The sequence below is a fragment of the Megalobrama amblycephala genome, linkage group LG13, assembly GCF_018812025.1.
Source record: "Megalobrama amblycephala isolate DHTTF-2021 linkage group LG13, ASM1881202v1, whole genome shotgun sequence".
Taxonomy (NCBI): domain Eukaryota; kingdom Metazoa; phylum Chordata; class Actinopteri; order Cypriniformes; family Xenocyprididae; genus Megalobrama; species Megalobrama amblycephala.
In genome coordinates this window covers 38144274-38288452 of record NC_063056.1, presented here as the reverse complement: position 1 = coordinate 38288452, position 144179 = coordinate 38144274, and the positions used below count along the sequence as shown (strand labels likewise).

The window sequence follows — 144179 nt, the reverse complement described above, 5'->3', positions numbered from 1 at the left end:
CTGTGCGGATGTGCATAAAGTATTTTTGTATCCGACTGAGAATTTGAGCATTTGCATGCTTGTTTTTGTATTTTTTGCTGTCGATCAGATTATTTCAGGTCTACACCACCCAATCTGATGGAAATTTCATTCGGATTGTGCTTAGTCGAATCGATTGAGGTGTTTACACAAAGACCTTTTAGTCCGATTGATCCATTTTTTGTGTAGTTTAAAAGTTTGAGCTGTTCGAAAACTGTGAGAACTGCCTCATATTCCTGTGACATAAGAAAAGCTGAGTGGAAGCACATTTTTCTCTTGTTCCGAAAACCATTGAGGCTCCCCGTTCTGGACCTCTAGCTTGCACATGTGTAGGTATCGCTATTATTCAAGCCATAAAACTACATGGCCACATCTGAAAGTGGTTAGCTGTCGAAACACACTGGCAGCTTCAAAGCGGGCTGCAGTCGGAGCGGGACTGAGTTCCTCTCAGATTGGGAATAGCTGCAAATGGGCCTTTGTTACTTGGACGCGCTCTCTCCATCAAAAGCCACTTCCAGATGTGGCTCCACCACAAGAATCAAATGTTTAAATCATTATCTTTCATGAGGCATATTGGGGTTGATGCAGCAGTCCCATGTTTGAAGCGAAGCGCTCAGGTTGGTCTTTGAAATTTAGGCACCAAAGAAATTTGATGCGACTGTTTATGAAGCCCCGACACCCTAAATAAAACATTACTATCAGTGTTAGGGAGTAGCTAACTAATATGGTAAACAGTGACACTACTAACTTGCAAGATGGATCATTGGGAAATGTGATTAATTTCACTGAATCGGTTAATTTACTCATTTGGCTTAATTCAAATAAAACAAATTCAAAATATGATTCACTGATTCCTTTGGATCACCGCACAGATGTCTGTGCTGTATTGTGTGTATATGTAATATACAAACCCGATTCCAAAAAGTTGGGACACTGTACAAATTGTGAATAAAAAAGGAGTGCAATAATTTACAAATCTCATAAACTTACATTTTATTCACAATCAAATGTTGAAAGTGAGACATTTTGAAATGTCATGCCAAATATTGGCTCATTTTGGATTTCATGAGAGCTACACATTCCAAAAAAGTTGGGACAGGTAGCAAAAAGAGGCCTTCAAGGTCTTCCCTGAAAGAGACGACATCTGGATGGGAGCATATGTTGTTCTAGAACTTGGATATACCTTTCAGCATTGATGGTGCCTTTCCAGATGTGTAAGCTGCCCATGCCACACGCACTCATGCAACCCCATACCATCAGAGATGCAGGCTTCTGAACCGAGCGCTGATAACAACTTGGGTTGTCCTTGTCCTCTTTAGTCCGGATGACATGACGTTCCAGTTTTCCAAAAAGAACTTTTACCACAGAACAGTTTTCCACTTTGCCACAGTCCATTTTAAATGAGCCTTGGCCCAGAGAAAACGCCTGCGCTTCTGGATCATGTTTAGATATGGCTTCTTTTTTGACCTATAGAGTTTTAGCCGGCAACGGCGAATGGCACGGTGGATTGTGTTCACTGACAATGTTTTCTGGAAGTATTCCTGAGCCCATGTTGTGATTTCCATTACAGTAGCATTCCTGTATGTGATGCAGTGCCGTCTAAGGGCCCGAAGATCACGGGCATCCAGTATGGTTTTCCGGCCTTGACCCTTACGCACAGAGATTTTTCCAGATTCTCTGAATCTTTGGATGATATTATGCACTGTAGATGATGATAACAATTTTTCTCTGAGAAACTCCTTTCTGATATTGCTCCACTATTTTTCACCGCAGCATTGGGGGAATTGGTGATCCTCTACCCATCTTGACTTCTGAGAGACACTGCCACTCTGATTGGCTCTTTTTATACCCAATCATGTTGCCAATTGACCTAATAAGTTGCAAATTGGTCCGACAGCTGTTCCTTATATGTACATTTAACTTTTCCGGCCTCTTATTGCTACCTGTCCCAACTTTTTTAGAATGTGTAGCTCTCATGAAATCCAAAATGAGCCAATATTTGGCATGACATTTCAAAATGTCTCACTTTCAACATTTGATATGTTATCTATATTCTATTGTGAATAAAATATAAGTTTATGAGATTTGTAAATTATTGCATTCCTTTTTTATTCACAATTTGTACAGTGTCCCAACTTTTTTGGAATCGGGTTTGTATATAATTAAATATATGTAAATATATAAATAATCATAATATTTATATGTAATGTATGAATAAATCATATATATTTACATTATTTTTATATAATGATATTTATATAATATATTTAAATAAATATGTAAAATTATATTTACTGGTATAAATGTAATATATATATATATATATATATAATATATGTGTGTGTGTGTGTGTGTGTGTGTATATATATATATATATATATATATATATATATATATATATATATATATATATATATATATATATATATATATATATATATATATATATATATATATATATATATATACACACGCACACACACACAAATCTTATTTATTTAATTACTTATTTACATATACTGTCTGTATATTAGTAGCTTGCAGTATAGTAGACTACTTTCTTAAATGAGTATTCTGACTGTAGTTGAATTAGAGACTAGAGTTTCTTTCCCGACACTGTAGGTTATTTAGTTGATTACCGTCTGTTGCGGTTCTCAGAACAGCCACAGGGCTCTTTTCTAAGGAACGCTGGGATCTCATCATGAGATGAGGACTGCATGAGGGTTTGAAAGGCCTGAAAGACGCCACTGTTACGTTTTCTTCCTGAAAGAAAACTCTTTTCTCTCACCCACTTCCTCCAAAGGCAGCGTGACTTCAAACGGTCTGAAGTCTGTCCGCTGTTTAATGCTCTGTTGACCTGCAGATTCCTCTTAAATAAACAGGCGGTCTTGTGAAACTCGCCCTCGATTAGTGATTTAGACTGATATTCAATACTCACCCCGGTCCGAAGGCGTCAGATGGATTGAACGTGTCTTTTGAGCACCGAGCATTTTGTTCACTGTACACTTGCTCTTTGATGTTTGGGTGGTTTTTAGGCATTAGAGGAAAATGGGCATTTTTATTTCAGAGGTGCTTGAAAACTCAAGATGCAATAAACCTAAACTTTTACAATTTACATTGACATGTAAGAGGGTTTTTTTTAGGATTCATTTCTATGGTTTCTCCTCCTCCAGGACTTTTCTAGTACGCCACCTCTCCTGTATGTTGATATGGGTTTGGCTGATCATATCTGCCCCAAAAACATCACTGTATCACTACATCTGAACTTTTCACCCCATTCTCATTCCACCGTTTTGCATGGCTGGGAAGTGCTCAGTTTTCCTGTTTCTTGTCAAACATCACTTCATATCATTGGAGCTCATTGTTTTTGTGCCAACTTTACCCATTGGTTTCTTATAATGTCTGTCTGCCTGTTGCAGCTATTGATGTTTTAAAGTAGAAGTGTGTAGTTTTATGTAGTTTGTGCATTTTATTTTTTAATTTTATTTTCAGAATTTCAATCTATGACGAGCTCAGTGAGACAAATCACCCAAGATGAAGAATGTATATAATGTAATAGCAGTATTATTAGTAGTAAATACATATTTACATTATATATATATAATATCGGGACATTTTTTAAATTTGAATAAAATGAAAACTGAAAGACTTTCAAATCACATGAGCCAATATTTTATTCACAATAGAACATAGATAACATAAATGTTTAAACAGAGAAATGTTACAATTTTATGCACAAAATGAGCTCATTTCAAATTTGATGCATGCTGCAGGTCTCAAAAAAGTTGGGATGGGGGCATGTTTACCATGGTGTAGCATCTCCTCTTCTTTTCAAAACAGTGTGAAGGCGTCTGGGCATCAAGGTTATACGTTTCTAGAGTTTTAGTGTTGGAATTTGGTCCCATTCTTGCCTGATATAGGAAGAGTTCGTGGTCGTCTTTGACGTATTTTTGTGAAAAATCTGGACTGCAGGCAGGCCAATTCAGCACCCGGACTCTTCTACGATGAAGCCATGCTGTTGTAATAGCTGCACTATGTGGTTTTGGATTGTCCTGCTGAAATACACAAGGCCTTCCCTGAAATACATGTCGTCTGGAAGGCAGCATTTGTTGCTCTATAACCTTTATATACCTTTCAGCATTCATAGTGCCTTCCAAAACATGCAAGCTGCCCATACCGTATGCACTTATGCACCCCCATACCATCAGAGATGCTGGCTTTTGAACTGAACGCTGATAACACGCTGGAAGGTCTCCCTCCTCTTTAGCCCAGAGGACACAGTGTCCGTGATTTCCAACGAGAGTGTAAAATTTGGAGTCGTCTGACTATAGAACACTTTTCCACTTTGAAACAGTCCATTTTAAATGAGTCTTGGCCCACAGGACACGACGGAGCTTCTGGACCATGTTCACATATGGCCTCCTTTTTGCATGATAGAGCTTTAGTTGGCATCTGCAGATGGCACGGCGGATTGTGTTTACTGACTGTGGTTTCTGGAAGTATTCCTGGGCCCATTTAGTAATGTCATTGACACACTCATGCCGATGAGTGATGCAGTGTCATCTGAGGGCCTGAAGACCACGGGCATCCAATAAAGGTCTTCAGCTTTGTCCCTTATGCACAGAGATTTCTTCAGTTTCTCTGAATCGTTTGATGATGTTATGCACTGTAGATGATGAGATTTGTGAAGCCTTTGCAATTTGACGTTGAGGAACATTGTTTAAAGTATTCCACAATCTTTTTACGCACTCTTTCACAGATTGGAGAGCCTCTGCCCATCTTTACTTCTGAGAGACTCTGCCTCTCTAAGACGTCCTTTTATAGCTAATCATGTTACAGACCTGATATCAATTAACTTAATTAGTTGCTAGATGCTCTCCCAGCTGAATCTTTTCAAAATTTCTTGCTTTTTCAGCCATTTGTTGCACCTGTGCCAATTATTTTGAGACCTATAGCAGGCATCAAATATGTATAATAGTGTGTGTGTGTGTATATGTATGTATATGTGTGTTTATATATATGTATACATAACATTTATTTATTGATATAAATATAAATCATTCAATTGTTAATATGTATGGATAAAAAGTTAAATGTAAAGTATTTTTGTGTGTATTGTGATTTCATTACTTATTGAAGTGTCACGCCGTTAGCTTAGCAGCGTTCTGATGTCAAATTCTTTTGAAATTGGTAGTCGACTTTCTCCCACACAAAGTTGACTGTTCCAGTTTAGTCAGTTATGACATAATTATCTGCATTTGAGTGTTGTATAAGTGGGCTGTAGTCAGAAAGTCAGCTCAGCTAGGTTTAGTCTCAATCTTGACACGGTCTTGTGTTTTATAGTAAATACCTCTTGAAAAGTGTTGCAAATACGGGCAGTAGGAGAACAGGAAAGGAGGAGACCTTTGATCTTTGTTTTTTCTTTTGCCATGGATGAAAAGCACTGCAGAATTTCACACAGGAGAGTCCTGGTGGAGACGCCCACAGCTGGGCTCCTCAGGGTCACCAAAGTGCAGGCCAGGATGTTTGTGGGTTGAAATGCTCTGGCACGAAACCTTCACTGTAGACAAGCACAAATGGTCGTCTGTGGAATCTTAATCCAAATTTTTGTCTTATGTCCAGTAAAAATATCTAATATTCTTCCAGACATTTACCTGACACGCAGATTTACGTAAGATAAGAATTGTTTTCAGAGTATATATTTGAATTATACTTAATTTAATTATATATTTTACCACTATAGGTTTTGAGGGGGACAAGTCCCCCCCCAATAATTGGTAGTAGCCAAATATTTGATATTTCTTAATGCTGCTCTCCATTACGCACCTCTCTGTTTGTTGTTAGGATGATAGACAGTTTAAAAAGTTACATTTTTAGGCTGGTCCTAACAGCGCTCGTCAATGTCAATATGACGGCCAATCAGATCAAAGAAGGCGGGGCTTACTGTTAACTGAAAATGAGTGTGAATTCCAACGCAACGCATTTAGTTTTTTTCAGTGAAAGTGTATGTGCGTGTTAAGATATAAGTAGCTAAACATTTAATATTTGACAGCTGTTTTATGATGGATGTTTAACGACCCACAGTAACATACAGTGATGCAAACTACTCAAATTTTCATGTAATTTCTCCATTTTGAATTGAAAATATGCTATCATTTAGGCTAAATTATGCATTCATAACTGAATGTGACTTTTTTTTTTACATTTTTGACATATAAACGAGTGAATGTGTGCATATTTTTAAATAAAATATTATTTGCAAAGATTTTAAATGGACTACTTCACAACTATAATTAGACATAGAACTTATTTTACCGTTCTTATATATATATATATATATATATATATATATATATATATATATATATATATATATATATATATATATATATATATATATTTTTTTTTTTATATATATACACATATATATTATATACAGTATGTGAATTAGTCTACGTGAGTGGTTCATTTCAATAAACTGGGTTAAAACAGTTCACTGATTCATTTGAATATCCATGAGGCATTCATTTTTTGTAAATTATTATATAAAGTATATATTTTTTGTAAATATGTAAATTGTAAATTGACGTAAGTCAAATATGAGATAAAAGGTCATAAATATGACAAAAAATGTCAAAATTATGATATAAAAAGTCAAAATTATGACAATATGACATGATTTTTTATGTCATAATATACTGATTTATGTCATAAATTCAAATGAATCAGTGAATCTGAACCAGTTTAAAAAAGATTCACCAATTCATTTGAATCTCTGTAAGCCATTCAGTTTTGTATTGAAATGTTTTGGCTGCGTCCGAAAACTTGGCAGGCAGCGTTTGTGCATGAAGGTATCTCACGAAACTGATTTCGGACAGACTTCTGAAGCAGCGAAACAGTTTAATGATCTACAACAAAACAGAGCAAGCTTGGGTGAAAACTAAGCATATATTTAAGTAATACAATAGTAATTACAAACTAGAAATGTCATCAGAAGTGGAAAACGTTGGTCAAAAATGTACATTTACACACAAACTGACCACCAACTGCAACTTTCAGATGCCATCTTTATTTTTTAGCTCAACTGTCACAGAATGGAAAGCACAGGATTGTGGGATATCAAAGGCAGCGAAGGATACATCTATGCTGCTTTCAAAAATCAATCAGCTGAAGGTATCTCAGGAGACAGGAAGTGATGCTAACATTGTATTCGGACATGGCTTGATGCCTTTCTTCCCTGGAATACGTCCTCCGAAGGCAGCATTTTTAAGTTTCCAGATGCATCCTATGATTTAGGCTGACATAAATTATGGCGTGTAATGTCATCACATGCATTGTTTCTGTGCCAGTTAAACAAAAGAAATTACATTTTGCTTGCAAAAAGAAATTACGTTGCATTATTTGATGGTTATATATGTAAAATAAACTGCAGTTTAACTAAACTAGAGTTTAAGAGTATCTTCCAGCTACTGATCTGCATGAAGAGGTGATGGACAAGATCCTTCACCTTTAGCGTATCAGGAAGCCACCGCAACAATGAGGCGTATATACATTCATATACAGTCCCTTCCTCGTTGTCGCTGTTTATATTCCTGAGATGCATTTCATTGTGTCGATCCTGTCCGTCCGTTTGCCGTTAACACCAGTGGTCTGTTGGCTCCGGACCATTTGATCTACGTCCTCCAGACGCCTCCACTTCCCGTGATGGAGCAGGGGGGTATTTTTAGGTTGAACAAGGAGACCGGTTGCAGTTGACCTGCCGGTGACCCCTGGCTGATGTCATGGCTGTGAGGAACTTCACATCTTGGATTTAAGCCTGTTCCTGCACGAGCGTCAAGAATGTCTGTGGCCTCGGTGGGTCTGCCAGCTGCACCGCTCATGGGTGGGAGAAGCGTGCGCAGCGTGTACTAAAGAAACCGGTCTGGTGAGGTGGCGACAGAGAGATAACACTCGTATGTCAGACACTATCCGGAGTGGATACGGGTCAAGCTCTTAAAGGGCTTTTAATCTGCGGGTGGAATCAGACGCCATGCGGTTGGATTTCATGATTAATGTAGGGCCGTAACCACCATAGACATTGAGAAATATAGACATTAGAAATGGCCAAATTATTGCTGCTGCTTTGACGTACTCCATTATGCAGCGCTCTGTTTATTGTTAGGATGACAAAAAAAGTTTTAAAAGTTAGATTTTTAGGATGGTCTCCCTCAACAGTTTAACAGCACTCATCACTGTCAGAATGAGTGAGCTGGCCAATCAAATCAAAGAAGGCGGGGCTTACTGTTCACAGAAAACGAATGCGAATTCCAATGCGACGCTTTTGTTTTAACAGTATGTGGCGAGTAATTAGCTAAACATTTAATATTTGATGACTGTTTTATGATTGATATATTAAGTGAATGACAGTAATATCCACACTGTAAAAAAATATTTTCATGATTTATCACATTTTTTCTTTTGTCAAATCAACTTCAATAATTAATTTTGTTCAGATAACATAATATTTTAAATTTCTGTTGATTAAACCAATCGCCTTCATTGTATTAACCCAAATTTTTTATTTCAGTGAACTCAAAATTTTAAGGCAACCAGGTAACTTACTTTTTTAAGTTAAACCAACTACGGAAGAGGATTAGGGCCAAGCAATAATAAAAAATAAAACCATCTCGAGATTAAAATTGTTAAATTTCGAGAAAAAAGTCGAAATAAAATGTTGAGAATAAACTCATTAAATTACGAGAAAAAACTCGTTAAATTTCAAGAAAAAAGTCGAGATAAAATGTTGAGAATAAACTCGTTAAATTATGAGAAAAAAAGTCGTTAAATTTCGAGAAAAAAATTCGAGATAAAATGTTGAGAATAAAGTCATTAAATTACGAGAAAAAAGTCGTTAAATTATGAGAACAAATTCGTAATTTAACAAATTTGTTCTCGTAATTTAACGACTTTTTTCTCATAATTTAATGACTTTATTCTCAACATTTTATCTCAACTTTTTTCTCGAAATTTAACAAGTTTTTTCTTGAAATTTAACAACTTTAATCTCGAGATGATTTTATTTTTTTATTATTGCTTGGCCCTAATCCTCTTGATGAACTACTCAACATTTTTATGAAATTTCACCGTTTTGAATTGAAAATGCTATTATTTGATTAATATGATATGATTAATGGAATTCATGACTAAATAATTGAAAAAAAAAGTCATATTTATGACTTTTTGTCATATTTATGACATTTTATGTCATAATTATGACTTTATCTCATAATGAATATATCATAAAAATGTAATTTTTTCATAATTTTGGCTTTTATATCTCAATATTATGACTATATCATCATTTTGACTTTTTATTTCATAACTTCAACACACTATCTCATGACTTGTATCTCATCATTTCATTCATTATAATTATGATTTACCAAAGCACAATTTTTATTTTCTTAAGGCGAGACACCCAGGTGAATAGGGTAAAAAAATTAACTTATAGATATCACCATACTACCCCAGGTGATTGATTACTTTAAAAATTGTAAACATTTTTTGTATTACAAGTTTTCTAAAATGTAATGCTTAAATATGCAAATGAGGCATTATCTAATTAAATATGCGCTAATTTGCATACATTTCTTGAACAAAAATCTGAATATTGGATGACATCAGGTTCACAGTTCTCGTTTAATTTTTTGGACATATTAAATTCAAAGGTTTTTACAGAGGGAATTTTGGATATCTCTTTTTATCACTACATACATCAGAAAATACTATCAACAGCCAGAAAAAAAATGTCACCATTTTTTTTTAGGAATAAAATGTTGTATAAAATCAGGCAAATTATATATCAACAAATCCCTCTGTAAAAACCTTCAGAATATAGATAGGAATAAAACTGTAATGTTTGGTGTATATAAGTTCTGCTGAAGTGGAGATTTCTGACTCAGAGCAGAAGAAAAAAATCATTTTGAGAAAACTGCCTTTAAAGATATTTACTGTAATTGAAATCTATAGATGCAAATAGATAAAGTGCTATAAAATATACACTTAAAAGTGTATTTTGGATGTTTTCTTTCCACCAGTCTGAAAAAAAAAAACTTTATGAAAAGCTAAAAAAATTCAAAATCTCAAAATTGACAGGTGCCTGAAAAAACAGTGTTTTTGCCTGTAGTGTCTCCCCTTAAGTGGCGAAAATGGCTTCCCATACATAGAGAATAAGCCATTGAGACGTTTGACATTTACTCCCAGTAGCAGGTTTCTTTTGGTCAAACTTGCTTTAATACACACCTCTTCATGTCTGCAAATATCCACCATCAGGCTCAGAAAAAGCTTGGAAGAACTAGACCAGTGTAGTTTGACGTTCTAGAATAACTAAGCTGGATTTACTACATTTTAACCACACCGTCTCACTGAACTCTGTGTCTTGTGTTCATACTAACCTTTAAATATTATACACAAACCACACTGAAGGTCTGAGAAAGTGTTCTGCAGCTCCCTTTTAAGAGTGGCCTGTAAAAGCTGTTTGAAAGGTGCTGCTGAGGTTCAAGTGTGCGGCACATTTGTGCTCCCAGTATGAGAGGAGGGGCTCATAAAGACGCCCAGACATCTGGTACAGGTTTCAGAGAGGTTCTCTTGATGTTTCAGATTTTAGAGGCCTTGTACAGTACAACTTGAAGTTGGTTAGTTGTAGCTGTATGTAAATTTCAAATGTATTTATACAGTTATGTGAAAATGAAAATCAAGTTTTCTAATTTTCATTTTCATATACTTTCGAAGCACACTGAAACTGAATTAGGCATGTGACAGTATCAAACTTTCATCAAGCTTTCATCAAGGTATATGGTTTTATGACTTGCTTCAGTCCTCTATGATTTCATATGAGAACCTTTGACCTCATATGAGGTCCTCCTAACTAAACTTCTTTCCACAAATTGATTATAGAAATAAAAACAGTATAAATAAAAATTAATAACAGTTTTCTCTTTGTCTTAAAGGTGCCCTAGATTCAAAAATTGAATGTATCTTGGCATAGTTGAATAACAAGAGTTCAGTACATGGAAATGACATACAGTGAGACTCAAACTCCATTGTTTCCTCCTTCTTAAATAAATCTCATTTGTTTAAACGAACTCCGAAGAACAGGTGAATCTCAACATAACACCGACTGTTACGTAACAGTCGGGATCATTAATATGTACGCCCCCAATATTTGCATATGCCAGCTCATGTTCAAGGCATTACACAAGGGCAGCCAGTATTAACGTCTGAATCTGTGCACAGCTGAATCATCAGACTAGGTAAGCAAGCAAGAACAATAGCGAAAAATGGCAGATGGAGCAATAATAACTGACATGATCCATGATATCATGATATTTTTAGTGATATTTGTAAATTGTCTTTCTAAATGTTTCGTTAGCATGTTGCTAATGTACTGTTAAATGTGGTTAAATTTACCATTGTTCATTACTGTATTCACAGAGACAAGACTGTCGTTATTTTCATTATTAAACACTTGCAGTCTGTATAATTCATAAACACAACTTCATTCTTTATAAATCTCTCCAACAGTGTGTAATGTTAGCTTTAGCCACGGAGCACTATCAAACTCATTCAGAATCAAATGTAAACATCCAAATAAATACTATACTTACGCGTACCCTGAATCTGCACATTTATAATGATAGGCAGTTAAAAAAATTAATAAAAACAGACACAGACACATTCAGGGGACACTTAAGACTTATATTACATCTTTTGAAAACATGTTCTTTGGCACCTTTAAGTGCAAACAGTAAGTACAATCATAATCAAAGCACTCTCTCAATATTCAAAGTGCAAATAGAGACCAAATTGTTCTTCAAGTATGATACAGAGCTGAGAGATGATTACAACTACACAGCCCAGCCCAAGATAGCTTTCATAATGAGAGATATGTGCATCCATCAGGGATCCGCTTTCAAAATGCGGGGTATTGAAATCGTGTTTGAATTCGCACTCGCGTTTTACTTTCGCTTTCACAATCTCGTGTACTCTGAGCATGCATACTAAAAGATTAGACATTTATCAGACCCTTAGGCTCTGTTGTGCAACGAATCCTCCGCCATGGTCTTGTCAGTCATCTCATCACATGATCAGTGGACTCCGATTCCTGCTGCACTGTATGACTCTGCAGCTAGTGTTGGATGAGCTGGATGGGATTGAAGTGACCATTATTCAACTGAATTAAATGGTTTTATTTCTATAAAAAGCCAAAGGACAGTGGAGGCCTAATGTAAATGTAGCGGTGGCATATTCGATCCTAATTTCACCCTTACACTCTTTCATGGCAGTTTCGCAAGACAGCTTTTCTCTGATCTCGTGGCACAAGATCTCGTCACACCCCTAGACATAGCTGTCCACCAATGATGAAGTAGTGTGTCCAAAGCTTGCCTACTTTTCTGCTACACACTCAAAAGTATATACTTTATCTTCACACTTTTAGGGCATAGTATAAATAGGCGAACTGGGATGCAGCCATATTCTTAGTGAATCTAAACTCTAGAAGCATTTGGCCTGTAGCTCATTCTGCGATGGGTTTGATGAAACGAGTCTAATTTTCTCCAGCAGCAGATGCTTATCAGTGTGTTACATTTACAGAGGAAGCCGATAAGAGCGGTAATGAACGAGCTGAAATAGTCGATCAGGACGCCGGTGTTCCAGCAGGCTGAGATGTTCTGTGATTTACAGGCCTGGGGAACTTCAAATGTCTGGCTTGGCCTCTGACGCAGATGAGCGAACAGACTCGCTCCACAGCTGTTGTTTCTGAAGTCTCTGAAGCGCTTCATGTCCTGCCAAGAAAACACTGTGCCTCACATCTGACCTTGGGGTGAAAAGTCTCTCTGCACTGGGGTGGAAACCCTTCGGCCATCTGTGGCCCGCTGGTACCGTGTTGTTCATCAGCACATGCCCCGAAGCAAAACTTATCAATGAAACCTTGTCAGCTCACTTTTGAATATAGTCTTTTATTGTCCGTTCCATGATTATGTCAAAAAGTTATGCATTGTTATGCATGCTTAAATGCTATAAATGAGCGATTTGCAACACAGTTTTCAGTGTTAAATCGTTTGAGCAAACTTGATCTAGAAGTGAGAGTCTCCTGTGTATTTTTCGTAGCTAGAAGCCAAGACCAAAGCAGAGATTACAACATTAGTGAGATGCTGTGGCACAGATTTGACCACTGGATCTGAGCGTGTTAATAAATCTGGTCTGGACGTGAACGGCATCAGGGACGTTACGGACCAGCTCTCACTACACAGCCAGATGTACGTCAGCTACTGTCTGTCAAAAACTGGCAACATGTACAGTTGAGCATGAAAGTTTACATACCCCTTGCAGAATCTGCAAAAATGTTAATCGTTTTAACAAAATAAGAAGGATCATAAAAATTGCATGTTATTTTTTATTTAGTACTGTCCTGAATAAGCTATTTCACATATGTTTACATATATTCCACAAGACAAAAAATAGCTGAATTTATTAAAATGACCCTTGGTTCTTAATACTGTGTGTGGTTACCTGATGATCCACAACTGTTTGTTTGTTTTGTGATGGTTGTTCATGAGTCTCTTGTTTGTCCTGAGCAGTTAAACTGAGCTCTGTTCTTCAGAAAAATCCTCAAGGTCCTGCAGATTCATTGATTTTCCAGCATCTTCTGCATATTTGAACCCTTTTCAGCAGATGTGTGATTTTGAGATCCGTCATTTCACACTGAGAACAACTGAGGGACTCAAACACAACTATTAAAAAAGCTGGAAACATTAATTGATGCTCCAGAAGGAAACACGATGCATTAAGAGTCACCTCATTTCCCAGAATGCATGTGTTTTTCTGAATTGTAATTGTAAATTCCTTTTCCTGCCATTCCAATTCAACTTCCTTCCAATTCGGGTTAAGCGCAACAAACGTTGCGTCGCTTCCGGTTCAGATCTTTTGAATGTGCTTCCTTAAATATTGAGCTGTTTTGCTCAAGATGCCTTAAAGGTGCCCTAGAATCAAAAATTGAATTTACTTTGGCATAGTTAAATAACAAGAGTTCAGTACATGGAAATGACATACAGTGAGTCTCAAACTCCATTGTTTCCTCCTTCTTATATAAATCTCATTTGTTTAAAAGACCTCTGAAGAACAGGCGAATCTCAACATAACACAGACTGTTACGTAACAGTCGGGATCATTAATATGTACGCCCCCAATATTTGCATATGCCAGCCCATATTCAAGGCATTACACAAGGGCAGCCAGTATTAACGTCTGGATCTGTGCACAGCTGAATCATCAGACTAGGTAAGCAAGCAAGGACAATAGCGAAAAATGGCAGATGGAGCAATAATAACTGACATGATCCATGATATCATGATATTTTTAGTGATATTTGTAAACTGTCTTTCTAAATGTTTTGTTAGCATGTTGCTAATGTACTGTTAAATGTGGTTAAAGTTACCATCGTTTCTTACTGTATTCATGGAGACAAGAGCCGTCCTTATTTTCATTATTAAACACTTGCAGTCTGTATAATTCATGAACACAACTTCATTCTTTATAAATCTCTCCAACAGTGTGTAATGTTAGCTTTAGCCACGGAGCACAGCCTCAAACTCATTCAGAATCAAATGTAAACATCCAAATAAATACAATACTCACGTAATCCGACGCATGCATGCAGTATGCATGACGAACACTTTGTAAAGATCCATTTTGAGGGTTATATTAGCAGTGTAAACTTTGTTTATGCTGTTTAAGGCAAGCGCGAGCTCCGTGGGCGGAGAGCGTGAGCATTTAAAGGGGCCGCAACCTGAATCGGCGCATTTCTAATGATGCCCCAAAATAGGCAGTTAAAAAAATGAATTAAAAAAATCTATGGGGTATTTTGAGCTGAAACTTCACAGACACATTCAGGGGACACCTTAGACTTATATTACATCTTGTAAAAAAACATTTGATGGCACCTTTAAAATAACTGATGTCTATCGCATATGCAGATTGATATCTAAAAGTTTTTTTATTTTTATTCTTCTTCTCACTATTATTCAGATATTACTAAAATGGCAACAGTAAAAATAACTAGCTAGGTTAGCTGATTATCTTAAAAGTCCACTTTCTCCAACAAGCGGATGCAATGAGACCTTTTTTCCTGTTTGTTCAGCATAAAGCCTATTCAGTTCAAATTGATTTGAGTCGAAATGAGCCAATTTTTCAATTCTGGTTTTTGCAGAACTCTGGTTTACACGCATCCATCATGCTCAAGGTCTGTTAAAAGAAAACCAGAATTGCTTGAAGATGTAAATATGTGTGTTTTTTCTTTCCTCACCGCTGCTTCCTCTCTGTCGTCTGGAGCGTGTTAAGGACACATCTGTTTTTGAGTCCAGACTGAGAATCTTCTGGAATTAAGAGCTTTTGTTTCTTCATAGATCCACTAAGTTACACACAATAATTCATATTTTAATAAAGAATTGTGCAGTTTTCATCTCTTTGAGAGAAGCCGGGCGTCACGCAGAGGGATCAGGCTTTCATTTGTTTTTAATGTCAGAGTTTCATGAGTTCACGTGTGAAAAATCAGATGCTTTAATTGTTTCTTTACACTTACTAGCCTGAAGAATAGGTGTTAAGTTGCTATTGCACATACTTGATTTGATTTGAACACCTCTAACATGATGAAGCAGTATTTATGCTCCAAATGTGAATGATTCCTCAAATCAGAGATTCCAGCATTGTGTCCCTGAGTTTTTGCTCTGAAAAATATGTAAATATATGTGATATTGTGCAAGTTATTGACTATTGACATTGTTACTGGATGTTGGCCATGTTCATGTACTTATTATTTAAAAAAAGTATTAGAATATGTGTGTGGATATTGGGTAGTTGTTATAGTTTAGCATTTTTTAAACTTGCTTTTATTGTAAAACAGTTTAGTTTTAGTCTTCTTTCAGAAGGCCATGGCAAAAGTTGGAGCAAAGCATGCTAACACTTCTGCCGTTGGCTGCACAGACGAGCACTGAACACTATTTAGAGTCTCGTTGGCTTGGATAGCCTGCAAAGTTGACCCTGGCAAACTTGATTGCTAAAAAAGGAGCGTTTCTGTCCGAGCGATATTTAGGAAAAAATATTACACCATTCACAGCATTTGATAGCAATCATAAACGTTAGCCTGGTGTGTATGGCTCTGTTTGGGAAACAGGTACGCTATGTATAGTGGCCGTCCATACGGGTTTTGAACAAAAGATTAACATGACGGCACATGCAAGTCAATAAGTTGAATCAACTCCACAGCAACTACATAAATGTATCCACTAACCATTCAGAAACGTCCAGTTTCATTCTAAAAGTTGTAACTTCTTCCTAAATCTCTCCATCTGAACACCGTTACTGACAATCCTCATTTTGGCTGCGTGAGATTCTCCAGCTTTGTTGTTGTTGAGCAACCGAAACGTGAGTTGTTAAAGCTCCGCCTTCTTCTGGAAAGGGGGCGGGAGCAGCAGCTCATTTGCATTTAAAGGGACACACACAAAAACTGTGTGTTTTTGCTCACACCCAAACAGGGGCAAATTTGACAAGCTATAATAAATGATCTGTGGGGTATTTTGAGCTGAAACTTCACAGACACATTCTGGGGAAACCAGAGACTTATATTACATCTTGTGAAAAGGGGCATTATAGGTCCCTTTTAAACTAAAAAATAAGACAGTATACTTCCAGTCTACTTTCTATGTACTTCTTAGAATATACTCAAAATTAAGTATACTTGACTTATACTGACAGAAAAGTCTATGTATATTTGGCCTATACTTGTAACTCAATCTTTTGATCGAGATGTACTTAAAAGTATAATTAAGTATTTTGTAGTTGTGTACTCTTTTGATTGAGTAGCCTATTAAATACTTTGTTTTCCACTTAGTTTTACATACAAGTGCAAAAATAATATATAAATAGTAAAATATAAGTGTTAATTTCACTTAAAGAACTTATAAGAATAATTGCAGTCTAAAACTACTAAACTAGTAGTTTACCGAGAGTATACTTCAAAGTGTACTTTCAACTAAAAAATGTGCTGCAAGTATTTAACTAGTAAACTCTCAGTATACATATAAGTTCACTTGTAGTATAGTTGCAGTACAAAAAAAAACGTAGTTGTAAACTAGTTTACTACTGTTACACTAAAATTACACTTAATAGTATATTTTTTTATACACTAAAAAATGGGCCAATTTAGTCCAAAGTAGTATTGAAATAGTATATTTACAAGTATACTTACTACTAGTACGTTGATATTAGTATACTTACTACATAAAGTATACTTAAAAATAGTTTACTTAGGTATACTTAACAAAATGAACTTGAAGTATACTTATTTTTTGTAAGGGTAGTAGTGAGGCTGACAGGTGAATTTGGCCTCTTGCATTTACAGTATCACATGAAACTTCTCTGCATGAAGCAGGAATAAACATCAACAAATGCTCCGCTCTCAAGAGTCGTGATACTGAGATCTGATACGCCACAGACACATTTTAGAGTTGTCACACGCTTATTCCACAAATATAGGCTGTCTGAACAAATGAATTTGCCTCCAGATGCCCTTTCAACACACAGTCTTTGTTGTGATTTAACTGGGGAGTTTGAGCTCAAAGCGTCAGAGATGGAAAGCAGCGCAAGACGATAAAGAAACAAGGGCCTGTTTTTTCTTCAGCTGTAGATTGGAACCAGCTCTCTCTTAATTAACCATATGGCCCACACATTGCTGCTTAAAAAGGGCCTCAGTGGGTGATGGCATTATGGGTAAAATACCATGTGTTAGCCTTTAAAATGCAGAGGGCGGTCAGATCCTGCATGCGGCTCTGGGATGCATCTGTTGCTCTGGGTGGTAATGAGTTCACTGGGCTTTCATGCCTCTTAGACACATGACTTTAAAGAAAACATGGCCGTCCTGCGGCTGGAAATAATCTCAGCATTGCGTTCTGTGTTTAAACTGGGAGGCGGATCCGTTTTAAATCAATACAGCTAATTGGATTCCTGAAAACTCTTTTGGACCCGCCTCATGGAGGCTCTCATTGGTCGATGGAATACTTAAAAAAATCAGTTTTCACAAAAATATGAAGCAGCAGAAACTGTTTTCAACATTAATAATAAGAAATGTTTCTTTAGCTGCAAATCAGCATGTTAGAATGATTTCTGAAGGATCATGTGACACTGAAGACTGGAGTAATGATGCTGAGAATTCAGCTTTGATCACAGGAATAAATTACATTATATAATATATTCAGATAAAAAAACTGTTCTTTTAAATTGTAATAATATTTCACAATATTAGCATTAGAGACTTCATGAACATGGTTGTAGTTGAGGTAGTTGCCTGCTTACTTTACATGTGTAATAGTGAGCAGGTTGGGATTTGTACACCATGTACCGTGGTGCATTTTTGTGGTTCAGACGTCGGTGGTAGCAGATGATTTAGTCTGTTTCTGATGGTGTTTAATCTCCTGTCTCAGTGTGTTATATTCCTGGATTTAACTAGTTCCATGTGATACTTTAGCAACAAAACCCCCAAATGTTTCTGTTAATGATAGTGTCTCAAATCATCAAAGGAATTTCATCATATTCATCCTCCTCAAGGAAACGTGGTAGATCAGAGATACTTGGGCAAATATGCAAGTATTTCTGTTGCTTGAATAGTAAAGTATGGACATTTTTTTTATATATCTCACAATTCTAACTTTTTTCTCAGAATTGCAATATATAAACTCACAATTGCGAGTTATAAAAGTCAGAATTGTGTGAAATAAAGTCAGAATTGTGAGTTATAAAGTCAGAATTCGTTGATATAAAGTCAGGATTGTGAGTTATAAAGTCAGAATTGGTTGATATAAAGTCAGAATTGCGAGTTATAAAGTCGGAATTGGTTGATATAAAGTCAGAATTGCGAGTTATAAAGTCGGAATTGGTTGATATAAAGTCAGAATTGCGAGTTATAAAGTCGGAACTGGTTGATATAAAGTCAGAATTGCGAGTTATAAAGTCGGAACTGGTTGATATAAAGTCGGAATTGGTTGATATAAAGTCAGAATTGGTTGATATAAAGTCAGAATTGCGAGTTATAAAGTCAGAATTGGTTGATATAAAGTCAGAATTGCGAGTTATAAAGTCGGAACTGGTTGATATAAAGTCAGAATTGGTTGATATAAAGTCAGAATTGCGAGTTATAAAGTCGGAACTGGTTGATATAAAGTCAGAATTGGTTGATATAAAGTCAGAATTGCAAGTTATAAAGTCGGAATTGGTTGATATAAAGTCAGAATTGCGAGTTATAAAGTCGGAACTGGTTGATATAAAGTCAGAATTGGTTGATATAAAGTCAGAATTGCGAGTTATAAAGTCGGAACTGGTTGATATAAAGTCAGAATTGGTTGATATAAAGTCAGAATTGCGAGTTATAAAGTCGGAACTGGTTGATATAAAGTCAGAATTGGTTGATATAAAGTCAGAATTGCGAGTTATAAAGTCGGAATTGGTTGATATAAAGTCAGAATTGGTTGATATAAAGTCAGAATTGCGAGTTATAAAGTCGGAACTGGTTGATATAAAGTCAGAATTGGTTGATATAAAGTCAGAATTGCGAGTTATAAAGTCGGAATTGGTTGATATAAAGTCAGAATTGGTTGATATAAAGTCAGAATTGCGAGTTATAAAGTCAGAATTGGTTGATATAAAGTCAGAATTGCGAGTTATAAAGTCGGAACTGGTTGATATAAAGTCAGAATTGGTTGATATAAAGTCAGAATTGCGAGTTATAAAGTCGGAACTGGTTGATATGAAGTCAGAATTGGTTGATATAAAGTCAGAATTGCGAGTTATAAAGTCGGAATTGGTTGATATAAAGTCAGAATTGCGAGTTATAAAGTCGGAATTGGTTGATATAAAGTCAGAATTGGTTGATATAAAGTCAGAATTGCGAGTTATAAAGTCAGAATTGGTTGATATAAAGTCAGAATTGCGAGTTATAAAGTCGGAATTGGTTGATATAAAGTCAGAATTGGTTGATATAAAGTCAGAATTGCGAGTTATAAAGTCAGAATTGGTTGATATAAAGTCAGAATTGCGAGTTATAAAGTCGGAATTGGTTGATGTAAAGTCAGAATTGCGAGTTATAAAGTCAGAATTGGTTGATATAAAGTCAGAATTGCGAGTTATAAAGTCGGAACTGGTTGATATAAAGTCAGAATTCGTTGATATAAAGTCAGAATTGCGAGTTATAAAGTCGGAACTGGTTGATATAAAGTCAGAATTGGTTGATATAAAGTCAGAATTGCGAGTTATAAAGTCGGAACTGGTTGATATAAAGTCAGAATTGGTTGATATAAAGTCAGAATTGCGAGTTATAAAGTCAGAATTGGTTGATATAAAGTCAGAATTGCGAGTTATAAAGTCAGAATTGGTTGATATAAAGTCAGAATTGCGAGTTATAAAGTCGGAATTGGTTGATATAAAGTCAGAATTGCGAGTTATAAAGTCGGAACTGGTTGATATAAAGTCAGAATTGGTTGATATAAAGTCAGAATTGCGAGTTATAAAGTCGGAACTGGTTGATATAAAGTCAGAATTGGTTGATATAAAGTCAGAATTGCGAGTTATAAAGTCGGAACTGGTTGATATAAAGTCAGAATTGGTTGATATAAAGTCAGAATTGCGAGTTATAAAGTCGGAATTGGTTGATATAAAGTCAGAATTGGTTGATATAAAGTCAGAATTGCGAGTTATAAAGTCAGAATTGGTTGATATAAAGTCAGAATTGCGAGTTATAAAGTCGGAACTGGTTGATATAAAGTCAGAATTGGTTGATATAAAGTCAGAATTGCAAGTTATAAAGTCGGAACTGGTTGATATGAAGTCAGAATTGGTTGATATAAAGTCAGAATTGCGAGTTATAAAGTCGGAATTGGTTGATATAAAGTCAGAATTGCGAGTTATAAAGTCGGAATTGGTTGATATAAAGTCAGAATTGGTTGATATAAAGTCAGAATTGCGAGTTATAAAGTCAGAATTGGTTGATATAAAGTCGGAACTGGTTGATATAAAGTCAGAATTGGTTGATATAAAGTCAGAATTGCGAGTTATAAAGTCGGAACTGGTTGATATAAAGTCAGAATTGGTTGATATAAAGTCAGAATTGCGAGTTATAAAGTCGGAACTGGTTGATATAAAGTCAGAATTGGTTGATATAAAGTCAGAATTGCGAGTTATAAAGTCAGAATTGGTTGATATAAAGTCAGAATTGCGAGTTATAAAGTCGGAATTGGTTGATATAAAGTCAGAATTGCGAGTTATAAAGTCGGAACTGGTTGATATAAAGTCAGAATTGGTTGATATAAAGTCAGAATTGCGAGTTATAAAGTCAGAATTGGTTGATATAAAGTCAGAATTGCAAGTTATAAAGTCAGAATTGGTTGATATAAAGTCAGAATTATGTGATATATAGTCAGAATTATGTGATATAAAGTCAGAATTGGTTGATATAAAGTCAGAATTGGTTGGTATAAAGTCAGAATTACATGATATAAAGTGAGAATTGGTTGATATAAAGTCAGAATTATGTGATATATAGTCAGAATTATGTGATATAAAGTCAGAATTGGTTGGTATAAAGTCAGAATTACATGATATAAAGTGAGAATTGGTTGATATAAAGTCAGAATTGTGAGTTATAAAGTCAGAATTGGTTGATATAAAGTCAGAATTATGTGATATAAAGTCAGAATTATGTGATATATAGTCAGAATTATGTGATATAAAGTCAGAATTGATTGATATAAAGTCAGAATTGGTTGGTATAAAGTCAGAATTACATGATATAAAGTCAGAATTGGTTGATATAAAGTCAGAATTACGTGATGATAACTTGCAACTGTGAGAAAAAATAGTTAGAATTGCAACTTTATATCACACATTTCTGACTTTATTATTCGCAATTGAGAGTTAAACTCTCGCAATTCAGAGAAAAAAAGTCTGAATTCTGAGATAAAAAGTTGCAACCACTTTTATTTTTTTATTTAGTGGTGGAAACAAGCTTCCATATTAAAGCATGGTGTTAGAAATACCAAGGTCATACGTTTGCATCAAATGTGTACCTTGAATGAAATTCTCATGGAGAATCTCAATAGTTGGAGAAAATTAATAGTTTTTTTTTTTTACTTCAGGAACTCAACTGTTTCTCTCTGTTACTTTTTGGTCCAAGATATTAGGTATTTTGTAGTGAGATTTAATCTAATTTGACACTCTATCATCACTTTTCCGTCCCTGAGGAGGAAATGCTTGAGATGGAGGCATTTATTTTTTCTGTGGTTTCTGGGCTGGATATTAAACTAACACCTCTCTTGATCTCCTCTTGTGTTTTTTTTCCATGTTTCTCCTCCAGGAGCTACAGAACGGTGAGCTGAAGGATGGACACTCGACGGTCCACCGCTGCCCTCTAGAGGGTGTGTATTCATATTCACTAATCACACATCAGACACTGCAAAATGTCCAGTATTTGAATATTTGTCTTCTTTTCCAGTACAAATATCTAAACATTCTTATATTGAGACTGGAGATATTAAATGACAAGATAAGGTGTCTTGTTTTCTGAAAGATTTATCAAAATGAAGTGAGTTTATGCTTAAAGTCGGCATGAAACAGAAGTTAGGATCATCTTTTCTTCCCTATTGTGATGTATATCTGAGTGAAACTGCTAGAAAAACTGTAGGGTGGGAATTGATTTTGTCCATGGGGAATTGATTGGATGGTTGTGGTTTGCTATTGGTCAATAGTAATATGTTAAGTCATTTTGCTTCTTAAGTAATTGTGTCTTGATATAAGAATGTTTAGATATTTGTACTGAAAAACAAGACAGAAATACTGAGTAAAAATCTGCAGTGTCTCACATACTTATGGACCCTACTGTATGTAAAGTGTGCTCTCTGTGCACTCAGTGTAGTGTACTCACTGTATTTGTGTGTGTGTTTAGTGGTTTTGCCTCCAGAAAAGGCTGAAGGATGTGAGAGTTTTCTTCAGTATCTGCCGTCTGAGGATGGAGAGAGAGACCTGAAGGAAACCTGCAAAGGAAAGAAGCGCATCAGTCTAGATGTAAGTTCACACACCAAGCAACAAACAATAGCTAAATACAAGGACATCATTTATGGAGGGCACCTTTGTAATTATAGAAGTTTTATAATTGATATAATTGGAACACACAAATATGCACAAAATACATTAATAATCATAAAAAGAGTGATAATAAGCTACATATTTTCAGTTATCATTAATATCTAAAGATTTATTTCTCTACAAAATGACATACACATGACATGTGTGAGATGTGTGATTTTTTTTTTTTTTTTAACTGATTCATTATCCGAATAAACCTAATCATTAAACTTTAAGCTTTATTTTAGATTAGATTTTAGCTTTTTTTTTTAGAAGTCGTTTACTTCCCAGTCAAAATATCTCTAAAATATACTATTTTTTAATAGCTGTTCTAAATTTACTTTTTACCTTTATGCATTTAGCAGATGCTTACGGAAGAGGATTAGGGCCAAGCAATAATAAAAAAATTAAATCATCTCGAGATTAAAGTTGTTAAATTTCGAGAAAAAACTTGTTAAATTTCGAGAAAAAAGTCGAGATAAAATGTTGAGAATAAACTTGTTAAATTAACGAATTTATTCTCGTAATTTAACGAATTTGTTCTCGTAATTTAACAACTTTTTTCTCATAATTTAATGACTTTATTCTCAACATTTTTATCTCGACTTTTTTCTTGAAATTTAACTACTTTTTTCTCAAAATTTAACGAGTTTATTCTCGTAATTTAACGAACTTTTTCTCATAATTTAATGACTTTATTCTCAACATTTTATCTCGACTTTTTTCTTGAAATTTAACGAGTTTTTTCTCGTAATTTAATGAGTTTATTCTCAACATTTTTATCTCGACTTTTTTCTCAAAATGTAACGAGTTTTTTCTCGTAATTTAATGAGTTTATTCTCAACATTTTATCTCGACTTTTTTCTTGAAATTTAACGACTTTTTCTCGAAATTTAATGAGTTTGTTCTCGTAATTTAACAACTTTTTTCTCGTAATTTAATGACTTTATTCTCAACATTTTTATCTCAACTTTTTTCTTTAAATTTACCGTCATTTTTCTCATAATTTAACGACTTTTTTCTCGTAATTTAATGACTTTATTCTCAACATTTTATTTCGACTTTTTTCTCGAAATTTAACGAGTTTTTTCTCGAAATTTAACAACTTTAATCTCGAGATGGTTTTATTTTTTTATTATTGCTTGGCCCTAATCCTCTTCTGTAGATGCTTTTATCCAAAACAACTTAATATAAAGATAACTAATATAACTAATACAAGATAACTTGTTTCCTGAGAAAATGATCAAAATTAAGTTTATGCTTAAAACAAAAACAAATATCTGCCAATGTGGTTATAAAAGTCAACTTGTTTTTCTTTTCTGACCACATTGGCTGATATCCGTCGTTTGTTGTTGTTTTAACCAAATTTTAACCATTTTGACAATTTTCTCTTATGTATCTTGATTTTAGTCCCTAAACTAACTCAAACAGGCCCCGCCTCTTTATTTTGCATATGTCTTGGGCAGAAATTATTTAAATTAGGAATATTGTGAGGTGTTCGTGTACAATGGAGGTGTTTCAGAGAGTTCAGAAACTGTGACACTGATATAGAGAATAACTCCTGCTGGAGGGACTTTGTGCTTTGTAACTTTGCAGAGCTTTTTCAAGCTCAAACAGCAACATTACACACTAAAAAAAGCTGAAAATATCTAAAACCATTTAAATGACAATAACACAGAACTGTATATCTGTGTTCACTGTAAAAACTCTGCTCTGATAGTGCAGTAAGAACAAATGAGACACATCGGTGATATCCGAGTGCATTGCCAAAGGCCTGAAATCATGGCATATACCGGAAAGTCTTCTTGCTTTACTTCACCATCCATTCTGATGTCGTAAGATTTCACCCGCTCGGCATCCCCACCTACAGATGCCCGCAGCATCTCCAGACGTGTGCTCATCCAATTATCATCTTGTTACCAGATACCCATGAATCACTGCTGCTGCCAAAAGCTGTAACTGAGAATCGGTTACTGTAACTGATAAACCCTTACACATCCTCTCTGAACAGCTTGAATGGCATTTTAAGAGTTAACCTGAAACATAATACCTGTAGATTACACTTTTTCTTCATCAAAAGAATAATATAACCATAAATAAACATTCTGTCATAATTTACTCCCCCTCATGTTTTTCCATATCTTTGTTTATTCTGTGCAAAAAGAAATGAAGCTTCTGTTTTACATACAGTAAAATGAAAGTGGATGCTGCTGCCTAACGTCTGTATTTATTTATTTATATTGTATTACTGTGTTTTAATTTTTAGATTGTTTGATGGTTGCAGAGTTATTTTAGTATTATTTATATACTATTATAGTTTTTATTAATATTTAGAATTAGCTTTCATTTTAATTTTTTCAGTTTTATTTTTAATTTTAGTTCAATTATTAGTAATTTTATGTGGTTTTGCCATTTTTGTTCTTTTTTTAAATATTACTATTTAGGTTTAATTTTTCATTTCAGTTTCAGTTTTAGTTTTTCTTTTTATTTCCTGCTGCTACTAATTTTAGTGCTTCAACTGCAAAGGCAACATTTCTAATTTTCATGTAGTTTCTATTTTAACCTATTGTAATCTTATATTTGTTTTATTTATATTTATTAGGTTCATAGTAAAAGCCAAACCAGGGACAAGAGCTGCCAACCCTGTGCAGTCAAATTAAATAAATTAATAAAATGACACGCAATGATGAGTTTTCATTTTTGAGTGAATGATTTCTTTCCTAATAGGCAGTGACAGTCATTGACAGCCTCCTGCTGGTCACGAGTGTAACTGCATGTTTGCGTGTTCTGATCCCTCAGGATCTGGAGTGTAACGTGTCGCTGGTTGATGACAACAGGCAGGAGTGGGTCTTTACCCTCTACGATTTTGACAACAGCGGAAAAGTCACAAAGGAGGTAAAACAAAATTGCTAATTTTTTCAGTTTAAATTTCAGTTTAGCAGTCCTGCAGGGATGATGTGTCTGTACCTTTAAGTGAAGCAGCAGTGTTTCATGCACAAGTGTGCTGCATGCTTGTTCATGCAGTATGAATGATGTAACCTGTTATTGCAATTATGCAAATGATTGCATATACTGTATGCAAATGATTACATGCTGCAGATGTGTGAAACAGGCCTGCCGTAAACAAACATGCTATGCAACTGACATTCATTCCCTTCATTAAAATGCATGAGAATGTTTGAATGATGTCGGTGTGTGTTGTGCGTTAGGACATGTCCAGTTTGATGCACACTATCTATGACGTGGTGGATGCCTCTGTCAATCACTCGTGTAACAGCAAACAAAAGACCCTCCGAGTCAAGCTGACGGTCACTCCAGAACCTGGAGCTCGCAGGAGGGACGGGACACACGCCGGGACCGGTGAGACTCTGCAAAACACACATACAAATACAACCACAGTGGGGGGTGTGATCAAAATATTATTTTTGAGATTAACAGTATATAGATCATGATATAGTATTCCTGTTGCTCAAACAGTAGATCAGGGCACTTTCAACGCCAAAATGTGTGTTCGATTCCCTAGGAATGCATAAACTGATCAAATGCAATTTAAGTCGCTTTGGATAAAAGCATCTGCCAAATACATAAATGTAAATATAGTTATTTCATCTGGAAATACAACAAAAATAGTTCAAATTAGCACACTGTAATTTATGGGTGCACATAAATTGGTTTGTTTCTAGATGGACTCAAAGTAAAAGATCAGATGATTCATAAACAAATGAATCAGTGCAAAAAAAGCTTCACATAATGAAACGCTAAAAGTTAAAAAGATTCAAAACAGTCAAAAACAATAAGTGCAGGCTATAATTTGTGGGTGTACACATAAATAAATTTGGTTTCTGTCTATATGGATGGACACAAACCAAAAGATCAGATGATTCATAGCAACTGAATCAATCAATCAACATTTGAGTGAAAAAGACAGTTAAAGTGTTATATAACAAGATAGTTCATGCTGTAATTTCTGATTGAATAAGACACATTCAAAGCAACCATAATCAACTTAACTTCACTTTGTTTGTGCCTTACTTTCTTTGCTCCCTCTTCAGAGAGAGATGCTAGTCGTTTGAGTCGCATCGAGTCGACTCACACGGAGGAGAGCCGCGGTGGCGACAGACGGCAGCCCACACACGTCAGGTGAGCAGCTAATGTTCATGTGTCTATGTGTCTAATGCACAGCTTAAAGAGTCGTGTGTGTGGCTTTGTTGTGTTTTCTTTGGGATCCATTGTTGATTATAATGTGAGAGGTCTAGTTTTGTGTTGCATCAAATGTAGCGTATGAACCAATTTCAAAAAGTAATCATGTTATCTAACATGCATGATTTGACTATGCCTAAACTTCACTGTATTTGTTATGCCATATATGTCTGCATGTGCTGTATTAAAGCATGATGGATGTTTTTTCCGGTGATGTGACAGAGGTCAGCCTGCTGAAGCTCACGAGGGGAATCACTACTGCGTGGATGAGAACACAGAAAGACGAAATCATTACCTGGATCTGGCTGGAATAGAGAACTATACCTCCCGATTTGAAAGTAAGATTTTTGTGAATGTGCATGATAGCACTAAAAAACTATCATTAAAGGGTTAGTTCACCAAAAATGAAAATTCTGTCATTAATTACTCAACCTCATGTCATTCCACACCCATAAGACCTTTGTTCATCTTAGGAACACAAATTAAGATATTTTTAATAAAATCCGATGGCTCAGTGAGGCCTGCATTGACAGCAAGATAATTAACATTTTCAGATGCCCAGAAATGCTCAGCTTCGAAACTTTACGAATCTTTTGTTTTGAATCAGTGGTTCGGAGCATGTATCAAACTGCCAATGTCACATGATTTCAGTAAACGAGGCTTCGTTACATCATAAGTGTTTTGAAACGTTTCGAAATTTCAATGGTTCACGTGACTTTGGCAGTTTGATACACGCTCCGAACCACTGATTCAAAACAAAAGATTCGTAAAGTTTCGAAGCTGAGCATTTCTGGGCATCTGAAAATGTTAATTATCTTGCTGTCAATGCAGGCCTCACTGAGCCATCGGATTTTATTAAATTAATATTAATCTTAATTTGTGTTCTGAAGATGAACGAAGGTCTTATGGGTGTGGAACGACATGAGGGTGAGTAATAAATGACAGAATTTTCATTTTTGGGTGAACTAACCCTTTAACACAGACACGAGTGAGTTGTGCATTTCCGGTTTAGATGGCAAACACTGTTCACAGAAAAACATGAGCTGTTTGAAATGATTAGAGATTGAAGGGAGAATCTCATAGCCACATTTCACTTCAAAATCCCCTCAAAAAATACTTTTTTTACAAACACTGAAGGGTGAGTCTCAAAAAACCCATCAGGAATAGTCATATTTCACCACAAAATTAAAGAAATTTCCATTTTAGGACCTTAAAACATTAACATTTATTATGGGCCAAGCACCGAAGGTTGTATCGAGCGGATTGTATCCGTTGGCGTTTTTTTTCTTCTTCTTCTTCTTCTTCTTCTTCCGCTCTTGAAGTCTATGGCAGCCCATATAACCGCTTGCGGGAAAGTGTGAAATTTGGCACACAGTTAAAAGATAGTCTGAACTGTGTCCATACCAAATTTGGAGTCTCTAACTTAATCCCTCTAGCGCCACCAGCTGTCCAAAGTTGCACTTATGTTTATGTTAATAACTTCTGAACCATAAGGGCTAGAAACAAAATTCAAGACGAATCGATTGGCCGTTACTCCGATTTTCATGAAAATTGAACCAGATCATCTTCAGACAATGTCGACAAAAAGTTATGGAATTCAAGTTGATTCCTTAAACAGTGTTCGAAAAACACATGAATGAATTGTACATAGTGCTTGCGAAAATAGAAGTAAGGCTGTATCTCGGCAACGCTTTATTGTATTCAGACCAAACTTAGTACGTGTCATCACAAGCTTGACCTGTGGCATCATGCAGTGTTTCGGCGCAGCGCTACCTACTGGTGCGGAGATATGAAAAATGGCTATTTTTGCTTATAACTTCTGATGGGTTTGTCCAAAAATCAGTCTCGTTGGATTCGGGGAATCATCCCGAGTCGAATGATATCCAACTTTCCCATATCAGCTGTTTTGGCCGTCGGCCATTTTGAATTTTGTGCTAAAATGCTGTATTTTACAAATGCATTAGTGTATTGTTACGAAACTCAGTATGGGTCTTTGGCACCATACCCTGACAGTACACAAAAAGATTAGGCGCAGCGCCACCTTGTGGTCAAAAAACAAAATTTACAAAAATTAATAACTTTTGACTATATTAACTGATTGTAATGATACCAGTCTCAGTAGATTCCTTGGGTCATGCTGAGAACATAGATATCAAATTTGTTATAGTCGGCTGAACTTCCTGTCCGCCATATTGTTTTTCTTTAAAAACCTACTTTTTCGAACTCTTCCTAGACCGTTGCTCTGATTTTCACCAAAATCGAACCGTATCATCTTCAGACCATGCCAACAAAAAGTTATGGATTTCAAGTCGATACGTCAAACCATTTTCGTATACCGGAGCAACGAATTTGAGGCATGATGCAAAACCCACTCTTGAAGCTGTATCTCTTCAATGCGTTGACATATTGACACCAAACTTTGCAAGTGTCATTTTCACCTCACTCTGACCATACCACAACAATTTGGACACAGCGCCACCTATTGGTAGAAAGTGATGAACCAGTAAATCCTCATTTCTGGTCATTTTTCAGCTCTTTTACCTAAAATGATATTAATAGGTCTTTAATTGCTCACTGTTGCAGTTAGTCTGATGCTCCCAGTCGTGTTGGCTTGCTTCTTGTGCCGTTTTTGTGCTTGGCCCCGTAATTGCTGCTTGCAGCTATATTTTATTTTTTATTTGACATTATTTTCATACTTTAAGCTCAGCCCCTCGTTTCTCATAAAAATCTCATGACTGCAATGCAAAAGAAAAAATAAGATATTATTTTAATTGTAAAGTCTTCATCATGGTAGTATTTGTTGTGCTGCGTTTAATTTATGCAGATTTTTTTTTTTTTTTTAATTGCATTTCATTAATTTTCCTAAAAACAGACTTAATTTTCTTTATCCATTATATTATTCCTTAATTATGTTCATTGTGCTGACAATTTATAAAATATAAATATCTTAAATTTGTTCTGATCCTTTATTAAATATTATTCCTTAATTATGTTAATTATGCTGAAACTTTAAAAATATATAAATATCTATATATCTAAATATAAAATATAATTAAATAAAAATATAAATATTTCTCAATTTTGTTCTGATTCTTTATAAAATATTATTCCTTAATTATGTTCATTGTGCTGATGCTTTATAAAATATAAATATCTTAAATTTATTCTGATCCTTTATAAAATATTATTCCTTAATTATGTTTATTGTGCTGATGCTTTATAAAATATTATTTTATATATTATTAAATTTCTCTGTTTCTGCAAGATTCCTCTCCTCCTGCCGCCCAACAAGAGCCGCCCTCACGGCCCTCACACAACCAGAGTCGTTCCCGGTCCCATGAGCCCGAGACACACGCCCATCAGCGGCGGTCACAGGTCATCGCCGACCACTGTGTGGCCCTGGATCCCCGCGTGCGCAGCGCCCCCCAGTTCATCAGATCGCCCAAGGGAACGTCAAAAGGAGCAGGTGGCGGCCAGTCTGCAGCCAAAATCAGCAAATGCCACGGCTACTATCCCTCCATGCAGGGCATGCATGGCACAGGGGGTCAGGATGTGTACCATCTACCCCAGCAGAACCAGCCGCAAGCCCCGTCGGGTCACCAACACCCTCTCCAGCACAGTCACAGCAAGAGGGTGAGAGCCAAAGCCAGAGAACAGGCCCTGTCGCCTTCAAAACAACCTTCGCCAGCGCCGGACCGTGAGCAGACCGCTGGCTTTGTGCTTCCTGTGGTTCAGCGACATGAACACCATCATCATCACGAACATCATCATCATCACCACTACCACCACTACCATCAGACATGAGTTCGCCCTGCGACGCCCCGGACGATTCTTAAGTCATTTTATGGAGCGGAAACTCTGCTTTCATAAAGCTGTGGATTTTAGTTGATCGTGTAATAGAGCTTTCAGGTAAACAATGCAGAAGACCGTGCCTGTCAGGTTTGTACGGGTCATTCCTGTTCTGCAGTACGGATGTTCAGAAAGTATTTTTATATAAAAGCATATATCCAGTGTTGGGGAAAGTTACTTTTAAAAGTAATGCATTACAATATTGCGTTACTCCCTAAAAAATCTAATTGGGTTAGTTTTTATGGAAAGTAATGTGTTATGTTACTTTTGGATTACTTTTTCTCTCCTAGGCTGGTCTTGCTTGTACGGAAGAGGATTAGGGCCAAGCAATAACAAAAAAATAAAACCATCTCAAGATTAAAGGTGCTAAAGAGGATCTTTTCGTCGACTGAGAAACCAAAGACTGTTACTGAGTTTTTGAAATGAGCGCATGCGTAAGAACAGCCCCCCTCCTTCACAGCTCATTTCGAGGGAACGCCTCCCAAAACTCGTGCACGAGTATTGGAACACGAGTTTTTACCACCGGCATTCGCTGTGTCGTGTTAGTGGATTCATTATGTCGGACTCACCGCAGGTAACTCATAATCTGCAGTTGTTACTCCTGTCTCCTGACAAAAACATTGCATGCGGCGCCTGTGGAGTGTGGAAAGTTACTGGAGCGCGCAGCCGCACACGTCTCTCACAAGGAACGTCATGGCAGTGATTGACAAGCCAGAGGGCCAATCGTTTACGCGATGATTGTGTAAACGATTGGCTGATGTTTTTAAGGCCCTACCTCGTGCACAGATGATGTATATTAATATTATTCCTTTCAGTGCACCTAATAAATAGTCTTTTATCATTAAGTAAAGACAGTTTCAAGTAATATTGCAAAAATGTATAAAACAAAACATCCTCTTTAGCACCTTTAAAGTCATTATAATGTGAGATTAAACTCGTTACATTTCGAGAAATAATATGAAATACAATGTTGAGAATAAAATAATTAAATTTCAAGAATAAAGTCGTGTTTCAAAAAACACGAGAAATTTCGAGAAAATTTCTTAAATAAAATGTTAAGAATAAACTTTGTGAATAAATTTTGAGATTAAAGTCATTGTTTAAAGAAAAAACTCCTAAAGTTTCGAGAAAAAAGTCAAAATACAATGTTGAGAATAAAATAATTAAATTTCGAGAAAGTCGTTGTTTCGAGAAAAAACTCATTAAAGTTTGAGAATAAAAATTAAAATTTAGAGTTTATTCTTGACATTTTATTTCAACTTTATTCTCGAAATGTAATGATTTTATTCCCCACATTGTATTTTGACTTTTTTTTTTTTCTAGAAAATTACAGAGTTTAATCTCGCATTATAATGATTTTAATCTCGAGATGGTTTTATTTTTATATTATTACTTGGCCCTAATTCTCTTTCATATGCTTGTTTGATTTTTAATTACAAAAAAAAAAAATCATCAGTTTTTAGCAAATGTAAAGGCCCTTTCACACTAAAAGTGAAATGAATAAGCCTCAGGCTGAAGGAAATGCAAATTCACTCCTGTACAGTAGAGGGCGCAACAAACAAACAATTTGCAGAAGAACAGGAACTTGTAATTCTTCATTGAAAAAGTAACTCAGATATTTTGTTGTAAATTTAAAAGTGATGCATTAATTTACTAGTTACTTGAAAAAAGTAATCTGATTACGTAACTTAACGCAAGTTGTAATGCGTTACCCCCAACACTGCATATATAAAATATTCAGAAATCTGCTCTGGTCAAACTCAGGCACTTATTAAGTTTATTAACTACAATGTGATCATTTACACATTAGAAAGAACATGGAAATAGAGCTTAAGTTAGTCATTGCTGAATGTTTACATGAGGATGTCAACTTAATTTTTCTTCATGTTTTGATTGTTTGTTTTTACAGGATTTTTTTTTTTTTTTTTTTTACAAAAGCCTAACAGGATGCAAAATAATATTGAAGACATATAAATCTATTATCAGTATAAAAATATCTATTTTCCCCATATATAATATATACCCAATAAAACATGTTTTATTTTCACATTTTAATTAGAGACCCAAGGAGAATGAATATTCATTTTCATTTTGTCTCTAAATATTCACCCCTATGTTCACTTAAAAGAAACTCATATGATTTCCATATTTAAAATTTTATACTGTATATTATTAAGACATATAATGAAATGTACTGCATAGAAGGAATGACCCCATATATTTAAAATGATCATACAACTTAGCCATGATGCTCTGCTTGGTCCCTCAGATGTGGTTTTGTGTGTCTCTTCAAGTATTTTCTCCTAAACATGGATCTCAGGTGAATGGTGCTGCTCTGTAGCTTTTCAGAAAAAGAAAAAGAAAAAAGAAAAAGGCTATTTCTCCTTTGGGAGACCTGCCATGGACTGAACGTCTCCCTCTTACCAGAGGAAATATCACCACTGCCAGTTTGAATGCTAAAATATCCTTTATGTTTTAAAATAAAAACTATATGAATATAAACATTTTACTGTATGATTATACTGCATATGCATATTTATCATGGTTTATACATATGCATTTGTTTTTTAAAAAATATTTTAATAAAATACATCTACTGCATTTGACATCTGCCTCTTATTTGTTAATTAAACTGATTAAAGGTGCAATATGTAACATTTTTTGTCCACTAGAGGCCTATTCACAACAAAGGCAGAGCTTTATGACGCCAAGTTTGAGCGTGGAATCTTGGGACATGTGGTCTTCACCTCACAGCCGGTGGAAAAGAATAGGGATAGGACTTGGACAGAAATCATGTTCATGGATGTGATTATTAACGGTACTGTAGTGTGAAGCAGAGCAGGAGCGAGTGTTGTGGGAGCTGAACGAGGAGCTGGAGCGATTGCGCAACACATGCCTCACGAGCAGCGGGACTTTTATTATGACACAGTCGCCGGCGCCGCTTCCGCTTTTCCGGTCATGAGTATGAGGTAACACAGCTCTGTTTATCATATTAGATACATTTGAGTGTGTTGAAAATGATGTAATAACGTTACTCTGTGTGTTCGCTCGGCGGCTGCTGTGAGACACTGTTACACACTGCAGTAAGATAGATCGATTTTACAATATCATATTAAATGCTGGATGGCTTGTGTTGATAAATGGCATGAAATTAATTTTTTAAAAAGGTATTGTTTGATGGAGAAAATGCTGTATTACTGTTACTAAAAATAAAGCTGCATCTGATTATGCTATGTTAGCTACTTGACAAAATAGTGTTTTTCTCTGAGGCATGGTAAAGCATGGTACTCGCAAAAAATCAAGAAAATTAGATTTAAACAATAAGACTAAACGTGTTGAGCTAATATAAAAACAATTAGTTTTCTGTCTATAAATGTAACCAAACAGTTGTTCCCTTGTCTATTAAAACGTGTAATATATTAAAGCGTCTTTGGTGTTTCCATGGTTTCTACAAAATAAACCGGAAACCGAGGGTAACGCGGGTATGACGTAGGGCTGGACGATATGGCCAAAATTTATATCACGATATAATTCTTAATTTCGGTCGATACGATATAATTCCGATATCGATATGAACTATATAATAGCCTCAGAAAAACTGCCAAGAACGGCCACAACGGATGTCTGTACCTACAAACGTCTGAAAAATGAATTTGCCAAATCTATGAAATCTCTTCCTATAAAACTATATAATATTTTAGAAATAAAAACAGTACAAATAAATTTATGTTCAGCTTTTATTTGTATTTAGCCTTCATACAAACATAAAAAATAAACATAAGACTCACTCACTTTAGTAATATTAATATCTTTAACATTAAACTATAATGTAGGCTGATTTTATTATCCTTAATATAGATTAAAACAAAAGTGTTTCAGCCAAGATAAAGATTGTGAACTGTAAAAACAGAAAAAAACAGTGAGAAACAACAAAAACACATTGCTGGGGCAGGGAAGTTGTTGAGTTTTGATGACACTAGGGGTGCAACGGTTCAAATTGCTCACGGTTCGGTTCGTATCACGGTTTTAGGGTCACGGTTTCGGTACGGTTCCGAACCGTACCGAAACCATGACCCTAAAAATAGGACTACTGTCAAATAAAAATAAAGAAAATAAGAACAAACAATCAAACTACAAGCAACATCACAAATAAGTACAATAAAGCAAATATTCAAATTAAATAAACAGTGCTTTTCAGGTTTTTCAGGTATCTAACAGTAGTTTTCAGGTACAGAAAATGGATAAAGTAATCAAATATAAAATAACACTGCATATTATCTTTACTGTATAAAATAAATAAAGATTAATCCTTATTGAAGTTACAAAAACTATTCAGTCAAGAGCAGTGAGTGATTTCTTTGTTATTTGTTGTTTGATTTAACATTAAAAACAGGCAGCAGGAATAGTTTTTTTCCCTTTAAGACATGCACGATCCAGTACATATACTGTTCCACATGCGATGTCTTTCTCGACTAATATACGTTCACTTAAGACATAACCGACTATGTTTGCTAGGATATTCGCTAAGACGGGCATGTTGACATAATTTTTGTATGAATTTGTCCGCTGAAGCGCAAGACTTGAAAGAGAACTCAGTATTTGCGCGCTGACTGAAATAAGCGTGTGCGCGCTTCGGATGAGCGCACACAAATCTTCTCACAGCGCGTGCGAGTTCTCTTTCGCGCCTTGTTCTTGAAGGTTTAAATCAGCAAGGCTTAAATGATTTTAGTTTAAACAGATAGCATCGTGTGCTGTTCAGGTCTCACCTGCGCTTGCGCGCTATCAACACCCGGGTGATGACGGCGTAAATGACTGGACATTAGAACATACGGCACTAGCTGTTAACAGTTTACAAAGAGTGACTGTTTTGTCCACGCTTTTTGATTATCGTTGTTGTAACGTTTTGCGCATCCATCGACTGAAACATACATTATCTGAACACTGTCTGTCTGTTTTCCACGTTGCTATTTTAAACAAACCATATTAACCAATAGATACGCTGAGCACTGGCTGATGGCTGCGTGTCTCTGTGGTGTACGTCATCACGCAAATAGCCAATCACGTTCTGCTCTTTCTAACGGCTGCGCCTCAAGTCAGTTGTAATGTATATATCGAAATACCGGAAATGTGTTTAAAAATCATATCACCGTTATCGAAAAAAATTATATCGCGATATATATTGATATTGAATTATTGTCCAGCCCTAGTATGACGCCATTAACAGGCGACTCCTCACACGTCCCGGAGCCTTGGATAAAATTGCAATTTTCTCACGATTTACAAATAGTTGCAAACATTTGGGATATTGTAAGTACTCAAGTGAACAAAATATATAACACTGGCCTAGTAGTTTTTGGATATTTTACTGCAAAATTCTTACATATTGGACCTTTAAATGGAGCTTTTCGAAACGGTTATTACATAAGAAAGCCTCGTTTACTGAAATCACGTGACTTTATGATTCGCAAAGGTTTTTAGGGATGTCTTTCAGATGATATTTATTTTATAAAGAAAATACACGTAGTTAATGAGTTAACGACTAACATGAAGTTAAGGGTGGTTTCGACGATGCTAAAATCAAAGTCCATCACTATATGATTTTTTGGTCTCAAGACATGCATCGAGTAGGCTATCTCCTTCAATGTAAGTCTGTGGGTTTTTACTTCACCACTAGTTGAAAATAGTTCGTCTGATCACTCTGTAAAGTAATAGCACACCTCTCATCAATAATTTGGTCATTCATTCTGTGGGAATCAAACGGAATGTTGAAACCGTTTTTTCCTATTATTAACCCTGACATTTTGGAGGCTTATTAATTCCTCGTGAGGTGTATAATACTGTAATTCCTTTCATACTTTGCAATCTAACGGTTACTTTTCTTAAATGAGACCGCCTCCATGACGTATATAGCCATGCGACCTTCGGAGGACGCAGCCTTCGAAATGAGACACGGCTAATGAATAACAGTAAACACTACTAATAATCGTGTACAGTACCTTGCTGTGCATTCTGCGAACTCCAGCGCCACCCTGCGGCAAGATCGCCAAAGTATAGCTCCATATTATTATTTTATTTTTATAATATTATATATTATATTGTATTACATTTGTAAGATGATATTTTTATAATTTATTTAGTTCATTTTTATATTATATTATTATCATTTTATATTTATATTATTATTACATTTTTAAGCAAAGACATGTCAAGTGTTGTCCTGCAAACACAACATACACATCTATTTTATCTAAAACTATTTAAAAGAACATTTTGCTTTTTCTTCTATTTATTATGCATGCAATTTAATGACATCGTCATAAAAATATTGTACTTGGGACACAAACAAAAAAACCTATGGTGACATTTAACTGTGTTCTTATGATTAATAAGGACTGTTTTTAATATGTTTGTGTTGAATTGATGCATAGAATTGATGTAATAAAATATAATTGTTCAGGCTCTACAGGTTTTGAAACATTAGGTGTCCCACATTTTTTGAGATGAGCAGTGTTCAGGTAAAATGGGCCGGCTGATCAGCAAAAATGGGCCATTCAAACCGCAAAGTGAAACAGAGACATTTCTGATAAAAACACATTTAATTATTTTAAATTTTATAATGTAACAGTGTAACATTGCATTTAAATTACATTAAAACATCAATTTAAATTACATTAAAACATTAATTTCAATCAATGTCATCAATAAAACAAATTTCATGAAAAATGAACCTGAAAATAATAATAATAATAATAATAATAATAAAATAATGTCCGTATTTGTATTAACATGTGAGGATGTCGACTTCATTTGGATATTTTTTTAACTATCTTTTGATTATTTTTGTTAGAGATTTGTGTAATTTTTTATCAAATGGGATGGAATGATTTATAGAGAGACAAACCAACTAGGCCTATAGCACAAAACATGATTAAACTGACTTGTTGACATGCTATTCTTCTATTTCAGCCTATATAAAACTACATTTTGCTAATTCTTCTAAAGGCTATTTATTATTCATGCAGTTTAATGACCTCTTCATAAAAACATTGTCCTTTAAGAAATTCATCTGTCACACCCCTAAGAAGGCTTAACTGCAAAAAGTGTATATTTTTCTCTGTAAACTTCTCTTAAAGGTGCAATGTGTAAACTTTAGGAGGATCTATTGACAGAAATGCAATATAATATACATAACTATGTTTTCAGTGAGACCTTACATAATTAACCATTATGTTTTATTACCTTAGAATGAGGCATTTCTATCTCATACACCGCGGGTCCCCCCTCCATGTCAAGTCGCCATTATGCACCATTATGCATGTTTCTACAGCAGCCCTAAATGGACAAACTGCTCTACAGAGCGCGTTTCGTCACTATGTTATTGTTCTTCTAAATCGTTCCTGTTTTTACAGGCAGCTTTCATCATCTCTACGTTTAATACGCACTGTCGTCTGGTTTATTAGACCATTCTGTGTTAGAAATAATAAGAAACCTCTTTGCTTCACACAGGCTACTCTGCTATCTCAGACGACGACATCTTTGCGTTGTGTCAGCCAAACGGCCACCGTATCTTCTCCAAAAGGGAGGAGTGCGAGGGGTGTACGCGTTAGTTGCAGTTCACAACCTCACCACCAGATGCCGCTAAAATGTACACATTGCACCTTTAAGAACCCTTAAGATTCTTCAAGAACTTTAAAGCCATCAATAACCGCATCATAAAGGAAAGATTTGAGATGTATAATCAAGTTATGTAAGTATACACAACAAGATATCTGAGAAGGACATGTTAGGCTATCCAGAGGGTTCTGTCAGTCTGAGGAATCTCAAAATGGGGCGTCTTGTGTCTTTTTCTTTTTACTATGACACTTGTTGCGCCAAAACCTTTTTTGTAACAACATCTAAAGCTTTTTGTAAACTCGTGTAGGTGCATTCAGCACATTTCAGAAGAGCATATAGGCCTATAATACAAGGTCTTAACGCGATGTGTCAGACTATAACTGGTTATAAGTCGTTTTTCAACGCAGGCCAGTGAGGATTTAATCGGGGGCCAAATAAGGACCCCAACCGCGCCACACAATGCCATCCGTGAAAAGCGAGGGGAGGGTCGGAGAAATGCTAATGTACCTACTTTGTGCTGCGCGAGAGAACCTCCTCTGCCATTGACAACTGGCTGTTTCCATTCGGAGTGGGTGGAAGTTAGAAAATAATGCCAGTTAAGCGTTGTCACTTTCACACGGTCACCCACATTCCTTCATCTGCGCTCAAACGCGCAGCGCGACGGAGACGCGCGGAACTGACGCGACGCATCGCTGCTCTGCACTTGCACCTCACATAGAGAAGGTAAGAGAGCTCTTACTACATTCTGACTCTGGATGATCTCTAACTCAACATGCAGAGTGGGCAACAAGGGCCTAAGATGACAAAAAAGAGCACGGGCACATTTTTGTCTCAAATACCATGTTTACTATAAAGTAACAATTATTTTATGATCCTTAGGGGAAACCATGTTAAAAACACATATCATCTTATGCTGTTTTAAAGTATTATTTTAGCAGGGAAACTTTCTTTGTGGTTGCATTACATGCACATGCATGTTGGGAAGAAGCTTGGTTCAGGCTGATTAATCTGATGCCTGATGTCAGTCTCTAAAAATCTACCTTGCTTCACAGTGCACATTTACTGTTTTCAAATGTTATTTTGTGAATATTGTGTGAAATAATGTTCATTTCAGTGTGTGCACCTCTTATGCTAATATATATATATATATATACTGTATATGTAAATATAAATATAAATGTGCCGTTCTACAGAATTGGTGCAAACTGCTGTTCCACAACCAAAAAACACATTTAAAAAGCATTAATGTATTCAAATTTTAGATGTTTACTAAGATCCTTCTGTTATCTGTTGAATCCCACAATAATATTTAAAATATCAGTTAGCTTAATATATAAAATCATAATTTATTGGGTACTTTAAATTGGGAGGTGGCTGTCCTAAACCCTAAATTTCAACTTGTAAAATAAAATGGTATTGAAATAATTTTTGCAATTTTTTCCATTGTTGTTTTTAAAAATATATTTTTGATTTTTTAAAAGTAAGAAAAAAAAAAAAATGTATATTTTATTTTAAAATCATGAAACTTTAAGTAAAAAAATGTGTCATTTTCATGTCACTACCGAAACAGTATATGTTTCAGTCCATTGGCTGAGACTGATTTTAACCACACCCCCATATTTTTGATCAGGAAATATTCTCTTTCATAGTAGATAGGTCCATCATTTTGAGTTAGATGTGTTCAAAAGTGTGAAAAATCTGTGCGTAACTTTAAGGAATGTCACTTCCGAACACCTTTTTTTCTGCAATTAAGCAAACTTTTTTGGGTGTTATTCCATAAAATTTATTTTTCATGTGTGTACAACTGTTCAGAACTGTGCTAGATAACCATGTGCTGATTAGCATCTTTAAGCTAGACCCAAATGTATCTAAAATTGTCACTACCGAAACAATAACGTGAAGTTTCAGTTGTGACATCATTGTTTTTTGAGTGTTATTTCAATGCAATTCATGATTCAATACAATCATGATTAGCATCTTTGAACTAGACTCAAATGTATCTAAAATTGTCACTACCGAAACAATAACATGTGGTGAAGTTTCGGTTGTGACATCATTGTTTTTTGAGTGTTATTCAATAAAATGTAGTTTTTTTCTGTGTACAACTGTTCAGAACTGTGCTAGCTAATCATGTGCTGATTAGCATCTTTGAGCTAGACTCAAAAGTATCTAAAATCGTCACTACCGAAACATGTCATCATTGTTTTGGTAGTGACAAAAGGGAACACAATTATTTATTTGGGGGAAATAAACAAAATTTTAGTACAGTTATGCAAATCATTAGTATTTTAATATGTTTTAGTATGTGAGTTAAAATTCTGTTATGTCATGTGTTCACTACCAACACATTACTGTCACTACCGAAAATGTGCAGTCATGACCGAAACATGGGATGTTTTGTCAAAAATAAAGTATACTGAATGATCAACTAAGATGTTATTATAGTGTTTGGTTCAGTGTATATTCAAACTAATAAATCCTTAACTTTGAAATCATTATGATGATACTTTACGTCTTTCACAAAGAACGATTGTATTCAAAATACAACAAATCTCATATATTACACTTGCAGTTGTAATTGTTATGGATTTACCTGTGAAAACTTATACTTAAAAGGTAGGTGTAAACAAAATCTTAATAGGTCAATGTAGCCCTTCTTATTAAATTATTTTTTATTGTGTTTCGGTAGTGACAAATATGGGGAGAGGATAAATATTACAAAACTTTCTGAAAATACCTTGGATATTATACAGTTTGCATGCATAGAAAATTTGTTGAAAAATACACATTTGTTTCAAGACGTTTCCAACTCGGACTTTGCACCAATTCTGTAGACTGGCCCATATATATCTCAGCATTACATCGGCCACCTGCTCACATCCGCATCAGCATTATCGACTACACTTGTTCCCAGAGCACTTTTGCTGAAGATGTTACGCTGCAGGTCCTGTTAATGCATCCCTTTACTCTTATAGAGACACTTGCGCTGCTTTGCACGACTAAGCCTTTCTTAGGAAAATGTGATTATCTGCAGCTCTGACTCTCATTCAGACACACGCATGAGAAAAGCTCTGCAACACAATAGAGGCGCTGGGAGTTTGTCTGCGTGCTTTCTGAGATGCTGAAGGGAGAATTACGTAGAAAAAGGACAGATTAGATATAACAATACATACATCTGCCTCATAATGGCCTGTCTGAAGAGAAGAGAATTCATTTACAGTGCCGATGCACTGCTGGACGGCGACCGAGGCGTGATATTTTGGATTTGTTTGTACATATAGCCCGTATTATCCTTTTAATCACACAGGCAATCATGCACGTGATTCGTTTCTGTTGAATTTTTCCAAACTTGCGAGCAACAGCTTGGTTGCGCCTGTATATTTTTGTTGGGGCTCATTGCATTGACATCAAAGAGTGATTTGAACAATTGCCTCATTCTGCCCTTCTACCCCCACTGTCTATCCCCAATTTCCACTTGATTAAGCTCCAAGCCTCTTGAGTTGAATCCACAGGGAAAATGGTTCACTAATTTTGGAACGGGACTTCCAAACAAAACAGGGCAACCTTTTCTTTCCACACTAATTTGAGTCTAATTGAATCAGGTATTTTCCCTCGCTCTGAATCTTGACTGGCATATTTGAGGAGCGTCAGGAGTGTGTAAGATTAATAAAACCACAGAAGAGAGACAAAAGAAAGGATATTTTGTGCATAAAAGTGGCATTTGTCCCTGTTTGCTCATGCTTGGCCTGATAGGTTCTACTTCTTGTCGTGTGACCAGTTTGCATCTAGACTAGTTTCATTTTTGACACAATTATCAATCATTATTCAATTCATATTTGTAGACCAGGACGCCATATGCACTTGCAGTCAAACCAAAAATTATTCAGACACTTTGACCTGACCATGTTTTGCTTAAGTATTATCTGACATAATTAAGATGATTTTTTTCTGACACAGTTTAACTCTGAGATCTTGCCATATTTTATTACCATTTTTTTAAACTATAGTGAATAAACTGAATGAATGAATGAATGAATGAAATGTTCAAGGTGTCTGAATAAATTTTGGTTTGACTGTATTTTACATTAATTATTACTAAATTATTTACTCATTTTTGAAAACAGAAAAATGTGTATCATGGTAGAAGTTGATACTGATTGATTTTGGTAAAAAAATGCTGGGTTAAATACAAACCAAGTTGGGTTGAAAATGGACAAACTCAGCGATTGGGTTGTTTTAACCCATCTTTTGGGTTAAATATTTGCCCAACATGCTGGGCAGTTTTATTTAACTCACTGTTGTTTAAAAAATACTATATGGCTGGCTTAAAATGAACACAAAATAGGTTGGAAATCAAAAATCATGTTATTATTTAATTATTATTAATGAAACATATTAATAAATGTTAATTTCCAGCATATTTTGGGTTCATTTTAAGCAAGCAATACAGTCATTTTTAAACAATAGTTGAGTTAAATAAAACTACCCAGCAGGTTGGGCAAACATTTAACCCAACAGCTGGGTTAAAACAACCCAGTCGCTGAGTTTGTCCATTTTCAACCCAACTTGGGTTATTTTTAACCCAGAATTTTTTAGAGTGTGCTATAGATGTTTGCTAACCAGCCAAGGGTGTGGGTTATCATGACAAAGCTATTTAAATAAGAGCAAATATTGTCAGATTAATCAATATATTTGGTTCATTACTGTTTTTTCTCTCTTAAAGTATACCAAGACGCTGTAATGCAAGTTATGGTAGTTATTATTTCTGTTCAGTTCCTCGGGTGTTGTTCAGCGAGAGGTAATTGCTGCCACGTGTAATGAGTGCTTGTTAAGTGGATGATTGATGGCTGCAAATCTCACGGCGCATTAAATGCAGATGTTGTAAATGTGCTTTTCATGTTGCATTTCACATCATTCAGAGCTTCTTAAATGCTGTTTTAAACCCTTTCAGTGATCATTGATGTGGGGAAATTTTATTGCTGTGTTAATGCAATTACATCTTGTGTGATCTTAGTTACACCCTTCATTTGCAGTATCTGCTGTGAACATTACAGACAATTTCTGCATTTGATAGCTGCTGTGCAGTTACTCAGAGAAACGCAGTTCATTTCTCTTATTGTGTTCTGCATGTATTTCATAAAATCAGTAAGAAACTTTGCTGAGTGAAAATTTTGACATGCAGAAGATGATAAAAAGAAATGCATGAAATAAGATTTCAAGAGTTTCAAGAACCATTTTGCTACTTTTTCACCAAACACTGTACAAATTCTCTGTTTCTTCAAGCAGTTGCTTAGCAATGTGCAGTTAGAAGTGGACGGGCGTCCCATGCAGCCAGTGACACGATGGGCTGCTTCTCTCCACCCGCCTCCTCTTGCTCTTCTTCTGGCCAGTGCAACTAGAATACTAATGCACTACATAATGAGAATGGAGGAAAATGCTTGTAAACATCAAACTAGCCCTCTCCGCAAATGTTAGTGTGCAGTTTGGAGTAGAATTTTCCACTTGAGTGTTAGTTTTTGGTGGCAGTGTATTTGCATCTCCCTCAGATTTGGCTTTTTTTTAGTGTGAAAAATCGTAGAAAACTTTGCATAGCCATTAGATGATATCTAATGCCCCTGATGAACTTTTATATTTTTCTGTAATATTCTTGCCCACCACTAGAGGTATTCATAGTCTTGAAACTGCTTTGCCTTCTGTGAATTCACAGGCATGTGTTTGAAACCAGTTTCCAAAACTGATATTTAGAGCTGAGCAAATGTTTTATGACTACTTATAGCTCATATTTTCTAAAGACTGAATCCACCGGAAGATTGTATACAATGTTTTTCAGGTTTTGGACAGAGCCAAGGATTTGTGCCTCAGTTTAGTTAAAGGTGAAGTGTGTGATTTCTTTGCAAAAATAGTGACTGTCTTCAGACAGTCCTGTCCCAAAGTCAGTGTTAGCGCCTCGCACCACTCAAACAAACAGATCAATGTTTTGAAACCGATAAAGAGTCACAATGTTAAACATTTTGCAGTCTCAACCAACAAATAATATACTTATAGCCTCTGCTTATAAAACATGAAAAAGAAATGACACAATTCACCTTTAAAGGGGATCTATTGTGCCCCTTTTACAAGATGTAATATAAGTCTCTGGTGTCCTCAGAATGTGTCTGTGAAGTTTCAGCTCAAAATACCCCACTGATCATTTATTATAGCTTGTCAAATTTGCCCCTATTTGGGTGTGAGCAAAAACATGCCATTTTTGTGTGTGTCCCTTTAAATGCAAATGAGCTGCCCGCTTTCCAGAAGAAGGTGGAGCTTTAACAGCTCACGCTTCGGTTGCTCAACAAAAACAAAGCTGGAGAATCTCACGCAGCCAAAATGAGGATTGTCAGTAACGGTGTTCAGCCTTACATTGTTCAAACCGGAGTCGACACTGATGGAGAGACTCAGGAAGAAGTTACAACTTTTAGAATGAAACTGAACATTTCTGAATGGTTAGTGGATAAATTTATGTAGTTGCTGTGGAGTTGATTCAACTCATCCACTAGCATGTGCCGTCATGTTCATCTTTTGTGCAAATCCAGTGTTGAATTGATCCTCGTTTGTGAAGCAGTTCGGCGTAAAATGACGGCATGACAACAACACTCTACTACAACAACTCTTCCTCTTCTCTAAAGCAGCCCAACATGGCCTCACCCCCTTTGTTGTGTGTTCTCGGGGACGGGGTTTATGTAAATTTTAGGGTTTGTGATGTCACAAACCTGGGAAGAAGCTTGTTGTAGTCCTTAAAAAGTAATTTCTGTAAAATAAAATATCTCCCTTTGCATTGAACTTTGAGCGTTGTAACTTTGCAGATGTTGTTTATGCTCAAACAGCAACATTACACACTAACTAAAGTTAAAAAAGTGAAATCATGGTCAAGGACCCCTTTAAGTCTGTTAAAACTGACTCTCTCTCTAAATCGTAAATCCTCAGAGGTGGTTGTAGTATTCAAATATACGTCATCAAGGGTATTTTTGGAATCTACCACAAAAAGAGCAAACTCTACAGCTTAGGGATCCATCTTAGACAAACTCTTTACCAAACAGGAAAGAGCCATTACAGAGATAACTGCGCAAATGATCTAGTTTACATAAGAACAGCCATTATGTGACATTGTGCTCCTAATTTTTGATTATAAAGTTTGTAAAGTTTTGTTTGGTTGCAGCAAATCAACATATTTGAATGACTTTGTGTGGCACTAAAGACTGGAGTAATGATCCTGAAAATTCAGCTTTGATCACAGGAATAAATTACTTTTTAAAATATATTCACATGGAAAACAGTTATTTTAAATTGTAATAATATTTCAAAAACTATAAAAAATCATAATGATTCCAAACTTTATAGCTTATAACTCTAACTCTAACTGAAACCATGCAGTTACCTCCTAAAGACAATTTACGCTACATGCAATCAGCAGAGTCCATTTTGTAAAGCCATTTAAACCTAATTGGCAGTTGTCTGTTTGACGTCACTGTTATTTACACTACAATCACCTTTTTTTTTTTTTTTTTTTACATTTATGCATTTGGCAGATGTTTTTTTCCTTAACAACTTGCATTGCATTCAAGTTATACATTCCATCAGTTCAAAAGCATGTGAATTATTATTTATAAGCGGGAGGTTCGTCTCTGATTATTTTGTTTGCATTAGCAGTGCTGCTTATGCCACAGTCTTGAAGAACTTCTCTTTAGATATGATCCATCCTCTGGAGAGAAGTATAATTAACCCAAATGAAAACAGGAAGCACCTCGCCCACGTGCTCAATCTTCCCTCTCCATCCCTCCCTATGGGTGTCCGTTTACTCCTCTTGCCTTTATGTTGCGATACAGGATGAACTCAAGGGAGCGTGTCGTGTCTCATGCCTCTTGCTCATTTCTGAGGCTTTACTGGAAACAACAAGGGGCTGGTTTCCTGAAAAACTCTTCAATTATCTCCCAACTTTCACAAGTGGAAATGTACATGATCCTATCATGCTTTTAAATATTTCAGTATAAAACAAATTCAGGTAACAGTCTCAGGGGCTATGCTTAAATATCAGGAAAAATATTGGTAAAACCGATTATTGGTTGATCTCTAAAAGAGATGCGTTTTTCTAAAAGTTGAAGCTATTTTAACTTTTAGTATGACGTCATGCACAAAACATGCAAGGTGCGAGCGCAATGGTCAAACAAGTCCGTCTAGAACATTTATACAAGAAAATGAATGGAAATGTAGTGCAGAGGAATGCAGAAACTGCCCCTCAAGTTAGTGATATCACTAGTAACAATAACATTTTGTAAAGTATCTAAAATATCCCTGAGTTTGTTAATGTTTTTGATTATTTTTAAGCATAATTTGTACTAGTGTGCAGATTGATTTGAATAAACACTGCACTCTTACTTCAAAGTTTGCATCAGAAAATGTCGAAATGTATTTTTTTTTTGTCCTTTATCAGAAATATTTGAGAAAGGTGATGGTTCAGCTTTTTTTTTTTTTACATTCCCACAATTTTGTTAATGTTTTTGATCATTTTTGAAGCACAACTCTTACTAGTGCTTATAATGATTTGAGCAAATATCACTCTATTAGTTTTGCATTGGAAAATGTCTAATGTAGCTTCTTTTTTATTTGTCCTTTATCAGAAATATATGAGAGAAAGACGATACCTAAGCTTTTTTTTTTTTTTTTTTAAATATCCCCAAGTTTTGATTATTTTTGAAGAGCGACTGTCACTATCTAACAAGTCACCCTAGTATTGGTTTTGCATTAGAAAATGTCAAATTTAGTTAATTTTTTTATTTGTCCTTTATTAGAAATATCTGAGAGAAAGTTGATGCTTCAGCTTTTTTTAAATATCCCCATGCCTTGTTAATGTTGTTTTTTGATAATTTTTTAAACTTAATTTTTACTAGTGCTCACAGTGATTTGAACAAACAGCACTTTAGTATTAGAAAATGTTAAATTGTATTTTTTTTATTTTTTTTATTTGTCCTTTATAAGAGTGAAAGGTGACATTTGAGCTTTGGTAAAATGCAGTGTTGTACTTTTGCTTGAACTTTGCATATAGGTCAACAGATAAGTCACGTCCACAGCTTCTCTAAACTACTCCAAACCACACTGACATTTTCTTTGACCTGAAGAAAACGCCCATCTGAGATATTTACAGTCTTTCTCATATGAACGTGGAACTGAAGCTCTACTGTCTAAAAATCTACCTGTTCATTCATCCATCGCTGACTCACTAGCTGTGAATGTTCAAAGCCTTTAGCAAGTTTGTCCTGCATAAATTCTTCTTGCATTGGCCTGTAATTTTTGTCCTTTCCTCAGTAAATGAAAGACTCAACTAACCCTAAGCCTAACAATCCAGGTGTTAGCCTCTTCCTTCTCACCCTAATCGCAGCCTTTGAAAATCATATACCTGAACTTAACGCTGTATTTCACCCCTGTTCATTAAAGGGTTAGTTCACCCATAAATGAAAATTCTGCCATTAATTACTCACCCTCATGTCGTTCCAAACCCGTAAGACTTTCGTTCATCTTCGGAACAAAAATGAAGATATTTTTAAAGGTGCCCTGGAATCAAAAATTTAATTTACCTCGGCATAGTTGAATAACAAGAGTTCAGTACATGGAAATGACATACAGTGAGTCTCAAACACCATTGTTTCCTCCTTCTTGTGTAAATCTCATTTGTTTAAAAGACCTCCGAAGAACAGGCGAATCTCAACATAACACCGACTGTTAGGGAGCGCGAGATTTAAAGGGGCCGCAGCCTGAATCGGTGCATAGTTAATGATGCCCCAAAATAGGCAGTTAAAAAATGAATTTAAAAGAAACTATGGGGTTTTTGAGCTGAAACTTCATAGACACATTCAGTGGACACCTTAGACTTATATTACATCTTGTAAAAACTGGTTCTATGGCACCTTTAATGAAATCTGAGCGATTTCTGTCCTTCCATTGACAGTCTATGCAACTGACACTTTAAAGCTTCAAAAAGTTCATAAAGAGATCATAAAAACTAATCCATATGAACATCACTTTATATAATGAACAGATTGAATTTAGGCTTTTTTCACATAGAGGCTGTTTACTCAACACTGTTTGTTTGAATGATTTGTGAGCTGCAACAGAGGGGAAGATTTTGAGTGAATAACAAATATTAACAAGCATTTTGTCTCACAGACCTGAAATATACAGTGCACGGGTCGTAATACGAGGTGCTATTGCCCTTTTTGTTTCTGGACTGATGTGGTGGTTACTATGAAATGAAGATTCATGAATGTGTTCCACAGGTTTGAAATGACATGAGGGTGAGTAAATAATGACACAGTTTTCAGTTTTAGAGTGAATTAGTCCATTACGCTACTGACTGGTGGTCTCTGATCTCTGAAGCTCAGACAGGATTTTATTGATATGAAGGAGGAGTTTTGTCTAGTTTTGCCCTTGTGTGAAATGCACACCTGCAGGTGTTTGCTGAGTGTTTCCTGTAATCCATTTGACAATACAGCCTGACATCTGGTCTCATCTGGGCTCAGCGAGGGCGAGCTGCTATGTGTGTGTTCCACTGTTCATACTACTGTTCAAAAGCTTGGGGTTGGTACTATTTTTTTTTATGTTTTTGAAAGAAGTCTCTTCTGCTCGCCAGTCAATGTTGAAAACTGTTGTGCTGCTTAATACTATTGTGATGCATTTTGTTTCAGGATTCTTTGATGAATATAACATTCAAAAGATAAGCATTTATTTGAAATATAATTTTTTTGTAACATTATAAATGTCTTTACTGTCACTTTTGAACAATTTAATGCATCCTTGCTGAATAAAAGTATTCATTTTTTAAAAACAAAATCTTAATGACCTCAACATACAGAGGCTCCAAATGTTTTATTTGGACACATAAGTCACATTACATACAAAATATCAAACCAAGTGGCATCTGCAAACACTTGATGCTAGAGGTTTTCTCAGAACTAGCTTTACTTTTCTGAGCCACTTTTTAAAATCTTTTTTTAATCAACTGGTCTCAGGGTCATTTTTCTTGGTTGTCTGAAGTAAGTTCACACAAGTGATCCATTTAGCAGACTATCAAATTATTAACTATCAAATTAACTATTAACATAATCCAAAAAGACATTTGGTGCATCCTGAGTCACATACCGTCTTAAGTAGTAGAGCTGAACAATTAATCGTGAAAGGATTGCAATCTTGATTCAATTTAGTAATGAAACAAGTGAAGTATTTATGAGTGAGTCATTGAATCATTCATTTTATCAGATTCATTCAAAAATGCTGATTCATCCAGTAATTAAACAATTGAAGTCTTTTTGAGTGAGTCATTGAATCATTCATTCAACAGATTCGTTCAAAAACGCTGATTCAAACTGTAATGAAACAAGTGAAGTCTTTATGAGAGAGTCATTGAATCATTCATTCACCAGATTCGTTCAAAAACGCTGATTCAAACTGTAATGAAACAAGTGAAGTCTTTATGAGTGAGTCATTGAATCATTCATTCAGCAGATTTGTTCAAAAACGCTGATTCATCCAGTAATGAAACAAGTGAAGTCTTTACGAGTGAGTCATTGAATCATTCATTCAACAGATTCGTTCAAAAATGCTGATTCATCTAGTAATGAAATAAGTGACATATTTATGAGTGAGTCATTGAATCCTTCATTCAACTGAATTGTTCAAAATGCTGATTCATCCAGTAATGAAACAAGAGCAGTCTTTATGAGGGAGTTATTGAATCATTCATTCAACAGATTCACTCAAAAACGTTGATTCCTCCAGTAATGAAACAATTGAAATCCTTATGTGTGAGTCATTGAATCATTCATTCAACAAATTCATAAAAAAATGGTAATTCATCCAGTAATGAAACAAGTAAAGTCTTTATAAGTGAGTCATTGAATCAGTCATTCAACAGATTAATTTAAAAACACAGATTCATCTAATAATGAAACAAGTGACGTCTTATTAGTGAGTCATTGAATCATTCATTCAAAAGATTTGTTCAAAAATGCTGATTCATCCAGTAATGATACAAGTGAAGTCTTTGTGAGTGAGTCATTGAATCATTCATTCAGCAGATTCGTTCAAAAACACTGATTCATCCAGTAATGAAACAAGTGAAGTCTTTACGAGTGAGTCATTGAATCATTCATTCAACAGATTCGTTCAAAAATGCTGAGTCATCTAGTAATGAAACAAGTGAAGTATTTATGAGTGAGTCATTGAATCCTTCATTCAACTGAATTGTTCAAAATGCTGATTCATCCAGTAATGAAACAAGAGCAGTCTTTATGAGGGAGTCACTGAATCATTCATTCAACAGATTCGCTCAAAAACGTTGATTCCTCCAGTAATGAAAAAATTGAAATCCTTATGTGTGAGTCATTGAATCATTCATTCAACAGATTCATTAAAAAATGGTAATTCATCCAGTAATGAAACAAGTAAAGTCTTTATAAGTGAGTCATTGAATCAGTCATTCAACAGATTAATTTAAAAACACTGATTCATCTAATAATGAAACAAGTGAAGTCTTATTAGTGAGTCATTGAATCATTAATTCAAAAGATTTGTTCAAAAACGCTGATTCATCCAGTAATGATACAAGTGAAGTCTTTGTGAGTGAGTCATTGAATCATTCATTCAGCAGATTCATTCAAAAACACGGATTCATCCAGTAATGAAACAAGTGTAGTCTTTATGAGTGAGTCATTGAATCATTCATTCAACAGATTCGTTCAAAAATGCTGATTCATCAAGTAATGAAACAAGTGAAGTATTTATGAGTGAGTCATTGAATCCTTCATTCAACTGAATTGTTCAAAATGCTGATTCATCCAGTAATGAAACAATTGAAATCCTTATGTGTGAGTCATTGAATCATTCATTCAACAGATTCATTAAAAATGGTAATTCATCCAGTAATGAAACAAGTAAAGTCTTTATAAGTGAATCATTGAATCAGTCATTCAACAGATTCATTTAAAAAAACACTGATTCATCTAATAATGAAACAAGTGACGTCTTATTAGTGAGTCATTGAATCATTCATTCAAAAGATTTGTTCAAAAATGCTGATTCATCCAGTAATGATACAAGTGAAGTCTTTGTGAGTGAGTCATTGAATCATTCATTCAACAGATTCATTCAAAAATGTTGATTCATCCAGTAATGAAATAAGTGGAGTCTTATTAGTGAGTCATTGAATCGTTCATTCAAAAGATTTGTTCAAAAACGCTGATTCATCCAGTAATGAAACAAGTGAAGTCTTTATAAGTGAGTCATTAAAGATTTTAAATAGACTGCATCAGTTAATATTTTGTCAGAACCTCTAGAAATGTACATGTTATTTTATTCAGTTGTCTGTTCAGAATCGTGGGAGAATCGTGATCTCTATTTAAAAACAAAAAAATTGTGATTCTCAATTTATCTAGATTCATGCAGTTATATTAAGTAGGTTGAATTTGAACTTAGTTTGTGACCGTTAAAAAAGTATGTTCTATATAGTATGAATATGGGTAGTATGAGTGAAATTTGGATGTACTACATAGGCCATGTTGTTACTGTCATATGACCTACCAGTGTCAGTTGCGCCACTTTACCTCCATTCATAACTCCTCTCCCGTGGCCTCATGGGATAGTTAAGTGTCCATTGAGTGCGTACTTCAGAATCTCGCCGGAAGTAGTAGGTCATGTGGCTACTTTTCCCATACTGTTTTCGAATATTATAAATTCGGACATACTACTCCGTTGGCGTACTGTTCACATACTATATAGTGAAGTATTCTATTTCAGATGCAGCAATTGTCTTTTTTTTTAACAATATATCTATTGCTTCATATTTTAAAACCTAAAAAACATAGTCCATCCCGCTGTACTTGCTTTACCACAATGATGACCTTATCGTTTTTCTCAAGATAATCTTCTATAGTAAGTGTGCTCACTTTAAGGCTTTGGTAAAATCCCTGCATACTGCGTGATAACATGCTGCAGCTTCCGGACAGTATGGAAGAAAGATGGAATAAACAGATTAGACGAGAGTGTCACGCCCCACTGAAGACTTATTTGAGGTTTCATGTTCTCCTCAGGCCAAGCAGAGTGACTGATGAAACATGTGGCGTCTGTGTTCTGGTTAGACAGCTGTCGGCACAGTCCAGCGCTCCGGATCAGCCGTCTGTGGAGTCAAAGGACAGCGACAGAAGAAGGTGAGCGCTGGCATTCTGTGCTATTTTATAATCCTTGACATACTATTATAGTTTTCATTAGTATTTTGAATGAGTTTTTATCTTTGTATTTTCATTTTAGCAATTTTGGTGTGTTTTTGTCATTTTTATTAGTTTTTTAATGTCTATATAGTTTTTATTAATTTTTATTTTAGTTATTTTGGTACATCAAGTTAAACTAAAATGAGAAGTGTGGCTTTGTCTTTTTACTTGCCTTTAGGTTTGCAGATAATTTAAGTATCTTTAAAACATTTTTATTGTATCTGCAAAGGGGAAATTGCTCTAAAGATTCTAATGTAGAAGATCCAAATTCCGATAACACTTTCCAATAAGGTTCCCATTAGTTAACATTAGCTAATGCATTAATTGACTTGGCATGGGTTTCTGAAACTGAGGCTTCTCCAAACTTTATGGGCAAGATTAAAGTTGCACTCTTCATAGATGTTCATTTTGGCACTGTTATTTTGTGACCGCAGGCTGTGTTTACTGACCTTTAACCTCAAGTCTGAACTCTGTGTTTGGGTCAAGGTAGTTTTCCTTCTCCATTTGGCCTGTGTGTTGGATCACATTCCCAGAGTCAAACCTCAGCTGATATCACAAGTGTGTGTGTGTGTGTTTGAGTAACGTGAAGCCTCGGTTCTCCAGCCACCTGTGCTTACGCTATAGAGAAGACAGTGGCCTTTGTGTTCCCAGGTCTGTATGTCTGAACACACGCTCGGCAGGGGGCGGATGGATGACAGGTGCGAATGATCCCTGGAGTTCCTCTGCGATAAAATACTGTGTGCGGTGACAACTGAGCGCAACCGTGTACACTACTGGTTTTTGAAAGAAGTCTCTTCTGCTCATCAAGACTGCATTTTTTTGATCAAAAGTACAGTAAAAATTGTGAAATATTATTACAATTTAAAAGAATTGTTTTCTGAGTGAATATATTGTAAACTATAATTTATTCCTGTGATCAAAGCTGAATTTTCAGCAGTCTTCAGTGTCACATGATCCTTCAGAAATCATTCTAATATGCTGATTTGCTGCTCAAAAAACATTTATGATTATTATCAATGTTGAAAACAGTTGTGCTGCTTCAGATTTTAATGGAAACCGCAATACACTACCGAGTAAGATTTAAAATAAAATTAAGAAATGCAAAAGTGACAGTAAATACTTTTATAATGTTAGAAAATATTTTTTTTTCTGTTATTTCTGTTGTCTGTTCTTCAAAGATTTCTAAAAACAAAATCTATAAAAAACATGAAGCAGCACAACTGCTTTGTGATCATGTGACATTAGCTATGTTTCCATCCAAAGTTGTGAATTTAACTTATGCTCAGAATTGGAATATCATTTGCATATAAAGCATCATTTTCATCCCATGTGTTCAAGAGAACAAAATCGTCACTTCCTGGGAAATTTACGCAAATTATCCTTAATAAAAATGGAAGCTGCTGCAATCAGGGAAGCCACTGTGGCTCTTTTTCCTACATCATAAATGTCAAAGCGCGCAGACGAAACACAAACTCAGTCATGTTATCTGGCAATCAGATAACTGGTGTTTGGAAACGCAATGTGAAACACTTCTCGAGGGGAATTAAACCAAATAATTTTGATGATAGACTTTGGCTCAGGCATTTCAGAATAACTAAACCAACATTTGAGATGCTATGCAATGAAACTGATCCGCTGGTCAGTCCAGTCATCCAGTCACAGCCTCTGTTGAGGTACGTGCACATTTAGGGATTTATGCGGCTAATGTGTTTGCATCATAGTTTATGCACATGTCGTCTTATCGGATAAAACAATTATCTATACACTAAAAAATGCTGGGTTAAAAACAACTCAAGTTGGGTTAAAAATGGGCAAACCCAGCGGTTGGGTTAAATGTTTGCCCAACATGCTGGGTAGTTTCATTTAACCCAACTATTGATTAAAAATGACTATATGACTAGCTAAAAATGAACCCAAAATTAAAAATCAGACACATTATTATAGAGGCAGCAATAATAATCAAATGAACATTTATTAATAAGCAATTTAATAGATGTTTATTGTTTAATTATTATTCAGTAAACTTATTAATGTTTCATTTATTTAACATATTTATAAATGTTAATTTCCAACATACTTTGGGTTCATTTTAAGCAAGCAATACAGTCATTTTTAAACAATAGTTGAGTTAAATAAAACTACCCAGCAGGTTGTGAAAACAATTTCAACTCAACTTGGGTTGTTTTTAACCCAGCCTTTTTTTGAGTGTAGCATTTTTTTATGTGATATCCCAAAATTAGCATATAAATACGTGAATGGAAACATGGCTATTGAAGACTGGAGTAATGATGCTGAAAATTCAGCTTTGCATTAAAAGAATAAATTACATTTTAAAATATATTAAAATAGAAAACACTTCTTTTAAATTTCAAGAATATTTCATAATATTACTGTTTTTACTGTATTCATGATCAAATAACTGCTGCCTTGGTAAGTATAAGAGATGTCATGAACATGGTTGTAGTTGAGCTACAGTACAGTCCAAAAGTTTGGAACCACTAAGATTTTTAATGTTTTTAAAAGAAGTTTCGTCTGCTCACCAAGGCTACATTTATTTAATTAAAAATACAGTAAAAAAACAGTAATATTGTGAAATATTATTACAATTTAAAATAACTGTGTGCTATTTAAATATATTTGACAAAGTAATTTATTCCTGTGATGCAAAGCTGAATTTTCAGCATCGTTACTCCAGTCTTCAGTGTCACATGATCCTTCAGAAATCATTCTAATATGCTGATTTGCTGCTCAATAAACATTTATGATTATTTTCAATGTTGAAAACAGTTGTGTACTTTTTTTTCAGGATTCCTTGATGAATAGAAAGTTCAAAAGAACAGCATTTATCTGAAATACAAAGCTTCTGTAGCATTATACACTACCGTTCAAAAGTTTGGGGTCAGTAAGAATTTTTGTTTTTATTTTTTTGAAAAGAAATTAAAGAAATGAATACTTTTATTCAGCAAGGATGCATTAAATCAATCAAAAGTGGCAGTAAAGACATTTATAATGTTACAAAAGATTAGATTTCAGATAAACACTGTTCTTTTGAACTTTCTATTCATCAAATAATCCTGAAAAAAAAATACTGTACACAAATATTTTGTACAATTGTACAGATTAAATGTTTCTTGAGCAGCAGATCAGCATATTAGAATGATTTCTGAAGGATCATGTGACACTGAAGACTGGAGTAATGATGCTGAAAATTCAGCTTTGCCATCACAGGAATAAATTACTTTGTGAAATATATTCAAATAGATAACAGTTATTTTAAATTGTAATAATATTTCACAATATTACTGTTTTTACTGTATTTTTAATTAAATAAATGTAGCCTTGGTGAGCAGACGAAACTTCTTTTAAAAACATTAAAAATCTTAGTGGTTCCAAACTTTTGGACTGTACTGTAGTTGTTGACTACATTACATGTGTAATAGTGAGCAGGTTGGGATTTGTAAACATTTGTCAGTCTGGTCTGTTCCCCTGTTGGTTAATACTGTAACCACACCATTCTGGAACTATTTTTTACTACATTTAAATGGCCATCAATAGAAATTAATTAAAATTTAAAAAGCATCTGATCATAGTTTGTTTTGTTTTTGCATGTGGTTTAGGGGTGAGTTTATATGAAATAGTTGGTATCATAATAATAGACTGGCTTAAAAAAACAAACAAAGCAATAAACAGAATATAGAAATCTGCAGCTGGTTGCAACAAACCACTAAAGTGAAGAAACCCTTTAGTCATAATACCATACAATTATATCTAAAGTCTTTCTGAACTTAAGAGGTTTGTTGCCATTTACTTGCAAACAAGAACCTCAAACATTAAGTAATATTGTGATGCATTTTAACTAGAAAATGCGTTTTTTTTCCCCCTTTAATTTTAATTTAGCAACAATGACTGTTTAAAATGACTTCTTTGTTTGAACAAAATTAAGGCATTTCAGAACAAATATTTAAATGTCCAGATCTTGTATACATGGAATACTGTAAAAATATCCCAATAAGATGTTTTCAGCCGTGTGGTCGGGTCCAGCTGTGGGACAGGGTGTCTGTTTTTAATGACCATCTATTAGCTGCATTGTTGAGACTGATTGTTTGCGACTGAGATTGATGAATGTTTGAGTCTGTCCTCACCAAACACTGAAAGTGTGGTTAAATATAAACCCTTGAGCCTCTCCCATTATCTCCATGTGGTCTAAACACCGTTTGACTGAGAGGTCAAGTAGTTCCCATAGAAGGACATGATGCGGGTCGGTGTGTGTTTTCTGAATGTACATTTATCCTTGACATTCTGATTCCCAAAACACACAATACACACTCGGATCGGACCTGGCTTGGAAGAAAAAAAAATCTCCAATGCAATCTCTTTATTATCTCAATTGTAGATATAAATGTGATTAAATACAACAAATTGATATTTGTGCCTCTCAAATGTTTCTACAGATTCAGAAAATATCTTAAAATATCTTAAAATTGTCATGCAGTTTACTCCATTTGTTTTTGTTTTTATTTCTCTTAAAGATTTGTAGGAGAAAAACATTAACTCAGTTAAGTCTCTTGAGCTAAGAAAAAGAGCAACCTTTCTGTTTCCCAAAATACACAACACTTTTTCTTTCTTTTGGTGTTTGGTTCATATTAACAGCATATACAGCTGCTGCTGTCACTTTAATACACAGACCTAATTTACACATGCATTTTTTTTTCCCTATTGTTAATGTTCACAGACATAACTGCCTGTTTGTGAACTTTGTGTGTATTTGACATAAACTTGTGAGTATTTGACAGTTTAAGTGCAATAAGACGTGAAAGAGAGCTTAGTTTAATACTCGCAGGATCCACCGTCTGACAGCCAGCTTTCTGTGCGTGTGCTTTGGATGTGTGCGCTCACAAAACCATATCACAAAAAAGCTGTTGATGATGAAGAACTGCAATGTCACAAGTTGTACAGGCTCCGCCCTCTTCTGGAAGGTGGGGTGGGGAGCAGCAGCTCATTTGCATTTAAAGAGACATGCACAAAAACAGCATGTTTTTCCTTCCACTCAAAAATGGGCATTTGCAACATGGTATAATAAATGATCTGTGGGGTATTTTCAGCTGAAACTTCACAGACACATTCTGGGGACACCAGAGATTTATTTTACATCTTGTAAAAAAGGACAAGGTATTGCTTAAAGGTCCCCTTTAAGCAATATTGATTTTTTTGTGGAGTCTGTTTCCCACAATACACATTCAAATTGGCTCTGGCTTGGAAGGAAAAATCGCCAATGCAATCTCTTCAATATCTCATTTGTTTCATAGAAATGTTATTAGATACAGCAAATTGAGTCTTTTCTTAGATTTCCCTCCTAAAAAGCTCCAGTAATCTAAAGCCCCTATTTGGGTGTGAGCAAAAACATGCCATTTTAATGTGTGTCCCTTTAAATGCAAATGAGCTGCTGCTCCCCGCCCCCTTTCCAGAAGAGGGTGGAGCTTTAACAGCTCAACAACAACAAAGCTGGAGAATCTCACGCAGCCAAAATGAGGATTGTCAGTAACGGTGTTCAGCCTTACATTGTTCAAACCGGAGTCGACACTGATGGAGAGACTCAGGAAGAAGTTACAACTTTTAAAATGAAACTGGACGTTTCTGAATGGTTAGTGGATAAATTTATGTAGTTGCTGTGGAGTTGATTCAACTCATCCACTAGCATGTGCCGTCATGTTCATCTTTTGTGCAAATCCAGTGTTGAATTGACCCTCGTTTGTGAAGCAGTCTGGCGTAAAACAACAACTCTTCCTCTTCTCTAAAGCAGCCCAACATGGCCTCACCCCCTTTTTTGTGTGTTCTCAGGGGCGGGGTTTATGTAAATTTTAGGGTTTGTGACATCACCAACCCGGGAAGAAGCTCGTTGAAGTCCCTACCAGCCGTTTGTTGTAGTCCTTAAAAAGCGATTTCTGTAAAAGAAAAAATCTCTCTTTGCATTGAACTTTGAGCATTGTAACTTTGCAGATCTTGTTTATGCTCAAACAGCAACATTACACACTAACAAAAGTTAAAAAAGTGAAATCATAATCAATCACCCCTTTAAAAAAATATCTCAAAATTGTCTTGCAACTGACTCCATTTGTTTCTGTTTTCTTGAGGAATTGTTGGAGAAACATCTGACACATTTAAATTAAACTGAACTCCATTAGCTACAGAAGAGCAGCTTCTTAGCAGTAATGTTTCCCAAAATACACAATACACACTTGGATCAGTGTCCTTGCTGGAGTTGTGTCCGTCTGATATCAGGCTTCTGTCTGTGCCGTTCACTCCCACAGCAGGGAAAACTTGATTCCCAGACCGGCTGTGTGTGTGTGTGTGTGTTTGGGAGTGTGTGTTTTTCTCAAGGCCATGTGAGGTGGTCAGAGCACTAATGTGTCTTTCTCTGCATGACGTCTACAGACTCACATCTACAGGATCTAGAGAGGATACACACACTGACTGCTGGATATAGAGATTCACCTTTGTGAGTAAATTATGCTTGATATTTTCGATTAATAGCATGGAATCAAATCTGTCTCATTTGATTAGTTTGATCGGATGAGTCCTGTTCAGAGATGTTGTGAAATGCTCCTTTGACAATCTATAGAAATGCACTGCATTGCACCAGTTACTTGGCTTATGAATTGTGTATTCAGTTTATTAATAGTAATACATTTAATGATTTCTTGAACATTGGTGTCTTATTACTGTTGCCATTATTTTATGAAAACAAAGCTGTACAATTCAGCTCTTGTCTTATACTTTAGAAAGGATTGTTCATTGCCCGCTACTCCCTGGGAAACATAAAAAACCTTTTTAATTGCAGTGTGTGTGTATGTTTCTGTATGCACACACACTGCAATTCAAAATTTTGGTGTCAGTAAGATTTTAATTTAATGTTTTAATGTATTTTATGCTCACCTGTGAATTTTCAGGATCATAACTTCAGTCTTCAGTGTCACATGATCCTTCAGAAATCATTCTAATATGCTGATTTGCTGCTCAAGAAACATTTATGATTATCATCAATGTTGAAATCATTTCTTTCTTTGATGAAAAGAAAGTCCAAAAGACAACATTTATTTAAATACAAATCTTTTGTAACATTATAAATGTCTTTACTGTCACTTTCGATCAATTTAATGCATCCTTGCGGAATAAAAGTGTTCAATTCTTTAATAAAATGATCTTACTGACCCTTTAAACTTCATAATGACCAATGCTGATAACCTGAAATTGACCAGTATATGAGTGCAATTCTTATTAAGTTCTCCTTTGAAACTCTAGAGAAATAATCAGTCTTAAAGAGATCTTGTGTGTGATGTTTCTTTCTTATGGCCTGTGTTGCATTTAGACGTATAACTTTTGGCAGCAGATGATTGACACCAGCAGTGAAGAGAGCTTTTAGTGAATTTGCCATCAGGATCAGTCGAGGTCGTGCAGGAAGTGTTGCAGTAAAGCACGGGTGGCCTGCAGTGAGATCAGGGTGTCAAATTCCACAGCAGGGTGAGCGTGTGTGCAGGACAGACCCTGCCGGGTGTCCCCTCCTCAGCAAACACTGATGTCAAACTGACCCGCATCAGGCTTACGAACCGTACGTCAGCACACTCCACATCTGTCAATCACAGAGACGCTCATACCATCTCAAAATATGCGAAAAACAGGCGATAGCTTTGTTTATTCTATGCATTTAAAGACAGATGGATTCTGATTGGCTGTCAACATTTTTAGCGTTCATCAGATGAAAAAAAAAATTGCTCAAGGTAATTCCAGTGATATTGTTACTCTGTGTCGTTGTGTGGATAGTTGTGGTGTGGACTTAAATATTCTGTTAGGTTTAGAGTGATTTATGCATTTAGCAGATGGTTGTATTTAAAAGAGGAGCAAAAGCAATTCGTCAAAGAGCCAGCTATATTCCTAATATAATACATTCAATACAAAGGGAGATATTTTCTTTTACAGAAATCGCTTTTTAAGGACTACAACAAGCTTCTTCCCAGGTTGGTGACATCATAAACCCCGCCCTTGAGAACACACAACAAAGGGGGTGAGGCCATGTTGGGCTGCTTTAGAGAAGAGGAAGAGTTGTTGTAGTAGAGTGTTGTTGACATGCCGTCATTTTGTGCCGGACTGATTCACAAACGAGGGTCAATTCAACACTGAATTTGCACAAAAGATTAACATGACGGCACATGCTAGTGGATGAGTTGAATCAACTCCACAGCAACTACATAAATTTATCCACTAACCATTCAGAAACGTCCAGTTTCATTCTAAAAGTTGTAACTTCTTCCTGAGTCTCTCCATCAGTGTCGACCCCGGTTTGAACAATGTAAGGCTGAACACCGTTACTGACAATCCTCATTTTGGCTGCTTGAGATTCTCCAGCTTTGTTGTTGTTGAGCTGTTAAAGCTCCACCCTCTTCTGGAAAGGGGGCCGGGAGCAGCAGCTCATTTGCATTTAAAGGGACACACACAAAAACTATGTGTTAAATGTGATATCTGGCCTTGAGAAAATTTGTTTCAATGTGATATAAGCAGCACAAAGTTATTATTGTTAAAAAAAAAAAACTAAAACTGTTAAAAACATGTTTATTGAAATAAAGCTGAAATAAAATAAAATATAAATATTAGATGAAAAACGTGAAAAATGGAAATTGCCAACTAACTGAAATAAGTTTAAGTTGAAGAACTAAAATTACTAACTGGAAATATATAAAAAAAAAATCTAACTAAAACTAAAATCTAACTAAAATAAAATCAATTAAACCTAAATATTAATGTTAAAAAATGCTAAAAAAAAAAAATACTTAAACTGAAGGAAAAACAAAAAAGCTTATTCAAAATATTAATAAAAACTACATTAGTATATACACTACCATTCAAAAGTTTGGCATCTGTAAGATTTTCTCTCTCCCTTTTTTTTTTTTTCAAACAAACCTTTAATTAAGGAAGGACGCATTAAACTGATCAAAAGTAAAAGTTGTAATGTAACAAAAGATTTCTATTTCAAATAAATGCTGTTATTTTGAAGTTTCTATTCATCAAAGAATCCTGAAAAAAAAAATGAAGCAGCACAACTGTTTTCAAAATAATCAGAAATGTTTCTTGAGCAGCAAATCATCATATTAGAATGATTTCTGAAGGATCATGTGACTGAAGACTGGAGCAATGATGCTGAAAAAGCAGCAACCTTAATTTTCTTACTTTCACAATCTCATTGATTCCTCCTTGGTTGTATTAGAGACAACGTCAGATTTACAAAGTATTGGGACAGATGTTTGGCTCGAGAGTTGTTTTGCGTTCTGCTCCTGTATAGGTCGCAGTGGACATGGGTTATCTGTCGCACACTTGAGTTACGATTATGGGAAAGCGAGCAGGGCTGCTGTGCCCGTCATTGGACTAATTTGTGTTGGTGGTGTTATCAGATGGCCGCTGTCACCGGGGAGGGTCTTATCTGTTTTGTAGCATCTCACAAAATGGGGTTTCTAAGTCTGAAGAGCATATTTTGAGATATTTTCAGCAGCCGCTTTTGAAAAACAGGAAACAACTTGTCTGATGTTGATGGCAGATGCTTCTCCTCCTGCTGCTTTGTGTTGTTATTCCTCATACCGTACCTGTCTGCATGGACAAATGTTCGTTATGCTGCTGTGAGCGTCTGTTAATGAGCGAGAACATAACACATACTGAATTAGCAGGACTTTAACTTCAGCTAAGTCATCCGAGAGTCACAGAGAAAAACATCTGAGCTGATTGTACACAGCCTTGAATTGAATAGCTTGATGTACCAAAGCAGTGATTATAGATTAGACCGCTACTGTTTAGAGATACTTTAGTGCTACTTTACCTCTTAACCCAAGATAAGTTGTGCACTGCATGTTGGTCTGTAGTACATGTTTGAAAACCTGGAATTAAACTGAGATGGTCTGAGAATAATCAAGACAGGGTCATGGGCGGGAGCGAAGGCTGGCCCGTGTGGTCCGATCCAACAGACGAGCTACTGTAGCTCAAACTGCCACAGAAAGGTGTCAGAATACACAGTGCATCACAGTTTGTTGCGTATGGAGCTGCATATCCGCAGACCAGTCAGGGTGCCCATGCTGACCCCTGTCCACCGCCGAAAGAGCCAACAGTGGACACGTGAGCATCAGAACTGGACCACGGAGCAATGGAAGAAGGTGGCCTGGTCTGATGAATCGCGTTTTCTTTTACATCACGTGGATGGCCGGGTGCGTGTGCGTAGCTTACCTGGGGAACACATGGCACCAGGATCCACTATGGGAAGAAGGCAAGCCGGCGGAGGCAGTGTGATGCTTTGGGCAATGTTCTGCTGGGAAACACTGGGTCCTGCCATCCATGTGGATGTTACTTTGACACGTACCACCTACCTTAGCATTGTTGCAGACCATGTACACCCTTTCATGGAAACAGTATCCCCTGGTGGCTGTGGCCTCTTTCAGCAGGATAATGCTCCTGCCACAAAGCAAAAATGGTTCAGGAATGGTTTGAGGAGCACAACAATGAGTTTGAGGTGTTGACTTGGCGTCCAAATTCCCCAGATCTCAATCCAATCGAGCATCTGTGGGATGTGCTGAACAAACAAGTCTGATCCATGGAGGCTCCACCTCGCAACTTACAGGATTTAAAGGATCTGCTGCTAATATCTTGGTGCAGATACCACAGCACACCTTCAGGGGTCTAGAGGAGTCCATGCCTCGACGGGTCAGGGGGACCAACTCAATATTAAGAAGGTGGTCATAATGTTATGCCTGATTAGTGTATACACACTGTATATACACATACACACACACACACACACACATATGTATACATATATTAATGTATGTGTTTGTGTGTAAATATATGTGTATGTATTGTATTTTAGCAAAATATTTATAAATGTTCAGTGCTAAGCTATTTGTTCAGTTGGATCTTCAGGATTATATGTACTATATTTACTGCAGTTCTTTAGCAGGAGTTGGGTGATTAAAACTTGTTGAAATCACACTGTGCTACTGTATATCAGGCTAAACAAGTTCAGTCTTGACCTGCAGTGTGAAGAACAGCCCCCTAGTGGAGAATAGGAGGAATTATCATTAGACTGGATGCCAGAAGAGATACAGGCTCAGTGTTTATTAGAACCCTTAAATACCTCAATCAGATACCAGAGGCATTTCCTGTTGTTGTTGTTGTTGTTGTTGTTGTTGTTGTTTTTTGTTTTGTTTTTTTGTGCAAAAATTAATGTAGTGCAATTTTAATATGCTGAAACATGGTGCTTTTCTTATTACATTTCTTTTATGCATTTGGCAGACACTTTTTTTTCAAAGCGATTTACATTGCATTCTGAATCTACGTTTGATCAGTTTGTGCATTCCCTGGGAATCAAACCATTGCTAGTGCCATGTTTTTTTGTAATCATTCTTATGGTGTTTCAAACCTTTATGCTTTTTTTAAGCGGAGCACAAAGGAGATTTAATGCGCTCCTTTAGCTCAAACACTAGAGAAAGGTCATGGGTTTGATTCCCAGGAAATGCATGAACTGATCAAATGTAGACTTTAAGGCCCTGTTTCCACCTGGTATTAAGATGCGTTTTGATCGATCGGATCATAATTGGATGTGGATGACGCTAAATACAGGTGTAAATGGGGTCTAAAACGTTTTGAGCTTGTTTACTTTCAACCACTTCCAGAGGTAGTTGGAAACGCATTAGACCGGATTGATTTCGTAGTGGAAACGCTCATGTGTGTTCGAACAGCCATTAAAGACACCTATACTCGCCTATCCTCCTACTGACTTAGGAGGCTTAACATTATGGGAAGTGCGTTAGCCAGACGGATTTTAAATTTTGTTTGGTTTGAAGAGGAAAAACATACCAAGCACAATGTTCTTCACCATTCCTGATTTCTAACTTGCACTCACCGCATTTAGCCGGTCTTGCGGTTGTCAGATGCATGTTTTCTCTCCATATGTTTTTCCGTCTTCTCCAGGCATGTTCATATGTAAATTGCGCAAGCTTATTTCATCCATTAGATTGAAAGATCTGAAAATCCCATACATTTACCCACCCATAGACCCTCCCCTCAAAGAAATCAGGACAGAAGTGGTTGAAAGTGGACAAAAGAGACGGATTAAAATACCAGGTGTAAACGGGTATGTCTCCCTCGTCTACTTGTGATCTGATCGTCCAAAACGCATCTTAATACCTTGTGGAAACAGGGCCTAAATGCAATGCAAGTCGATAAAAGCATCTGCCAAATGCATACATATATGTGTCTTTTTCATATAACAGAAGTTTGTAGTGACCATGAATGTGAAAATCTCCAAAAAACACCATAAGTACATCATAACAGTTGACTTCTGAAGACATATGACAGGTCAAATTTGGACTTTTATGGTGATTTTTGTTTTTCAGACGTGGTCACTGCAAACTGTTGTTGGCTGGAAAAGAGCTGCATGAAGATTGCGGGTGACCTATTGCTTAAATTGGCCATTTCGATTCAGATGACATGATAATGATGAACTGTGCAAATATTTGCACAACATATTGTGAGATCAGCTAAACCTGGACTTAAATCCTTGCAAATCTCTGAGATGTGTCACTGTGACTAGTGCTGTGTGTAAGGAATTCAGCTCTTCTAAATATATCCTAACATGATTACCCATACTACACTCGCTCCTCTGTGCACCTAGAGTCATTTCATGTGATTCTCATGGGTTAACATGATCTCTCTCCTCAGTGTGTGGTTCAGGTCTGGCAGATGTTTAGGGTGGTAATGGATGACTCTGACATGTTTGGAGTTACGCATTCCATCGCAGTGTACAGACATGTTCATGCTTTCCACACGCTCGGCTCAGGTGTGGCACACGCAGCAAAACGTGCAAATATTCACGATTTACTTTTTCATTCACTTTTTTAGTCTGCTTTCCAATCAGATTGTGACTTAACTTACTCAGTATTTAAATTTAAGTGCAGTTAACATGCTTGTGTACAAGAAAACCAAAATCCAAAGTTCCACTGACTTAATTGCTAACAATTTACTTAACTGCCTTGACTTCATTCTTTAAAATGTTTCGGCTCTAGATTTAGATAACCTACATATGATTTTGTGTCAACTCTGGTTTAGGGATTTAGATATTTTGAAGACACTTTACAGGTCTTATTTGTTAACGCATTAGCTGACATAAACTAACAATGACAGCTTTTATTAACCTTTGTTAAAGTTAGTTAAAAAAAAATGTTCACGTTCATAGTGCATTAATGCCAACAGACAACTTTTGATCTTAAAAATGTATCGGTAAAAGCTGAGATTAAAGGTGCTACAGAGGATGTTTTGTTTTATACATTTTTGCAATATTACTTGAAACTGTCTTCACTAACTGATAAAAGACCATTTATTAGGTGCACTGAAAGGAATAATATTAATATACATCATCTGTGCACGAGGTAGGGCCTTAAAAACATCAGCCAATCGTTTAGGCGATCATCGCGTAAACGATTGGCCCTCTGGCTTGTCAGTCACTGCCATGACGTTCATTGTGAGAGACGTGCGCGGCTGCGCGCTCCAGTAACTTTCCACACTCTACAGGCGCCGCATGCAATGTTTTTGTCAGGAGACAGGAGTAACAACTGCAGATTATGAGTTACCTGCGGTGAGTCCGACATAATGAATCCACTAACACGACACAGCGAATGCCGGTGGTAAACACTCGTGTTCCAATACTCGTGCACGAGTTTTGGGAGGCGTTCCCTCGAAATGAGCTGTGAAGGAGGGGGGCTGTTCTTACGCATGTGCTCATTTCAAAAACTCAGTAACAGTCTTTGGTTTCTCAGTCGACGAAAAGATCCTCTTTAGCACCTTTAACATTGACTAAGATTAATAAATGCTTCAGACATATTTTTTTTTTATTTTATAGCTCAGGAGATTTAATGGAGCTCTCACTTATGACCAACTTTGTCGGATTTTTAGAATCCATACACTGTAAAAAAGAATTGTTGGTTTAACTTAAAGTTACCTGGTTGCCTTAAAATTTTAAGTTCATTGAAATTAAAAATTCGAGTTAATACAATGAAGGTGATTAGTTTAATCAACAGAAACTTAAAAAATTATGTTATCTGAACCACTTTAAAGCATTAGTTCAATTCAGAATTCAAATTTCCTGATAATTTACTCACCCCCATCATGTCATCCAAGATGTTCATGTCTTTCTTTCTTCAGTCGAAAAGAAATGAAGGTTTTTGAGAAAAACATTCCAGGATTTTTCTCCGTATAGTGGATTCAACAGTTACGAAACGAATTTAAACGTCACGCGTGACCTTTCCAACGTGATTACATAATGCGTGGCTCATCGCAGAGCAGTGCAAGACGAGCATTTGTGGTTAAAAAGAATATAATTTTTACTTTATTTTTAGAAAATCACAGATTGTTTCACTAGATAAGACCCTTATTCCTCATCTGGGATCATGTAGAGCTCTTTGAAGCTGCACTGAAACTGACATTTGGACCTTCAACCCACTGAAGTCCACTATATGGAGAAAAATCCTGGAATGTTTTCCATAAAAAACGTAATTTCTTGTTTTTATATATAATTGTAATGCATTGTATCTTTTAATAATTAATTGTGCAGATTACTTCTGAAATTGGTTGCTTGTCATGTGTTTTAACGCATTATACTTTTTAAAGGTGTAACATTGAATAGATATAAGTATTATAACTTAGTTATCCATGAAGGCATAATTAATGCATTAAACCTGCTTTTAAAATGCATTATATACAAAGGCTCCAAGTGAAGTGTTACATGAAATCCAAAGCAGTTTTGTTTGTTTGTTTTGAACCGTTCTAGTTTGTGTCAGCTTTAGTTTTTGGATTAGACTTTCCCTGACAAGATTTAGAGCAGCACTATTGTAGTTGAGTGACCTGAGCCACCAATGGCATGCTGATGTCTTCTTTTTTCTTTTTTCCCCTCCTTCTTTTACAAAAGCGACAGCATAAGCTGAAACCCTAGTCCATTTGTTTTGTCAGGACAAAGAGCCAGGAGAGGGGGAGGCTTTGGCCACTCTAAAGTAGGGGGTAGTAAAGGTTTGTTCCCCTGCAGGGCAGTTGTGGACGGGGGTGTTGTTGTGGTTTGTGTGCAGCTCAGATCGTGTGTTTTCTCAGTGCTAAAGGAAATTGCATCAGTATGCATTATCCAGCTGGGAGGAGGGCCGAAGCCGAGCTCGCTGTCTGTCTCTCTCTCTCTCTCTCTCAAACTTCCCATTAGAGCGGAGAGACACCGGCAGACGTAGTCATGGGTGCAGCGGACCTGACGCGCTCCCTGTCGCTCAGTGCATGGACTTACACTGGATTAATGAACTAAATCTATTTATTTATTTTCCATATTTATGTTTTTCTTCTATCTTGAGTGTGGACACTGAGCACTATGCACTCCAGAGTGAAATCGCGGAGCTGTGATAATTACCTGAGTATAAAGGTAAGCGCTGCACTGGTGCATGTTACATCTGACACCCTCCCTCCAAATCACAGGTATCATTGTTATGCTTTGAAGAAGATGATTTCTTGTTATTAAACTTCAAATTAAGAAAGCATTCATCACTTTTCAATTGGGATCGTGATGGTCCTATCAAAGAGGAAAACTGTTGGTGTTGAATGGAAAGTATTTTCTAGCATTTAGTTTCCTTACAAAAAGTTAAGTCACCTTTATTTCTATTGCGCTTTACAGTAATAAACAGGAAAATAATGATGCAAACTTCATCAAATATGAGTCAAATTCTGCTAATATTGTCGTTATTCAGCTCAGATCAGAAAGCATTGACTGTATCATGGTACATTTATATTCACCATTATTCATTTAGTAGATGCTTTTATTGAAAGTGACATACAAACGAGGAAATGTCATGGTGATTTATTGATATATACCATTACCATTATTACTTTTTGGTTGTTTTTCACTTAATTCAGTTCTAATTTTAAGGCCTTTTAGGGATATAAAGATCCATGTTTTATGGAAGAACTTATATGGAACTAGTTTAACAGCGCAGTTTTAACATAATTTGACTCAGCCTGCCTGGAAATAAGTGGCATTAGGACTAGGCTTGGGCTTTTGTGCAGTAATCCAGACATCATGGGAGCGGCGTCTTGAATTGATCCCTCAATTAGAGCACTTTTAACTCCTCTCATAATTACTTCTGAAACGATAATTTGCCATGTCACAGCAGGTTCATGGTGTGTGTGAGCTCTGATGCTGGGTTTGTTGTGTGTGTTTGTGTTGTCATGCTGTAATCGCTCATATATTCGCTATAGAACCTGTTTTAGAGCGGCTGCGTGTTGCTTTTGTCCTCCCATGAGTCAATGCACATTCCATCTGTAGACGTCAACCTGTTCGACAGCTGCCACTCACATCAGGTGCGGTGTTTACAGAACTTGTCTTCTTTCAAACTGATGGATTTAGCGAGGGAGTTCACGATTATGGCATTCCGGCTGATGACTTTTAAATAATTGCAATTGATAGTTGTAAGCTTAACACACATACACCTTGGAATGGATTCACATCAATCTTGGAAACAATGATATATGATTTCTATAAGAATAGTATTAGTAAACACACATTGCATGGGATATAAAGATGTGAATAGAAATATTTCAAATAATTCTTTTAAATAATAAAAAATCATATATAAAATATCATACAGCGCATGTACATATATATACAAAAGTTTGGAAACATTAAGTTTTTTAAATGTTTTTAAAAAAAATAGTCTCTCCATCTTACCAAGGCTGCATTTATTTGATCAAAAATGCAGTGAAAACAGTAATATTGTGAAATATGTTTACATTTTAAAATAATGGTTTTCTATGTGAATATATTTTAAAATGTAATTTATTCCTGTGATCAAAGCTGAATTTTCAGCATCGTTACTCCAGTCTTCAGTGTCACATGATCCTTCAGAAATCATTCTAATATGATGATTTGCTGCTCAAGAAACATTTATTATTATTATTGATGTTAAACACAGTTGTGCTGCTTCATATTTTAATGGAAACTGTGATTTTTTTTTTTCCAGGATTCTTTGATGAATAGAAAGTTTAAAATAACAGCATTTGTTTTAAATAGAATTTTTTTTGTAATATTTATTAATTTCATAAATGTCTTTACTGCCAAGTAAAGAAGCATTTGCAAAAAAAGCATATTTCTTTCTTTCTTTCTTTTTATTTTATTTTTTAAATCTTGAATGGCAGTGTATCATGATTTCCAAAAAAAAAAAAAAAAGAAAAGAAGAAGGCATCTAAAACTGTTTTAAACATTGATAATAACACGAAATGATCTTTGAATGATTTCTGAAGGATCATGTGACACTGAAGACTGGAGCACTGATGCATAAATTTCAGGAGTAAATTACATTTTACAATATATATAGAAATCAGTTAAGTTAAATTGTAATAATATTTTTGTTTACTTTACTTACTGTATTTTTGATCAAATAAATGCAGTCTTGCTGAGCAGAAGAGACTACTTTCAAAAATTATGTAATAATAGATGTTTTTATCCTAATAATTTTTTTGAATATTACACAGAAAGACTGTATATATATATGTATAGATGTATGTATGTATTTCACACTTGAAATAGTTAATCCTGGGTTATCTTGCTTCACTTTTCACATTGATCACAATTTACCCAGGGTTAACAATGAATCCTGGGTATTCATAAGCTGTACATTCCTAAACCCTGGGTTAACATCCTTATTTGCATATTTTCTCTGTCATTGTCATTGTTTGGACGATCACAGCACACAACCTGTTTACATAAAGGCTCTAGAATTGTGCATCCTTATATTATATATTGCCAATTGTACTATCAAGTTTATACTGAATGGACTGTACGGACTATAAAGGTAAGAGTGAAACGTTGTATTCACTAGAAATGTTTTCTCTCACCTTTTGACATTTTCCCCTCAAACGCTTAAACTACTGTTACAGCACGCAGTGTTTCCATGACTGTTTCCAAATATGAGGTTTGTGATTGGTTGTCGGTTGCTAAGCATCCACTTGTAACATTATAACACTGCATCGTTTCACACTGTACACGTTTGTCACCGCAATGCAGGGTTAACAGAGCACATGCTGCTGAATTACAAGTCTGAAACCAAAAGCATGGTTTAGAACGTCGATAACCCAGGGTTAAGTGCAGCATTAAAAGCCCTAATATGTGTTGTTAGCACCACCTGAACGTTTTGTATGAATTCCAGGTTTAATTGTAAGAATTATAAAGAAACACAAAGAGTTCCGGACGCTGTCTGATGATCTACATTGGTTTTCCTAATAGCCAGTTCAGCATCACGTATCTCAGTCGTCAAATCCCTACTGTTGACCCATTGTATTTTTCCTCCTCCATTATCATGCATTTGTCACCAGACAGCTCTATAGATGCTGCATTGACACCTGCATATAGGAGGTGTGTGGCCGCGCTCCCAGTGGCCGCTGCTCCTCTCCTGTTTCACTCCCGCGGTGGCTTCATGCTCCACTGGAGAGCTGGTGCGCGAGGCCTTTGTCTTCCTGACCCACTAAACGCGCCCGCTGCCCTTCCCGTCAGACTGTCAGGAGTTCACACATGGTTTGTTTAGCGCTCTCTTCGAAGGCTGTCGTTTAGAGCTGCTTCGTTTGGCAAATCACAGCTCCTGCTTAGTTACTGTATGTTTGCATTGCAGTAAAAGGTGGTTAAGTGGACCTCGAGTCTATTAGAGCATTAGTGGCACCAGTGATGTCAATCATTTGTAAAAACAACATCTTTTGTGGTCTGTTCAGGTTCCCACGGTCTTGGGAAAACCTTCAAATTGTGGTTTCCAGGCCTGTAAAAGTTATAGAAATCAATGAAATCTTAAAGTCATGGTTATTTCTGTAGTGAATATCAGTTTTATATTTAATCGTTAATCATAAATGTGTGTATCTATTATGTATTATTTAAAAAAAAATAAAAAAATAAAAATAAATAAATATATATATATATATATATATATATATATATATATATATATATATATATAGTTTTATATTTAATCAATAATCATGAATGTGTATATATTATGTATTATAAATAATGAAATAATATAGAATTTTATTATTGCCGTTTATTATTTATTATATATATTTTTTTATATATTTTAAATATTAAAATGTGTACATGTCCTTATATATATAATACAATAATATTAAATAAAAATGATAAACAAATATTATTATTATTATTGCTGTATTTTTTTTATTAATTATATTTTATAATGTTAAGAAATTAATAAAGATATTTACACATCACGCCATATATAGAAAAATGATAAAACAAATAAATGGAAATTCATCAAAAGTTGTGGGAACCCTGTTGAATAGTAAATTCTTGTAATTTCATTCAATTAGCATACAATGAAATTGCACGGGAACTTGATATATTTCCATTTTACAAAGAAAATGTGAATGGTTGTTATCTTCTAGATGGTTGCTATGGTGTTCTGGATGGTTGCTAGGGAGTTTCTAGGTGGTTGCTATGGTGTTTTCATTTTGGATGGTTGCTTGTTAATTTCTTATTGTCTCAAGGGGATTCTCTTCTCTTTTTTTCTTTGATCACTTCAAAAAAAAAAAAAGTAAACAAAATGCTGCATGATTCTTAGATGTTCACGGTGCAAATGATGTGTTGCAGTTTAAATCCCTAAATCTGCTGTAATGGAGATGTTTGACTAAACAAAAACAAAATGTGGCTGTACCTTCTGTAGCAGATGTCAGTCTGTTTTAATAGAGAACAGAGACACCTGGAATCCATGTCGTTTGGTCGCTGATATAATTACGGGTCCAGTTCTCATCCAGCACCTCCACCGTCTACCATAAACACCATCAAAGAGGGCGGATTCCTCAGCGTCCCGCTCCTGCTCCAGATACCACACACATCTACGCTTCCTCCAAGCCCACACTTGTGCTTTGGCTGCTATTAAAAGCTCTTTTACTGGCTTCAGCCAGGTGAAATAACTTTTTCAAGGTTATGGAAATGCGTCAGAAGCTCTCCTTCTGCCCAGTCTTATTTATCTTTCATCTTCAAAGCCTCACTTATCTCCACCTCTCTTGAAGTCCTCCGTCCAGTGCTGTGCTCTTGCCATATGTTTAGTCTTCTCAGACTTTAAAAGTGGTGTTTTGGGTGGGGGCGCACTGATACTGATATGCAGGGCATCCTGAATACAGTTTGCGGGTTCAAACATCTTGTTCAAAAGATCTTCAAACCAAAGCCAGGCTTCAGACTCCACTAGTGACTCTTTGAGGGGGTTTGAACCCCATTTATTCATTTTTGAATGCCCCACAGGAAGTTAAAATAAACAAAAAAGTTAGTCTGTGATATTTTTCAATTGATGCGTGAACAAAACTTTATTTGTTGCACGCCTGTCATCCAGTAATCGCAATCATTTGTGCTTTGTTACTTTTGACATGAAACAAAGTTTTAGAGTGTGTTCACACTTGTAGTTTGGTTCGTTTGGTCCGAACTAGGGCTGCCCTCGACTAAAGAATTTTTTAGTCAACTAATAGTACATTTAAGCGATTAGTTGACTAATCGATTAAATTAGTCGACTAATCACATTGTATTAATAAAGCTTATAAATCATAATAATGAGCCTTTAATCGTCTATACATTGCCTAATCAGAGTTCAAGCGCACACATAAAGCCTGCCACAACACACCGGCAAAAGTAATGATTATGAATGTGGCATGAAAAAAAAACAGAAGGAGACGATCTGAATATTTTTATAATTTGTTGATAAACCAGTGTTTTGTGTGTTTTCGGCTGCAGAGATGAAGTCGACGATGCTGACTCATCATCTCCGCAGTAGTGGACACGCGCATATGCACGTTTCATAACATAATCTTAGAAATATTTGTTTTATATTTGAATTGTTTCATTTAAAAGACATTTCAAGCTTTACATAGATGTATTTCTCATGTCTGTAAGTATATGCTGAGTTTCGGTTCATTTTTGTGACGTGCTCAAGTTCACTTGAGACCGAGACGGCAGAAAGCGCATCCTCTTTGTTTTCATTATTTTACAAAAGCACAACGTTTTGGTGTTGTTGTGAGTTTACAGAAATAAAAGCAAACCATTTACAGTTTCGAATTTCTGATTATTTGTATCTGTATGACCAAAAATTATGCAATATTTTAAGTTAAATGCAAGTGATCGCACTGGCGCCTCCGTGTCACACAGTAAGCCACTCTCCACACAAACACTTATTTGGATATGCTCCAAATAATAGTGCATGTTTATCTAGGTTAACGTTAGCGTGAGCGAACTTGTAAAGTTGCTACTACTTACAATGATGAATGATAGGCGAATGTTTGGATTTCCTGCCGTTAACGATCTGTCCGTCACAGACTGCGTGACTTCGCCACTTCCTGTGAAGTTTTTTTTTTTTTTCTGCGACTAACTGACTAATACCAATTTCGGTTGACTTAGCCTCTTCTAGTCAACTAGAGATTAGTCGACTATTAAGGGGGAAGCCCTAGTCCGGACCAACAAAAACAATAAAAAACATATAGTTCTTGTCCATTTAGCGTTCCCATTGGCATTTTTAACACTGAACCTAAAGATACCGAACCTAAAGGCATAGTGATACATTCACAACCTAAATTGGTCGGCTTTTATGACGTATATTTCGTGACAGAACTTGGCGAACATCCAAAACAATGCTGTGTTCTGGGATAAATGCGCTCGTAGTTTGTGTGTAGCCTACATATGATGGTATTGTGACCAGCTGAGAATTCGTGAAGAGCTTATAAAATGTGTAAAGGAGTCAAAACAGCGTCAGGAATCCCTCCATCACACACAAACGAAGATCTGCTGCCATGAGACACGGTTCTGATGCCTGTACCGAACTGTAACGGGCAACATGACTATGACAAAAAAAAAAACAGGTATGCTTTAGCATTCTGTCCTTTTTAGGGTCTCATCTTGTGAAATCATGTCCTGTTTTTGGTTCGTTTACATGTCTTTGGTCCAAGTTGCATTCATATTTCATTCAAACCGCACCAGAGTTCATTTGGAAGCGGACAGAGACCCATCTTTGTGGTCACCAGGGTTCAGATGGCAGTGTTCACACTCGCACGAGAGTTTGTTTTAATCGAACCAAGTGTGAACACACCCAAATTCTGTCAATTTTATTAGGAAATACAATTTTTGTGCTCTTTAATGTTGCATGACAGATGACTGTAGTGCCTCAGTTCAAGCGGCACATGAACTGATCATCTTTTCCGCTTTACTACTAGTTATAGCACCAAATAAACATGAATGAACATCAGAAGGTATGTTGATAAGTACAACTGTACAGTACCACCAAAATGTATCATGTCTCATGTAATCGCTCAGTCAGTTGCTCAGCTAGCATGATTAAGTAGTAGTTGGTAGTCTGTATTTATGTGTGTATATATATATATATATATATATATATATGATGAAAGGGCCCTTTGGTTCAGTTTATTTTGACAGTCTTAGGTCACATGGCCCGAGGCTTTGGAGGCTCCTGGCAGTCCGAGGCCCGAGGCACTGGTCCCACTGGACCAGTCTATAATCCTGTCCTGCCCAAGGCAGTATTTTGTAGCCTGCCACAATTACCTAAAAAAGTACCATTGAACGATGTTAGAAATCATGTTGCCTTTCCTCCCATTGTTAGCCTTTCCTTTAAAATGCGGTTCTACTCTTCCCTGCAGTTTCAGCGCACTGTGATTATTTCTGGAGCTCTGTGAGCCGCAGTGCCGCTAATGTGGGAGAGTGATTTAGTTTCCTAGAGCGTCAAGAAAAACTTTCTGCAGGAGGGATGAAACAATGGCCGCCCTGTGGAGGAGTCACGGCATGTGGACGACACATTGTCATTGTCTAATACAGGGCCAACAGAGCAGAACAAACAGGGAAAGTTAAAGTGAGAGCTTTTGGTTACTTTGCCGGGGATTTTTCCTGGGCTTTTCCCCTGTCATGATGTCTGATCCAGTTTTTGTAGTCTTGCACCCAAGTGTTATTTTAGTATCATTAAGATACTATTATAGTTTTTATTATTAATAGCTTATTATTTTAGTAATATTTTCCATTTTCATTGTCATTTTAGTTCATGTTTTTGTAATTTTGTTGCGTGTTTTTGCAATTTTTAGTAGTTGTTTTTTTAATATATAGTTTTATATCATTTTTATATATATTTATATAGTTTTTATTCAGTTTTGTTTTATTTTTAGTTATTTTACAAAATATATATTCTCTCTCTCTTTCTCTCTCTAAATATATATTATTAATTTTAATTTATACTTTAAATGATAAATTAATTATATACAGTATATTTATGCGTATATGTGTAATATTATATAATATATATTTTATTGTCTATTTAGTTTTTATTTACTTTTAAGTTATCCTTTAGTTATTTACTATATATATATATACACATATATATAAATTACACACAGATATGTATATGTAGTTTATTTATAAATAAAGATTATTTATTTAATTATAAATTATACACAAATAAATTACATACATTTTTGTAAACTTAATTTCATATATAGTTTTAGTAGATTTGTTGTTTTTGTCATTATTATTAGTTTTTATTTTTTTAATATATATATATATATATATATATTAAACATAAATGTTTATTACAGTTTTAGTTATTTTAGCACATGAAGTTAAGCTAAATTAAAATGAGAAATGTTAAAATTAGGGCTGCAAAGATTAATCGCGATTAATCGTTTGCAAAATAAAAGTCTGTGTTTACGTAATATATATATGTGTGTTCTGTGTATAATAATTATGTATATATAAATACACACACATACAGGTATAAAGTTTAGAAATATATGCATGTATTATAAATATATATATTTATATATATTTTATATTACATATAAACCTAAATATTTTATATATAAATATAACATTTTTCTTAAATATATACATGAAAGTGTGTGTATTTATATATACATAATTATTATACACAGAACACATATATATTACGTAAACACAGACTTTTATTTTGCAAACGATTAATCACGATTAATCGTTGCATCCCTAGTTAAAATAAAATACGTTTTATAATTATTTTAGCTAACGAAAATGTGTTTTAATGTTTTTTTTATTTTAGTTATAACTTTAACACCCCTGACTCAAACACACTCATTTTCATTTTGTCCACTACCCTGCCCATTTAACCTCAAGTTGACTGTCCCAGGTCACGGTTTTGTTAGTCTAGGAGGATAGTGTGAATCATATCCATCTGGAAAGTCCTTTACTTCACAGATATCATGTAGTGCTCCATTAGGGACAGGATTTTCCATCCTGCCTGTTATTGTCCAGTCTGTGACGTTACATTGACAGGTGTTTCCTGTCTCATCAGTGTCCCGCGACCTCCTGACATCCTGCTGTATGTGTTTGTGACTGGGAACTGTGGAATTGAACTTGCGACCACTATGGGTCAGAAACCCCAACAGTCTCACTAACCAAACCAAAAACAACATGCTGACATTGTTTACTCCATCACAATATTTTGGTTTGATTCGGTCTATAAATCCAGAAACATGTGTCCTAAATGTTTAATGACTCTGTCAATGTGTGATTTGTTGCAGGACTCAGAGTCGTTGGACCACTGCATTCAGAGTACGCTCTCTGCACTGTACCCTCCGTTCAGCGCGAGCGCGGCGACCGTGCTGTGGCAGCTCTTCAGTGTGGTGGAGAGACAGTACCGCGGCGACGGCCTGCGCTGTTTCATTGACTTCCTGCTGCCCACCAAAAGAATCCTGCAGATAATAAAGCAGGAGGCCTGTGTGAGTACTGGGAGTTTCATAAGATGCATTTTAACAGAAGTAAAAGAAAACACTGGGTGAAAAACGTAATACCTGCTAACAGTGTTGGGGGTAACGCATTACAAGTAATCAGATTACTTTTTTCAAGTAACGAGTAAAGTAACATATTACTTTTATATTTACAACAAAATATCTGAGTTACTCTCCCACTCACTCACTGTATTGACGGAAAGCTCTCCTATCCCCATGTTGAGAGAAGTCACGCAGCGTTGTGTGTAGACATGATGGTTATTGTAGTTCTAGACTAAATGTGAACATGCATTTATTCATCTCACATTTACTCATCGCATAAAAACAGATCAGTATTCCTCAAAATAAATAAAAACTGTAAAATGCAAACTTATATATGCAATATTATACAAAACTGCAATAATGAAACATGCTAAATAATACAAGTATACTTTATGTATTTAATCTCACTTTATTAACCAATGTCTTTGTCAATTAGGTGTGAAAAGGCCTTTACATTTGCCAAAACTTTTTTTATTAAAAAAACAAACAAAAAAAAACAAGCAAACCCATCCCAGATAAGGAAAAGTAACTCAAAAGTAATGTAAAGCATTACTTTCCAGTAAAAAATAATACAGTTAGTTACTGTTTTTAGGGAGTAATGCAATATTGTAATGATTTACTTTTAGAAGTAAATTTCCCCTAACATTGCCTGTGCTGTTACATAATATTTTAAACATTTTTAATAAGAAACTTATTTATACAAAGCCACTTAGGGGAGGTTCACACAGTATTTGCTTTATTAATAAATATTTATAAATATAGATATTTACAATATAGATATTGTTTATATAGAGACTGGCATTCAAAAGTTTGGGATCAGTATGATTTTTTAATGTTTTTGAAAGAAGTCTCTTCTGCTCATTAAGGCTTAATTTATTTGATCAAAAAGACAGTAAAAACTGTAATATTGTGATATATTATTACAATTTAAAAGAACTGTTTTCTATATGAATATATTTTAAGCTGTAATTTATTCCTGTGATCAAAGCTGAATTTTCAGCATCATTACTCCAGTCTTCAGTGTCACATGACCCTTCAGAAATCATTATAATATGATGATTTGTTGCTCAAGAAACATTTATTCTTATTATCAATGTTGAAAACAGTTTTTGTTCAGGATTTTTTTGATGAATAGAAAGTTCAAAAGAACAGCATTTATCTGAAAAAGAAAGTTTTGTAACATTATGAATGTCTTTACTGTCACTTTTGATCAAATTAATGCACCCTTGCTGAATAAAAGTATTCATTTCTTTCCAAAAAATAAAACTTTTGAACGGTAGTGTACAGTATGTTACAAAAGATTTCTATTTCAAAAAATGCTGTTCTTTTGAACTTTCTATTCATCAAAGAATCCTGAAAAAAAATTGTACTGCAACTGTTTTCATATATATATATATATATATATATATATATATATATATATATATATATATATATATATATATATATTAGATTTTATTATTATTTGTTGTTTTTTCTTCGTTTTACTTATTGGGCCAGCATAGACATTTGTCATGCATCATGCAGTCTTTAAACTCGATATTTGTGCATTAACAGGCTAGTCATTCATTCCCTGATTATTTAACTGCTGACAGTCTCCTCTCCACTACAGATATTGTTGTTGAAATCAGTAGCGCTGCAGCTAAACATGTTCAATCCATTTAAATTCTCTCAGAGAGAAATCTTGCGAGAGTGGGAACATGAGAGGGAGGATGAATGCTTCAGGCTGAAAGAGGGTTCAGTACTGCTCTGAAAAACAGCCCAAACAGAGAGTGTTGTGAGCTCACTGGGGTGAACTTGGCAAAGAGGATCAGGCTGAAATGAAAGACTTGCTCAGGGAGGCTTTGTATTTCTGCAGGTTAGCGCTGTGTGAGCACATACCTGAAACCTTATGCTCCTGTATTAATTATTACTCTGAGTCGAGGGCTCTCAGCGGGCTCATTTAACTCGGCCATGATCTTTGAGAGAGTCACAGCGTGTTGAAGCTTACATGTTCCTGCTGCATCATCACTATCAGCATCAGCAATGTCAGGGAGTAACTAACAACTCTACTAAATTACCTGGTTTTCAGTAGCATTACAGTGGTAGCCCTTTTTTTAATCAGTAGAGATGTATCATGACAAATTCCTTTTTCCCGCAGTATTGCTTGTGCCGAAATCTCTCATAAAAAGGATTTTGAAGTTTGATTCATTGTAGTGAATTGGTTTGTTTGTTCACCAAAAAAATACAGATTTTACCATTTAAATAAACAAATAAATATTACATCATATTAATAAATACATAAATAAGCAAATTCACTGAATCAGTCCTTGAAAAGAATTTTATATTATATTTTTTTCTATTAAAATTCTGCTGTTCACTGTTTTCATTACATAAATGATTAATTATTAATTGTTATTTATATTTTTCATCAAAGTTTTAGTGATTTTTTTGTGTTTTTGTCATATTTAGTAGTTCTTTAAAAAATATGTATATATAGTTTTTATTCATTTTATTTCAGTTTTACTTTTAGTTATTTTGGTATAACAAGTTAACATTGATAGTTAAGTAACTAATATATATATATATATATATATATATATATATATATATATATATATATATATATATATATATATATATATATATATATATATATATTAGTTATATATATGTATATATTATATATATATATTATATATATATATGATAAATGTTGCCTTGTTAACTAGTTTTATACTTTTTATTTCAGTTTATTTAATTTATTTTATTTCAAGAGATGTGTTTTTAATAGTTTTACTTTTAGTTTTAATTCAAACTAAAAATAAAAAAATAATGGCGATAATATGCCAGATTGAGCTCTGATTGCTAAAATATGTGAGAAATTGAAGAAAAAATATAAGTACGCCACCTTCTATTTTATGTTCTATAATAGTCATAATTTTTCAGTTCTGTTGGGTGATGCAGAAATTACACTTTTCAGTATTTTCTAATTGCATTATGTTTTAGTTCAGTGCATTTTTGTACTAAAAGTTTTTGGGTCAGATCACCCAAAAATGAAAATTATCCTATGATTTACTCACCCTCAAGCCATCCTAAAGTAGGTGTATATGACTTTCTTCTTTCAAACGAACACAATCGGAGATGTATTAAAAAATATCCTGGCTTTTCCAAGCTTTATAATGGAAGTGAATAGTAGCCGAGATTTTGAAGCCCAAAAAAGCTCATCCATCCATCATAGAAGTAATCCATATGGCTCCAGGGTGTTAATAAAGGCCTTCTGAAGCAAAGCGATGCGTTTTTGTAAGAAAAATATCCATATTTATAACTTTATAAACTAGAATCACTGGCTTCTGTATGCAAGTCGATTCAAACTTTGACCTGACGCATGACGTATTGACGAACATAGAAACGCAGAGGATAGAGCAAAACAAAACACTAGTCACGAATTAGAAGTCTAAAATGAGAAATGTCGGAGGAGCTTGAGTCAAACAGCCCTAGCTGTTTGAATCGCGAGAGTGGTCTACTCTTACCTAAACTTACGCTACTCCTACATCCTACGTCATACGCTGGAACTCAATTCTCTCATGAATGCACGGACGAACGTTACCGGAAGCTAGTGATTATTGTCTATAAAGTTATAAATATGAATATTTTCTTTAAAAAAAAACACACATTGCTTTTCACATTGCTTCAGAAGGCCTTTATTAACCCACTGGAGCTGTATGGATTACTTTTATGATGGATGGATGGATGTGCTTTTTTGGGCTTCAAAATCTTGTTCCCCGTTCATCATCCCATTAAAAAGCTTGGAAGAGCCAGAATATTTTTTAATATAGTTCCCAATTGTGTTTCACTGAAAGAAGATATACATCATATACACCTAGGATGGCTTGAGAGAGAGCGGATAGTTTTCATTTTTGGGTCAACTAACCCTTGATTGCAAACTGCAAATAACTAAAAGTTATTGCTTATACATGCGAGGAAAGCACTATTAAATCTGATTAATTTGTCCTTTTTATTTTGCACAGCTGCGATTCAAAGGCCTGTTGCTGTACCACGAGGGATGGCCGCTCTGTTTACATGAGAAGGTGGTTCTGCAACTCGCACCGCTGCATAAAGTACGTCTGCGGCAGGGAGATTTCTACCTGCAGGTGGTTCCTTTAGGCCGCAAGGCTGCCAAACTGGTCATAAAATGCCTGTCAGGGAGCGGGCAAGCCATCGCAGAGATCCCTGTGGCCGAGAGCATGTACGGCAGCATTTTTACACCGGACTTCCTGCAGAATGTAACGAGTGAGCGCAACTTGCAGCCTCTCCAGAACTGCCTCCTCAGCACTGGTGCCGTGGTTTATCGCACACCCTGGAAAAACGTGGTGAATCCTTTGTTTGTGACCAGCACCGCCGACGCAATCATGCAGGCGCGGAGCGGTGGCACGACCCTGCGCGGTCAGCTCAGCACATGCAGCACACACGGATCCACGGGAACGCTCAGTTCACGAGACTCTCTGGGCGGCGAGTCCACCGTATCGGAGCCCGTTCTCAGTCGCAGCCTCACGGATATGGGCATCGGCTCCCTGCGCTCAGAGGATTCGCCCTCGCAAAAGAGTCCCAGCCCGGATCAAGGATTCATCCGAGGTAGAATCGGCCACAAAATGCTCTCATTCAGCACAGACCTTAGTAATCCCGGCCTTCGCAAGCGTCACCCTAGAGACTCGACAACCTTCGAGTCACGCCGGCTTTTCCGCAAGTCCTACATGGAGGCACTGCAGAACCCCATGAACATCGGCTCCAGCTCTGAATCCATTCTGGAGGAGGGAACGGAGTCGACTTCCGGCTCCGTTCCGAAGGAGCCCATCCCACGGAGGATCTGTGCCCGTGGATGGCTGGGAGGAGATGAACCTCGCAACGGTTCTCCCGCCATAAATCCATCCAAGAACGCTGAGCTCAGTCCGGAGGAGAGACGCTCCAAATCTCTTGAACGTACCAATAAGGCCTTGCAGGTTAAAGGCCACCGGGCGCGCTCATCCTCCGGCGGCTCTGGCAGCAGCCTTCCCAAGAAACTTATGAATGGTTATACATTCCGTTTCGGAAAACTGGACTTGGAGGCGGCCTTTCCTGGCATTGAGAAACGGAGCAACAAAGAGAACTCAGGTAAAAACTTATTGTCAACTCTTTTATACAAAACAATGTCTTAACTAGTGGTCAACCAATATATCACCAAAGCCTAAGTTATCGGATGATATTTGGCAATTTTTAATTATCTGCATAATTTGGGCCAACTTGTGAGCCAAACTGTTTCAGAAGCGGGACTTTTATTTTGACACCGCTGAGAACCCATCGCTGAACATTCGAAGCATTCAGTTTTTTAAATGTTTTTCTTGGTTATGCAAACATTATGGGAACATTACTTTTGAATATTCTCTGAACATTCGGAAAAAAAGTAGTACCATTTAAAAACATTAAATAATGTTTTTATGTTAACGTTTTGAGAACATTATTAAAGACCCACTGAAGTGCCTTGGAACGAGCAGCATTATTCAACGTGTTGACATAATTTCCACTGAAACAGGAAGAAAGGGCAGGACATATCGAGCAACTCCTCCCCTTTTTTTAAAATAGCCAATAGCGTTTAGTTTATATCACATCTCGGCCAGAGCTGTTGAACTTGGTAAAGCCTCAATTTCCTTCTAATCTCTAAATGTTTCTCCTCCTAATCTCCATATCGCTTTTGAAATACAGCATTCTGTGCAGAATTCAAATGGGTTCGATATGTTTTGTGATCTGAGCTGACTCGCACATATCATCCACTTTGTGCTATCGCGTCTCTGGACCGGAGCAGACTGTGTGCGCTGCGGCAGTTCACGTGACACTAACATGAAACCAGACTTCATTTGCCTCAATGGAAAGCATATTTACACTGACTTAATCTTTCCTATGCCCTATATAGTGCACTGCACCATGTAGAAAATAGTAAATGTATGAACAAGTGACCGATTTCAGCCGCAGCTTCAGCGTCTATTTATAATGTAGGGGGCGGGATGCTTTAGATTTTAGAGAGCATTTGATTGGACAGAAAATCTGATGAGAATTTGAAGTGCAGAGTGATGTCATCAAAATCATTGATCCATTTTGGTGGAAGTGAAAGACTGTAAGTTTTGAACACTTATATCTTCTAAATACGAATTTTGTTATTGTTTTTGAGCACACTAGCTTATACATAAGAGTAAGGCTAACATATTATTCATACTAAAAGCCAAAAAAACTTCCATTTTGATTTCATGGCGACTTTAAAGACCAATTACTGGAAGAGCGCTTGTGCTTCTTTCCAGTCAATACTGGACCCTTATTTCTTCAGTCTAGTGTACTCATACAGACAAGCTTGCCTTATCAAATCATGTCGCCTGAGGCCTTGAAAGCCAGCTCTGGTTCCAGACAGTTGTTCTGTTGTGCTCCGGTGTGTAATTATCACCTGCAGCAAAATGCGGGACCATCAACAAGCTCATCTGTGTGCAGATTATCGGAGGAGACAGCTTGTCATTCCTTCCACTTGATTTTATGGCTTGCGACTGGCTGCATGTGAGGACTGATAGCGCGTGTGTTTTGGAATGTTTCAGTGGCCCTGCCCTGTTATAGAGGCTGCTTGTCTTTGTGACGTGTTTGCTGTAATGTGCAGCCCTGTACCCTAAAGGCACGATACTACACTGAAAGCATTGCATGGTTTTATTTAGCTCTTCCTGCTATTGAGTGTTTGAAAGAAAGAGTGTTTTGCCCTCTATCTAGTGCTTCAGGCCAGGAGTGTGTTTGGGGTCTATCCGCAGGAAATTCCACACTGTTCGGCACTCTTATGATTTTGGGTTACTTCATGTCAAGGGGTTGCACCACGTCCTAAACGTGCACAACAAGATAAATGTATGAGCAAAACCCCTATATTTTTATATTAATCTGAGTTTTTGTCCTAACTCGCTGTGTCAAGTGCCATATATTCAGTCAAACCAAAATTTATTCAGACACCTTGAACATTTCATTCATTATTACAGTTTATTCACTATAGTTTAAAAAAATGGTAATAAAATATGACAAGACCTCAGAGTTAATCTGTGTCAGAAAAAAATAATCTTAATTATGTCAGATAACACTTAAGCAAAACATGGTCAGGTCAAAGTGTCTGAATAATTTTTGGCTCCAAAGTTTTATCAATTTTACTGGTAGTCCACTGTATGAAGAATTTTTGGGTATAATATGTTAGTTTACTTTATTTTGCTATCCTCACTTACATAAATGAACTATAGCGTCCTGCACCCACTAGTACAAATATATCAAAAATATCAAAAATGTCTGAATAATTTTTGGTTTGACTTTATATGTATATTTTATATAATAAAATACAAGTATTATATATATATATATATATATATATATATATATATATATACTTGTATTTTATTATATAAAATAATTATTATTATTATGTTTTTTTTTAATTTAATATAGATTTTTTAATATAATTGTATTTTAAAAAGTAATAATATAATATAATATAATTATATAATAATAATATAATAATAATAATAATAATTATATTATTATTTTCACTATTATTATTTATTTAAAATGTAATATAATTTATGATATTTAATGATGATTATGATAATTATTATTTGTTTATTATTATTAATATTATTATTTTTATTTAATTTATTAAATGTTATGTTTACTGTTTATGCATTATTTTATTTTAATAATGATAATAATAATTATTGTTTTTGTTATACTAATATTTTATTATATAAAAGGACAATAATAATTATATTATAGTTTATTAATATTGTTTTTTTATTTAATATGTATTTAATTTAATGTTATTTTTAAATAATAATAATAATGTATTTTATTTAAAGGCTCCTTTCATGACACCCAAGGTCACCTTACAAGAAAAAATAATACAAAAGTAAATAACAATAAACAAGACAACACCAAATATTAAAATACAAGCTCAAATAAACAAGAGGTCATAAAAAGGCCTGAATAAAAAGACGAGTCTTGAGATAATTATAAAAATGTATTAATAAGGTAATGATTTATGTATTATTATGATGATTATTTAATTTATCTTTTTATTTTAATTGACTAATAACTCTATGATTATTCAGCCTGATGAGTGAAATAATGATGTCTAACCATTATAAAAGCAGAAAGTAAGGACAGAAATATGACTTGTCACATCAAGCCTGGATAGGAAATGGCTTTAGAAGTGAATTCATTCTCTATGGCTCTCATTTTACTTTCCTTCTCTGTCTAACACACACGCACACACACACAGAGAGTGGTTTAGGTAAATTCCCATCTGGGAATCTGCAGAGTCCCTCTGTTCTCTGGCTTTCTTTCCCACACATGAAAATCAGAGCCATTGAGTCTCGGCAGGAAGCCACAGCGGATCCGATGACCACCTGAGGGAGGATCTCTGTGCCGCTTACCTGCTCGACTCCCAGCGCTGATGTTAAGCTCCCATCCAGATGGTTCGCTGCGTCATAATGGGAAGCATTGTGTCCCGTTGGGCTAGTGAAGATGCTGAAGAGAGGCTTAAAGAGTAAAGCCCATCTCTACGTAATATCTGTTCTGTTACAAAGCCCGAGCGAAGCAAGGGTCAGCTCAGACTTTGTTCAAAAAACAAATGCCATTGACTTTGAGGCTGGATCAGATTACGGGTGATGTGGTTTTGCTTGGCCTTTGTGATTCCATTAGGTCTCTTGCGATTATAGCCTGGTTCCCATGATACCACAGCGCTTGGTCTGCCTCTCAGAGACGCATGCAAAGTCAAGCAAATGTAGTTGGGCTGCTGGTTACTGCAGCTTTTTCAACAGTGTTGTTTAGCGACTAACTAAAAGCAATGACAATACTTAACTTGTTTTAGCTTTCCTGGTAAACAACCTATATATTCCAATTAGTAGCGGCATACAACTTTACAATCGAGCAAACTGAAAAAATGTGTCATATGTAGCATTGAAAATCCTGATTCATTCCAGTGAATCAATTCTTTCAGATGATTCATGTAAATGAACTGATTCAAGAAAGTCTATTTGCAGCATTTTATAGTGTAATTGAAAGAAACTCATATGTAGTATAATGGAAATCCTGATTAATTCCAGTGAATCAATTCATTCAGATGATTCATGTAAATGAACTGATTTTGAAAGAAACTCATATGCAGCATAATGGAAATCCTGGTTATTTCCAGTGAACCAATTTGTTCAGATGATTCATGTAAATGAACTGATTCAACAAAGTTTATTTGCTGCATTTTATAGTGTAACTGAAAAAAAAATTGTATGAAGCAAAATGGAAATCCTGATTAATTCCAGTGAATCAGTTCATTCAGATGATTCATGTAAATTAACTTATTCAAAAGAGTCTATTTGCAGCATTTTATAGTGTTACCGAAAGTAACTCTTATTGTAGCATAATGGAAATCCAGATTAATTCCAGTGAATCAATTCATTCAGATGATTCATGTAAATGAACTGATTTTGAAAGAAACTCATATGCAGCATAATGGAAATCCTGATTCATTTCAGTGAATCAATTCATTCAGATGATTCATGTAAATGAACTTATTTAAAAATGTCTATTTGCAGCATTTGAAATCCTGATTAATTACAGTAAATCATTTTGTTCAGATGATTCGTGTAAATGAACTGATTTTGAAAGAAACTCATATGCAGCATAATGAAAATCCTGGTTATTTCCAGTGAACCAATTTGTTCAGATGATTCATGTAAATGAACTGATTCAACAAAGTTTATTTGCTGCATTTTATGGTGTAACTGAAAAAAAAAAAATTGTATGAAGCAAAATGGAAATCCTGATTAATTCCAGTGAATCAATTCATTCAGATGATTCATGTAAATGAACTGATTTTGAAAGAAACTCATATGCAGCATAATGGAAATCCTGATTCATTTCAGTGAATCAATTCATTCAGATGATTCATGTAAATGAACTGATTTAAAAATGTCTATTTGCAGCATTTTGAAATCTTGGTTATTTCCAGTAAACCAATTCGTTCAGATGATTCATGTAAATGAACTGATTCAACAAAGTTTATTTGCTGCATTTTATAGTGTAACTGAAAAACAAAATTTGTATAAAGCAAAATGGAAATCCTGATTAATTCCAGTGAATCAATTCATTCAGGTGATTCATGTAAATTAACTGATTCAAAAGAGTCTATTTGCAGCATTTTATAGTGTTACTGAAAGAAACTCATATGTAGCATAATGGAAATCCTGATTAATTCCAGTGAATCAATTCATTCAGATGATTCATGTAAATGAACGGATTCAAAAGAGTCTATTTGCTGCATTTTATAGTGTAACTGAAAAAAAAAATTGTATAAAGCAAAATGGAAATCCTGATTAATTCCAGTGAATCAATTCATTCAGGTGATTCATGTAAATGAACTGATTTAAAAATGTCTATTTGCAGCATTTTGAAATCTTGGTTATTTCCAGTAAACCAATTCGTTCAGATGATTCATGTAAATGAACTGATTCAACAAAGTTTATTTGCTGCATTTTATAGTGTAACTGAAAAAAAAATTTGTATAAAGCAAAATGGAAATCCTGATTAATTCCAGTGAATCAATTCATTCAGGTGATTCATGTAAATTAACTGATTCAAAAGAGTCTATTTGCAGCATTTTATAGTGTTACTGAAAGAAACTCATATGTAGCATAATGGAAATCCTGATTAATTCCAGTGAATCAATTCATTCAGATGATTCATGTAAATGAACTGATTCAAAAGAGTCTATTTGCTGCATTTTATAGTGTAACTGAAAAAAAAAATTGTATAAAGCAAAATGGAAATCCTGATTAATTCCAGTGAATCAATTCATTCAGATGATTCATGTAAATGAACTGATTCAAAAGAGTCTATTTGCAGTATTTTATAGAGTTACTGAAAGTAACTCATATATATCATAATGGAAATCCTGATTAATTCCAGTGAATCAATTCATTCAGATGATTCATGTAAATTAACTGATTCAAAAGAGTCTATTTGCAGTATTTTATAGTGTTACTGAAAGTAACTCATATATAGCATAATGGAAATCCTGATTAATTCCAGTGAATCAATTCGTTCAGATGATTCATGTAAATGAACTGATTCAAAAGAGTCTATTTGCAGTATTTTATAGTGTTACTGAAAGTAACTCATATATAGCATAATGGAAATCCTGATTAATTCCAGTGAATCAGTTCATTAAGATGATTCATGTAAATGAACTGATTCACATTTTGCACAGAAATTGCTGGTAAATTTCACAAATAATTACAAAGATGATTCTTACATTGTTTAATATATCATCTGTATCTTCAGTGTTAGATACCTTTCCTTCAAAGTTGCTTCACCAACACTAGTTCTGCAGTGTTTGCCCGTGTTTTGTGCGAGAGGTTTCAGTGTCCGTTTCAAGCTTCCTCTGCTCGTTGAGGAAGTGCATCACAGAAAGGAGCAGGTCTCAGATTCACACAGGAAATGAAGTCATTGAAAAGACAATAGTGGAGGGGGTAACAGGAGTTTGAAGTTTAAAACTTCAAACAAAATGACTTGACATTGTTTATTTGTAAGTGTATGAGATATACATATATACTGAATATACTGAAATTACACAAACATTTTACACGATATGTACTTGAAATTCAATAAACATAATCTGACTGTCACTAGCCTTGTCCAATTAGATAAAAGATCTTCATATGAACTTTCCGGTAAAGGACAGGCTTATTTTTCTCAATCTATAGGAGTTTTAAAGGTGGCAGAGAAAGTACAGAAACTGTTTTCAGTATATATTTATTTATTTATTTGCTTATGTTGGACTAAAAACAACCCAAGTTGGGTTAAATAGGAACAAACCTAGCTTTTGGTTTGTTTTGACCCAGCGGTTGGGTTAAATGTTTGCCCAACATGCTGGGCAGTTTTATTTAACTCAACTATTGTTTAAAAATGACTATATGTCTGGCTTAAAATGAACACAAAATAGGTTGGAAATTAAAAATCAGACACATAATTACTAGAGGCAACAATAATAATCAAAAGGTGCACATTTAAGTAAGTCAAACATTTAAACCACCCGCTGGGTTAAAACAACCCAATCGCTGAGTTCAACCCAACTTGGGTTATTTTTAACACAGCATTTGATTAGAGTGTAGTTAGTTTATTTATTACATTTTTTTAGTTAATTTATGTTTATTAATTAATTAATGTATTATTTATGAAAAATGCATTATATAATGATCTTTCTTTTATGGGTTGATATTCAGAAGTGCTTCCTCTTTGCCATAAAATGTTATATCAACATATAAATATTATATTAATTCTCACAGTGTATTAAGGGTGTTTAGTTACTCTAAACTTCATTTGGCCCCTTTTAATTTTTTTATTTGGATAGTTTAACCCTTGAAAGAAGGAAGTTAATATGTAGCGTTTCTTCGAGTTGTTGTTATATTTGTCTGTGGTATGTCTTCAGCCGCAGCCCTTTCCTCTCAGGATGAGGAAAATGAGCAGTGTTGTGTTGTATTGTTTGGGTTGCTGGGGTTGGAAGAAACAGCCTGATGGTTTGGATTCTAGAGAAAGTTCACAAACATCTGCTTCAGCTGGGAATGTCAGCCGCAGCATTCCTCAAACCAGAGCCTGAGGGCTGAAAAACTGAGCTGTGTGTGTGTGTGTGTGTGTGTGTTACAGTAATCAGACGTGTGTGTTTGTGTCTGCCTCACACACCTGGTCTCAATCGTGACTCAACATTGACTCACTATATAGTTTTTGTCACACGTCTTCCAACCTTCCAGACAGTCTATTCAGTATATGCACTATCATGACTCGGATGTTTAATTTTGCAGTCAAATGTGTCAAATTGTTTGCATCTCTGCCATATAAATGTTCTTTGATTTGTTTTAAGCTCGTCAAGTCTTATAAATACTTTTTAAGATTTTGTGCTTTTGAACTATACCGTTTAAAAATAATATTTTTTTATTCAGCAAGGATGCATTAAATTCATCCTTGAAGAAATCCTGAAGAAAATGTATGACGTTTTCCACAAAAATATGAAGCAGCACAACTGTTCTCAACACTGAGAATAATCATAAATGTTTCTTGAGCAGCAAATCAGCATATTAGAATGATTTCTGAAGGATCATGTGACACTGAAGACTGGAGTAATGATGCTGAAAATTCAGCTTTGATCACAGGAATAAATTACATTTTAAAATATATGCACATAGAAAACAGTTATTTTAAATTGTAATAATATTTCACAATATTACTGTTTTTACTGTATTTTTGATCAATAAATTCAGCTTTGGTGAGCATAAGAGACTTTGAACAGTAGTTTATCTTGCTTTAGATTTGAGTGCTGTCACTCTGAATCATTCACATTTAAGGATCCATTTAACCAAAGCAATGTACATTGCATTGAAAATATACATTTTCTATGAGTTTGTGCATTCTCTGCAACTGTTTGACTTAGTTTTGAATCAATGCCTTTGAAATGATTCACATAAATGCATTGAACTGACCAACTATAACTCTGTTTTTGCTGCTAAAGTTTAAAAATAAAATCCCACTTTTCACAATGATGCTGATTAATTCTCACAGTGTATTAAGGGTGTTTAGTTACTCTAAACTTCATTTGGCCCCTTTTAATTTTTTTATTTGGATAGTTTAACCCTTGAAAGAAGGAAGTTAATATGTAGCGTTTATTCGAGTTGTTGTTATATTTGTCTGTGGTATGTCTTCAGCCGCAGCCCTTTCCTCTCAGGATGAGGAAAATGAGCAGTGTTGTGTTGTATTGTTTGGGTTGCTGGGGTTGGAAGAAACAGCCTGATGGTTTGGATTCTAGAGAAAGTTCACAAACATCTGCTTCAGCTGGGAATGTCAGCCGCAGCATTCCTCAAACCAGAGCCTGAGGGCTGAAAAACTGAGCTGTGTGTGTGTGTGTGTGTGTGTGTTACAGTAATCAGACGTGTGTGTTTGTGTCTGCCTCACACACCTGGTCTCAATCGTGACTCAACATTGACTCACTATATAGTTTTTGTCACACGTCTTCCAACCTTCCAGACAGTCTATTCAGTATATGCACTATCATGACTCGGATGTTTAATTTTGCAGTCAAATGTGTCAAATTGTTTGCATCTCTGCCATATAAATGTTCTTTGATTTGTTTTAAGCTCGTCAAGTCTTATAAATACTTTTTAAGATTTTGTGCTTTTGAACTATACCGTTTAAAAATAATATTTTTTTATTCAGCAAGGATGCATTAAATTCATCCTTGAAGAAATCCTGAAGAAAATGTATGACGTTTTCCACAAAAATATGAAGCAGCACAACTGTTCTCAACACTGAGAATAATCATAAATGTTTCTTGAGCAGCAAATCAGCATATTAGAATGATTTCTGAAGGATCATGTGACACTGAAGACTGGAGTAATGATGCTGAAAATTCAGCTTTGATCACAGGAATAAATTACATTTTAAAATATATGCACATAGAAAACAGTTATTTTAAATTGTAATAATATTTCACAATATTACTGTTTTTACTGTATTTTTGATCAATAAATTCAGCTTTGGTGAGCATAAGAGACTTTGAACAGTAGTTTATCTTGCTTTAGATTTGAGTGCTGTCACTCTGAATCATTCACATTTAAGGATCCATTTAACCAAAGCAATGTACATTGCATTGAAAATATACATTTTCTATGAGTTTGTGCATTCTCTGCAACTGTTTGACTTAGTTTTGAATCAATGCCTTTGAAATGATTCACATAAATGCATTGAACTGACCAACTATAACTCTGTTTTTGCTGCTAAAGTTTAAAAATAAAATCCCACTTTTCACAATGATGCTTAATTTTAATTCACAATCATCATATTTAATCAATATACAGTGTGTGTTCAGTATATCACAAAACCCTGGTGTTTGCGATAATGAGATGACATTCTCTGATATGTTCAGGTCTCTCTGATGATGGTCTGCGCTCAGGTCCCAGAAGGAACAGTAACAGCGGAGATGAGTGTGTTTCTCCCAAACCCTCCATCAGACCTGCGGTCTCTCCTGCCCCGTCCACGACGCCCCCTGCTGTCTGTTCCACACCACTGCCATCACTCATGACCCAGGTCAACCAGGAGCTCTTGACCTCTGGTGCGATAACGCTTCCTGGTACGTGACGGGGGTCTCGCCTATCAGCTGAAAGAGAGAAACAGATGCTTAGAATTTATATATATATATATATATATATATATATATATATATATATATATATATATATATATATATGTATATGCATTAAGTAAATTAATGCATTTTTAATGCATCGCAAAATAAACAGTAGGAATGCACGATTAATCAAAATCAGTGTTATTATAGTATCAATGATGTACTATTAAAGTTTCTGTTAGTATTTTGAATTTGATTTTTAGGTTTGAGTTTATTTAGTTTTAGTTATTTTAGTACTTTGTCTTAAACTAAATAAAAATGAGAAACGTTGGCTTGGCAACTAGCTGAAATAAAACAATTTTTAATGTATATTTTGTTTTAGTTTAGTTAATGTTTATTTTATTTCAATTAATGAATTTTTTTATGTTTTTGTTAACAATAATAACCCTGATTAAAATAAGAAAGAAATCAAAATATGTGTACAAAATCTATGGCTAATAAAAGCTAGATGGAAACTGAAAATTAAGAAATTAAGAAGAAATTAAGCTAATTTGACAATAAATACATTTTAGTATATTAGTAATGTAATTTTATTGTAAAATTATTATTGTTATTATTTCATTATTTTTCTTAAATACTAGTTTTATTTTACATTAGTAATATTTCTTATTTTATTTAATAATTATAGTCATAATTTGAAAAAAATAATTATTACTTTTTGTAACAAAGTTAAAGGCTCAGAGAAGAAGGAGGTGGGAACAGGCAAATGTTAAATGTAACTTTAAATTACAAAAACAAACCACAAAACAAAAGTAAGCGGCAGCCCCTCATGGACGACGGCCATCTATAAACATAATAAAAAGCAACGTTAAAGGTGCAGTATGTAATATTGACAGCTTGTGGTTGAAATGGGTACTGCAGTCCAAATTCAAAATATTGGAGAGGGTTGTTTCTCCCTCCCTTCCTCCTCAGACTCGATGCTAATGCTGGTTGCCAGATTGAGGACACGCAACAGGAACGAGCACAATGAACAATGGAAGGTGACAGGCATTACACTGCAAGTTGATGAACTGATTTATCCGCGTTTTAATATGCCTCTAGACAGAGCGTTTTAAATGGATGCCAAGGCATTTTAGGTCGGGTAGAATCTGTGATCTCTGACCTAGTTGTTTTGCAGGCTTCTGTGGCTACAGTACGCTGTGTTTTCCACCAACTGCCAACCCGGTGTATCGAAATACTATTGGGTAAATTGGCACCGGCCGGGATCACACAGACCAAAACAAAAACAGACATTCCGACAAGTAGAATAACTGGCTGTAACATTGTTTTTCGGAGAAACAAGAATGTGAACTTAGCCTGTTTCCTAATTATCTGCCAAATTGTTCTGGTATTTTGTGCTTTAGTACAGTCAGAAAAATTACATACAGCACCTTTAAGTCCCAGGCCTGATCATCACTCTTGCTTTTATCCTTCTGGAGCTCTTCTGCGAGACTCGAGACCAGTGTGTTGCACAGGTGTGACAATTACTTAATCGCATTAATTACCCACCCTCATGACGTTCCACACCCGCAAGATCTTCGTTCATCTTAGGAACACAAATTAAGATATTTTTGATAAAATCCAAAGCTCAGTGAGGCCTCTATTGCCAGCAAGATAATTAAAACTTTCAGATACCCAGAAAGCTACTAAAGACGTATTTAAAACAGTTCATGTGGTTCAACCTTAATGTTATAAAGCAATGAGAATACTTTTTGTGCCCCCCAAAAAACAAAATAATGACTTTTCAACAATATCTAGTGCTTCATGAAGCAGTGTTTTGAAATCGCCCATCACTAGATATTGTTGAAAAGTCGTTATTTTGTATTTTGGCACACAAAAAGTATTCTCGTCACTTTATAATATTAAGGTTGAACCACTATAGTCACATGAACTGTTTTAAATATGTCTTTAGTAGCTTTTTGGTGTTAATTATCTTGCTGTCAATGCAGGCCTCACTGAGCCATCGGGTTTTATCAAAAATAGCATAATTTGTGTTCTGATGACTAACGAAGGTCTTACGGGTGTGGAACGACATGAGGGTGAGTAATAAATGACATAATTTTCATTTTTGGGTGAACTAACCCTTTTACTCCACTGACATTGTTCCGTTCCCACAGCTCCTGTCCCCGCCCTGCTTCTTGCCACATTATTATTTTACATTTCAACCAAATTTTCGACCAAATTTTGCAACCCTACAAACAAACACAGCAAACCTGGAACGTTTTTCAATGCATTTTAAATTGCAAAAGTAAAATCCCAGTAGATTTCTCCCCCACATGGTGCAGCCCTAGTGAACAGTGCAGTTTGATTTCTCAGGTTACTCATCTGACCTCTGCTGCAGGTAACCAAGACCGCAGTGGGAGAGCAGTGCTGCAGGTGTGCACCAGGAGCCAGGTGTGGACAGACGCGTGTCGTACCACAAACGAGATCACCGGGCTGCTCTGCTACTACTGCAACAGACTGCGGTGAGAAAACTGGTGTCTCATTTCCTGTGTTTCCATCTCGAAATCTCAGCCCCATCTCTGTGGTGGAATGAGGGACACTGTTTACTGAATCAGTCTGCTGCGAGGCAGTTGTCACAGGCCTCAGGCTTTTATTTACAAGACAAACTTGTTGCGCTAAGTGTCTTGCATTTTTTTTTCTTTCAGGAGGGAGAAACGAGATCTGGGTTTGACGGTTCTCGTTGACGCTCGCAGACAGCAGGCCACTTCCACGCTGTTCTCGGCTCTGTCTCAGTTTCAGGTGAGACGAGGCGCTCTTCTAGTACAGATCAGCTGTAAATGACACGTCTCAAGCCCTCGTTATTTTAACCCCTGATTTTTAAAGCCTGACATATGAAATAATAGTCAGAAAAATAAAATATACTTTTTTGAAATGGAACAGTTAAATATTTTTTACAAATGTAAAAGCAATTTGCACGTGTTTTATGTTAAGTATAATATTTGATACATCAGTGTTTTATGGCTCATATTGTATAAAACAGTAAGAATATGAAGTAAAAAAACACCTCGGTTTTATTTAAAGGCCCAAGCTGGTGCAGATGCTGATTTTAATATGGCCAAAAAGAAAGATGAAATTCTGATAGCTTGTAATGTAAATCAATCAGATTTTTTATAACAATACAGCAGACTACTTACATAAAATGCATATAAATATCAGTCGTCACTCCATATCTCACAATAATGTCTTAAGATGATATTTAAATGCTTTTTATGTTTTATGATCAAAGCTCTGTAACTTTAAAACTTATAATGCAATGCAATATAATGACAATTGAGAGGTCAATAAATAAATATTCCTGATGCATTATAGTTGATACTCACATTTTAACAAGATTTTTCTAAAACATTTTGGATAATCAAGTGAATTTGCAAGTTGCAAGACATTATCACCCATTAATCTATTTGTGACATATTTGTGCACGCAAGCCAGAAACATAGCAAGTAGGCATGCAAACGGCAACAATATCAACCTCATTTTGGCACATTTTGGGATGTGTGAATGTCATAGCTCAAAGCATCTGTGTTCACATTTTAGCCACGTTTTCAGCATGCTAATTGTCGTACTCTGTATAGAGCCAATGCCTGTCAGCTTCTACCTGGTTCATGTCAAATATCTAAAGGAAAGCCTGTCCTCAGGGACTGAGATGAGGCCTGTATTAGCTTGTCTCTTAAACCCACTCTGAGAAAATGATCCATCCCAACATGCAGACAAATACAGGCAAGATATGAGAGAAGAGGGCCGAAAATGATGATCGTTGACTTAAATATATTCCTATTAGCACTATTACGTGCAATAAATCATCGAAACTGTTTAGTCTTTGTAATCATTTAGTGAGTTCATATCTCACAATTCTGACTTTATATCACGCAATTCTGACTTTATAACTCGCAATTGCAAGAATTATATGATATAAAGTCAGAATTGTGAGTTATAAAGTCAGAATTGGTTGATATAAAGTTAGAATTGGTTTATATAAAGTCAGAATTGCAAGATATAAAGTCAGAATTGTGAGTTATAAAGTTAGAATTGGTTTATATAAAGTCAGAATTGCAAGATATAAAGTCAGAATTGTGAGTTATAAAGTCAGAATTGGTTGATATAAAGTCAGAATTGGTTGATATAAAGTCAGAATTACGTGATATAAAGTCAGAATTGGTTGATATAAAGTCAGAATTACGTGATATAAAGTCAGAATTGTGAGATATAAAGTCAGAATTGGTATATATATAGTCAGAATTGCATGATATAAAGTCAGAATTGGTTGAAATGAAGTCAGAATTGTGAGATAAAGTCGGAATTGTGAGTTATAAAGTCAGAATTGGTTGATATAAAGTCAGAATTGGTTGATATAAAGTCAGAATTGCGTGATATAAAGTCAGAATTGGTTGATATGAAGTCAGAATTGGTTGATATAAAGTCAGAATTGCGAGATAAAGTCAGAATTGTGAGATAAAGTCAGAATTGTGAGTTATAAAGTCAGAATTGGTTGATATAAAGTCAGAATTGGTTGATATAAAGTCAGAATTGTGAGATAAAGTCAGAATTGCGAGATATAAAGTCAGAATTGTGAGATAAAGTCAGAATTGTGAGTTATAAAGTCAGAATTGGTTGATATAAAGTCAGAATTGCAAGACATAAAGTCAGAATTGTGAGATATAAAGTCAGAATTGGTTGATATAAAGTCAGAATTGCGAGATATAAAGTCAGAATTGCATGATATAAAGTCAGAATTGTGAGTTATAAAGTCAGAATTGCGAGATATAAAGTCAGAATTGCGAAACATAAAGTCAGAATTGTGAGATATAAAGTCAGAATTGGTTGATATAAAGTCAGAATTGCGAGATATAAAGTCAGAATTGCGAGTTATAAAGTCAGAATTGGTTGATATAAAGTCAGAATTGGTTGATATAAAGTCAGAATTACGTGATATAAAGTCAGAATTGGTTGATATAAAGTCAGAATTGTGAGATAAAGTCAGAATTGTGAGATAAAGTCAGAATTGTGAGTTATAAAGTCAGAATTGGTTGATATAAAGTCAGAATTGGTTGATATAAAGTCAGAATTACGTGATATAAAGTCAGAATTGGTTGATATAAAGTCAGAATTGGTTGATATAAAGTCAGAATTGTGAGATAAAGTCAGAATTGCGAGATATAAAGTCAGAATTGTGAGATAAAGTCAGAATTGTGAGTTATAAAGTCAGAATTGGTTGATATAAAGTCAGAATTGCAAGACATAAAGTCAGAATTGTGAGATATAAAGTCAGAATTGGTTGATATAAAGTCAGAATTGCGAGATATAAAGTCAGAATTGCATGATATAAAGTCAGAATTGTGAGTTATAAAGTCAGAATTGCGAGATATAAAGTCAGAATTGCGAAACATAAAGTCAGAATTGTGAGATATAAAGTCAGAATTGGTTGATATAAAGTCAGAATTGCGAGATATAAAGTCAGAATTGCGAGTTATAAAGTCAGAATTGGTTGATATAAAGTCAGAATTGGTTGATATAAAGTCAGAATTACGTGATATAAAGTCAGAATTGGTTGATATAAAGTCAGAATTGTGAGATAAAGTCAGAATTGTGAGATAAAGTCAGAATTGTGAGTTATAAAGTCAGAATTGGTTGATATAAAGTCAGAATTGGTTGATATAAAGTCAGAATTACGTGATATAAAGTCAGAATTGGTTGATATAAAGTCAGAATTGTGAGATAAAGTCAGAATTGTGAGATAAAGTCAGAATTGTGAGTTATAAAGTCAGAATTGGTTGATATAAAGTCAGAATTGGTTGATATAAAGTCAGAATTACGTGATATAAAGTCAGAATTGGTTGATATAAAGTCAGAATTGGTTGATATAAAGTCAGAATTGTGAGATATAAAGTCAGAATTGGTTGATATAAAGTCAGAATTGCGAGATATAAAGTCAGAATTGCATGATATAAAGTCAGAATTGTGAGTTATAAAGTCAGAATTGCGAGATATAAAGTCAGAATTGCGAAACATAAAGTCAGAATTGTGAGATATAAAGTCAGAATTGGTTGATATAAAGTCAGAATTGCGAGATATAAAGTCAGAATTGCGAGTTATAAAGTCAGAATTGGTTGATATAAAGTCAGAATTGGTTGATATAAAGTCAGAATTACGTGATATAAAGTCAGAATTGGTTGATATAAAGTCAGAATTGTGAGATAAAGTCAGAATTGTGAGATAAAGTCAGAATTGTGAGTTATAAAGTCAGAATTGGTTGATATAAAGTCAGAATTGGTTGATATAAAGTCAGAATTACGTGATATAAAGTCAGAATTGGTTGATATAAAGTCAGAATTGTGAGATAAAGTCAGAATTGTGAGATAAAGTCAGAATTGTGAGTTATAAAGTCAGAATTGGTTGATATAAAGTCAGAATTGGTTGATATAAAGTCAGAATTACGTGATATAAAGTCAGAATTGGTTGATATAAAGTCAGAATTGGTTGATATAAAGTCAGAATTGTGAGATAAAGTCAGAATTGCGAGATATAAAGTCAGAATTGCAAGACATAAAGTCAGAATTGTGAGATATAAAGTCAGAATTGTGAGATATAAAGTCAGAATTGGTTGATATAAAGTCAGAATTGGTTGATATAAAGTCAGAATTGCGAGATATAAAGTCAGAATTGCGAGATATAAAGTCAGAATTGTGAGATATAAAGTCAGAATTGGTTGATATAAAGTCAGAATTGCGAGATATAAAGTCAGAATTGTGAGATATAAAGTCAGAATTGGTTGATATAAAGTCAGAATTGCGAGATATAAAGTCAGAATTGCATGATATAAAGTCAGAATTGCGAGATATAAAGTCAGAATTGGTTGATATAAAGTCAGAATTGCATGATATAAAGTCAGAATTGCGAGATATAAAGTCAGAATTGCATGATATAAAGTCAGAATTGCGAGATATAAAGTCAGAATTGGTTGATATGAAGTCAGAATTGCGAGATATAAAGTCAGAATTGTGAGATATAAAGTCAGAATTGCGAGATATAAAGTCAGAATTGCATGATATAAAGTCAGAATTGCGAGATATAAAGTCAGAATTGCATGATATAAAGTCAGAATTGCGAGATATAAAGTCAGAATTGCGAGTTATAAAGTCAGAATTGGTTGATATAAAGTCAGAATTGGTTGATATAAAGTCAGAATTACGTGATATAAAGTCAGAATTGGTTGATATAAAGTCAGAATTGTGAGATAAAGTCAGAATTGTGAGATAAAGTCAGAATTGTGAGTTATAAAGTCAGAATTGGTTGATATAAAGTCAGAATTGGTTGATATAAAGTCAGAATTACGTGATATAAAGTCAGAATTGGTTGATATAAAGTCAGAATTGTGAGATAAAGTCAGAATTGTGAGATAAAGTCAGAATTGTGAGTTATAAAGTCAGAATTGGTTGATATAAAGTCAGAATTGGTTGATATAAAGTCAGAATTACGTGATATAAAGTCAGAATTGGTTGATATAAAGTCAGAATTGGTTGATATAAAGTCAGAATTGTGAGATATAAAGTCAGAATTGGTTGATATAAAGTCAGAATTGCGAGATATAAAGTCAGAATTGCATGATATAAAGTCAGAATTGTGAGTTATAAAGTCAGAATTGCGAGATATAAAGTCAGAATTGCGAAACATAAAGTCAGAATTGTGAGATATAAAGTCAGAATTGGTTGATATAAAGTCAGAATTGCGAGATATAAAGTCAGAATTGCGAGTTATAAAGTCAGAATTGGTTGATATAAAGTCAGAATTGGTTGATATAAAGTCAGAATTACGTGATATAAAGTCAGAATTGGTTGATATAAAGTCAGAATTGTGAGATAAAGTCAGAATTGTGAGATAAAGTCAGAATTGTGAGTTATAAAGTCAGAATTGGTTGATATAAAGTCAGAATTGGTTGATATAAAGTCAGAATTACGTGATATAAAGTCAGAATTGGTTGATATAAAGTCAGAATTGTGAGATAAAGTCAGAATTGTGAGATAAAGTCAGAATTGTGAGTTATAAAGTCAGAATTGGTTGATATAAAGTCAGAATTGGTTGATATAAAGTCAGAATTACGTGATATAAAGTCAGAATTGGTTGATATAAAGTCAGAATTGGTTGATATAAAGTCAGAATTGTGAGATAAAGTCAGAATTGCGAGATATAAAGTCAGAATTGCAAGACATAAAGTCAGAATTGTGAGATATAAAGTCAGAATTGTGAGATATAAAGTCAGAATTGGTTGATATAAAGTCAGAATTGGTTGATATAAAGTCAGAATTGCGAGATATAAAGTCAGAATTGCGAGATATAAAGTCAGAATTGTGAGATATAAAGTCAGAATTGGTTGATATAAAGTCAGAATTGCGAGATATAAAGTCAGAATTGTGAGATATAAAGTCAGAATTGGTTGATATAAAGTCAGAATTGCGAGATATAAAGTCAGAATTGCATGATATAAAGTCAGAATTGCGAGATATAAAGTCAGAATTGGTTGATATAAAGTCAGAATTGCATGATATAAAGTCAGAATTGCGAGATATAAAGTCAGAATTGCATGATATAAAGTCAGAATTGCGAGATATAAAGTCAGAATTGGTTGATATGAAGTCAGAATTGCGAGATATAAAGTCAGAATTGTGAGATATAAAGTCAGAATTGCGAGATATAAAGTCAGAATTGCATGATATAAAGTCAGAATTGCGAGATATAAAGTCAGAATTGGTTGATATGAAGTCAGAATTGCGAGATATAAAGTCAGAATTGTGAGATATAAAGTCAGAATTGTGACTATATCTCGCAATTCTGACTTATAATAATGAGTTCAAATATTGATATTGCTAGAAAAAAAGTCAGAATTGTGAGATAAAAAGTTACAATTACCTTTTTAATTTTTTTATTTAGTAGCAGAAACAAGCTTTCATAGAGTCCACACTATAACTCTTACAATAACGGCACATATAAACAATATCTTTGAAGTGTGCTTTAAAGAGCTCGACAAAACTGAGTGTGCATTAATAACAAACAGAACGTTATCATTATAGTTTATAGTTTAACTTTATAGTTAAAGTTCTTTGAGTGACCGGGCCTTTAAGCTGTTTAGTCATTGTAATTATACATATATTTTTTTTGTTTGTTTTAATTTTTGATTTCTTCTCTCCACCAGACTTCTATACCCAATGCACTTTATTCAGTTTTGTTTCTCGTGGACAAAGATGCAGCAGTAAAAGTGGAGAAAGACATCACAGTTCCAGTGAGTAAATAACTGCCCGTCGTTGTGTCTGTTTGATCTCAGTCTGTGTAAAATCATGTTTGTTAACTGCTCTGCTCTGCTCTTGTTCAGTGTGAAGTCCTGACGTCTCTGAAAGCTCTACAGAAGCACATTGACTCGTCTCAGCTCACCAGAGACTTTGATGGCACCTTCCCATATGACCACAGCCACTACATTCACTTCAGACAGGTGCACAATTACAACACATTCACTGTTGGTCAGCCGAACGCCTTTGTCCTAATATATATATTGAAGTTTGATTTGTTTGTTTTTTTCACTGGCAGAAAATTGAACCGTTTGCTACGAGCTGCAGCGCCGCAATCTCTTCCCTTCAGAGCTCCATTGAGACACTGAACAATATCGGCAATCTGGAGACGTCTGAGGTAATTCAGTGTATCTTGTAGAATAAAAGACATTGAGTAGTAGTACATATTATGGTCATTCTCTGGGAAATACTGTATCGTTAAAGTCCCAACCCATTTAGTCATGCAGCATGATTGAAAATGATTTAAATTGCCTTGATTACTAGCGTTCAGTCTTACGTTACTGACCAATCCTAGCTTACAACTGCTGCCTTCCACTTTTATTACTTTGCAACATAATTTTTTTATTGAAACACAATTCAAATTCTGCAGTTACCAAGAGGGAAAAGGTCAATTGAACATTAAAAGTTGAACACTGTCCTGTAGGAGGTGTCAGAGGTCATCAGCCAGCAGAAGAATCTCATGAAGTGTATTCTGGATGACACAAAACTAAACCGCCTGCGGCTGGAGGGCGGCACGTTTCTGGCGCGGATCAGGAAAGAGGAGATGTGTGAAAACGAGAACTACAGGTACTGCCTTCATTAGAGGACTGATAGATGCTTATATTGAGTATTAAATCTTTTAATTGGTATATTGGCTGTCAAGATCAAAGGTGCATTCATTATTTTTCCACTTAAGGCAAGATACCACCAGTGAATTTGTAACTAATAGATATCACGATACTTCCCCAGTTACTTAATCACAGTATGTTAAGACATTCAATTTTGTTTTATAAATTTTGTTGTTTAAATATGCAATTAATTTGCATACATTTCCAGAACAGAAATAGACATATTAGAGTTAAAATACAATTTCACCATGTTTTTAGAAACATAATGTTGTAGAAATCAGACGAATGATGTATGAATAAATCTTTCTGTGACGTATTTCAGAATATAGATAGGAATAAAACTGTAAGGTTTGGTGTATGTAAAGCTGCAAAATAGCCCAAAACCTCAAAATTGACCAGTGCATGAAAATACAGTGGTTTTGCCTGTAGTGTCTTTGCCTTAGTGTCTTATTTTATGTGAATCCTTTGATTTCAATGGGATAGGATTGGGATAGGAACAAGGATTTAGTAGAAATAAAGTGATGCTCCATCATGCAACCATTAAAGTTTTAACTTTTGTTGCATAAATTGGATGAATAGGAGCTTTCAAAACAAAATGAACAAAATAATTTGTACAAAATTAAAGTTGAAAACACTAATGTGTTGGGACTTTCCCTGTGGTGTTTCTCTCTGGAGAATCTATCTAACTCGAGAACTATCCATCAGATCACTTAGGCCTGCATTGACAGCAAGACAAGGACAAGGACAAAGGAATGCGACAGCTGAAACCATGTCTTGCATACGTCTGTGCGTAGTGGTTCTTGATGCACTGACTCCAGCTGCAGTCCACTCTTTGTGAATCTCCCCCACATTTTTGAATGGGTTTTGTTTCACAATCCTCTCCAGGGTGCGGTTATCCCTATTGCTTGTACACTTTTTTCTACCTCATCTTTCCTCTTTTGCAATGACCTTTTGTGTCTTGCCCTCCTTGTGCAAGGTGTCAATGGTCGTTTTTTGGATAACTGTCAAGTCAGCAGTCTTCCCCATGATTGTGTATCCTACAGAACTAGACTGAGAGACCATTTAAAGGCCTTTGCAGGTGTTTTGAGTTAATTAGCTGATTAGAGTGTGGCACCAGGTGTCTTCAATATTGAACCTTTTCACAATATTCACATTTTCTGAGATACTGAATTTGGGATTTTCCTTAGTTGTCAGTTATAATCATCAAAATTAAAAGAAATAAACATTTGAAATATATCAGTCTGTGTGTAATGAATGAATATAATATACAAGTTTCACTTTTTGAATGGAATTAATCAACTTTTTGATGATATTCTAATTATATGACCAGCACCTGTATCTAGTGATGGGCGATTTCAAAACACTGCTTCATGAAGCTTTACGAATCTTTTGTTTCGAATCAGTGGTTCAGTCTGATTTGGTGAGCTGGTTCACCCCAAGTTTAACCTTGTGTCATGTTGTGTGCAGAGACGCTGTGGATATGGTCAGTGCGCTGTATAACCAGGTGGATGAGGAGGTCCACAAACTCGTCATTCTATCTAATAAATCACTGCAGCAGCTGGAGACGCTACTGGAGCTGCGCACGCTACAGGAGCGACACGAGGAGGTGAGAAACACTGTGATTTATGGTAACAATTTAGTTTAGGGTCCAATTCTCACTATGAACTAGTTGCTTATTAGCATGCATATTAATATATTGGCTGTTTATTAGTTCTTATAAAACACATATGATACTTATTCTGCATGATCTCCTTTAATCCTACACTATACTTAAACTTAACAACTACCTTACTAACTATTAATAAGCCGTATATTAGGAGTTTATTGGGTAACACTTTATTTTACAGTGCCGTAGTTACACGTTACTACATGTACTTACTATAGTAATAACAGTAAATTATGCATAGTTACAAGTAACTAACCCTAATCCAAACCCTAACCCTAAATGTAACTCTATAGTAAGTACATGTAGTTAATTAATAGTTCTCAGTACATATTTGAGTAATTACAATGTAACTACGGCACTGTAAAATAAAGTGTAACCGTTAATTGAGGCAAAAGTCATAGTTAATAGTGAATGTGTTCCCCAAACTAAAGTGTGACCTGAATCCACAAATACAGTGATGCACTTTGAGCAGTATTGCTTCTGCATGTATTCATTTTCTCTATAGGCATATCTGATCGTTCTTCAAAAAAGAGCTGAATGTGATAAAAAAATAAGGCATTGTGGATTATGCAATCAAATCACTCAGGGTTTTGTGTTTTTATATCTCTGTTTTTGATCAGAAACACAACCACTGCCTTGTGTCCTCTAACACTACAACATCCCACATTAACTAATAGGAGAGCCTGTTAAAATATGTTAGCATTGAAAATCAGGTTGTCTGTGGTGTAAATGAATTATTTTTACTTCCTAAATTTTACTGTTTTATTCAAATAATAATTGTTTTTTGGGAAAGACTATGGGATGATAATGTTTTTCTGTCTCTCTCCCCAGGTGAAGAGGTGGTTTTATGTGGAGAGTGAGAAACATTTGGCTCCTTTGGACTCGTATAGTCTCTCTCTGAGCTCCATTCAGGACATGAGACAGAGTCTGGCCCAGTTCATGGATGAGTCTACAGTAAGTGTCCATGTAGTTTCATATGTTGAAAGAAGGAAAAGAAAGAAAAGGGGAGCTAGGGAAACATTGAGGTGAATCGTTTGAAAGGGTCTTAAGTTGCTTTGTATTCAAGGGTCAACTAAATGACCAACTAATGTGGTCTTAATTTTGCTCCTGTAGGAACAGCAGAAGAAAGCTGGTTCAGCCCTTCAAGAGGTCAAACAGCACATTAGCACCGTCCTGCAGCGGAGCGAGGCGCGCAAGAACGAACTGGAGGTCCTGCACAACCTCTACGAGTTCTACGAATCGGTAAAGAATTGTTTTTTAATTGCATTGTGTCTAGTTTGTTGCATCATGTCAACTACTGTCATGATAATTTGTGGTTGACTGATATTAAAATTTTATTTAAAGATAGTAAATAACACAAGCAAAACAATTGCTGCAACTAAATGTACATTTATTTTACACAATGTTTACTAAAGTAATTGAATCATTTTAAAATTAATCAATTTGAAAAAAAGTACGCCTCTGTACATCAATGCTCAGGCGCTGTCAAAATAAAAGTCCCACTTGCAGCACTTAAAATATATATATATATATATATAATAACTTGGCCGCTTCTGTGCATCTGTGCTCAGGCTCTGTCAAAATAAAAGTTCCACTTGTATATGTAAAAACATAACTTGTCCGCTTCTGTGCATCTATGCTCAGGCGCTGTCAAATTATAAGTCCCACTTGCGACATTTAAAACGTATATATAAAACATAACTTGTCCGCTTCTGTGCATCTATGCTCAGGCGCTGTCAAATTATAAGTCCCACTTGCGACATTTAAAACGTATATATAAAACATAACTTGTCCGCTTCTGTGCATCTATGCTCAAGCGCTGTCAAAATAAAAGTCCCACTTGCGACACTTAAAATGTATATGTAAAAACATAACTTGTCCGCTTCTCTGCATCTATGCTCAGGCGCTGTCAAATTATAAGTCCCACTTGCGACATTTAAAACGTATATATAAAAAATAACTTGGCCGCTTTTGTGCATCTATGCTCAGGCACTGTCAAAATAAAAGTCCCACTTGCGACACTTAAAATGTGTATGTAAAAAAAATAACTTGGCCGCTTCTGTGCATCAATGCTCAGGCGCTGTCAAAATAAAAGACCCACTTGCGACACTTAAAATGTATATGTAAAAAAATAACTTGGCCGTTTCTGTGCATCAATGCTCAGGCGCTGTCAAATTAAAAGTCCCACTTGCGGCACTTAAAATATATGTATAAAAAATGACCTGTCCGCTTCTGTGTATCTATGCTCATGTGCTGTCAAAATAAAAGAGGCACTGTCAAAATGAAAGTCCCACTTGCAACACTTATCAGCCAAACAGAAAAAAAAGGGTCGATACAATAATTAAAAAGTGCCAGATATCCACCACTAATGATGGAGTGTTAAACCATCTCTCACGCAGGCAAACCAGTGGATGGTCCATTGCCAGGAGTATTTCTGTCAGCTGAGGTTGGACGATAATGCGGTCAGTTACACGCCTTCCGTGCTGCACGTATTGCAGGATTACCACAGCGAGGCCACAAAGTTCTCCCTGGACAACTTCAGCGCACTCAATCAGATGGTGCTGAACCTCAACAGCCCGCGGGAGCTGCAGCAGTGGAGCAGCATTTGGCAGAAGTGCCAGCAAACCAAACAGCAGCTGGAGGAAGCACTGGCTAAGGCTGCCTTGACCTCCAAAGAATCTGCGCTTATGACATCAAAACTTTTGGAAACCCAAAACGGAGTAGGTTCCTCTGAGCTTCCCACTCTGAGCTCTTCTTCTACGTTGTGTTTTGATTACGAAGATGAGAAGCCGCATTCAGCCGGTCCGTTCTCCAGGAGCCAGTTCCAGTTTCCACCGGAGAGCGGCAAGCTCTCGACATCCACGTTTGACGACACCGACAGCGACTGTACCGTCGACTCGTCCGCCTCGTGTCACTCCGAGCCTGTGCATTCACCAGCGTCACGTCAGCGGAAGCAGCCGCTCAAAAAGATCATGAAGAAAACCATGAGCTACGAGCTGACGGCACGTGACAAAGCTCACCCGGATGCCGGTCATCATGGGTACACGGGCATCTACATTAAAGGACTGGAGGTCACCAACAACGTGTGCATAGAGAAGAAGATCCAGCGGCCAGACGTGAAGAGTCCAGCGCTGGGCCGCAGTCGCAGCATGTCGTCCCCGCCCAGAGCGCACTGCAGACACAGCGACGGGGACGTGAAGACACACAGTAGGTGAGTGAAGTCTTGTGCGGGGATGCAAACTTGTCACCTTTTGGGGAAAAAGTAAGACAGCCATAAATATTAGTATTAATAGTAAATAATGGTAATTATGTAATTAAATTAAATGTAATTAAATGTAAGTAATTAAACATACATAGTAATAATAACTGTCTGTATTTTTACTGTTGTTCTGTGAAAATAATAATAATTATTATTATTAGGGCCCGAGCACCGAAGGTGTGAGGACCCTATTGGAATTGCTCAGTCAATTATTATCATTATTATTATTAAATACTCAATTTTTATTTAACAGTATAATATTATATTACTATAGTATTTAATAATATATATATATATATATATATATATATATATATATATATATATAATGGTTTATAATAATTATAAAAATAATAATAATTATTATTAAATACTATTTTTTATTTTACAGTATAGTAATATTACTATATAATAATAGTAAATAATGTAATTAATTAATATAAATTATAGACATTATTTGCAATTTTACTGTTTTTGTAAATAATAATAGTAATAAATGATAATAATAAATATGTATTATTATTATTATTATTATTACATACTCAATATTTTATTTTACAGTATAGCATATACATATTACTATGGCAATACATTTCTTTATTAATTTGTTTAATTTGTATAATTTAATGCAATAATAATAATAATACATTATTATTATTATTAACAATATTATTATTATTGAATACTAATTTCTTATTTTACAGCATAGTATTATTACTATAGTAATATATTTCTTTATTTGTTGTATTGTTAAAATTTAATAATATAAAAATAATGAAGTTTATAATAATAAAAATAGTATTTTTAGTATTATTATTAGTATTATTAAAATTAGTATTATTATTAAAAACTCATAATAAGTAATTAAATAATATTAATATTTAATTAAATATTATTAAATTTAGTTTACAGTATAATATTATTAGTATACTAAAATATTTATTTATTGATTTGTTTTATTTTTAGAATTTTATAAATTAAATTTATATAAATAAATAAATGTATTTAAAATAATATATACAATAAAAACATAATAATGTTAATATTATTACACAGTATGTGAGTGAAGCATTGTGCAGGAATACAAAAAAAGACCATAAATATTAGTAATAATAATAAATAATAGAAATAATTAGACAAAAATAAGCCATTATTTTTAATTTCACTGTTGTTTATTACATATTATTACATACTCAATATTTTATTTTACAGTATAACATTATTACTATAGCAATACATTATTTATTTGTTTAATTTTTATAATTTAATAAATTAATAATAATAATACTTTATTATTATTATTATTATCCATCATATTGAAAAACAACAGTGTGAATGTGACCCACTGATATTTAGGGAAATTTTTTAAAACTGTATGAGGTCTAGGGTGAGTTTTTCCCTATATCCTCATGTTAAAATCGACTGTAAATACTGACAAAAGTCAGCGAATTGATAACTCGCACACAGACGAGACTACACAACTCCCTCACATTGCATCACACTGCCTTTCAGCAAAATTCAGCACATCATGGACGAGATGATCTCCACAGAGAGAGAGTACGTGAGATCTCTCAGCTACATCATCGAGCACTACTTCCCTGAGATGGAGCGACTGGACCTTCCTCAAGACCTGAGAGGGAAGCGCAGCATTATTTTTGGGAATTTGGAGAAGCTGTGTGACTTCCACAGCCAGTACTTCCTGAAGGATCTGGAGAGCTGCGCCCACTCGCCCCTGTCCATCAGCAGCTGCTTCCTGCAACACGTGAGTTGTTAGAAAGAAGTGTCTTCTGCTGTCTGCCTCGATTTAAGATAGAAATGTATTTCTTCATTGTTTTTGTCCTTTGGTAGGAGGAGCAGTTCGGTATGTACGCCCTGTACAGCAAGAACAAGCCCCGCTCAGATGCCTTGCTAATAAGCCACGGAAACAGTTTCTTCAAGGTGAGTGACCTCATTTCTCCTCTATGACGTTATTCACACGAGCTGGGACAGACTTGTCTGACTGTGTCCATGTCGTCTTCAGAATAAGCAGGTGGAATTGGGCGATAAGATGGACTTGGCGTCCTACCTGCTGAAGCCCATCCAGAGGATGAGTAAATACGCTCTTCTCCTGAAGGATCTGATTAAGGAGTGTGGTCACTCTCAGGAGCAGGAGCTCACTGACCTCAGAACAGCTGAAGAGATGGTCAAGTTCCAGCTGCGCCACGGGAATGACCTCCTAGCCATGGACGCCATCCGTGGATGTGATGTAAGTGGAGTTTGGATGGTGGGAAATGGAGTTTGGAATAAACATGCCTCTTTCTTAAGCACTTAACCACTTAAACCAATGCACTTACACACCACAAAAAAAAATTCTCTGAATTTCCTCTCTTTTCTAGCTCGCTTCCTAATCTAATTGTCAAATAATCCTGGCAATGTACATCATGACTATTGTTGGCTCCACTTTGTCCCTCTCCTGTAAATCACTTTGGATAAAAGCATCTGCTAAATGTAAATGTAAATCAATTTTGTAATTAATATTTTACCACAATATGGTATTTATTTGTTTATTTGAAATATACAAAAAATATAATAATTTTTATAATAATTAAATATACAAAAAATATAAATATTTAATTATTTGAACAAAATGTATTCAAATAAATATTATTTATTTATTTATTTATTTTTAAATTGAAATAAATAAAATAAATCATTATTATTAACAAATAAAATAAAACTATTTATTTGAATAAATATTTAATGTAAATAAAATAATTATTTTAAGTAAAATAAATCATTATTATTTTCAAATATTATTTATTTAAGTAAATTTTTTCAAGTAAATATTTATTTATTTAAAAACATTTGTATGTTTTGTAAAAATGTAAATGTAAATAAAATAAATAATTATTATTTTAAATATATTGTAAAATAGTAAATATTTATTTATTTTTAAAAAATTTATACAAACAAATATTTATTTGTTATTTATTTGAAAATATTATATGTGAAATAAATAAAATCATTGTTATTAAAAAAATAAAATAAAAAATGTAAATAAAATATTTTGTAATAATTATTTAATAATTAAGTAAAATAAATCATTATTTTGAAATATTATTTATTTGAATTATTCATTTGAATAATTTTCAATAATTTATTTGTTTGTATGTTTATATGCATATATATATATGTGCGTGTGTGTGTGTGTGTATATATATATATATATATATATATATATATATATATATACACATAAATAAATATTTGAAATTAAATGAAATCTATTTTTCTACCATTAAGGTTTTGTTTATATAAACAATTATTTATTTTATTTACACTGAATGTTATTTATTCAAAAATAAATAAATAAATGTTTTGCACTTTTCAAATAAATAAATATAATGTATATATTGTAAAATAGTAAATATTTATTTATTTTAACAAATTTTATTCAAACAAATATTTATTTATTTTTTATTTGAAAATATGTAAAATAATTAAATTCATTGTTATTAAAAAATAAAATAATGTAAATAAAATATTTTTTAATAATCATTTAATAATTAAGTAAAATAAATCATTATTTTTAAATATTATTATTTATTTGAATAATTTTCAATAATTTATTTGTTTATATGTTTGATATATACAGTATATATAAATGAATATTTGAAATGAAATGAAATCTATTTTTCTACCATTAAGATTTTGCTTATATTGTTTTCATGACAATTAAGCCAATTTTCCTATTATTTTTATTGATGATTCTTACTGTAATACAATATTTTCTTTTATTGCATTGCAGTAAAAAAAAAAACACTGAGTGACATTATTTGATATAGGCTGATGTATCATTTTCTGTGTTGTGTAATCAGGTCAACCTGAAGGAGCAGGGCCAGCTTCGGTGTCAGGATGAGTTCATAGTGTGGTGCGGACGCAAAAAATACCTTCGGCATGTTTTCCTGTTCGAGGACCTCATCCTCTTCAGCAAGACCAAAAAGATTGAAGGAGGATATGACATCTACATCTACAAACAGTCCTACAAGGTACAGAATGTGATGTCAACTTATGTTCAATCTACAGAGTTTCTTCTGTGAGGTTCAACTGTTATTTTTGCATCCTTTCAGACAGCCGAGATCGGAATGACAGAGAACGTCGGCGACAGTGGGCTGCGCTTTGAGATCTGGTTTCGCCGAAGGAAATCCCAGGATACGTTCATCCTACAGGCCAGTTCTGGAGAGGTGAAGGCTGCGTGGACCAGCGTCATCGGCAAGATCCTGTGGCGGCAGGCCTTACGAAACCGAGGTCAGAGAGCAGCAGCTTTTAATGGGCCAAATACAGCACTGTTTATTTTTTTATTTTTTCCAACATATTCTGCTTTTTATTAAAAAAAACACAAACGATGTGAATCTTTAACTACATTTTTTCTGATTTTGATTCAGGAATTCATTAGAATGATTCAGAGTACTACATTTTTGACCAATTCATTTAAAAGAATCAACTCATAAGAGTCATTCGTTCATGAATCAGACTTCACTCATTCTGTTTGTTTTGGGGACGTCATCTGTTTATTTCAGTACATTTAATTCAAGCTAAAAGACTGTCATTTCTTTTTCCTGCAGTGTAAAACATTTATTTGAATAAATAACATTCAGTGTAAATAAAATTAATAATTATTTTTATAAAATATTTGAAAATGTAATATTTATTTATTTGAATACATTACATTTATTTATTTGCTGCAGTGAAAACTTTATTTTTTTATTTATTTGAATTAATAGCATTCAGTGTAAATAAGTTAAATTGTTTATATAAAATATTTTAAAATGTAATATTTATATAAATACATTATATTTATTTATTTGCTGCAGTGCAAAACATTTATTTATTTATTATTATTTGAAAAAATAACATTCAGTGTAAATAAAATAAATGATTGTTTATATAAAATATTTGAAAATGTAATATTTATTTATTTGAATACATTATATTTAGTTATGTTAAAAGTGCAAAACGTATGTATTTATTTGAATAAATAACATTAAGTGTAAATAAAATAAATGATTGTTTATATAAAATATTTGAAAATGTAATATTTATTTATTTGAATACATTACATTTATTTATTTGCTGCAGTGAAAACTTTATTTTTTTATTTATTTGAATTAATAGCATTCAGTGTAAATAAGATAAATTGTTTATATAAAATATTTTAAAATGTAATATTTATATAAATACATTATATTTATTTATTTGCTGCAGTGCAAAACATTTATTTATTTATTTGAATAAATAACATTCAGTGTAAATAAAATAAATTATTGTTTATATATAATATTTTAAAATGTAATATTTATTTATTTGAATACATTATATTTATTTATTTAAAAAGTCCAAAACATTTATTTATTTTTATTTATTTGAATAAATAACATTCAGTGTAAATAAAATAAATAATTATTTATATAAAATATTTTAACATGTAATATTTATTTATTTGAATACATTATATTTAGTTATGTTAAAAGTGCAAAACATGTATGTATTTATTTGAATAAATAACATTAAGTGTAAATAAAATAAATGATTGTTTATATAAAATATTTTAAAATGTAATATTTATTTATTTGAATACATTATATTTATTTATTTTAAAAGTGCAAAACTTTTATTTATTTATTTGAATAAATAACTTTCAGTGTAAATAAAATAAATTATTGTTTATATATAATATTTTAAAATGTAATATTTATTTATTTGAATACATTATATTTATTTATTTGAAAAGTGCGAAACATTTATTTATTTTTATTTATTTGAATAAATAACATTCCGTGTAAATAAAATAAATAATTATTTATATAAAATATTTTAACGTAATATTTATTTATTTGAATACATTAGATTTATTTATTTTAAAAGTGCAAAACATTTATTTATTTTTATTTTATTTGAATAAATAACAGTTTAATTCAGTAGCACTTTTAATGAATTCAATAATTCATTAGAATGATTCAGATGAATACATTTGAGTCTTTTTGGCCTATTCATTTAAAAGAACTGTCTCATAAGAATCATTCACTCATAAATCAGACTTGTTTGTTTTGGAGACATCATCTGTTTATTTCAGTACATTTAATTCAAGCTAAAAGCTCACGATTTGGGTAAAATGACATTTCTTTTGCAAAACATTTGGCTGTGGCAGCGTCTTACCACTGAATGCAGTGCAGGAAGCTCTGGTGTCTATTGTTCACAGCATGTGAAGAAACTAGTTACTAGTTCAAAACATAAAAAGATGCATGAACAGAAATTCTTCTGTGTTTTCAGCCCTGCAACAGCAGAACTGTCACTTCAGCATTGCGGTCTAACTGACAAATGCTTTGTGGGCCATTTTGTTATTATTAGGAGCTGAAAATATGTTGCAGTATATGTTAGAAAGAAACGCTGTGGTATCAAAGCCTATTGCATTATTCACTGTTTTTTGTCTGTGTTTTTATAGTCTTCTAATGCATGTGTGTGTTTTCTCATCAGAGTTGCGGATGCAGGAGATGGTTTCTATGGGAATTGGAAACAAGCCGTTCATGGACATCAAACCCAGCGACTCTGCGATCAGCGATCGAGCCGTCGACTACATTATGAAAGGGTCAGGTAAGATGTCTGCATCAGCAAGACATCACCCTCATCATCAGCAGCATCATCAATTTATGAAAAAAGCTAAAAAGCTAATAATAGCCAAGTAGTAGAAATATTGTTCTTTTGAAAGTGTAATAATAAATAATAATAGAAAATAATACATAACATATACTACTTTAATAATAGAAAAAAAAAAAATATATATATATATATATGTATGTATGTATATATGTATATATATATATGTGTGTGTGTGTGTGTGTGTGTGTGTATTAGTAGCACTCTCATATATTTTTAGCATATATTTTAGCACTCAGAAATTTTTTTTTTTGAAAATGTAATAATTAATATAAGGCAATACATTGCATATACTACTTTAATAATATATATATATATATATATATATATATATATGTATATGTATATATTAGTAGCACTCATATTTTAGCACTCAGAAGTATTTTTCTTTTTGAAAATGTAATAATAAATAATATAAAATTATACATTGCATATACTACTTTAATATATATATATATATATATATATATATATATATATATATATATATATATATATATATATATATATATATACAGTACAGTCCAAAAGTTTGGAACCACTAAGATTTTTAATGTTTTTAAAAGAAGTTTCGTCTGCTCACCAAGGCTACATTTATTTAATTAAAAATACAGTAAAAAACAGTAATATTGTGAAATATTATTACAATTTAAAATAACTGTTTTCTATTTGAATATATTTCACAAAGTAATTTATTCCTGTGATGCAAAGCTGAATTTTCAGCATCATTACTCCAGTCTTCAGTGTCACATGATCCTTCAGAAATCATTCTAATATGCTGATCTGCTGCTCAAGAAACATTTAATGTGTACAATTGTACAAAATATTTGTGTACAATATTTTTTTTCAGGATTATTTGATGAATAGAAAGTTCAAAAGAACAGTGTTTATCTGAAATCTAATCTTTTGTAACATTATAAATGTCTTTACTGCCACTTTTGATTGATTTAATGCATCCTTGCTGAATAAAAGTATTCATTTCTTTAATTTCTTTTCAAAAAAATAAAAATAAAAATTCTTACTGACCCCAAACTTTTGAACGGTAGTGTATAATGCTACAGAAGCTTTGTATTTCAGATAAATGCCGTTCTTTTGAACTTTCTATTCATCAAGGAATCCTGAAAAAAAAGTACACAACTGTTTTCAACATTGAAAATAATCATAAATGTTTCTTGAGCAGCAAATCAGCATATTAGAATGATTTCTGAAGGATCATGTGACACTGAAGACTGGAGTAACGATGCTGAAAATTCAGCTTTGATCACAGGAATAAATTACTTTGTCAAATATATTTAAATAGTACACAGTTATTTTAAATTGTAATAATATTTCACAATATTACTGTTTTTTACTGTATTTTTAATTAAATAAATGTAGCCTTGGTGAGTAGACGAAACTTCTTTTAAAAACATTAAAAATCTTAGTGGTTCCAAACTTTTGGACTGTACTGTATATATATATTTTTTTTTTTTTTATTTATTTTTTTTTTTCCATACTTTTATGGAAGAAAAATACTTTTCATATCAGTTTTAATATATTTATCAATAATTGATTATTAATCCTAAACCTAATGGACAGAAGACACAGGCACACAGTCTGAATTATTTATTGAATGTGGCCCATATTCCCACATAGGCTTTTCCCGTCCTGTATGAAGGCATATTTTTAGAATCAAACAGCAAAGCACAGCTGGATCCAGCGTTCATCTTTGAAAAGCGTCTGAGCTGATCTTCAGTATGTGGGTCCTTTCAGAGTGTTATCTGAAGAACAGATCTGCCGTCTTATTTTGGCTGAGAGCATGTGTTTATTCAGACTCAGGTCATAACTCGTGTCGTGACAGGTCTTAGGCATTAGAAGCTTTTGAATCTCATACATCAAATGTCATGAATGACTGTTGTGTAAATTGGCTCAAAGCAGCAGGTCACCGCAGAGACTGCTGACATCTGCAATTTACTGCCCTCAAAAAACAAAACAAAAAAAACACTGTTAATTCTTTATATTTTCATTTATCTGAACAGCAGAGAATACATATTTTGTACATAAACATTTAATTATCTATTAAAATTGCTCAATGTGGAAATTATCCTGTGATGTTACTGTGAAATACAGCAACAACATACAGTATCAAAATGTTGATAGAAATACCGTTTGAATATATTGACATTATTAAAGGGTTAGTTCACCCAAAAATGAAAATTCTGTCATTAATTACTCACCCTCATCTCATTCCACACCTGTAAGACCTTCGTTCATCTTCAGAACATTAATTAAGATATTTTTGATGAAATACGGGAGCTCTATGAGTCCTCCATAGACAGCAATTTAATTTCCACTTTCAAGGCCCAGTAAGGTAGAAAAGACATCGTTAAAATAGTCAATAATGAGTCTGTGTTCTGATGTAGAACCTGGAAGCGCTGGACGTAAACAATGTATGAGAATGACACAGAAGAGAAGAAGTTGTTTTGGTTTGTTTTGGCACACAAAAAGTATTCTCGTCACTTCATAACATTAAGTTTGATCCACTGTAGTCACGCTGACTATTTTAACAATGTCTTTACTACCTTTCTGGACCTTGAATGACGGTAATTACATTGCTTTCTATTGGGGGGTAAACAAAAAAACTCTCAGATTTCATCAAAAATATCTTAATTTGTGTTCTGAAGATGAATGAAGGTCTTACGAAACGAAAGTAAGATTTCATTTTTGGGTGAACTAACCCTTTAAATTACAGGAAAAATCTACAATTTACAAATTCCCCATAAAATATAAAAACATATTTAATTATATAAAACCCAAACATATAAAAATACATATGTATATGCATGTATATAGTAATTTGTATATGCATATATATGTATGTATATGCATATAGCATTTTAAAGCTTGTAATTCATTTTTAATATTTCAATTTAGCTTTAATTTATCTTTATTTCAGTTGTAGTATTAATAATTGTAGTACGTCAATTGAATCTATTTTATTTCAGTTAGTTGACAAGGCAACATTTTTTATTTTTTTTTATGTAAGTTTAAGTTTTTATTTTAAGTTTTAAGTTAAGTTTTCTATTTTATTTAATTTAAGCTTTATATAAATGTAGTAAAATGTTTGTTTTTTAAATAGTTTTAGTTAATAATAACAACACTGATACCTATTACTATTGAAAAATAATAGCTGAACATTTTTAATGTTTATGTGGAACTACTTCAGCATTCATTGATTCAGTCCTGCAGCTCAATTAAAGGGATAGTTCACCCAAAAATGACAGTTCTGTCATCATTTACTCACCCTCAAGCTGTCCCAAACTTTCTGAACACAGAAGAAGACATTTTGAAGAATGTGTGTAACCAAACAGTTGACAGTACCCATTGACTTTCATAGTGTGGTGAAAAATACTATGGAAGTCAATGGGGACCATCAACTGTTTGGTTACCAACATTCTTCAAAATATCTTCTTTTGTGTTTAACAGATGAAATAAAACTCATACAGGTTTGGAACAACTGTAATTTTTAGGTGAACTGTCCCTTTAATTTGTGGCTGCATATGGGAGTCTAACTGAGAGCAATGGCAGCCTTCATCTGATTTGTTTTTATCCTCCATCTCTGCAGAGTCGAGGATGCGGGCGTCCATAGCGGTGTCCTCGTTCGACCACACCACGCCTTTTAAGAGACCTCACTCCACCATTTCCAACAGCAGCTCGTCATCCTCCAGCAGTCAGTCGTCTTCCTCTCTGCTGGGCTCTCTGAACCTGCATCTGTACCCGTCTCACCCGCTGCCCGGCTGCCCGTCTCTGTCCCACTGGCCGTACGACTGCATCGAAGAGGACGAGCTGGAGCACGATTCAACCGTTCAGTCCTCCATGAGTGAGTCTGGAATCGCTCTATAGTTGTGTGTCTCCGTGAAAACAATCACATGACATCATGTCCAGGTCACATTTCAAAATCAAATGCAAAATTAATTTGCATGAAGTGCGTGAACCCTATTTAAGGAGCTTTAGGATTTTTGGCATCGTGACATTATTTTCATGACATTTTAAGCACATCTCGCCCTCTTCAAAGGTACAGATATATTAGTCGAGTTCATCTACAGTCTAAATTCATCAACAGGATGTGTCATCTGATAATAGTGTCTGTGGTGGGCAGAAGGTGTTTATGAACAGCAGCTAAAATACGCTTTTTAGACAGGATGTCTAAAACAGGAAATGGGCCCCTCTCACTCGGGTGGTGTTTCTTTTGTACAATAGAAGCTAATGGAAACTGTGAGGGGTCGAATGTGTGCGGTTTCGATGGGCAGCCTAAAGATACTCTGACAAAGACAAAGATAGTCAAGTGACAGAGAAAGAGTTTTAAATCTTTTGGTATTCGTTAGACTTCTGTCCAGTTCCTCTTTCTGTTCTTGCCTGAAAAATCTATATCTAAAAATGTTATGATAAAGTTAAGCAATATCACACGAGTGCTGTTTCTCTGTCCAGAATAGCAAGAGAGTAAATGCAATACTGATTTTATACAACAGTTCAATAAATCAGAAGTTATTATTGTGTTATTTTAGACACAATGTTGTCTGTTTTGCCAACGACAATATAAAGACAAAGCAGAACTGTTCATCTCACACAGCGACATTTCATTTCTGAGTCCGCGTTTTGAATGAACAAATGATTCAAATGAGTGAATTCAAATGATCTCCTGAATGAATCAGCCATTTGTATGAATAAAATGAATGATTAAATGAATGACTTAATCATTAAGACATTTACTGCCACTTTCTGGAAGTTTTAGTTTCCTATTTAGAGTATAATTTTTCCAAATTTTCCATATTATTAAAACAAACAAAAAAAACCCATTAAATTTATAGTTAATCCAAAAATTAAAATTCAGTCATCATTCACTCAGCCTCATGAAATTCTATGCTGAATCAAATAAAATAATTTTATTCTAAAGCTACTTTTTGTAATGTCTTCTTGATGCTTTACACAATAATGACTTGTTTAATTATCTTACTAAATTATCTTTTTGGGGTAATTTCCCAGCCAAATTTGATATGCAAATAATTTGCAATTAATTAGATTAATTAATCGCCACATCATGTAATTGATTAGATTAAAACTTTTAATCGCTAGACAGCCCATACATATATATATCAAAGCTGAATTTTCATTATTATAACTCCAGTCTTCAGTGTCACATGATCCTTCAGAAATCATTCTAATATGATGATTTGCTGCTCAAGAAACATTTATTATTATTATCAATGTTGAAAACAGTTTTGCTGCTTCATATTTTTGTGGAAACCGTGATATATTTCTTCAGGATTCTTTAATGAATAGTATGTTCAAAAGAGCTGAAATTTTATCTGAAATAGAAGTATTTTATAACATTATAAATGTCTTAAAGGATTAGTTCACTTTTAAATAAACTTTTCCTGATAATTTACTCACCCCCATGTCATCCAAGATGTCCTTTCTTTCTTCAGTTGAAAAGAAATTAAAGTTTTTGATGAAAACATTCCAGGATTTTTCTCCATATAGTGGACTTCAATGGGCACCAAACAGTTGAAGGTCAAAATTAGTTTCACTGCAGCTTCAAATTGTTCTTCACGATCCCAGATGAGAAATAAGGGTCTTATCCAGAGAAACCATCGCTCATTTTCTGAAAAAAAATTAAAATTATATAAGTTTTAACCATAAATGCTCATCTTGAACTAGCTCTCTTCTTCTCTATTAGAATTCCGGCAGTGTAGACACTACTAAGTGTATTACTGCCCTCCACAGGTTAAAGTTTGAACTAATTTTTATATGCAATATGCTAGTTCAATAGTATATAACAATTAGTTCAAACTTTGACCTGTGGATGTCAGTATTACGCTTATCAGTGTCTACACTGCTGGAATTCTAATAGAGAAGAAGAAGAGAGCTAGTTCAAGATGAGCATTTATGGTTAAAACTTAAATAATTTTAAATTTTTTTCAGAAAATGATGGTTTCTCTAGATAAGACCCTTATTCCTCGTCTGGGATCATGTAGAACAATTTGAAGCTGCACTGAAACTAATTTTGACCTTCAACTGTTTGGAGGCCATTGAAGTCCACTATAAGGAGAATAATCCTGGAATGTTTTCATCAAAAACTTTAATTTCTTTTCGACTGAAGAAAGAAAGACATAAACATCTTGGATGACATGGGGGTGAGTGAATTATCAGGAAAAGTTCATTTAAAAGTGGACTAATCCTTTAACTGTCACTTTTGATCAAATAAATGCATCTTTTGTTTTCAGTAATTTACATGAATAAAGGAAATTGAATGTTTAACTTTGCATTGTCCGTCTGTAGTCAGTGACAGTGCTGAGAGCTCGTCGCAGTGCACCTCCAGTGACAGTGTCAGCGGTCTGAGCAGCATCACGGTCCAGCGTCACCCTGCGTTAGTGATGGAGAGTTACACCAGTGACGGAGGCTCGTACCTGTCCTCTCCCACACCCTCCCCGTCTCCACCCAAAGTCACGTCCTCCATCCTCTACCACAAAGAGCAGGAGCTGCAGACTCAGAGCAGCAAGTTCATCACAGCGGTAAGAGATGATGTAAAGCCATACTGAATTTGTATATTTGGTAACAGAATGGGGAACCATTTTCACTTTTAACTAGTTATTATTAGCCTGCATACTGGCTGTTATTAGTACTTATAATTCTGCAATTTATTACTCACCCTCATGTCGTTTCACACCCGTAAGAACCTTCATACATCTTCAGATCACAAATTAAGATATTTTTGATGAAATCCAATGGCTCAGTGAGGCCTCTATTGACAGCAAGATAATTAACACATTCAGTTGACCAGAAAGCTACTAAAGACATATTTTAAACAGGTCATGTGACTACAGTGGTTCAACCTTAATGTTATGAAGCGACGAGAATACTTTTTGTGCACAAAAAAAACAAAATACCGACTTTATTCCACAATATCTAATGATGGGTGATTTCAAAACACTGCTTCATGAAGCTTTACGAATCTTTAGTTTCGAATCAGTGGTTCGGAGCGTGTATCAAACTGCCAAAGTCACGTGATTTCAGTAAATGAAAGAATAATAGTAGTTAATAGTCTCTTATTGGCCTGTTTAGCTGAACCAATAAGAGATTATTGACTATTACTAATGTCCCACTAATGTCTAATTAAAATGTCTACAAATGTATGAAACTGATCAGAGATCAGGTAAAACCTATAGACTTGATTGATCGGTTCACAGAAATCATCGCCCCCCAGTGGTGAACCATTGAAATTTCAAAACGTTTCGAAACACTTTTGACGTAACAAAGCCTCGTTTACTGAAATCATGTGACTTTGGCAGTTTGATACATGCTACGAACCACTGATTCGAAACAAAAGATTCGTAAAGCTTCATGAAGCAGTGTTTTGAAATCGCACATCACTAGATATTGTTGAATAAAGTCGGTATTTTGTTTTTTTGGCGCACAAAAAGTATTCTCGTCGCTTCATAACATTAAGGTTGAACCACTGTAGTCACATGAACTGTTTTAAATATGTTTTTAGTACCTTTCTGGGCATTGAAAGTGTAAATTGAGCCATTGGATTTCATCAGAAATATCTTAATTTGTGTTGTATGATGTATGAAGGTTCTTACAGGTGTGGAACGACATGAGGGTGAGTAATTAATGACAGAATTTTCATTTTGGGGTGAACTAACCCTTTAATGCCTTATTCTGCATGATCATATTCTACGTCCCTTAATCTTATCTTAAACTTAACAACTACCTTACTAGCTATTAATAAGCAGTAAGGAGTTTATTGAGGGAAAGTCATAGTTAATAGTGAATATGTGTTCCCCATACTAAAATGTTACCGTATATTTCTAAAAAAGTGGCAAGAGTGGAAGTGAATCCAGTGGAAGTGAAAATGGTATATGAAGTGAATCCAGTTCTAAATGAAAGAACATACTTTTGTTCTTGTTTTGAGAATAGAAATGAACAAACTTATATACAAAATGTGGAATTGGTCTCCAGACTTACACATGTTTGTTTATTGAAAGGGGAAGAATTGCCTTTATGTGATTGTTGTAAGTCTTCTTTCACTATAAATGTCCTGCTTTAAATTATATTAGTCAATGTTTTTATTTCAAAAGTACATCAATGGACATTTAAAAAAGGGAAATATTAGAATTTTTAACAAATATCAAACTGTTATTGGTATAATAATAATGTTTATTTAATTATAATGTTCTATTTATAAAGTGCCTGTCCCAAGCTCAAGGTCGTTGTACAGAGAAATAATAATTCAGTGTGTGTGTGTATATATATATATATATATATATACAACTGAATTATTATTTCTCTTTACAATTACCTACATATATATATATAGTATACAATTAACTGAAATATTATTGTTATTATATTGAATTTAAATTTGATTACTATTGAGTTTGCCATGAATATAGCCTTTGATGCTGATATGGTAAAAAAAAATGATCAAATAAAATAAATAAGTAAGTGTTGACATTCACTGATTCACATGATATATGCTTACTTTTACAAATTATGTGTCAAAATATTAACCAAGACAAAAAACAGTATTATTATAGTTCTAGATGAGCTAAAATAATGTCAAAGATCCTCCTTTACTGATGTCAAGCATCACTATTACTATTGCGATTCACACAAAGCCTCAACACTCAGTTTGTAAACTTTTATTCCTCTAATTTGATGTGACGTGTTTGTTTTAGCAGAGCAAGACTTCTCATTGCCCGTTAGGCCTCTCGACTCTGGTCTGAATCAAACGGTTTAGATCAGTAAGTAACTAGTCTGAAGTCTGTGTGATTCCTGATGCCTGTTCCCCATTAACGCATGAGACCGGCGCTGCATCGGTGAACCCCTTTGCTTGATGTCAGTGTGTTGGGCTGCATGTGTGTGCTGGGCTTCAAGGGTTAATCCAGGTTATTTTGAACTCAATGTGCATGTACAGCTACCGCAGACAATAGCTTCATCCCTCAGTGTGTTCAAACACATTACAGCAATGCAGGAAAGACGAGCAGAGCGATTAGAAGCATGTGAAGTGTGTATTTTTATTAAGCACTACCCAAGTTTTTAAGGTTGAAACGACTGGATGAACTTCTGGTTTTGCATTGCTGACGCTCACTGAGGAACAAGTGGATGTTATTGTCTGGTGATCGACAGAACGTCTGCATGCACTTTATGTTGAAAATAACTGTTTGTTCTGCTGCGACGCACATGCTGTAATGCATGTTTAAGATTCTGTGGTGTCGAGTCCTATTTGTGTGTTTTATTGCATCTAAAGCAATAATGCAACAGAAATCTCTTTTGGTGAAGAATGACAAAAGAATTGAATTGTTCAATACACAGGTCAATAAATGTGAAATCATGCCATGCATTTGAACAAAGCTGCGTTCACACTGACAGCGATTTGCAGCATCAAAGCGACAGAAAGTCATTGATTTTCAGTGGCAGTAGGCGATGTGTGAAGCATGAGAGCGATTTTTCACGACGCATCAAGTGACTTTCCAATACAGTTGGTATTTGTCACTGAGCAGAAACTAAAAAAATGACATTAAAGAATTATATTTTGTGTGATGCTGTGATATGGAAAATAGAGGAATTGTTTAATAATTCTAGAATAAATGAGGTGATTTTGTTGAGGAGTTTTGGCATCTGCGTAAAAAATAAAAATTATTTCAAAAAGGTAAAAAACTACTTGTTGCTCTGAAGACGTTTTCTGAGTGCGAACCAAACCTGAACAGAATTTAAAAAAATAAACTCTTTCCACATTCCCACTGTTTTAGATCAATTCAATATGACTATAAAATAATATGATTTTTATTGTGATTATTATTAAATACAAATATTAAAATATAATACTATAATGTAAATCTATAATTATATATAATTAAAATATATTATATATATACAAATATATGATTAATATAAATGTATAATTTATACAATTTATAAATTTAAAAATGTATAAATATAAAAACAAAAAAAAATATTGCAATAAATATTTTATATAATTATTTACGTTAATTTACACACAAAAATATATAAATTATTTAAAAAAATAGTATATGATTAAAATAATGCAACTGTACAATGTAAAATGCATGCATAAAAGAACTGTGAAACTGGCAGTGCGTATATTCATTCAGTTAAAATTGGCTATCACATTAAGCCCAGTCCTGGCCCCACACCGAACAACAACCTTCGCAAAACTGGTGCGATGCTCAATTCTGCTCCAGATTTTGAGGGAGATCATGCTTTTTGGACACTTTTGTGTGTTTTTGGCTTCAAAAACACTCTTTGGATTCAACCCACTTTATTTTCCTCTATTAATTATTATATATTAATAAATTGTATAAAGTTAATTATTTTATTTGCAAGTGTGTTGTGTTTGTTATTTGTTTCATGAAAAAAATGTTCTGAGCAAAATAAACCAGTTATTAGCCATTTTACACAAATGCTGGGTTAAAAACAACCCAAGTTGGTTAAAAATGGACAAACCTAGTGTTTGGGTTGTTTCGACCAAATCTATTTTGGGTTCATTTCAAGCGAGCAATACAGTCATTTTTAAACAGCAGTTGAGTTAAATAAAACTACCCAGCGGCTGGGCAAACATTTAACCAAATCACTGGGTTTGTTCATTTTTAACCCAGGTTTTTTTTAGAGTGCAGCTTGAAAAAGTAATGTTTTAGATGTACTAGGAAGAAGCAAAATTGAGTTTGTTCAATTTTTCATTACATTCAGCAAAAATTTGGGGTTTTGTGCTTTTGAACCGTTTTAATTCCTGCCTCCGGCAGATATAAAAGAACTTAATTATTAAGAAAATTTGAATGTTAATAATTAGAGATGCACCGATATATCGGCCAATAATCGGTATCAGTCGATAAAAGCAAATTTTCACACTAACGGCCAATAGTTTAAAAATATTCAGGGCCGATATATCCTGTCAATCAAAAGAGGGCAGGAAAGTGCACTAAATTTGGGCTTTGTGTAAAGAAAATGCTAAAAAAAAAAGGTTTGTTCAATAATAGTAATTATATGAATTAATAACATTCAGAAAGTTTAGAAATATTAATTTATTCATTCATTCATTCAAGTAATCTCTGTTTATAACTGATACCAGTTACTCTGAAACAAGTTGATGAAATGGAAAGAATAAAGTTTTATTTGCATTTATGTCAAAATATAATAATAAATTATAATGAAATTACCATTCATTTAAAAGAAGGTATAAAAGGCAGAACGCCCAAACTATCATCAGCAGATATCACTCAATGTAGTATCTCTATTAATAATAGACGTGGGATTCATTTTGAAGCATTAAAGAAAACTGCATAATTAAATTTGTGACAGTATTTTATAAAATAAGCAGGAAGCTAAATAGAAATTTAGTAATTTATGCTTCTAAAAATAGAATATCAGTGTTATTACTAATAGTCCCTTTCAAAACCTGCCTCTTTTGTTAAATCTGAAATTACAAAATTGTTACAAAAATGTATTATCGGGAAAAAAATTAATTATATAAAAAATGTCGGCGGGAAAAAAGGCCATAAATCATAAATTCAAACGGTAATGCATCGTGTTAAGGAAACACCTTGCATCTCAAAGCTGGTCCCAGATCTGAATAAGCCATATTTTGATATCAATTTTATTATGATATATCAACCAACCGTACACACCATCACTGTCAGTGTGAACCGCCCCTAATAAACTCTTAACAGCGACTCGCACGTTTCTAATAACCTGTTTTCTTTTGTCTTTTCAAAGCTGTGAATCGGAGACGGAGTGACAGAAGACAGCTGCTGGACTGTGAATGTTGGACGCCGCAGATCACGAGGCGTGTTTGGACACACGGCGCTCAAATGCACTGAGACATTTCATAGTTTCTGATAATCGTCCAGAGCCTCGCTGACGAGTATGAATAAAACGCCTCACCGGCGCTGGGACGGGATTGGACCGTGCGACGAGATCACGGATGTAAATTATTTCAAGTGTTTTATTTTTATGTTTTTCACTTTAAGAAACATAATGTCATCGGCACAACAGAGATTGTGACTTCACCGCTCCACATTTGACTGATCTGTACAAAGTGTCTTTAAATAGATGAGATAACTGGCATGCACTACTAATAAAATCCACTGAGGATTGCATTTTTATAAAGGATCGAGTCCATCTTTTTACTTTCAAAATAAAAAATAAAATCTGTAATTTATTAAGATGGTGTTTTATTAACTCAAATTCATATGTAATAGATACAGAAATTTTTGAATTACATTAATTCAATGTATAAATGTGAAAATATGTACAGACAAATAATATCCAGCATCACAGGTAATAAATGCTGGATCGCTGCTTTAGCTCTTCGTTCATGCTGAAAAAACCCAAGAACTGTTGTATTTTACTGGCATTTACTAACAAGTCTCATTAAAGGTCAAATCATCCACATTTGGCATGTGTTCGTCACTGACACGGCTCCACCTCTGGTTCTCTTCAGTCACGCCACAGTTTATTTTTGAGACTCCCACGACTGAATCTCAGGAAAGGCACTACGTGGGAAGAGAATTTGGTTGTGGTAACTTCTGCTTTTTTTAGTTCTTGAATTCTATTATTGTTGCTAAACCTTCTGAGAAATGATGAGCTCAAACGCCACAGAGGTGAAGACTGCAAACACATCCTTCCAGATGTTTGAACGAGCAGAAGAAAGTGCCATCACTTCTTATGGTCACGTTTCTCTCTGTAAAACCAGAATATCAGCACTGCAGCGATGAGCATGTCCATCAGAGTCACGCACAGCACCAGCACCTCCATCTGCAGGACGCAAACACACGCTGATCACATCTGACAACAGTCAAGCCGCCTTTCAGACCAATAAACCACCAAAAATGTCCTGTTTGAACATTTTTATGTCAACCTGGATCGATAAATTCTTTTAAAGTTTACAGGAATAACTTCACGAGGCCTGTAAAGAACATGTTCAGGCCGTGTTTGACCTCAAAATCGAAAGAAATAAACTGTATTTTGCATAAAGCATTGCATGAGATTTTAAGCATATTTTCCACTCAAACTCTGTAATGCAATAAAGAATTGTTATATAAAAGTGCATTTTTAGGTGTATTTATACTAATAAAAACAACACATTATATTGCAGTCATTTTCATGTGCTTAATTGTCATGAAAATAATGTCAGAATGCAAAGAATATTTTATTTATTTTTATTATATTTTAAAAGTTTTATTTATAATGTTTTTTGATTACAAAAAATATATTATTTTTCCTCGCCTTTTAATTTTGACCTGGTTGTGTTTTCGTGAGATTCACACTAGGCCCTACAGTCTTTATTTGGTACATTTTCTCTTTAAATAATTATAAATGTTCACATACAGTATGTATCAACTGCTATCCATTTAAAAACATGTTTTATGCATTTAATAAGCCTAGATGAAAGACTAAATGTGAAGCAGAAATGTTTAGAGCAGGAATTGTTTTGAATTATTAATTCTACCTTGTGCTCGATTTGATTTCCAACTGAATTAAGATCAACAGCCAGAAGAATCACTCCGATCCCAGACACCACCAGACACACGATGTTGGCAATGAAGCAAGTCTGGAGAAAAGAAAAAAAATTGACTAATGCTTGTAATTTCCAAAGACTGTGTTTATTAAATGCACACACTAACCTGTAGAAGCCCGGGGCTTTTGTACAGAAGATTAGACAAGATTCCAGCCACGACAAACTGGAAGACGAAAGGAAACATCATTTTATTGTTTCAAATGATTAACATTATTGATGAATAATCTGTACACTCAAAAAAATGGATTGTTGGATTTACTTAAAAAATAAGTGTCAAGTGGTTCTACGCAACAATATTGAGTAATTTGTACAAAAAACTATTTAGTTGAATGAACAAAAGAAATTCAAGTAAAGCTGACAAAATTTCTTTGAGTAAATAGAAATCATTTTGAATGTCACTGTTACATAATATTTATATGTGCAGTTTACTTAATAATGTTATGTTGATTACGTAAGGTGAACACATTTTTTTTTTTTTGAATAATCATTTAAATAAAAAGGATACAACATATCAGAATGCAGCCCCTCACCCCAAAATGCACTCAAAAAATAACTAATTGAACAAACTCAATCGAATTGAGAGCAGGAATTTCATCCTATAAACATGGGTATATGAGTGCGCACAGCCTAAACACAGGCGACACTCTTCTGCATGATGGTAACCACAAAATTCAAAAACATTACAGAAACTACTCTAAATGTCCAACATAACTGAACATTAAACACTAACATAAACTAACAACATCTTTCCCTTTACTGAAAAACACATAAAATAACACTTTAATCCCTAAATTTACTCTCCTAATGCAGTCCCTTGCAAAGCATGCTGGGAACTACGGATCCACTGCACAGTTAGTTATGTCAACAATAATGTGTGTGTTTCACACAGCAATGTTAAGTTGACTGAACAAACACTTACTAAGTAAAGCTGACAATGCTCAATTTTAGTAGAAACAACGCAGTTAAATTACGTTAATGTATGAGTTTTTTAAGTAATGTGAACAAGGGTGGTTTGAGTGAAACTAACAACAGTGAAAGTTCATAAAATGCAATATTTAATTATGAACATGCATGCATGTACTGCACAATGATGCATTCGAACATTTGAAGCAGAATCAAATGAAGCTCACCATTATCCCAGTAATGATCGGCACTCGGAATAAGGTCAGTAGACTGTTATTTATCCCGAATGACGCTGCAAATACGACCCCTATTCCAAAACTGAGGATCCCACTGGACGTCTGCACGGCCTACAGCAGGGCAACAGTAAAAATATACATTTCTGACTGTAAAAATTGATTTACAGTCTAAACTTCAGCTGTACTCACATTGTGCATTTTATTTAATCATTAATTTTTTATATAAAAACACTTAGAAAAAAATGGCTCAGTTGAGTTATATAGCTAAATATAGGCCTAAGCAAAAATATATAGCTAGATATTCTTGACTCAATTTTAAAGAGCCAAAATGGTTCTATGTAAGGAGAAATTAATACATGCTTTCATAATACTTTCAGGTTATTTCCATTTTTTTTACTGCTAAAGTATGTTTACGAGCTGTTTAATTCATGAAATTGAATTAGCCTAAAATAAATTATTAAAACAAAATTGATTAATCCATAATATAAAAGGTTCGATATAGCCTATATAAAAAGTGTCTGACTGAAAACCTTTAAACATTTCAGTCCATGTTTTCTTTCACAAGAGCTGAACTAAACATCAGTAAATGGTGTAAATGAGGAGCTCATAGCCGTCAGAAAATGGTGGTTTGTGTTACCGCGCAGGTGGCGGGTCCCTTCCTGAGGAGGCCGTGCAGGACAGGCACTGCGCCGGGCAGCGCTTCACTGGCGCGGTAGTATTTGATGAGCGGCCCATCATCACCGCGTCCTCCTGCTGCTGAGTCCTCGTGCCGGATCTCCATCGCGATATCTGCTCTGGCCATGTTCTGCATGCAAATAAACACACTTAAATTAACAGAACAGCCTTCATTCCCCCACTTGAATTTTTTTTTTTTTTCTCAAAAAAATCCAAATATAAAGCAAATATGAATTGAATAGAAGTGACTTTAAATAACATTATTGATCATGTCTGTTTTGTGAAGATGCATGAAACCCTTATTAACAATCATAAATGCATCTCTGCTAGTAATGTTCTAATATTCATCCTAACCACAACTATTTTAAATGTTCATTTTTGTAAATATAATATCTCTTTTGCATATATTCATTAAGTTATATAAAAATGCAAAGCTTCATGAGTTCGTCTTACCGAGCTGACTGAGTCTGTCTTCCGTATATAGTCGAGAAAAGATCATGGTGTGTCACTTTAGTGTTTTTTTTTTTTCTTGATACCCAATAAGCCACTTTCATGTGGTTGGTCAAAAAAAAAAAAGAAGAAGAAGGAACTGTGATGTGAGAAGTGATGAAGTGAGCAGTTCAGCTCTGCTTCTCAAATGAACTTCTGCTATTAGAGCAGACAAGCCTGTTGAAACTTCATCTAGACTTCACACACTTTACTCTCCAGCTGGTAAGACCATTTATTTATCACTAAAAGACTCTTTAGCTGAAACACAAACCCTGTTCTAGATTAATAAAGTGAGTCAGACACATACAGGCAGCCTAAATTAATTGATTTTATTCAAATAAAAATGTTATTTAACAACTGAATCAACCTTAGGTTACACCAACAAAACTACATTTAAGGTAGAAATAGCTCTTTAATGCAACAACTCCTCTATGCAGTGTATAATTTGTTGATGTGCATCCGTGTTGTATTATCTTTCAGAAAACTGAATCTCTTTCCATTTATTACAAGTTGCACATTTTTTAGCTCGGACTTCCTGTAAACACGTTTAAACCTGTCACACTCTGGGCATTTTATAAACTGTGGGTTGGTTCGGGGTCGCTTGAGGCTAAATACTTTTTATTGCATACTTTTTATTTTATAGTTCATTCAAGACTGGATGTGTGGATTTCAAATTAATTTTTATCCAAACTAATGCACATTTGACTATTTTTATCATTAATATAATTCATTTATGATATATGATTATATTTTATTACACTGCAAAACATGCTTTTCTTCCTCTATTTCTGTCTTGTACTCCAATACAAATATCTAAACATTCTTAAATCAAGAAACATTTACTTGAGAAGCAAAATGAGCACAACTGAAAAATAATCTTGTTTTCCCTTTGAATTAAGAATATTTTTCTTATTCCGTTGACAGATATTTGTTGTTTAAAGCATAAACTCACTTCGTTTTTCAGAAAACAAGACTTAATATCTGATGTTATTTTGCTTCTCAAATCAATATATCTTGATTCAAGAATGTTTACATGTTTGTTCTGGAATACAAGGCAGAAATACTATAGTATTATGTAAGCCAGGAAAACAGTAGAGGAAGGCCACATGCCTACGTAATTTGTAATGGAAAACCTTGAAAGCTGTACATACACTGTATATCTTACCTCACGTAATGAAGGAGGCGTTTAGCAAACACTGAATGCTACAAATTGATTTGCTCTGATTACATGTGATGTACACTGCCTTGGAAAATGGGATTAAATGTTCTTTAAAAACATAAAAGACAGGATCCCACCTCCTGATTTTATTCAAATAAAAATGTTATTTAACAACTGAATCAACCTTAGGTTACACCAACAAAACTACATTTAAGGTAGAAATAGCTCTTTAATGCAACAACTCCTCTATGCAGTGTATAATTTGTTGATGTGCATCCGTGTTTTATTATCTTTTATTTTTTATTATCTACTTCCTGTAAACACGTTTAAACCTGTCACACTCTGGGCATTTTATAAACTGTGGGTTGGTTCGGGGTCGCTTGAGGCTAAATACTTTTTATTGCATACTTTTTATTTTATAGTTCATTCAAGACTGGATGTGTGGATTTCAAATTAATTTTTATCCAAACTAATGCACATTTGATTATTTTTATCATTAATATAATTCATTTATGATATATGATTATATTTTATTACACTGCAAAACATGCTTTTCTTCCTCTATTTCTGTCTTGTACTCCAATACAAATATCTAAACATTCTTAAATCAAGAAACATTTACTTGAGAAGCAAAATGAGCACAACTGTCATTGGGTGTGAAAAATAATCTTGTTTTCCCTTTGAATTAAGAATATTTTTCTTATTCCGTTGACAGATATTTGTTGTTTAAAGCATAAACTCACTTCGTTTTTCAGAAAACAAGACTTAATATCTGATGTTATTTTGCTTCTCAAATCAATATATCTTGATTCAAGAATGTTTACATGTTTGTTCTGGAATACAAGGCAGAAATACTATAGTATTATGTAAGCCAGGAAAACAGTAGAGGAAGGCCACATGCCTATGTAATTTGTAATGGAAAACCTTGAAAGCCGTACATACACTGTATATCTTACCTCACGTAATGAAGGAGGCGTTTAGCAAACACTGAATGCTACAAATTGATTTGCTCTGATTACATGTGATGTACACTGCCTTGGAAAATGGGATTAAATGTTCTTTAAAAACATAAAAGACAGGATCCCACCATTAAAAAGAAGTCAGAAGGTTTGATAATTAATTGTGGCAAACAAGTGAGGAAGTTTAATCTTTGAGAACAGCCAATAACAGGCATCTGACTAGATTTCCACAACAATACTGATGAATAAAATCATGTTTAGCAGTGAAATAATGCTTAGACCCTCTGCCAGGGTCACCACTCTCCTTCTGTTCACATCTGAGCTGCTGAATGTATTTGATCTATTGTGTGAGATAGCAATATTTCTCTATATTTTTCAAACGACAGACAAATGCGGTACACGTTTAAGCCGGATGACTGTATGGTCATCAGCATTCCTCTGGGAAGCATCAGGAACATGAGAGAGGGGCAGCTGATGCCCGAGAAATTCACCTGCGTCTTCAAAGATTCTTACAAGGTTTTTCTGAGAGGGCGACCAAAGGAACTCGGGGTACGTAGCGAGATTTAAATGCATAATAATGTCAAATACAAATCTCAGAAATTAATGTATTTCATTAAGGGGCTTCTAGCATTTTTGTACCGTTATTTTCTTATCCTTAAACTCTCTATTCTCTACCATCACCGTGGATTTTGTTTTATGATTTGGACTTTTAGTTTTGTTTTAGTTGAGTAGTTGCAGAGGCATAGAGATTATCTTGAAATCATCAGATGATACATAAACAGGAATTCACTACAGGTTTTTTTTACTGCACATGTTAAATATCTGGGGCATTTAGGCAGCTTCAGTGGTATTTTTGGCCCCACTGGTGGTTGATGTGTGACCCTGATTTCAACAGATAAACATTTATATGTCATCATTTTAAATGACTAGTGTTTTCCATCAAAGATACATTCACTATACACTATAATATATCCATTTGTATATACACAGTGTGGACCAAATGTCTGAGAACACCCGTGAAAATTTAATGCATTTTCATTACACATGACTTGCATGTGATCTTGCGAAGTTTTTTATATTTTCTTTTTTTTTTTTTTGAAAAATGTATGTACATTTATGCCACTTAGTAATAATACTTAGTATTATATAACTGTTTCATAAAATTACAAAAAACTAGTTAACGCTGCTGTGAGGGTGTTTCTAATACAGCAGCTGTGAAAGTGATCTTTCTCACTTCTGTCTGCTCTCGATTTTTTCCCTCTTTTTTAAAGTTATGAAAACACTATTGCGGAGTTTTTCTTTTGCTATTTCTAAAAATGGAACTCAGAAAAATATTTATCAAAGTCTCTCATTCACCATTATAAGAGTTTACCCAAACTATGATGACTTCCGCTTGTCAGAATTGGAGCTAAAAATATGAGAACATCTCAGTATTTGGTACAGTATTTCTCTTTTACTGGAGCTGCATGAACAAAACCTGATGATTATGTTTTCTAGCATGATTTGAGATGATCTTTGAGTTTCTGACCGTCTGTACAAAGAGTCACATGATCACTGACACTCATTTACTTACATTTTATTAGTTACCTAGAATCTAAAATATTTTTTTTTTACATCGTTTGGTCACATTTTAGTTTAAGGTCCAGTTCTCACTATTAACTAACTATTAGGGCTAGACAATATGACCTAAAATCAAAATCTCGATTAATTGAACATTTTACCTCGATTATGACTAATGAGCGTTTTTTTTTTTGTCTTTTGCCCTCATAGTTCACTGACAAGGTTTGTACCCTAAATAGGGACATTCTTAAACGCTTAACGTGAAAAAGGCTTAACGTGGCTTAATGTACTAAGACAGTGATTTTAACAGACCAAACTCACTAAATGTCATGCTAATAAAGTATACTATGTGCAAAAAATCAGATGAGGCCAAAATATGATCTTAACGCGTTTTATAACACGTTAAGCCTTTTTCTCCCATATAGCCTACCGTTAAAAGGCTTAACGTGGCTTAATGTACTAAGACAGTGATTTTAACAGACCAAACTCACTAAATGTCATGCTAATAAAGTATACTATGTCCAAAACAATCAGATGAGCCCAAAATATGATCTTAACGCGTTTTATAAAATTAATGCGTTAAGCCTTTTATGTACTTAATGTACTAAGACAGTGATTTTAACAGACCAAATTCACTAAATGTCATGCTAATAAAGTATACTATGTGCAAAAAAATCAGATGAGCCCAAAATATGATCTTAACGCGTTTTATAACACGTTAAGCCTTTTTCTCCCATATACCGTTAAAAGGTTTAACGTGGCTTAATGTACTAAGACAGTGATTTTAACAGACCAAACTCACTAAATGTCATGCTAATAAAGTATACTATGTGCAAAAAAATCAGATGAGCCAAAAATATGATCTTAACGCGTTTTATAACACGTTAAGCCTTTTTCTCCCATATACCGTTAAAAGGCTTAATGTGGCTTAATGTAGGCCTACTAAGACAGTGATTTTAACAGACCAAACTCACTAAATATCATGCTAATAAAGTATAACGGTTTTCTATGGGAGAAAAAGGCTTAACGTGTTATAAAACGCGTTAAGATCATATTTTGGGCTCATCTGATTTTTTTGCACATAGTATAGCCTACTTTATTAGCATGACATTTAGTCTTAGTACATTAAGCCACGTTAAGCCTTTTTCACGTTAACCTGTAAATATGAAAGAGTGCTCCGACATAGCTTACTTTCAGCAGTTATTTTCTCTATGGTTTGCAACATTTCTTACAGATTTCTGCTGATTGTAAATCAGACACAGATAAATTAGCACAGTACCAGTACATTCATTTGAACGCATTAATGAGAGAGCGATTGCGTGTGTGAATTCATCATACCGTCTCTCTATTGTCACGTGAAAAGAAGACTGGATGCAATAGCAAGTTATCACTTTAATAGTGCTTCACGCCAGGTAGTCAGATATGTATACACATACAGTCACAACACAGACAGCAGGAGAGATGGTAACACAGGGACTGGATGGGCGATGGTGTCCGTGGTGAGTGGTGCTCCGTGGTGAGAATCCGTGAGATGAGATGAGCAAGGTAAATCCAGAACGAGTATCCAGGGGAACAGACAGGAAACGGCAACGATAACTCCAACTCCAGGAAACAAGAAACACGGAAACACGAGACAACACCAGGACTCCAAAACAACGATCTGACAAACATGAGACGAAAGACAAGGCGTTAAATAGGCAAGATCTAATAACCCACAGCTGCCGCTGATCAGTAATCAGCGGCGACGCCCACACAGAACAATCAGGTGACACACCCCACAACCCACACACAGACAACAGAATGACACAGTGGATCTGCGAACCGTGACAGTACCCCTCCTCCTAGGAACGCCTCTCGGCGTTCCCACCACTCCTTACCTGTTGATTGTAATCATCAATAAGGGAGTGATCCAGAATGTCCCTCGCAGGTACCCAACTCCTCTCCTCCGGACCGTAACCTTCCCAGTCCACCAAGTACTGGAATCCGCGTCCCCTCCGCCTCGAGTCCAGAATACGATTAACCGAATAAGTTGGTTCCCCGTCTACGAGACGCGGCGGTGGAGGAACCGGAGCAGGCGGATTAAGTGGTGAATGAAAAACTGGTTTGATTTTGGACACATGGAAGGCGGGATGAATCCTCCTGTACGCCGGAGGCAATTTGAGGCGGACTGCCACTGGACTAATGATCTTAGTGACAGTAAACGGGCCAATGAATTTGGGAGCGAGCTTATTAGCCACGGAGCGGAGCGGAATGTTCTTAGTGGAAAGCCACACTTTTTGACCAACGACGTATACGGGTGGCTTTGACCGGTGGCGATCGGTCTTAGCCTTGGTGCGCGCCCTCACTTGCAACAGAGTCTCGCGGGCTCTGTTCCAAGTGCGATGGCACCTCTGGACAAAGGCGTGGGCAGAGGGAACCGCAACTTCGGACTCCAGACTGGGAAACACAGGTGGCTGGTAACCTAGGCTACATTCAAACGGAGACAGGCCCGTAGAAGACACTGGTAACGAGTTGTGAGCGTACTCAATCATAGAGAGTTGTTGGCTCCAGGAGGAAGGATTCTTGGACGCCAAACATCGCAACATTCGCTCTAAATCCTGGTTGGCTCTCTCGGTCTGACCATTGGTCTGGGGATGGAACCCAGAAGAAAGACTAACCGTCGCCCCCAGTAACTTACAAAACTCTTGCCAGAATTTGGACACAAATTGGGGACCCCTGTCAGAAACCACATCCACCGGGAGGCCATGTAGCCGGAAGACATGATCAATGACAGTAACCGCTGTCTCCTTAGCAGAGGGTAATTTGGCCAAGGGTATAAAATGGGTCACCTTCGAGAACCGGTCCACAACGGTCAAAACAACCGTGTACCCTTGGGAGGGTGGGAGGGCGGTCACAAAATCTAGCGCGATATGGGACCAGGGTCTCGAAGGGACAGACAGCGGTTGGAGTAACCCATCTGGAGGTCGGTTGGAAGTCTTACCAGTAGCACAGACCGAGCAAGCCAAAACAAAATCGCGAATGTCGCGAGCCATACCTGGCCACCAGAATCGTTGCTTGACCAAAAATCTGGTTCGATTAACCCCTGGATGGCAAGCCACGTTAGAACAATGACCCCACTTGATGACGCAGGACCTTAACTCATCCGGCACAAACAAACGGTTCGGTGGGCATGCGGGCGGAGGCGTTACCCCTTCTAAGGCCGCCAGGACCTTCGATTCGATCTCCCATGTAAGAGTGGAGACCACTAATGTCTCGGGAAGAATACACTCGGGAGTAGACGGGCGTTCGGAGGGATCAAAAATGCGAGAAAGAGAATCGGGCTTGATGTTCTTGGAGCCCGGGCGGTACGATAGAGTAAAATCAAAACGACCGAAAAAAGTGCCCACCGAGCCTGCCTGGAATTGAGTCTTTTAGCCGATCGTATATACTCTAAATTCTTATGATCAGTCCAAACGATAAAGGGTACCCCTGAACCCTCTAACCAGTGACGCCACTCTTCCAACGCTAATTTGACTGCCAACAACTCTCTGTTACCAATATCATAATTGCGTTCAGCAGGAGACAAACGATGAGAATAATACGCGCAAGGGTGCATCTTGTTATCTGAGGGAGAACGCTGGGAGAGAACTGCACCTACCCCCACCTCTGACGCGTCGACCTCCACCACGAACTGACGCGAAGGATCAGGGGCTATCAGAATAGGGGCCGAAACGAAGCGGCCCTTCAGTTTGGCAAATGCAGCCTCGGCTGCATCTGACCACCTGAAGGTCGTTCTGGAGGAGGTCAAAGCGGTCAGAGGTGCGGCTAGTTGGCTGAAATTGCGAATAAAACGCCGGTAAAAATTGGCGAACCCCAGAAACCGCTGTAGGGCCTTACGGGAATCTGGACTTGGCCAATCCACCACAGCCTTAACCTTGTCAGGATCCATGCGAATTCCCTCAGATGAGACGATGTACCCTAGGAAAGAAACAGATTGTGCATGAAATTCGCATTTCTCCGCCTTGACAAAAAGCCCATTCTCTAGCAGCCGCTGAAGCACTCGTCTGACGTGTTGAACATGCTCCTGGAGAGACGATGAAAAAATCAATATGTCGTCCAGGTAGACATATATGAACTGGTCAACCATGTCTCTCAACACGTCATTGACGAGTGCCTGGAAGACCGCGGGCGAGTTGGACAGCCCGAAGGGCATGACCAAGTATTCAAAGTGCCCTCTAGGGGTGTTAAAAGCGGTCTTCCACTCATCCCCCTCCCTGATGCGGACCAAATGATATGCGTTTCTTAAGTCCAATTTAGTGAAAATGGACGCTCCTTGCAACCTCTCGAAGGCTGAAGACATCAACGGCAAAGGATAATTATTCTTTACCGTGATGTTGTTCAGCTCCCGGTAATCAATACAAGGTCGCAAAGACCCGTCCTTCTTCCCCACAAAAAAGAACCCCGCCCCCGCTGGAGATGAGGAAGGGCGGATGAACTTGGCTGCCAGAGAATCAGAAATATATTTCTCCATGGCCTCCCTCTCGGGAACAGATAGAGAGTACAACTTGCCTTTAGGCGGAGACTTACCCGGAACTAAGTCTATTGCACAATCGTAGGGACGATGCGGAGGGAGAGAAGCAGCTCGGGACTTACTGAACACCTCCTTCAGGTCAAGGTACTCCTTAGGCACGTTAGACAGATCCACCGCCTCATCCTGCAAAACAGAAACAGACACCGTGGGACAAGCAGACAATAGACAAGACTTGTGACACTGGGTGCTCCATTCAGTGATAGTTCCGAGTTGCCAGTCGATGCGAGGGTTGTGTTTGGTGAGCCAGGGGTGTCCAAGAACGACAGGTGTGTGTGGGGTGTCCATGAGGAGGAACTGTGCTTCTTCTGAATGGTTACCGGAAGTGACGAGGGTGATGTAATCCGTAGTGTGGGAGAGACTGGAAAGAGACTGTCCATTGAGTGCGTTGACTGAAATGGAGTGCTCAAGGGATGATGTAGGAATTCCATGTTGTCGTGCAAACGTGATGTCCATGAAACTGCCCTCCGCCCCAGAATCCAAGAGTGCGCTACAGGTGATGTCGTGTGTAGCCCATCTCAGTCTAACCGGGAGGAGGGTTGATGGCGAGGACTTCTCGGCGGAGATCCCGCCCGATAGTAGCCTCGAGTTTACTATCGGGCTTGGTCTTTTACCGGGCAGTTCCTGATGATGTGTCCCGATGTCCCGCAGTATAAGCAAAGACCAAAGGACCTCCGCCGCTCCCGCTCCTCCCGAGAAAGCCGAGCTCTCCCTACCTGCATGGGCTCAGGATCGGGTGCTGGGCTAACCGCATCCACCGGGCTGACAGGAAGACCGCTGTGTCTCTCTCCGGATTCCACTAGGGACTCCACTCGTCGGAGGCGAGAATCAACTCGAAGCGCCAGCTCAACAAGCCCGTTGAATGTCTCTGGAAGGTCCAACATGTATATCTCCCGGTGGATACGATCAGCCAGCCCATGCAGGAACACGTCCCACTGCGCCTCCTCGTTCCACCGACACTCTGCCGCGAGGGTGCGGAACTCGATGGCATAGTCAGCGACCGTGCGGTTGCCCTGCTTGAGAGCGGTGAGTTTGTGGGCGGCCTCCTTTCCCGCAACCGCACGGTCGAACACCCTCCTCATCTCGGCGGCAAGTGCCGTGAACGAGGAGCAGCACGGGTCCTGGTTTTCCCAAACCGCCGTTCCCCATAGCGCCGCCTTCCCGGTGAGCAGGGTCAGTACAAACGCCACCTTGGACTCCTCCCTCTCAAAGGTGCGTGGCTGCAGGGTGAAATGGAGAGAACATTTATTCAAAAACGCTCGACAAAATTCTGGCTCACCGGCATAGTTCTGAGGAACGGGAAGGCGGGGCTCCGACAGGTCTCTTTGTGCGGGTGATGGTGGGGGAACGGACGGTGGGGCTGGCGCAGTGGGAGCGCGAAGTTGTTGTAGCTGCTGGGAGAGCTCGGACACCTGTGTTACCAGCGCCTGGACGGCGCGTCCGGTGGATGAAAGATTCTCCTGCTGCTGGTCCATACGATTAACAGCGTGACTGATGAACTCCGTGAAAGCTGCTGAACTCGCTGCATCCATGGTAGATGGTCAGATCGTTCTGTCACGTGAAAAGAAGACTGGATGCAATAGCAAGTTATCACTTTAATAGTGCTTCACGCCAGGTAGTCAGATATGTATACACATACAGTCACAACACAGACAGCAGGAGAGATGGTAACACAGGGACTGGATGGGCGATGGTGTCCGTGGTGAGTGGTGCTCTGTGGTGAGAATCCGTGAGATGAGATGAGCAAGGTAAATCCAGAACGAGTATCCAGGGGAACAGACAGGAAACGGCAACGATAACTCCAACTCCAGGAAACAAGAAACACGGAAACACGAGACAACACCAGGACTCCAAAACAACGATCTGACAAACATGAGACGAAAGACAAGGCGTTAAATAGGCAAGATCTAATAACCCACAGCTGCCGCTGATCAGTAATCAGCGGCGACGCCCACACAGAACAATCAGGTGACACACCCCACAACCCACACACAGACAACAGAATGACACAGTGGATCTGCGAACCGTGACATCTATTAATTGTGAAGCTGTGGGTTGTAAGTAGTTACTTCAAAAGTAGAAAAATATATGCTTTAACTTTTGAGTTTCTAAGCCGCTTTAGTGATAAATCACAGGACAGCGTTAACAACGAGTTTCTGCGCTCCTTTCTGTGCGCGCGATCTTCACATGATGCGCAGCTACTGTTTGACTGTTTGTACCACAATGCATCAGCGCGAGCACGGGAGCTCAATATAATAATACACATCCGATGGTTTAAAATCGCTTGAATGTCCAAACCTTAAAACACATTGACAAAGTTTAGTGAACACACAAGTGAAAGTGATCACACTGCTGTGTGTGTGTGTGTGTGTGTTGAATCAACGAAATAACCGTCATTTTTTGTCGGTTAGAGGTTCTGAATTTCAGTTTTGATTATTTTTCGATAAATCATCCAGCCCTACTAACTATTAACTTTGACTTTTGCCTCAACAAGCTCCTAATTACTGCTTATTAATGTTTAGTAGTTGTTAAACTCCCCCTATAGTCAATAATTTTATCCCTTAAAACTCATCTGTGATCACCAAAATGACATATTTAAACATTTTATTTTCCTGTGAAAATGCCTTAAAATAGCTTGAATGTAACTCTACACCCTTGGCTCATTTAATATACCCAGATCAATGAATATGCAAATCAGCCCCGCCTCCACTCACTCACACCAGCTCAGAGATCCACTCAGTCAACTTACTGAGGTAAACGCTGCACAATAGTATTGCTCTTTACAACATCGGACACATAACGGTAATTAATATGATTATCCTTTTGCTTGACCACATTATCAAACAGATAATAATGTGTTGCTAATGTTACACAAACCATGTTCCTTCTAACTATCAGTATCCTTACAAACGCTTTGAACAACTCAGAATATCAGTGGAGAAAGGCTTATAGTTCATTATAACATCGTAATATACATCATACACCTGTCATATCGCTAAATCTACACGATTTTTCATATCAGCAGAAAAATATACCGGGATAACCTGGCTTCTCTCGAGACTCTCCTGCTAGTTCACTGTTATATGCTAAAGCCCGCCGGCACGTTGACAAGATTGTTTACAAGGTAGTTTGTGACGTCACAGACACCAGCGATTTCAAACCGTGTCTTTTTTCACTGCATTTTTAAGAAGAAAATACTCAGCAATGGTGTTGACATGTATATTTGCACATGGTTTATCTTAAAAGCACATTAAAAACACCACATAGACACATAAACAACATTAAAAACTTGATTTAAGATTAGGCATTGGGTAGGATTAGGGGATGTAGAATATGGTCATGCAGAATAAGGCATTAATATGTGCTTTATAAGTACTAATAAACAACTAATATCCTAGTATTATGCATGCTAATAAGCAACTAGTTAATAGTGAGAATTGGACCCTAAACTAAAGTGTTACCTTAGTTTTACATTTGGAAAACTCAATGTGAACTCAGACTAGTTTTATGAGTTTTTTGACTGTATGTGAATGTTGTTGATGTTTCAGGCGGCTCAGCTCTGCATCGGAGTGTTTGTCATTTGCCTCGGCAGCCTCGTTGCTTTTGAAGACCATGCAAGTCATTTAATCTACGCCCTACCTTGTGCCCTGGTGAGAACATAGCTATCCTGTCTCTTTTATAGCTCATTTTTGATGTTTAAGTTGTATTCATGTGAACACACACATCTCTCACACAGTCTCTTTTATTTAGTTCATTGCAAGTGGCATTCTGACATTTGCAGCTGGAAAGTCTCCGATCATGCCCGTGGTAGGTGATCACAAATATTGTTCATAACTTGTCATGATGGAAACTGAATTTAATCATTTATCTACTTGTTCTTGTTCTGAAAGGTGAAACTGTCCTTCATATTCAACATTATCAGCCTTTTCTGGTCCATCGCAGCTATAGTTCTCTGCTCGGTAATTGGACCTATACCGGTAATTTGTCATTCTTCACCCATATACTGTGTATTTTACAGAAGCCAGAATTGCAGCGCTGTGCATATATCTCATTGATTTACTTTATTTTACAGTCTAGCAGCAGAGATGACATTTCAAAGGTACCGTTATGTGCTCTTTTAGCAAACATGCATTTAGACACACTTATGAGCTGATGTTAATTATCATTTGCACACTAATTTATTCATTTATTATTATTCCTTAGCCCCTGAATATATTTGTTGGGCTGAAGGTGGTGATCTGCGTGTTGTGTGGGTTCGAGTTGATTCTGGCTCTGGTTCTGATCTTCTGGGAGAGTAAAGCCATATGCAGACCTCATTTCAACACCCTGGTAAGTTTTCCGTTTGAAATCAACAAAACATGCTGAACTATCAAACACGTTGTAAACTCTTTTATTTTTCTTCATTTCAAAACAGCCCTTGATCACTATCAAGCAAGACGTTTGATTGGACAGTGAGATCAAAGCACCTTGAGAGGACAAATCTCAGTCGATTTCTCTGTAGGACGTTACAGGTTGAACTTTAATGTATATATAGATGTTTGTTTGAAGCCTTTTTGTCTGTAGCTCAGCTGGTAGAGCGTTGTGCTGCAATGTCAACATCATGGGTTTGATTCCCAGAGAGCATGTGAATAGCTGAAATGTTTATATTGAATGCAATGTAAATCGCTTTTGGAAGTGTTTGCCAAATGAATTCATGTAAATATACCACGATGCACTTTAGTTTTCTATGTGCTCACTATTAAAGTGCTGTTGCCAAACTTCATCTATTTGTGTAGTACTGGATAATAATCAATCAAGCTACTGTATTTGAAACACATACACAGACACACACATATATATATTGCATGGAATATATTTTACTTATTTGTATTTATATTCATTTATATTAAATATGGAGTTTTTTAGGATCATATAGTTTTATTTGCAAAATATATTATTTTTGTTATTTTAATTATGAATACTAGTTAAAAATCAT

At 35.2% G+C, this 144179-nt stretch overlaps 4 protein-coding genes across 7 annotated transcripts in view; 3 read left to right on the top strand and 1 right to left on the bottom strand.

Moving 5' to 3' along the window:
* nkd2b (NKD inhibitor of WNT signaling pathway 2b) overlaps positions 1 to 31688 on the top strand; it is a 54582-nt gene extending 22894 nt beyond the window's left edge. For both annotated transcript variants that reach the window (XM_048153621.1, XM_048153620.1), the window contains 7 exons: positions 22451 to 22511; positions 23039 to 23157; positions 26017 to 26112; positions 26427 to 26577; positions 27270 to 27357; positions 27640 to 27755; positions 30683 to 31688. In XM_048153621.1, coding sequence (XP_048009578.1) covers positions 22451 to 22511; positions 23039 to 23157; positions 26017 to 26112; positions 26427 to 26577; positions 27270 to 27357; positions 27640 to 27755; positions 30683 to 31221 — 1170 coding nt within the window. In that variant the 3' untranslated portion in view covers positions 31222 to 31688. The remainder of the gene's footprint in view (positions 1 to 22450; positions 22512 to 23038; positions 23158 to 26016; positions 26113 to 26426; positions 26578 to 27269; positions 27358 to 27639; positions 27756 to 30682) is intronic.
* Positions 31689 to 68253: 36565 nt separating this feature from the next.
* zgc:158766 (uncharacterized protein LOC100009641 homolog) lies at positions 68254 to 127246 on the top strand. Of its 3 annotated transcripts, none has more exons than XM_048152159.1 (24): positions 68254 to 68652; positions 77817 to 78014; positions 82076 to 83195; positions 93055 to 93258; positions 95636 to 95759; positions 95943 to 96036; positions 102482 to 102568; positions 102659 to 102775; positions 102871 to 102969; positions 103276 to 103418; positions 104927 to 105065; positions 105957 to 106079; positions 106239 to 106367; positions 107525 to 108336; positions 109897 to 110146; positions 110233 to 110322; positions 110405 to 110629; positions 112242 to 112412; positions 112494 to 112671; positions 114898 to 115014; positions 118682 to 118936; positions 121396 to 121628; positions 123798 to 123863; positions 126853 to 127246. In XM_048152159.1, exons 1-23 carry the CDS (start codon positions 68602 to 68604, stop codon positions 123843 to 123845), a joined length of 5007 nt encoding a protein of 1668 aa, XP_048008116.1. In that variant the 5' UTR covers positions 68254 to 68601; the 3' UTR covers positions 123846 to 123863; positions 126853 to 127246. The 3 variants fall into 3 exon arrangements, with proteins under 3 accessions (XP_048008116.1, XP_048008117.1, XP_048008118.1); XM_048152160.1 differs by having other exon boundaries at positions 68255 to 68652; positions 123801 to 123863; XM_048152161.1 differs by lacking the exon at positions 123798 to 123863 and having other exon boundaries at positions 68256 to 68652.
* Positions 127247 to 127293: 47 nt separating this feature from the next.
* On the bottom strand, positions 127294 to 131042 carry si:ch211-269k10.4 (uncharacterized protein LOC100150242 homolog). The gene is made up of 6 exons (XM_048152164.1): positions 130924 to 131042; positions 130433 to 130600; positions 129787 to 129906; positions 128763 to 128819; positions 128588 to 128689; positions 127294 to 127893 (listed from the first exon to the last, which is right to left on the bottom strand). The coding sequence occupies exons 2-6, from the start codon at positions 130595 to 130597 to the stop codon at positions 127795 to 127797; spliced, it is 543 nt and encodes a 180-aa protein (XP_048008121.1). The 5' UTR covers positions 130598 to 130600; positions 130924 to 131042; the 3' UTR covers positions 127294 to 127794.
* Position 131043: 1 nt separating this feature from the next.
* On the top strand, positions 131044 to 143966 carry LOC125242989. Its single transcript, XM_048152163.1, has 8 exons — positions 131044 to 131181; positions 133464 to 133626; positions 142753 to 142854; positions 142955 to 143011; positions 143095 to 143181; positions 143277 to 143303; positions 143408 to 143533; positions 143619 to 143966. Exons 2-8 carry the CDS (start codon positions 133468 to 133470, stop codon positions 143646 to 143648), a joined length of 588 nt encoding a protein of 195 aa, XP_048008120.1. The 5' UTR covers positions 131044 to 131181; positions 133464 to 133467; the 3' UTR covers positions 143649 to 143966.
* The last annotated feature ends 213 nt before the right edge of the window (positions 143967 to 144179 follow it).

Excerpts from the sequence above, each read along its gene's own strand:
- zgc:158766 (XM_048152159.1), top strand. The coding sequence starts at position 68,602 with ATGCACTCCAGAGTGAAATCGCGGAGCTGTGATAATTACCTGAGTATA. Across the intron at positions 78,015-82,075 it reads TAATAAAGCAGGAGGCCTGT|CTGCGATTCAAAGGCCTGTT; the intron begins GTGAGTACTGGG and ends TATTTTGCACAG. Across the intron at positions 93,259-95,635 it reads TGGTGCGATAACGCTTCCTG|GTAACCAAGACCGCAGTGGG; the intron begins GTACGTGACGGG and ends CCTCTGCTGCAG.
- si:ch211-269k10.4 (XM_048152164.1), bottom strand. The coding sequence starts at position 130,597 with ATGGCCAGAGCAGATATCGCGATGGAGATCCGGCACGAGGACTCAGCA. Across the intron at positions 128,690-128,762 it reads AAAGCCCCGGGCTTCTACAG|ACTTGCTTCATTGCCAACAT; the intron begins GTTAGTGTGTGC and ends TCTTTTCTCCAG. Across the intron at positions 127,894-128,587 it reads GAAATCAAATCGAGCACAAG|ATGGAGGTGCTGGTGCTGTG; the intron begins GTAGAATTAATA and ends TGCGTCCTGCAG.
- LOC125242989 (XM_048152163.1), top strand. The coding sequence starts at position 133,468 with ATGCGGTACACGTTTAAGCCGGATGACTGTATGGTCATCAGCATTCCT. Across the intron at positions 133,627-142,752 it reads GGCGACCAAAGGAACTCGGG|GCGGCTCAGCTCTGCATCGG; the intron begins GTACGTAGCGAG and ends TTGATGTTTCAG. Across the intron at positions 143,182-143,276 it reads CGGTAATTGGACCTATACCG|TCTAGCAGCAGAGATGACAT; the intron begins GTAATTTGTCAT and ends TTTATTTTACAG.